The 144179-nt window shown below is 43.0% G+C and overlaps 1 protein-coding gene across 1 annotated transcript; it reads right to left on the bottom strand.

Annotated features, from left to right (window-relative positions):
• Positions 1-4512: 4512 nt before the first annotated feature.
• On the bottom strand, positions 4513-118920 carry LOC138514032 (decorin-like). The gene is made up of 4 exons (XM_069629269.1): positions 118856-118920; positions 118690-118765; positions 90643-91354; positions 4513-6953 (listed from the first exon to the last, which is right to left on the bottom strand). Exons 3-4 carry the CDS (start codon positions 91347-91349, stop codon positions 5867-5869), a joined length of 1794 nt encoding a protein of 597 aa, XP_069485370.1. The 5' UTR covers positions 91350-91354; positions 118690-118765; positions 118856-118920; the 3' UTR covers positions 4513-5866.
• Positions 118921-144179: the final 25259 nt, after the last annotated feature.

The following is a 144179-nucleotide window of genomic DNA, read 5'->3' on the forward strand; positions in this document are numbered from 1 at the left end:
TTAGGATAAAGGGACATTCTGGCTTTGTAGACAAGTGTGCTCAGGCAAGGATTTCAGCAGCAACTGTCAAAGTGTTTCAGGATGTCTTTGAATAGGTAGAGAAGTGTGACTTACAAATAACTAGAGCTCTTTATAGTGAGCCAGGGGGACACAGCCATTTCAAATACCAAAATTCATGTGTCTTTGGGGCTCAACAGCACTGAGCCAGGCTTCTGGATGCTTTGCTGCAGTGAAGCTTGTGTTGAGGCAATCGAGGCAAGCTTCACAATGACGAGTCAGAATCAAGACAATTCGAAGCAAGGACTCCCAGTAGATTGAGTCAGCACTGAAGATGGTTGAGTCAATTGCTTCCAGCAGGTTGAGTCAGCATTTGAATCAAGGCTTCCTTTTGATCGAGTTTGTGGTCAAGATGTGGTAAGTTGGTTCCTTCCACAGAGTCAAAGTAGTGGTTGGGTCGAGTCGGGATGATTAACTTAAATTGGTCAAGTCAGCATCGAGGTGGCTCGTAATGCAGGTAAGCATGTCCAAGAGCTTGGAGTGCCAAAGCCAGTACTGCAGGGCCTATAGTGGCTCAAAGTAAGTCGAACACGGTCAAGATGGTTCAAAACGTGTTTTAAGGTGGGAGGCCGGCTTTGGGGCTGCTCCTGGCTGGGATTCTGAGTTGATAAGGTACCCAGTCCAGGGTTCCAGAAACAAGGGGAGTCCATGATTGTGCACTTCCACACCTGTAAGGTTTGCCTGAAAGCACTCTTAGTTACCCATCACCTCCAGTCAGCAAAATACTGCTTCTAGTTGTCAGGCAGCGGATAGGCCTATGTCCACAGCAGTCATCCCAAATCTTACCTTTGGCTGGTGAGGCAAAGAGCTGCCTCTTCCTTGGAAATCCTGATCTTCACCTCTCTGCCATAGGACTTTGGAGAAGACTGTACTTCTAATCATGTTCCAGATGAATCCTTCATCAAGAATTGTCTGAAAAATGAATCCACTAAGAGGTGGGGCTCCCTCCTATAAAATGCCACAGTGGATTGATCCACATCAAGTCTCTTAAGGGTCCAATCCAGGCTGCTGCAACAAGTGTCCTTTGCCTTTTAATGTCATACCCAGAGTGCTCTATCTACAGGTAATGGGGAGGGGGCAAGACATTGTGCAGACCTAGCCAAATACAAAATGGTGAGACCCCTCTGTGGGCTGAAGCTCTTTCAAGCGATAAATCTAATTCTGCCCCCTCCTCTGTCAGCCTATATCCAAAGTACTCCAGGAATCGGCACCCAGATAAGAGGTTGTCGTTGCAATGACAGGACTTTCTTTCCAGCATTGGTTCCCAACTGAAACACAATATAGTGTTCCTGTACCCCATAGGATGTGACACACTCTTTAAGAGGGATCAAGAAAAGGGTTTCTTGGGCTGGACCATAATGGTTGGTTTTGGTACATTCAGCCCAGACAGCTGGATACCCACCAGGCTCAGTCCACCAAGCTGACAATAAAATTACATCAATAGCTTTTGGCTGCATACTTGTGTAATTTTAGTAGCCACCATGTCAAAATCATACATGGTTTATACTTCATTTGTTTTCAACTGCCTGCAGACATCCAAAGGCACACATGATATTCTGAACCAAGGGGCATACAGAAAAAAAATACCCCCTGTTTGTTGGAAATTCAGAATCCAGCAACTGTATTCTAAAAGGCACATGTGACCTTTCAACCTGCCATGTTGCCACTACAAGGCAGTCGATGGGGTATGTCAGTAGACAGTCATGACAGAGGTACATGGTGCATTATAGTTTTGGCCTGGAACATTATGAGAGTGAGCTTCATTAGAAAAGTTCACTTTCAGAGGCAGAATGTCTTGCAGTTCTGCTTTGCTTCTTTGGTGATTTCCCCACATAGTTTCAGCATATAACATGTTTGGGGGATATGAGGCATTCATTCTGCTGTCTTGTGTGTGATTTTCTACACTGTGTTTCTTTTGGTTATGGAGTCTAACCAACTCCATAGGCATCATCCTTTACAACTGTGTCTCAAAGCACCTTCAGTACAGTGCCACAGGGAAGTCTTCCAGATTTCACAAGGTTTAAATACCTTCTCTGGGATCAACTACTGTTTCCCAGAGCAGTAAAGTGAAATTGACTTTACTTCGTATTTTAACTTTCTAGACCCAGCACACACTATCATACAATAGAGTGCTGGAGGGGTTACTTAGTATCCCCTTTGTATAGCTTCTTGTGTAGCATATTATATGTTACCCTTTCCTCAATTGACTGGCTGGTAGCAGTGGTTTTGTTTTGAACTACCTTGGTTTGCATTTAGCACGACCATTCGCGGCTCCAGTAAAGTAACCGCGGGAGCCATCTTTTTAAAAATGACATACAGCCATCTTTGCTAAAATGGTGCCCGGTCTTCTTTTTTCGCCAGGTCTTTATGGGAAGGTTCTTCTAGAGAGCTTCTCTGCGCACCAAACCAGGTTTGGTCTCTTTGTTCATTTCACCTTTGGCAGGGTATCTGAGAGAAACCCACCTCTGGCGCCCGAATGTCTGGGGCAGGCAGGAAGTGAGGGAGGTGCCCGAAACTCCCCGTGCTTAGTCTCCTAAAACACCCAAATGCACTCTGTGGTCATTGGCTGGCTGACTGTCAGGCAAGGACAGCCACCCTGCTGGGTGAATGACAGCTAGGCTGGAATGAATGGTAGAGAACTGAATAAAAGGGGAGTATTTTGGCTTGAAGGCAGAGTCGACCACTGGATGAAGGAACCGAAAAAGAGCTTGAAGAGGACGCCCGCTGCAACTCCTGGACTAACGCCTGGTGAAGCACTGCTTCAGTGACTACTTGCCAAATTTGGATCGACAGAGAAGCCACTGCAAGGACGACTTCTCCGTTTGAGTTGGTGGGACCAATCAACTCCAAAATAAGCCACCTCAACACCCATCTCGGAGCTGGTTGAATTTCCTCAGATTTGCTGCAGGAAACCGTATAGCCAGGGAGAGGTACACCAGATTGTGTGTGTTACTTTTAAGCTGACCTAAAGCTTTTGGAGATCTTCCGGACTCCCAGGAAGCAGGACTGACCAGGCCGAAGCCCCCTCAGCAGAGTGTGGGACCCCAGAAGCAAGGACAGTCCGCCTTGACAGCCGGGAACCACGCTTATTGATATTTGCTGTACCGCAAGGAGCTGAAACGCAAAACAGCCACTGAAAGTGAAGTTTGCGGGTTGCCAGTTTTGACAGTACCAGTGCAGTGCAGAAGTCCTCCGACGTCCTTCCTCTTGTCCCCACGACTGAGGCCCAGGAACGGTGAGATCTGAAGTGCTGCCCAAGAACAGAAGTCATCAGCTGCATCTTTTTCTTCTTTACCAAGGTACTTTAAAATCGGTCTAAGAGAACATATCTCTTACTGTAGAAGTGCTTGTAACTTCCACAACTCACAAGTCTAATCAGCTTGTGGCCCTACATTTGATTCTTCTTTTCATCAAAGACTCCTGAGAACTTGTGCAAAGACTTTTCCATTTACTTACCTGAACTGCTGCATACTATACAAAGACTTTTGCCTATTGACTTTGGCTTAGCCTATTGAATTGAATGACTCTTCTAATTGCTATCTGAAAGTGTTTGCCCTACTTATGAATATGTGTAATTTCTCGTGTTCTAATAACCTTTGCATTTTACCAACTTTTTAAGAGTGTTCTGAATGCCAACAATAAGATTTTATGTCCTCAGCACCCTTGTCATTGAAGTCACCTGTGGTTGTAGGTTGTGTCTGTGGGCCATCCCAAAGGGGTCTTGTCTCATTCAGAAACTCAGAGTGTACAGTATTGAAGTGTATTTGTATGTTACTAGTATATTGCTCCTTCTAAAGAAGGCTTTATAACTGACTGATAGATAAATTAATAATTGTTTATTCAAGAAACCTTGAGTGTAAGAGTTTATTTGAATACCTGTAACTGTGAATATTTGTGTAACTCCACTTCAGCTCACATTTCCCCTCTTGAGATATGCCTGGCTGCTCAACACGCTACCAAAACTGTGTAGTAGAAGCTTATACCAAAGGTTGGGTTGCCTATACCTGTAGTCATAGTTGCTTGCAGTGTTCCCAGAGGGTACTGCATTCAAACTTTGCGTAACAGCAAGGTAGGCGCTTTCCTTTTTACCTGCACCCTTAATAGCCTCCCCCCACATATTCTAGGGCAGGTATTAATTACTATTCTAACCCCAGTCTTACAATATTTGGGGAAAGTTCTTGATTTTCGTGGGAGTGCACATTTTGGGAAATATCACCCCCAGCGACCTTTTCCCAGGTGACTTTATCACTGGATACCATTGTTGTATGCCATGTATTCTTGTGATATGTCTAATGCAGTAAAACCCCAAGATGTTGTGCCATGTGTCCCCAGCTAAGCACGGTATTACCTTATAGTTCAGCTGTGCTCTTGACTTTATTATGCATTTCTGATCTTCATGGTAGTCCAACGCCTTATACCTTTGCAAATGACGACTGAGACAGAGGTTTAAAAATACTGCACTCATTTATTAAATAACTTTGTACATTCCAGTGTAATCCTGGTGCCATTTTGCAAGGTCTTTCTCTTACATAGTGATTTTAGGCCATGTTGGGCTGACATGTGTTTCTGTGAATGTGGATTCCCGATCCTATTATCGCATGCAAAGTCGCTTAGCCACCCAATGCGATCCAATGATGGTCTATGAATGATAGTGGCACTAAACCAGGCCGATTTCAATGTGTTCAGTATCCTTAGTACAGGACTTGATCTTCTTGAAGTTTCAAAGTACATAAAGGTATGGCACACCATTGTTGCTAGTGAGAAAGATCAGATTGCATACATAGATTTGACAACCACGTTGTCTCTTCCCATGGGTTGGAAATACATTTAAACAATACGATGGCCTCACTGTCAATCTGCGCAGTAGACGGCCGTTTACAGGTGTGTGTTTGGGGGAGGGAGGGTCAGTGGGGGAGTTGTTATCCTTCATATCGCTCAATCTCTGGAAGAGTAAGGGAGTTCATGGTATCCTCAAAGAGATTTGACATTCAGCACACTTATAACTATGTAGTAAACTTCCCACACACATTTACTCAGTGTCTGAGGACCGCTCATTCTCTAGTTGTATACATTATACATTATATCATTCGCTCACGCACTCACATACTAGAGGGTTCAGGCCTGGAACGTGTAGGTATCTCTCAAAAGGAATGAATTGCTTGCAACCTCCTGTTTGTGATTGACATCTGTGTTTTCTAGAGGCACATTTTTGCTCCCTTCCCAATTGCATTCCAACTGAAGGATCACCTCTGGGCTGGTTCTTACCTGGCAGCAGTGGTGTATGCCTGCACTGCTGGGAAAGTGCACCCATCTTGGGTTTTGCATGAGGTCGGAGGCACGATGATGCTGCTTTTTGGAAAGGTATAATGTTGCTGTGCAGATGGGCGAATGTACAGAGACATGCTGCATTCCTTGGTGTGGTGTTTCTGCTCACAACATAAACACACGTGCAGCTTGTGTATGTTTGAAAATATGTGTCCAACTAGATCTGAAATCTGTCCTCCTTTAGAATAATCAGTGGTCAGGGAGTTTTAATTATTTTTAGGGCAGCCGACCAAAAGAATTATTTTCACATACCGGTCATGCGGAATGTGGCATAAAGCTTCAAATCAAGAATTATAATGATTTGTAATGTATGGGTTGAAATTGATAGATGATGAGGGCTGCGAAGGCCTGGTCTGCCATCGTAATATATGGTTTCATGTTTTGCAATCTGTTGCTATTACCCCAAGATGAACACAATTGCTTCTAAGACCGTATGCTGTGGGTACAATCATCTAGGGAGAAATAAATAAATTCAATTACATGGTCAATAGAAGTGGACCACCTGATAACCGCGCAGGCATCGGAGTGCGTGAGGATCAATACTGCTATGACGCATCTTGTTGTTCTCCAAACGGACGAGAACGAGTCTACTCTCTGCATTCTGCGCTCCACAGAAAGAGTCTTCTGGCATTCGTCGAATTTGATTATTGAACAGATGCAATGTCCGCAAAGTAAGGGGCAGGCGTCTTGGAACTTCTAGGAGCTGATTGTTACTAAGATCGAGGTGCTCAAGGGCTAAAAGGCCTGCGAACGCGCCAGCTTCAATGCTCAATATTTTGTTTCCTGTAAGAATAATTTCAGTGAGGTTTTTTAATTTCTTGAATGCATCTTTCTCGACAGATGTGATTCTGTTTTCACTGAGTATCAGTGTCTTCAAAGATTTCGGTAAATGTTTGGGAACTACCTTCAGCAAATTGGAAGCCATGTTGAGCGTTTCCAGAGTTTTCATGTTCCGAAAAGCCTTCTTCTTAATACCTTTATTTGTAATTTGATTGCTGTTGAGATGAATGCTTGTAAGCTCGGACGGTTGACTGAATACGTCGTTTGGAATTGTGGTTATTTTATTGTGCTGCAAAAATAATTCCTTTAGACTGATGGTGAGGTTAGAAGGAACGGTCTCCAGCTGGTTGAAGTCCAATCTGATAATCTTCAAATTCCTTAAGAAATGGAATGTTCCACTTGGGATGGATGCGTCCGTTATGGCGTTTCTTTCCAGGCTGAGGACCTTCAGGCTTGTGCAAGTGTTCACCGCATGCTCTGAGATGTGGCTGATATTATTGTCATCCATCCGCAGCTCTAGCAGAGATTGTGGTAGGTCTGCAGGGAAGCTGGAAAGGCGATTCGCATCCATGAACAGGCGAGTGAGCGTTGGCATCGCTTCAAAGGCTCCTTCTACGCCTCCATCAGTCAATCGATTGTTATTTAAAACCAGGAACTCCAATGACAAGTACTCACTTAGCAGGTCCAGCTGAATGAAATCTATCTTATTATTCATGAGCAATAAGTACCGTGTATTAAATGGTGTTCCATATGGCATCCGGGTTATTCCTTTATCTGAGCATTGCACTACTCTGAAAAACAAAGAAATTAGATAAATAAATGCGGAACCTCTGCAATACAATATGCCTGTATATCATAGTGGCAGCTTCTGTTCTCAAATAAAATGATGTATTTGACTCTTTGTAATGTACTTGGGGAATTAAAAAATAACACGTATAACAACCTAAATAGTACTATGCATGAATGCCTTGAACGGTGCAGCAATTTACTCTCCATTCCAAATTATACAGTCACGTAGAGACTGGCTAAATGTTACAATCATTATGCACCACAGAGCGCAGTACTTTCTGCATTTCAATGAAAAGTCACTTTCGAACAACTTTAGAAAATTGATGGTTTTCCTCTGTATTATGAGGTAAGCATCATATAACGACACCACACCTGGCAGGAAATGCAACTTTTCTGAAAGGTTTTCAAACCCGCTGGTTTTCAGGGTTAGCCAGAACCTGTCAGTACATCATCACGAAATGGATATTAAGAATGTTCACGTTTGGTGTAAAAATACTATAGGATGGAGAACATAGATTATATTTTTCATAGCACCTTCTAGAAAAAAAGGAACTAGCCATATTTCCTCTTGCTTGCCTTGGGCTAGCATTTCCAAAAGTATCTGCTCCTATTGTTTGGCATCAGTAGACTGGTGACCTGGCATTGGAGTGGCCTTGTAGCCTCAGTGGGTTCCCTGGAAGTGCATTGCTGCGTGGTTTGAGTTTACAGCAAACCATAGTCTGTGTTAGGGAGAATTCTCACCCAAGTGCTAGATTCCCTCTACCTTAGAGCCCTCCAGCTCTTTTGTCATATTTTGGGACTTGAGCTTTTAATTTCAATGTGTTTTCTGTGTTTGTGTTCTTTGGATATGGAATTTTTAGACAACTCCATAGGCATCATCTTTTTCTTGTGTGTCACACAGCACCTTCAGTGCAATGGCACAGGGATGTCTTTTAGACTCCCCAAGGTTTAAATACCTTCTCTGGGACTGACTACTGTCTCCCAGAGCATGTAAAGGTAAAATTGACTTTGCTAGTCTTTTTAAATTCATACACCCAGCACAAACTATCTTCCTATAGAGTGCTGGAGGGGTTGCCTAGCATCCCCTATGTCTAAACACTCACGTAATGGTCAAATGTTAACCTTTCCTCTTGAAATGGCTGGTGGCAGTAGTTTTAGAACAAACTGCCATGATTTTTCCCGACTGCGAACACCGATAGCTAAAAATCGGGTCAGCCATGTTTTCCAATATGGCATCCAAGACCCCCCTGTAAAAACAGACTCCGGTGATCTTTTTTTGCTGTTTTTTTATGGAAAGGTCCTTCTAGTGTTTGTCTCAGGTTTGGTCCCTTTGTTTGATTGCCTTTGGCGGGCTTCAGTGCTGAAGCCCTTCTCTGGCACCTGAGTGTCTGAGGTGGGCAGGATGTGAAGGAGGGGCCCGAAACTCCATGTGCTTAGTCTCCTAGGAGACCTGAATGCACCCTGGCGTGATTGGCTGGCTGACTGTCCGGCAAGGACATCCACCCTGCTGGGTGAGTGACAGCTTGGCTGGAGCGAATGTGAGAAAACTATTTAAAAGCAGGTCTCTGGGACTTGGAAGGCAGAGTCGACCACTGGAACGAAATAACCGAAGACGAGCTGAAAGAAGACGACTGCTGCAACTCCTGGACCATTGGTTTGCCCAGTGAAGCCCTGCTGCAGATCTGAATGGCCTGAAACTCCCTCGACAAAGAAGCCCCTTCAAGGACGACTTCTTCCCTTGAGCTGGTGGGAACAACCAACTTGCAAGCCACCTGGACACCGTCTCCATACTGGTTGAATTTTCATCAGAGTGCTGTTGAAAAATGGATAGCCAGTGAGAAGGATACCAGTTTGTGGACTTTAAGGCACTTACACCTTAAAACCGACATTTAGCCAAGCTTGTGGCTTCTTCCCTGGCTTCTTCCCTGGGTGGTGCAGGAACCTCCCGACGTCCTCCTTCTTGTCCCCACGAATGACGATCAGGAACAGCAAGATCTGCAGGAACTGCCAGGAACAACTGCCTCAGCTACAGCTTTTCTTCATCGATAAGGTACTGTGCAAACGCGTTGTGGAAATCCTTTCGGCTGTGGTGATGGTGAAGGTTTGTGAAACTTTCCCAACTCTGGAGTCTTGTTCGCTTCTTATCCGACATATAACTGTTTTCCTTGCAAACTACTTCCAAGAACATTGGCAAAGACTTAACCGTTTACTACCAGAACTGTGCTATCCTATCCAAGACACTGAACCATTGACTTTGGCCCAGGACTATTGAAATTAATTTCCTCTTGTAGTGAACTGAAACTATTTGCCCTGCCTCTGAAAGTAATTGTGTTTTAATTCTTATAACATTTGTCTTTCTACCCCTTTTGAAAGTTAGTGAAGTGCCATTTTGCTCCCACTTCAGGGGAGCCTAAATTGTTCAGAAACTTATTGGTTGTGTACTGTAGTGTATTATAGTGTGATATTGAGCTGCTTATTACTAGTGGAATGTTTTCTAACTAACTGTGTAAATAAATGTATATTATTTTACCAAGAAACCTTGAGTAAGATTTTGTTTGAACTACTGTGATTGCAAGTCCTTTGTGTAACATCTTGTACTGCTCACATCCTTCTTGAGATAAATCTGGCTGCTCAGCCACTGCTACCACATAACTGTGTAGTACAGGCTTGTACCAAAGGTGAGATTGTGCTTACACCTGTAGTCTTAATTGTGTGTAGTGTTCCCCGAGGGTACTGCATGTAATTATACCTAACAGTCTGACAGTGCACATCAACTTTATGTACATTTTGCATGTTAAAATTAGGCTTGGGTTAACATTACTGCTAGAACCATAAATCTCCCAAATTCCAGGTGATTCAATCAGGTCAAACTTTGTACAATGTTATGTTATGTTATAGGTTCTTATACTGTGCACTGTTGCACACTGCATGGTTTGTTGGTGCTCTAGTGGCTCTGTAAAGCAAGGGGAGTGGAGGGTTAGTTAGTAGGACTGAGCAGGAGAAAAGAGAAAGAGAGCTCTTTTGTGCTGTTGGCAGGTGCAGTCTGGTTGACACCGTTCACTGAGCGTAGGTGTGTTTTCCGGTTGGTAGCCACCATGTGCTGCTGTGGTGTAGTGAAATGCATGAAGTTTGTTGTACTGTAGAGGTATGATTGTGTTTAGTTCAGAGTTTGAGAGGTGTATGCAGAAGGGTGAGTTTTTAGTAGGGTTGGTTATTGGCAGTTCCCTGTCCTACCCCTGCTGTTCTGACTAACTGTGGCCCATACCCCTGTCGTACATTATGGTGTGCTGCAATCGCCCCCCACTCCCCACAGTTTCCTCCAGTGGGATGTGTTCACTGTGCCCTGCGGTATATCACAACCACCAATTACCTTAAGAATATCTAGCAAAAGTCGAACACATAGCTCACAATTTTAGATCTCCTTTTTCCTCTTAGGTAGCTTTCAGAGAGGCAGGTGGTTTCTGGAGACAGGTGTAGAAAACTCAGGGAAGGGGAATACATTGGAGTGGAGCTAGAATATTTGCTTAGGATTAAGGAGAGATGATGACTGACAGGGAAATGCGAAGAGTTAGATTCATGGTAGGTTTTTGTTTCGCAGTGCTTTGTGGGACATTCAATTATTTGAATTGGGTTAACAACACAGGTCATCTGGCATGGTTTTTCGAGAGGGGATCTCTGTGAGGGACATTAGCTTTGGTGACTGTGAGAGGCACATGAGAAACCAGACCTTCTTTAAGTGACTGTAAGCAGAGGCATTGCTAGGGGGTCTGAGGGGACTATAGCCCCATGTCTTTGGGTTGTAGCCAGAATAGAAGCTCATGGGCTACAACCAAAAGGCTAGTTAGCCCCGAGTCTCGACAGTCCTGACATCAGCGTAGCCCCAGATTGTATCCAGGCCTAGCAGCACCCCTGACTGTAAGCAAAACATATGCCATGCTTGTTTTTATCACTACAGAGGAGCAGATGGCGCAGTGGAACCCTGGGCAGATTCACTGAGAGCAGCAAATGTGAGCTTCATGCTCACGTGATTTTTCAAGGTTGAAGATATCGGGAGGGGTTGATACACCTGTCAGTGTCCATCTCTTGAAGAGAGTGTTCTAGACACCAGGGGGGAGGAGCAGGGGGAGCCAAGGATCCCTGAAAGAAACCAGTATAAAAACTCAAGCTCACATATATATATGTAGATTGGGACATGCCATGAGAACCTAAACAAACCAGGGCACGGAAAGACATTTTGCTCTGAAGGTTTGTGGCTATGTATTTTTACGTTTTCAAATGACAGAACTCTACATAGTCAATTGGTGGCATTATCCAATTCACATCCCCCAACTCTCCCATCATTGGAGGACATGCCATTACACGTATTTGCATGGGTATTGCGCCACAGTGAAGAACATCCAACAAGGCCAACAAAGGAGGTTGCACATTCTGTTCATGCACTTTGGTTGAGGGGTGAAGCTAGAATTTGAGCCCAGTCTCCAATTTCAGCGCTTGACTGGGTTATTTCTCAGGAATTTGCATACAGAAAGGTGCAATTATTTGTGAATGCTTGACGTTCATGAAATATAATGAATACTCTGTTTTTGTAGAACTGATTTTGAAAGTATGTGAATCACATGATAAACCACATGACAATATTTTACAGAAATCTGTGTAGAAACACGATGTACAAATGGACATTGATCGTAGCTGTATTTGTTGCATCAAAAAAATGGAACTCTACAGGTACCAGAGTACTAAATGATGTCAACCTACAATATCACATGATTTTTAGTGCTGCGTTTAAAAGATTTAAATACAACCAGCAAAAGAAATTGTGAGATAAGGTCACCTTCTGATTGTCATATCTGTCACAGACTTATTCATGATATGAAGAACAACGTGCCAAAAAAGCACATTGTTTTGTGTCGAATGAGCGGACCTAAAAATAAGAATGGAAGACACCTTAGACATGTGGTCTGCTCTTTCCCATCTGGGACATATTCCACTGAAATTGCCTACTTGAAAAGAAAGAGTAGGGAATTGGCTGAACAATTCTTCCATAATGCGAGTCTTAACACCTTTATTTCTTTTTTTAACCATAGACAGAACAGTACTATATAGTGAGATGACATGATATGTCCAGGATCACAGTGCCATCCAATGGCAAAGTCATGGTAGGGGTGTTTGCACTTTGGCTCCACTGTCTCAAGTTTGTCTACATAATCACCTCTCCTGACTACAATCCGAAAAAAAGCAATGGGAGATTGAATCAAACTTCTGCTATACGAAAATACATACAGCCGATAATTTCGATGGAGTCTCCAATTCGGAGCCATTACAGTGAAAAAGGGAAGCGGGAGCTGTGAGGGTGTCCCTTGCACCCTTTTTCACTATGATGGCCTCCGAGGTGTCCCCTGCTTCCCGAACAATAAAGTTTAAAAAAACAAATAAAAAAGGACCCTGCCGAGCCGGTTCTCGATCACGGGAATGAAGGGAACAGGTGCCACAGGGATAAAGCGAGTCGGTGGCACACAGCGAAGTGTGCCGCAGAGAGTTAAGTAATGGGGTGGGTGGGAGCAGGTTAACAGAAATGGCATGGGGAGGAAAAACCAAAAGTTATTTTCCCAAAAATAACTTTCATTTTTTCCCCTCGGTCATTTCAGCATCGAACAAATCTCAGTAATCCCTCCTGACGAAAACATTATGCTCTTCATTGGGGGTTGCTGCTGACATTTTACAATCCTTTCTTGGAGGGACCCTGCTCTAGATCCTCAACATACTGATGTTATGTTCGTTTTCAAAATAACTGATTTCAGAAGCAGGCTCATTGATTTGTAACTAAGTAGTTATTATCATCCCCAAAATGTATGCACTCAATGTGTCTCATCCTCAGGCAGAGGAAAGATGACATCTGATTTTCTGGGATCTGGAAATGTATTCTGACATTTAAACAGAGACCTCTGCAACAGGTACATAACACATTGAACTACCATCTGAACAATTGTGGCTCCCAAGGTTATCAATATGTGTTTGAATTTATCAGAGGTTATCAATATATTGACCAAAGAAAGGTGAGTTATAGTTATAGTGAATGCCCAAAAGTATGTACTTCAGTGAACAGAGAACACATTACAGGACTAATTCATTAGATTGCCATTTAGTTGTCAACAACAGCAAGGCAGCACATTATAAACTATCAAAAGGTATTATTTATGTTTTGTAAAAAATGTGTATCAGACAGCCAGATCGTATCCCTCCCAGGGAGGGGGCCCTGGACACGTAGATCTTTTGCCCTCCCATTACAACGTCACTAGGACTAGGAAGCGAGTGCAGGCTTTTAGAGAACCTCAAACTTCCTCTAGCAGTTTCAAGCCTCTATAAAAACCGCAATTTGACGTGAGATTCGAGATTTGACCAAGAATTTAATCTCTTCCAAAACAATTCTGATGAAATAGGTCAACTCTCCCCAAACAGATTGAAGCGCCCCATTAGTCATCTTTTAGGTAGTACTTCCCAGCTCAGTTAAAATATTGTAAGCAGTTTATTACTATTGCATCACATGATAATATTTAATAAATCATTTCTTATTTACGTAAATCTTTGTTAGCAATTCCCATGGCCTGACTGGCCTAAATATATATTGTATTGCAGTGAGTGGATTCTATGATCTGAAAACATTGCCTTGACACCATCCCATGCTGCACGCCCAACAAATCTCTTAAACTCAACCATTCCAAAATGGAGTTTGGTTTCATCTGCCCACGTGTTTCCAAAAGCCCACCTAGCCAAATCTCTCTGATTAATATTGCATAGACCCTCTCCTGACATACTTTGTTAGATGGCATAGTTTCATCCTCCGCTCTCCCTCAATCGTAATGCTCACATTGACAAAACCAGTAACTCCTGCATATTCCAAATCCTCGATCAACTTAAAGGCTGTAAGGGGAGGTAGAGTTTTTCCCTACCTTCCCCTATGGATCCTTCCTATTTTCCCTTCCATTCTGTTGCTCTTATAGAAATATGTCAATCTGCCACCCGACTCATATCTCCAGGACTAGGAAGCTTCATCATTACATGCACATTCTCATCAACATTTACTAGTTTCATCTTGTCACTCACATTCATTTAAAATTCTGCTGTACAGGATCTGGCCATCACACTCCATCAACCTTCCTACATAGCGACAATGCACAAGCCTGGAGGACTCCTTTGGTGTTCACTTTGAATTCTATATGAGTGTCCAGTTAACAATCTTCACTTCTTGTCTTCTATGTAATGTAGTTTAGGGGACCCTTGTCTCCTGCATCAATATGGGAATCGGAGCTACCGACACTTGCAAGGGTGAATATAGCCAAGCACTGAGTTGATAGATTCTTCTGTATTAAACATTTTAAAGAGGGAATGATTAACTTAGATTTAGAGTTATAGTTAGTTAAAGACGAAAAGGGGCGTTTGAAGCGAGATTAATCATCAGAAGCGGTGTCTCTTCTACCTTGCCTTCGCCTTGACTGATTTCTTGTTTGAGGTTGGACAGCCAAAGGGCGTTATTGCCAGGATACTGATTCATCCTGAATCTGTTCAATAACCTTAGGATGCAAATATTAAAACCCTCCCTCTGAGAAAAACGTTTTCACAATTCCAGGAAATTTGACAAAGTGTGCAAGAGAATGACAGGCATGCCTAGGGCTACCACTCACTGGCTGAACAGAACCATAGTATGATTAAGGAAGAAATGCAACTCAGAACATGGCTGCAACCAGAGAGAGAATTAAGCCTGCTGGCACTAGAGGCTCTGGCCTACATAGCCTGACAACTACCCAGGAACGGGGGAAAGTAATACTTGCTAGTAAGCATGTGATAATGCCTTGGTAATTGGAGATGGAATTCTTGCTGGTTACATTAGACGGGCAAGGGAATTGACATTTCTGCTGGTAAAATAAATCATGGAGAGGGTAGAAAGATACCAACAATAGAAGGGTATCGTCATTGAAGAGCAGATGAAATTGACCCTCAGCTAGAGGGTGATAATATATGTACATAGGAGGTTTCTACACCCAGAAGAGCCAGTTACATCCCCTAACTAATGCATTGACCATTAGCTCCAAAGGCAAGGGATTCTCGTGGATTCTATGATACTAAGAGACCCCCAACCTTGTTCTGCTCAAGACCGGACTTGTTCACTGTTTGTAACACTATATGGGATGTGCCCTCTTTTTTATTTACGAGGGGTTGATCTAATGTAGGGATGGTATAGCATAAACTAAAAGAGATCAGATCAACTACCCCTTTCTCGGTCGGCCCACTTTAGAAGTTCAGGTGTGGTATTAGGTCTATTTCTTGTAAATCACAAAAATTGACATAAAAGGCATGGTAATGATAATATTAAATTAATACAAATGTTATTCAAATAACAAATCTAAAATTTTTAAGAACACAAAAGAAAAGCCTACAATAGTTTTGGCATTTCAATTTCATTTCATATAAGCAACAAGTGCTAAAGTGTGAGGTTAGTATGTGACAGACAAAACTGTTCTTCATCAACAGATAATTTTCTAGTTTATATATTTGTTTGGGTATACACTTTCCAGATGTATCTATATTGATGATGTCTTTATTGGAAGTCTCTGATTCTCAAAGAATATTTTAGTCGAATCAGTCTGAAAAAATTCTGCAGTTCAATCTCTGTTTGGAAATTATTGGCTTTACAAGTGGGCACGAAACTGAGACATCGACTGAGCACCTGTTCATCTGTCTCAGTTAAATGATGTCTCGAAAGATTGAAAATTGGTATCACCAATTTTGGACTTGCCCGTTCCAGTTCCGTGTTTGCATTTCAATAAATAAGTTGACCAGCGAGAGATAAAATATCATGTCTCATCATTAATAATGTATATATGGGGAAATAAGAAAGGCCACACTGCTAATCGGAAAAGAGAAGATCTGACACAATAGGAAGATAAGCTCCTGTTGAACAAAAGATTTTGAAGTTCCGATCTGACACTTATTTTGAAGCTTCAGGTGGGTTGACACCATATTGATTTTTAACTGATAAGACATGGTAGTGATGTTGCTCTAAGTTTTTAATACAGCATTGTTTGCTTTTTTATTTTTAGTAATGTGAGACGACAGTTTGAAAACCAAATCAATTCCTGTCCTGAAGATGACCAAAAAACATCAAATAATGATGCCAGTGATGGCATCTAAATTATTTTTGAGCAAGGCCAAAACATATGACCATATCTAGACACATCTGGAAAGTTTATACCGAAACAAATATATAAACTTGAAAAATATCTGTAGATGAAGAACAGTTTTGTCTGTCACAAACTAACCTCAAACCTTAGCACTTGTTGCTTATATGAAATGAAATTGAAATGCCAAAAACGAATGAAGGCTTTTCTTTTGTGTTCTTAAAATTTTTAGATTTGTTTTTTGAATAAAATGTGTATTATTTAGTATTTTCATTACAATGCCTGTTATGTCAATTGTTTTGATATACAAGAAATAGACCTCATACCACACCTGAACTTCTAAAGTGGGCAGACCGAGAAAGGGGTAGTTGATCTGATCTCTTAGTTTATGCTTGTTCACTGTTTGGTCAGCCCAAGCCAGATATGCCATCCTGTTTTGTTTGCAGAGGCATCTTTGTATCCCAGTAGCCTTTCATCCAACCCATGCCCTACATATTTGTTTAGAGTGCTGAATCCTATTTGGTTGTCTTAGATGTTCTGTTGATGCTATGTCAAGGTTCAAAGATGACCACATATTACATTGACATGTGGCTTATCAGATTCCACATCATCATGTTGGCTGTGGACGATCTACTTACTCTGCTGTGTATAGTTGCCATATGTTTGACATCCTTGCTGCTGAGAACAAACAAACCTAGAAACTCTATTCTGTGGGATGGTAGTGACTAATGCAGGTCTACAATCATGTTTAGCTCTCTGTGCCACACCGCAGTAGAAATATCCACTTGCATATCAGGGTTGCATGGCCCAGAAGGACAGTCCATACCAATCTGGCACTTTGGATTAATTCTGGCAGCCAGTAATATAGTGCTAGTAGGGAATACCCCATCTCTATTCAGTCAGTACCTTTCTGCATAATACATGTTTCATTGAAATTACCCTCTTCCGGCATCTGGCATTCTGGGTAGGGGAGCTAATATCCTCTTTATAGTAATGCCCACAATGAGCTACAGAAGAAAGAGGAATCTATGTTCTGTGGTTCAGGGGAGAGTCGAGATATGCCTATCATGCATAACAATCCTCACCCATCCTTCTTCACTCACCCCTCCTGAGGTCACCCCCCTCCTACTAAATGTCTCACCTTTCCACAGTCCACAATAGCCACCACCTCCCCCTTCCCTTACTATCCCCCGGCTTTCCCACCAAACCCTCTGACCCCTCCTGCCTCTAATAGCCCACCTTATCAACCTCCACCACAGGCTCTAACCTCCCACAAGTATCCTACCTATCCACCTACAGCTGCCATGTACTACCCTGCTTTTAGTCATCAACCCATCACCCTCATGACTTGACACACTGGTTCTTATCCCCCAAAACCTTTCATTTCCTTGGCCTACCTACCAGAGTTTTGGTCTCCCAAAACACTAACTGCACAGCCTGTCTCGCAGAACAATATATTGATATCTTCCCAATGACCCTGACCTCTCCTACTCCATCGTCCTTGCCCCATCCCTTTGGTCATTCAACCCACAAAATTCCAGCCATCTCCATCCATGCCTTCCTCCATCTCCCACCTATAGCACCCCACTGGCCCACAAAACCGCCTGCCTCAGCCCCTACCCTCTCAAACCTTCCCTCCCACTGTTTCTCACAATCCACCAGCCAACCCCATCCAACCTCTAGCCTAAGCCCTCAGACCTCCTATCATCAACCCAGTCCTAGCTCTTGACCTCCACATCTTTTCTCTTCTACCCTCATCACTCACAAACCTATCTCTTGGTCTACTTACCCCTGCCAATCACAGTTGTTCCATTGGCAATAACCCAGCTAGTCTACCTCTGCTTGGGGCACTAGTTGCATCCTTAATCCTACTCCCTCATCCACCTTATTGCCCCCTCTTACCCATACTGCTCCACCATAGACCCACCCTCCTGGACCCCCACCTCAGAGATACTTATTGTTTAATTTCTCCAAATTCACCCTCCATGCCTTACTGCACCTAGCTGCCCCTAATCATCACTGTCTTGGAACCAAACAACAATTCCCCCTCTGGCCTCTCATATCCATGCAGTCTACTCTCCACACCACCCTGCCCTATCCCACCAACCAGACCCCCTGACCTCTGCCACCCATTACTCACCCCCTTTCCTGACCTCTTTTCACTGTGCCTGATCCACGTACCCATTACCACCCTGCACAGATTTGACTACCCCTTCCTCTAATATCTGCCTATTTAGCCCCACTGGCCAACACTATTTTTCCTGTCCTTCATCTCTCCTCCCCCACTTTCAACAACCCCAACCTAATTTATTCTATTCTGCCACACTGGTTCATCCCCTGTAAGGGTTCAGAAGTAAGGAAACTGACACACAGGTGGTATGTTCGTTGGCAGCAACCTTTATTCATATAGAAAATGAAAAGAAAAACCTATCTTGCCCTAACTCTAAGTGGGGTTTCCTTGCCTCAACAAAAACGAAGGAACATGTCAGAATGTCCAAGAACTAACGAGTCCATTGTCCTGTGTCAAAACCTATTTCCAATCCTTACGCTTGGAAATAAACTAAAAGGGGCTTGCTGTCCTCTTGGTCCATAAGAATGACTCCCTTCTTCTGGACAGACACAGTTCCATGTATTAGAGAAACTGGTTCCTGAGGGAATGGATCCCTTCCCTAGGTTGCAAAAAGTTCTCTGGTTGAGAAAAAAACAAAGTTCCAACTCAAAGTCCCGGTATCAAGGGAATTATGTCCTTCTCTTCGCTCTTTTTTCCAATGTTAAGCAATGCCTCCCTTTTCTTGACTTTTCACAATATTCACAAACACACCAGAACTAATACTCCCTTCCCCTGGTTCTCTCTCGGCTCCTTGCACTGCCAAGAGAATGCCTCTGTTCTCTTTACTTTTCACAATGTTCACAAACACACCAGAGAGAATGCTCCCTTACCCGGGTTCTCTCTCGGCTCCTTCTAGTGCCAAGAGAATCCCTCCCTTATCGTGGCTTGACTGGCTCTTTCCAGGTTTCTTGCAATGTCAAGAGAATGCCTCTCTTTTCTTGGCTTTTCACAATATTTACAAATACACCAGGGGAATTACTTTGTTCCCCGGGTTCTCTCTCAGCTCCTTGCACTGTTGCGAGAATGCCTTCCTTCTTGTGACTTTCCTGGCTCTTTCCAGGCTTCTTGTAATATCAAGGGAATGCCTCCCTTCTCTTGGCTTTTCACAATGTTCACAAATACAACAAGGGGAATGGCTCCCTTCCCCTGACTCCCTCGGCTCCATATACTGTGTGGTTTCGCAACCGACCTTGTTCACTACCCTGCCAGGTACTATGACTATGAAGATCAAGGATAAAGCTATTCTTCTTATGGGTGCAAGTTCCAGATTCCCCTTTCTTCTTTAGGTCTTCTGGTAGACTTTGTTTATTCTCCTGCCAAGTACTATGTGGCCTCTTCACTCTGGTAGTTGGGGTTCCAGATCCTGTATTCCAGGCCTTTCCTGCCCAATCTGATTTGCCACCAGCTTTCTTTGCCCCAAGCTCCTTTCTGGCAACCCACATACCTTATCTCATGGTATGTAATGGTTCTGGCTCCTTCTGTATACCTGCAGTCATCTGCATGCCTTGCGGGGCTCTCCTGGACTTACTTCGGTCTGCGGTTGGCCTGCCATCGCAATAGTCTTCCCGGCAGCACTCTATGCACTGGGTGCACTCCCCAGACTTCAGGGATTCTTGTAACCTCTCTCCACCAGCTTGTCATCTCTTCTTCTCGACGAAGGCCGGCTCCAGTCTTTTCAGCTCCCTTCACAGCATCTCAGTCTTCTTCTGCCTTCACTTCTGGAAAAGGAAGTAAGAAAGGGGCAGCTGAGGAACATTATGTGAAAGACAAGGCAAGAAGGGAGGGGCACATTTAGATGGAAGGAAAGCACATGTGATGATGGACCTTCTACAGTAATATATTACATGGCCACGGTAGTGGCCATGTAGTTATGGTTAAGTTGGTGTTTCCATAGGAAGAGCAGTTTTGGGCGGCTTATAACTTGGTGAGGATTTGTCCAGGGGGGGGCAAAGTTATAGGGGGGTCCCAAAACTTTTTTTTTCCCCATAGACTGAATGGGAAAAAAATTTGCTCGCGTCTACAGCCCAAACCGCTAGACGGATTTTCATCAAATTTGGACCAGGAGCAGAGGCTTGGTCCCAAAAGCGTGCTTTTGCAAATTTGGTGAAAATCCATCCATTAGTTTTTTTAAAATGACCAAAAAGTAGGTAAAAAAAAATTAGTGATATCTGTGTTCGGTCCGCGGACACACTTCCCTGTTCGCTCCGCGGACAGTGTCCTGATTGGCCAATCGGCTTGTGTGATGTCCGCGGACATGCAACGTGTTCGCTGATTGGATGGCGTGGAGCGTGATGCGCGTCCGATTTTCGGTAGCGCCCTCCATCTTGGATTCGCGGTCGTCCACGGACAGCGCGGTGAAACTTTGTTCAAAATGTGTAGTTAGTAGAGTGTGTTGGTGTGTAGGAGTGTTTGGGGAGGGTGGGAGTGTATGAGATAGGATGAAAGTTGTGTTTTTTTATGTGTTAGATGTTATTTTTGTGTTCGATTTGTCTGCGGACATCACAGGTGTTCTGAAATGTTCTAAATAAACTGAATGGGGGTGTTCTGAGGACTCAATATGTGTCTGTTTTGTTCGCAAGCAAACTGAAACTGTTCTAAGAACACTCGCGGTGTCCTGAAATGTTTGCAAATAAAGAAAATGGGGGTGTCCTGAGGACACTGTCCATATTGTTCGTTGTCAAGTTGAATGTGTTCTAAGAAAACTCGCCGTGTCCTGAAATGTTCGCAAATACACAAAATGGGGGTGTTCTGAAGATGTTGTCGAACACTCGCTGTGTCCTGAAATGTTCGCAAATATGAATGGGGGTTGTGGCTGGCAAGTTGAATGTGTTCTGAGAACACTCGCGGTGTCCTAAAATGTTCACAAATAAACAAAATGGGGGTGTTCTGAAGACGTTTCTAAGAACACTTGCGGTGTCCGGGGAATGTAAGTAGGGGGTGTTCTGAAGACGCTGTCCGTATTGTTCTCTGTCAAGTTGAATGTGTTCTAAGAACACTCGCGGTGTCCTGAAATGTTCACAAATAAACAAAATGGGGGTGTTCTGAAGACGTTTCTAAGAACACTCGCAGTGTCCTGGAATGTTTGTAGGGGGTGTCCTGAAGGCGTAGTCCGTATTGTTTGCTGGCAAGTTGAATGTGTTCTTAGAACACTCATGGTGTCCTGAAATATTCGCAAACAAACGAAATGGGGGTGTTCTGAGGACACTGTCCGTATTGTTCGTTGTCAAGTTGAAAGTGTTCTAAGAACTATCGCGTTGTTCTGAAATGTTCATAGGGGGTGTCCTGAAAACGCTGTCCGTATTGTTCGCTGGCAAGTTGAAAGTGTTCTAAGAACACTCATAATGTCCGCGGACATTAAAAGTTTCCATAGACCATAGTTGAAATGTTTGACTCTATGGATGTGATATGCTGCGGTGGTTGTTGCCAGGGCATAGAGTCTTGGGTGCATGGCCATTTGGCCATGCACCCAAGACTCTATGCCCTGGCAACAACCACCGCAGCATATCACATTCATATTTGCTTATAACTTTGGGTGAAAACCAAATGTATAAGGAACAAAGGTATTAGATACTATGGATGTGATATGCTGCTATGGTTCTCCTTATTATTGTATACTTACTGTTTGGTCTAGTAACCGGAGTACATGTATTTCTTGTTAATTTCTGTGATAAAAGAAAATTGCATGTTAGTATTAGTATTTTGTAATGACTTATTGTATAATAAACATACTTTTTTTTTTTGGGCCCTCATATTTAGTAGATTACAAATCAGAGTACTGTGCAATTTGCTCAGTTTCTGTATTTGTTGCTAAAATCATTGGGTCTGTAGGAGAAAAAAAAAATCCATGTTGGATTAAAAAAAAACTTTTTCTGTTATGCTACATTTTATTTGTTTGTTTGTTTTCAGTGTTCACTTGTTGTTTCTGGCTAATGCTTTATACTTTTGCTTGTTGCATTTTTTTGGAGCAGTAACATATTATTTATTTGTTTGGATATTATAAAATGTTGGAGCAGTTAGATACCAATTGGTGTATTCTAACTGTCTACTTTTTTGATATATTTTAGTGGTATTAATTTATCTATTTGGATATTGTTAAATTTTGGGACAGTTAGATACCAATTGGCGTATTCTAACTGTGTATATTTTGGTCTAATTTAGTGGTATTCATTTATCTGATTAGTTGTTGTAGAATCTTTGAGCAGTTAGATAGCTTTTGGAGTATTCTAACAGTTTATATTTTTTTAACACAAGTTTACTTAGGGTTTAAATACAGTTTAGTTATCAAATTTTGGTTTTAAGAACATCAAATAAGCGTTTGTAAGATTTCCTGGTAATCTCTGCTTTAGAGTAATGGTACTATCATTACATTCAAACCATCCACATTTCTTTTTTATATATGCAGTGTAGTGCCCTGAATTGGTTGTGGCTCCTGCGTGGTAGATTATACCTATTGTTGTGAAGGTTTTCTTACCAAGTGATATTTGACCATGTGTGAATCCAGTCAGCTTGCAGTTGTTTTTGGTATCATCTGCATTGTAACGTAGAAGCATTAGTATTATGTATTTACTATGTGTTTCTATTACTAACGTGGAGCGATTATCTGAATTGCAGGTAGAGCATAATCTACCATGGTTTGCATTTTGTACAAGTCGTTGAAATGGAATGGATTCACAATTTGGTATTGATATATATATGAAGCGTTCATTGGGTATTTCTTCTTTTGTCACATTGTTGCAGATAGTGCATGTATGTTTCCACATGTATGAAATCTAAAAGATTTCATTTATAGGTATGTTTTTGTTTTCCAGTACTTGTAGTAAGTACATTAGAAATTCTTGTTGATCTTCCTGTGAGTTTATAGTGAATTTCACCATTCCAGCACAGTAGTCCAATTGTTGTCTTATTCCATAAACACTATACATGTTGTCAGGATTGTTTGCTGCATTTCTGTGAAGTACTAACATTTGCAAACACAATGGGTCTGTACTGTGTAAGTAAATGTTGTCAACAATTGGTGGTAATTGAAATAGAATATTCATTGCTACATTTGCGTAGCAACTTACACCAACTATATTTGAGAATTTAAATGGTCCTGGTAGTTCTGTATCTAACTGCTTTTTTTGGAGTTTGTCTTCCTTCTTTAAAGAAGTACCTGGTTTACTTTCCCTAATTGATTCTTTTTTGCTTGTGGTACTTGATGAAGTATTAGTTTCTTTTACTCTCTTTGGAGGATTTGCAGTGACGTCCTGTTGCATTTCTGTTTGATTTATTTTTCTTTTATAACGTTTTACTTTTTGTGGAACAGAATATGTGTTTAGGTGGGGGGTGTATAATGAGCGAAGTCTATTGTATTCTAAAATGCAAGGAATATCAGCGTTTATTTTACTTGCATCAAAGTTGATTAGAAATAGACCGTCAAATGTACGTAAGCGTGATAGTGCTACGTAGCTCATGCCTTCGTTAAAGACTGTGTTACCAATATCTATCATTGCTTTGTCTAGGGTAAGACCTGGTGATTTATGAATCGTGACTGCGTATGCAAGAGTTAGAGAAAATTGTTCTCTGCGTACATACATATCTTTGAAGAGAAGGAATCTAGCTGTTGAGCGTCCTATCCTTTTTACTTCTGAAAGTTTGTCAAAGAGTATATTGACAAACTGAATTTTGTTGTTGCGTGGGTATGTTTGAAAGCCGACAACTGTACCCAGTGCTCCATTAACTAGTCCTTGGTCCACGTCAAGGTTACGTTTAAGCATTACTCTGCAATTTAAGGATAATTTTAATATCTTTTCTAAGCCTGCTTTGTTTGAGATTGATTTTTCTAAACTATTTAGTCTTGTTGTGGCTTGTCACACATGGGTAGTGTCATACCATGTACATCTAGTTTGTCTGTGGCGCTAATTTCCAAGATTGGTTGCATTTCTTTACTTAGCATGATTTCATTGAATGTGAAACAGCTTGCAAGAGTTGGCATTAAGGCCATACAATTGACATTTTTGTGGGCTAATTGTTCCATAACATCTGTAGCACATGCATTATCGCCATAAAGTGCATTAATGTGCAGGGTTTTCAATATTGCTTCTGCTTCTTTACAAAGTATACCAACTCTGATACTTTTTAAGATGTTGGCATAAGTGAGATCTGCAGATTGCCGCATGTTTTCTGTTAATTCTCTGTATTGGAAATGTTGCCAAAGGTTGAAATTTCCAATGCTGCCAACAGATTTACAGCAGAGTTTGTGTCCTAATGTTTTAAAAATAGGCTCACCTTTTACTGGTGTTAATTGAAGCAGATCTCCAAAAACAATAATGTGTTTTCCTGCAAAGAGCTCTTCATAGTTTGTTTTGAGTACTTCTTGTAATCTGAGGTGAATCAAAGCTAACATCAGGTTGCAGACCATGCTCACTTCATCTATTAGTAGCATTTTCATTTGTTTCAATACTCTGCGTAATTCCATTGCAGCTTCTGCAGAAAGTTTGTAATAGTCTAATTTGTTCTGGTGTTCTACTGGTAATAGTAGTAATAGGTGTAATGTAACACCACCTATGTTGTAGGCAGCTAAACCTGTGGGGGCAGTGACAACAGCTGACAGTTTGTTGTTTGTGAATTTTTGAAGGAACTTACTAATGGTTTTGATTAGGAATGTTTTGCCAGAACCAGCTTCACCACTGACATACAGTAGTATAGGTTTATAATTATGGCAGGAACATTCTTTATTTTCATGTTTTACACCATGTGCAATTTGTTTTGTTATTGAAAAATTCTACTTTGCTCATTGTTTAGTTTTGATTGTAGTATAGTTAAGTCTTCTTTATCTTCATACTGACACATGGTGTTTTCTACTTCTATCATAGCTAATTCAGCCTCATTTATTATTAGTGGTTCTCCCAGTGGTTCTTGGCTTCCTGTTACAGAAGGTTGACTATTGTCAGGAGTGTCTTATCTAGTTGGGCTTGGAGTTCCTCTTTGTGTTGCTGTTCATTGTGCAACATTGTTTTGTACTGTGTAAAGTTTGCATCAGTTATAGTGCTTTCATTTGCTTTGAAAGCATCCTCATATGAGTCATAGTTATCTAGTAATTGTTCTTCTTTTCTCCATGGTTTGAAGAGTTGTACCAGGGACATGTAATATACTTCTTTATGTTGAGGAGTCTTTAATGACAATTTGATATGATTAATTAAATTTGGTTTAGTGAGTTTAACTAAGCTGCCTTCACAGTTTGTCACTCTATATTTACCTTTTTTTTCATCGGGTTTCATATTATTTTTGTATATGTAGTTTTGGGCTATGTGGTATAGACACATGTTTTCCAAAGTATTACTTCTGCTTGGGTAGTATGTGTCCAATAAATTGTTTTTTAAAATGTCTTGGCTGTTGGGATCATGTTTGGCTATTGTTTCTATATCTTCATATGATTTTAGAACTCTTTTTCTAGATTTAGCTGGACCAAGACTTAGCCATACTATATTTTCAGATTTAACATACAATGCAGTACCAGTTAAACGATCAGCTGCTTCATATGATCCACATTCTCTATGGGTGAGCATTTTTATGCCCAAGCTGTATAACTTCTGAGACACTGTTTTATCTGATGACAGGTCATTCCAGAGGTCTTGGAGCTCTGTCTTTTCTGCTTTAGTTAAGTATGCTGTGACATATCGTGCAACTGCAGTAGAATTGTCTGCAATGTACTGCACATCTATGTTTGCCTTCCATAAGTGGGCAATGCTTGCATTATAATAATTGATATATTTTTCTTCTTCTTTTCTTTTTATGTAATATGTATTTTTAGGTGACTTACCTTTAACACTATGTCTAACTGAAGACATGAGGTTGTTCACTTGACCTGTATTTGTAACTGGTCTAGGGAAACCAAATCGGCATTTGGTGTAGTATTTCCCTTTGTTTTTGTATTTGCGACAACAATATTTTCCACATTTGTGTCTTTGAAATTGTGCATGAAGATCACTATTTGTGGCTTCTGATGGAATTTCACAAGTGACATATTTTTCAATAAACTGTAAAACAGTGGCATCACTGTCTTGACCAAATTTAGGAGCATCTTTAATCCATAAAAGCATGTGTATATGTGGTGCTCCTCTGGCTTGGTATTCTTAAGAAGTGTTGCACTTCTCCAAGGGGAGGAATAGTTTTATTAAAAATAAAATGTAGCATAGCAATGAAGCGATGGTGAAAATATCTTGAAACATTAACAGGATCCAAAGAACAAAGTTCTCCAGGTGTTAGTATATCTATGTTTGTTTTGTTTTTATTTGATATGCGTAGGAAATCATGTAAATCTTCCCATGCATATTCTGCACAACTTAATGTAACAAACAAAGTGGGTGGGCCAATGTTTCCGATCATACAACATACATCTCCATGACCTCGAAACCAGTACTCTTTAGTACCACGCATATTTGCTAATAGATTTGTAATATTTGATTGTAAAACCTCATCCTTTTGTTGCACTTTTTCTAATAATTGTGTAGCTGTCATATTTTGAAAGTGTGATCCTGATTTTAATATGTGTGCAACTCCGTAACATAAAGTTGCTAGTTCACTTTCAAAGAGTAGGTGGAATATGTATTCCACATTCCGTAATGAGCGGTATTCTGAAGCTGATATTTGAATAGGTCTATCATCATACCTTCCTCCTTTGCCAGTAGGAAAGAGTAGAAAAAAAAGCACGTGCTTCTATACTTTTTTCCCATATGCTGATTGGCGATCCTTTTGTTTGACGCATTTGGTATGTTTCCAGTACATCTTCTACAGTGTCATTACAGTGCTAAGGATGAATTGTATAATGGTCTAAAGTATTTGATATTGTAGCAGGATCTAGTACCTCAAATTGACCAGCTTCTTGTGTTTCTTGAATTATTTCAGTTGTATCTTTCAAGTTTTCTTCAATATTAATTTCTTTGTAATATTCATTATTCTCTTTAAGATATTGGAATGCTTGTCTAACTTTGTATAAATCTACCAGCTGTTGCCATATTTTTTTGTCTTTTGTAGGTACTCCTATTACTAATATAATTAAAGATTGCTGCATTGGACGTTGCACTCCTAGAGTATGCACATTTTCTTTTAGATCTAATGGTAAATAAACTACTTTTCCACGAATGCCTTTTACCAATTCAGAGGGAGGTAATTTTGCTGTTTTTGGTTGAAGGCGTATTATTGCTTGAAATGGGTGTACTGTTTGAATTATGATGCTCTCACATAAATTAAGTTGTTGTAGGGGTTTTGGTACTGGGTATAATTCCAAATTATTTGTGATGGCACGTGAAGCAGTTTGGTTGTTGTCAAGTTTTGTAGTGCAGTAACTGCAAAGTATTAAGGGCTCAGTTATTTCGTATTTGTTTTCTGCTACAAGGTAGAGAGCTAATTCAAACCATTTAGAATCTTCATTGTCTTCTATTTTGTATGATAGGTCTACAGTTTTTGTGTTACTTTTATATAAAGTTGTACGGCAACATACACATACATGGTTTGGTAATTCAGCTGATGTACTTTTAAATTTTAGTATTTCTTTTTTGTATGTGTTTAGCAAAAGGTTGCCATGTGTAGAATTGTTGCTTAATTGGTTTAAAGCTATTTCATTCTGTAAATGGGTTTCACTTCCAAAATATTTTTTCTGGATATAGTGAATTTTTTCAAGTAGGTCTTTTGCTGTACCATATAGAAGGATGTTATTTAACTTTGCTAGAGCTAAAGCAGGACTTTTAGCATAGTACAGTTTATAGACTAGATTTCTTAAAGTTGAATGATGTGTTGATATCCTTTTGATATCATGGAAAATGGTTTTACAAGTAGGTCCTGTAATGCAGGCCAATGAATGTCCTTGTAGTCATGTGTACTTGCGCATTGGACAGGTATCCATATTTTGCAGTAATTTAATTTTGATTTTGTCTTTGCTTTTTACATATTTATTGAGGAATTGGCGTAAAGATTTGAAACATTGTTTGGGAATGTTACACATTGACGTGCATGGCCATTTGTACACTAGACGTTCTGATTCAGTTGAATGGAGGGGTAATTCTAAGTTTTCAGGGCATATTTTTGTAAGGAGTACTTCTTGTTCCATTATGGTATTATTCACTTGTTCATAACCTCGACCACTGCTATGTATGGCAATTGTATTTGTTTGCTTTTGTTTGTACACTTCTTCATTAAAATATGGTTCTGTGCTCGTAGTGTGATTCCATTCACCTCCGCAGATACTTAAGAAGTTCTTTCTGTTGACATTTCGCTTATTGAGAAGTCTTTTTTGTAATTTAGTTATTAGTTTTGTTAGTGGTTTCATTTTGTTTAACAGTAAAATAAAGAACTTTCTTTTGAGAAGAATTGCACTGTCCATCAACGCTTCTAAGATTAATTTCCTACAATAGGTTTTAAGCACTGAACCTGATTTCTCTCCTGTTTTTATAAGATTTTGAAGGACTTTGTGACGGTACATTTTGGCTAAAATACTTTTCTTGGAATGCTTACTTTGCACTATATTAAAATTTGAAGAAGTAGTTTTATCTGTAGTGATAGCTGATTTTCTGTTAATTGTTTTTTGGTTTGTTTTACATTTTTATAGACGAGGCAAAGTTTTTGTACTTGAAACTTCTTGTGTTTCACTAAATGACTGTATTAGCTGTTTTGTTTCAACTTTTTTTTACAAATTCTGCTAGAGAAGGATGCTTATGTTGGACACTTTTATTTTCATTTGCTCTACTTTTGCGTTGCTTTCTACGGACTTGACTTTGGTAGGCATTCTTTAGGGTCTGTTGACAAAAATAAAGAAGGTATGGGTTGGGGTGTTCTGGAATGTATGTGTGCTGTGTGCATGAGTCCTTAAGTAAGATGATAAAGATGTATGTAATGGTGTGTGATTGTGCATTGGGAACTACAACTAGTAGGGATAGGTATTCTTGAATTTATGTGTTACTAAACTGGGGTTCAGATGACAAAAATAAAGTAAGCTTGTGGTGTGGAAAAGTACAAATAGTAAATCTAATGTATACAATTAAAACAGTTGTTTATTCTATAATATTAAAATTGTACCGGTTCAGTTGGGTAATTTGTGTGTCCAAAAATAGGAATTTGTGGGCCATTCTGGCTGTAAATCGCTGTTTAAGACATGGATATTTTTGGACAAAATGGTACACAATCTCTATTTTTAGGCACAGAAATAGCTTGTATTAACGTTATAGTATGTTTGAGTAATAATACAAATATTATGGTGATATTCTACTTACTTTTTTTTAAAATTAACAGGTAACTTCTTAGTTCTTCTTTGTTCTTCGAATTCTGCTGCTTCTTTTCAGGAGACTGGTCTTCACTGCAATTGTAAAAGCTTCAAATTAGTAACTTTGTTTGTATATAGCACTGTTTTTAATTTAGATATAGATTTTTTTTAACTGAAATCCTCAGTGCCTTCTTTAAAACCATTAAACTAATTTATTTACATAAGATACATTGCATCAGTTCAGTACATATGATATGTTCTTAATGAACAAATTGTATTGAATGACTAACTGTAGCAAAAAAAATATCTTTACTATGTCTTGTGAAATTTATAATATACCAGTGAATACCACTATTTCTGTAACTAAGCTGTTCTAGGTAATAGCGCCTCAATGTCATATCTAAATTAAGTAAATAAATAAATAAAAACAAAAAAAATGAAATTGTATAAGTATTTTTTTTAAAGATTTAAACATAGATTGTGCTTGCATGCAATTTTGTTTGAATATATGTAGTCTATATAGTTCATTTAAAAAATGTTAGTTTAACATGATTTGAGTGTGTGTGTATAAAGAAAGTAAATAGTATAAAGGTTTATAAGTGATAGTTGATTTTAGGAAATTGAAAAAAATACAGTAAATTCATTTTACAGATTACACAAGCTAAAAGTCTGTTTGAAAATGTGTTCATCTACTGTACAGAAAATATGCATACCTAAAGTTTGTGTTCATGCATATGGATATGCATGAAGCTGCAAGTAGAAATCTTGGAGACTTGTACAGTATTTCTGGTAGACGGTGCTTGCCAATGATATGACACTTGTACTCAGAGAGATTCACAGTACATTTGCAGTGCTGATCTATGATTATGCAGTTAGATGTAGAGGTCTTGAATGTGATTGGTGCATGGTCATGTGATTTCTTAGCTACATCCAATGAGGGAATGGCACAGAGAGTGAAGTGGAAATGGTAGAAGGGCTGTTCATGTTATGATATGTCCGCGGACATGGCAGTAGTTCGCGGACATCGGGAGTTACATCTGGGGATTTATGGGTTCAGAAGTCATGCAAATGAGAATGAGTACTAAAAGGAATTGGTCAGGAAAGTTTAGTGGGTGTGTTGTACCAGAAGAGAGTTTCTCATATACTGTTTTTGCTGAAAGAAAAACAGATAGCTATGTCTGTGTATTATAGGAAAAAGATTGTATGGATTTTGGGAGATTCATGGATATATTGGTTGAAGGTGCATGCAGAAATATGTGGAGTAGCTGTAGATCTTGCATTCCCACATGTGGAGGTACACTGGTATGGAGTATGTGGAATGAAGTGGTTGGACTTGCTACCTCTCTGTGCTACTTTGGAGACAGAGCAACATCCAAACATAATTGTAATTCATTGTGGAGGGAACAGTTTAGGACATGTGACTGGACATGTTTTGCAATTTGCTATGAAAGAAGGATTTGGGAAGGTTATGGACATGTTTCCTAATTCTCAAGTGATATTTTCACGGATTGCGCGGAGACAAATGTGGCTTCGTTCTTCTTCATTTGGTCCACAAATGGAAAAAGCAAGACGCAATGTTAATAAAGCTGTTTGTGCCTTTCTAAAAGATTTTGGCATGTCTTCTTTTCACAATGAAAATATTCTGTTTCGTAGTACAAACATTTTTTGCAAAGATGGAGTCCATCTTACTTATGGTGGCAATCAGATTTTTCTGAGAAATGTACAAAATGCATTGCGACCTTTTTTGGAATTACAACATCCATTTTGAAGTAGGTGTTAAGCATTTAGAATTTTTGACTTTCAAACACCTCCCAAAGGCTCTTTTCAGAGCCACCACTTCCTCCCAGAGAAAATTGCAATGTTTGTGATAGGGTAGCAACCCAATTTTTTAAATGTTTGCGAACTGTCCGCAGACTTCTAAAAAATACAAAGGGCCCAGCTTCATTTATTTTCACTTCTATTTTTTAACTGTGAAAGGCGGCTCTGAAAAGAGCCTTATTTTTTTGGGGATTTTTGATATTTTGTATTTTTTTTAGTTTTTTATACACGACACACTAGGAGAGGAGGGGAAAGGAAGGTAAAGGGGGGGACACCAACCACAGGGATAAGAAAGGGCGAGCTGAGAGAGGAAGATGTAGAGTGGGTTTTATTTGGGTAGTGAGCAGATCTTCTCGTGCTCTGAGACGATAGTCTCAAAAGCACTACGAAGTCGCTCTCCCCTGCAGAGTACTGTATCACAGTACATACATACAACTGTGACCCTCGAAAGGTAAGGGTCATCAGCATTCTGTATGGCCTGTGAGGCAGCTTGAGGAAGACGCTGTCCCACAGAGGTGGTCCTTGTGGTGACCGGATCAGAAACAGAGGATGAAGTAGAGGAAATCAACCTGCTACGTTCTTCGCAAGGTACAACCCTGCGAATAGCCCCAGAGTGAAATGACCTCAGGTGTCGCTTCATAGTAGTAGGCCCAAAGCTGTACTTACCGTGCTTCCCGCGACTATCGTTCTGCACTCATTGCAGGTAACACGGTTCGCACGAGCCCTAGGAACATTCCCATGAATGGTAAATAACCACCACACCCAAGACTCACGCCTAGTGCGGGTAGTAGGGTTTTCCTCTACCTCATTCTTATCATCCTTTTCTTCCTCCTCTGCATCCTCACTCCTGTTCCCCTCTTCAAGCCCTTGGGGAGGTGGTGGTGGTGGAGGGGGTGGGGGTGGTGCTGAAGCAGGTGCAGCACCAGGTGGCAGTTCAGCAACCAGGGATGCCATCTCGATGATGGTGTAATCTGCAGGTGGCAGCAAAAATCGCTGTTTTCTGGAGAATAGCCAGAAACACAATGAGAATAAGCTCTAGGGCATGGCCTTTTATAGGGGTGCTTGTGCGCGGACATGCGCGCTGTCCGCGGACAGATCGAACACAAAAAAAAGTTCAAAAAGTTTCAAAAGGTATGTAGAAACTCAGGATTACTATGTGGGACTTGTGCCATGGTGAGATTTTATTGAAAAATATTATGGATTAATTGAAAATGTACTTTTAATTCGTTCGGGGACACGAACAGTCTCCGCATTCAGAACACGTGATCAGCGTGGGCGCGGCCATATGATCCGTTCGCGAACAAGTCCGCGAAGGAAGCGCATGTCCGCAGGACACCAAATGCACGGAGATTGGCTAGCGCATGCGCGTTTATGTTCTACGGACACTGTTCGGGTCCTGAACTAATTAAAATTGCGTCACATGTGAAACGAACATTTCAGGACACTGTGTGTGTTCTTAGAACAGTTTAAACTTGCTAACGAACAGTAAGGACAGATGTAGTGTTCTTCAGGACACGTCCAATTTCGTTTATGTATGAACATTTCAGGACACCAATTGTGTTCTTAGAACATTTTCAACTTGCTAGCGAACAGTACGGACAGGTATAGTGTTCTTTAAGACACCTCCATTTTCGTTTAATTACAAACAATTCAGGACACCGCGTGTGTTCTTAGAACAGTTTGAACTTGCTAGCGAACACTACGAACAGGTATAGTGTTCTTCAGGACACCTCCATTTTCGTTTACGTACGAACATTTCAGGACACCAATTGTGTTCTTAGAACAGTTTAAATTTGATAGGGAACACTACGGACAGATATAGTGTTTTTTAGGACACTTTAACTTTTTTTTTACGAACATTTCAGGACACCGCGTGTGTTCTTAGAATAGTTTCATCTTGCTAGCGAACAGTACGAACAGGTATAGTGTTCTTCAGGACACTTCCATTTTCGTTTATTTACGAACATTTCAGAACACCTGCACTGTCCGCGGACACTTACATTGTTTTAAAAAAAAAAAAAAGAAACTATTTACAACACAATATAAAAATTAAACTTTATTTAACATATATTAATACTTTATGACAGAGAAGGTGAGGCAGAAACAGAAACAAAAACAGGAGAATTAGGGGTTTCAACATGATTGTTATTAGGTGAAGAAGCGATGAAAGTCTCATCAAAACGTTTTGGGTTATGGAGAGGGTTTGGGGATAATTGACTGGGATATGGTGAGGAGGGACAAGTACATGTGGGGCAATGGTACGAGGTTTTTGGTTTAAAATGATTTTCCACAAAAGTTTTCAAATTATTAAAATTAGTCAACTATAAATGCATTTGTTCTTCTATACTGTGAAAAGTGTTATCCATAACAGGTTTTTCTGAAGTATTTTCTATTTTGGTATGCTCTGTACAAAAATATATATATATATATATATGTTAAATGTATACAAAATATTAATAATTAAATGGTTTATATTATAAAGTGTTTACCATTAGTTTCACTATCTTGTGACATTTCTTCATGTGGGAAATGCTCCTCTAGCCATTCCAGAGTACTAGACATTTCTATGAGAGAAAAAAAAAAGATAATATATTTTTTTATCTAATACAGAAAGTTTATAAATATATGAATACAATTAAGTACACTTACTATTTCAGGTAAGATATGTCCTATGTACTCAGTGGGTCTGCTCTTGTTCTCAGTTCTGTCGTGTTTGTGAGGTAATTATGTTGGAAGCCAATTTATTTTCTTGTGGTATATTCCATTTTAGAACATAGTGCATTTAAATGAATTGTTAGTGTGTTGTATATATGGGTTACATTTCTTATGTATTAGTACATATAATGTGTTTGTGTGCTTCTTTTTGAATTTTTTAAATGTTCCTATGTTATGATATAACAATCAAACATACCCCCCCAGAGTTTTTAGGTAGTGGTACTGTTCTTCGAACATGTCCGCGAACATTAAATGAGTTCGCGGACATCAAGTACAGTAGAAGAGATTCAGTCAGTTCCATATGATATGTATATAAAGTCAAAGTCATTATTGTTAAGTTGCACTACTAAAAACCTATGAAATTCAGTGAAAAAACTTTGTTAAAGGGACGTTATGGTTAAGTTGCGCTGTTAAAAACCTAGGAAATTCAGAGAAAAAACGTTGTTAAAGGGACGTTATGGTTAAGTTGCGCTGCTAAAAACCAATGAAATTCAGTGAAAAAACTTTGTTAAAGGGAAGTTATGGTTAAGTTGCGCTGCTAAAAAGTGAAAAAACTTTGTTTATGGAGCATCAGGGCGCACAAGACAAGAATATGTTCAACTTCGTTGCAGGTACATCTACATGGTTATAATACAGTAAGCAATAGACAAAAAATGAGAACAGGTACATGTACATGGTTATACTACATAATACATTATACAATAAAAAATGTAAGGGGCTGGAGCTGGGTCCAAAAGCACCTGATACAGGTATAGGTATACTTAAGAGTCTAAGGTAATATACAGTGGAGTAAATACAGTAATATACAGTGGTATATATACAGACAGAAGTATTGTTGCTAGGAACACGCAGGAGGATCAACAGTGGGGCAGTAGGGTCAAGCCAGTTGGAGTGATTAGATGTCATTAGATCTCAGCCACTTGGTCAGATTTTGCCTGAATTTCACGAAGGGCTGGGGTTCTCTTATGTCATGTGGTAGTGAGTTCCACAGCTGTGCTGCCTTGACTGGGAAGCTGTGTCCTCCAATAGTGGCATGTTTAAAGCGCGGGACTTGAAGGCAGTTCAACTTTGTTAAAGGGACGTTATGGTTAAGTTGCGCTGATAAAAACCTATGAAATTCAGTGAAAAAACTTTGTCAAAGGGACGTCATGGTTCCAAGTAAAACCGAAAAACCCTTGAAATTCGCCAGTTATGGTAAGCTAAGCAACCATAACTCGCGCCACCACCGTGCACTGCTAAGACTAACACCCAGGACATCAAAGATGATATCACAAATGTCATTGATGACATCACTGATGACATCACATTTGTATGTACTTTTCATGAAATATGTGTACAAGGGATTCTTATTATAATTTTGCAAAAAAGTGTCAAGGATCATTGCAATAAATATAATATCCTAATTAGTGCATTGAACGATGCATTGATATAAATAGCATTCTATTATGGCGTTCTATCTAGTATACTAAGCTACTAATGCAGAAACATAGCATTGTGTGCAGTGTACAAGATGAAGGTATAATATTCGTAATGTTAATATGTTGAATAATGATATGATAATTGTTTTCTTAATAGATTTTTGTGTACTGTGAAATATGTAATAAGTAGCTAATAAAACACATGTATTACATAATTGCATTACTATAGACAAAACACAAAGACACAAGAACACATACCAATATGGGTATATACAGGGAAAGTGAAGTTAGCAAAAAAGCACAAGTAGTAGCAGAAGCAATTCATAATTTAACTGATTATTTTCATGCAAATAGATGATTGCTCTGTTTCAAAGCTGCTTTTTACCCTAGGTATATGTATCACTTGATGTGATTGGACCCTAAGGAAAGTAGTGTGAGTACAATGTATACAAATATGACCATTTCCACGGAAAGTACAGCCATAAAAAAAACAACAGAACTATCAGAAAGTGCTCATAAGTCTATTGATTATCTTTATGCACAAAAAGGATTGCTGTCTTTCAAGCTTGTGTCTTCCCGTATGTATACGTTTCATATGATGTGACTGGACTCTAAGGGAATTACTGTAAGAACCTACTTGAAGGATACGTCTACAAATAAAATAAAATGTTTAGTTTCTGATTGTTACTGAAGAAAACAATGTGGCCTAGATATGTCAGCAAAAGAAAAAAGAGTGAGCCAGACATGTGATGTCATCAGTGATGTAATCAATGACATTTGTGATGTCATCTTTGATGTCCTGGGTGTTAGTCTTAGCAGTGCACGGTGGTGGCGCTAGTTATGGTTGCTTAGCTTACCATAACTGGCGAATTTCAAGGGTTTTTCGGTTTTACTTGAAACCATAACGTCCCTTTGACAACGTTTTTTCACTGAATTTCATAGGTTTTTATCAGCGCAACTTAACCATAACGTCCCTTTAACAAAGTTTTTTCACTGAATATATATATATATATATTTATTTTATTGAAGTGAAATAGCACTCTTGTTGAATGCATTTTCGTGTAATTTAAGTAAACAGAGGTGTACCAATACCGGATTTATCAATGTTGGAAATGTATTTGATGTTGTACATCACAATTTACATTATACATACATGCTGACCAGTGGTGGTCAAGCAATTAAGACTAGTTTTGTTTGGGACGTGAAAAGCATAATAACAAGCAAAATGAATGACAAATCCAGCACTTTCTATAAAAGAGCAAGTGCTCCCAAGGAAAAGGTGACATGCAGAGAAGAAGGGCCAGTGACATGGTTTTGTGGGGTAGACCTGCGACTATGAGCGAGTCAAAGACACATATATACACAGGCCCTAGAGTGGCCTGTGCGTATAGTGAAATGTGATGTTGGAATATGGAGACCTCGGTTCTAACTGTGGTTGGGACACTTAGCCAAGGTTATTTAATGATTGAATTCTGAATACATCCCGCAAATTATTCACCATTTAAGGTAAACATGCCCAGTGCTGTCTCAATTACTTGTTCCCACCTCCCCTTCGCCTCCGAATCAATTCCTGCTTTGTGTAATCTGATGGAAGCTGGAGCCCAAACACCATACTGGCCTTTACTCAGCCCCTCGTTCACGACCCTCTTGCTACCGTACACATTCTTTGTGAAATGCTCCATTGAGCTCGGTCAGACCTATACGAATATGAAAAAGGAACCTTAAATGCCACTTACAGTAGCGAGCCAGATGTTCTTTGTATCCATAAATGACAGGAACCCCCTCGGGCTAGTAGAATGTAATATATCAAATGGATGGTCACAATCAACAAAAATTGTAGTTCTCTTAGTGTTGCAGGAATTGGACTGTAATTAACATTCCAGTGTTTTACGGTGTGTCACTCAAGGGCTGCAGCTAAAAAAAAGGGCCCCACATGGGAGTTCAGGAATGATGAAAATTCAACAATTCAAGTGTTCTGTCTCCCGCACGTGCAATGGCAGCTTGAGCCATAAAAAGCAGAGCAACTTGGTGTGTGCTTTAGGAACACTAGTCAATTTGAGTGTAAAAAGCATTCAGCTTCACAGCAACGTGACGGCATTGGAAGGTCGTGGCATATAAGCCACTAGGTGACAGAAATAACCAAGTCCAAGGGGCCTCTTGCTGGTGAAGATATCACCTCACTGTCCAGTGACTTGTCATCCGATGTCACATGACCGGAGATGGCACTGCAATCCAAAAGCGTCCACAGTCCATGAAGTCACGCAGACCACCGAGCATGTTAGAGGATCATGATGGAAGTCCTCTTGACGGCAGCACAGCCAACATAGGAGAGACCTTCTCAACTGGCATTCTCAGAGGATGTCACCACCTTTGTCTCCCAGCACCCCGACTGCAAAGAGAGAAAAGAACAAAAGAGGGGATGAGACCTTGTGTGGTAGCGGGAAGGGCACCATCCCTGAGGTGAGACTGGGGATCGGAATAAAAGGGAGCAGCAGAGGGACCCCAAATTATTTGTCTTACAGTGAAAAGAGGAGGGGCATTGGCCCCTAGAATGTAGAATTAGAAACATCTATGCGCCCAGTCAGGTGTAAGCCAGAAAAAGGCATTCGAATAGAACCAGCAGGGCAGGGATGAGAGACATCCGAGAAGCTGGTGGTGCTAAACATCTGGACAAAATAAAAGGTGCAGGCAAAGAAGGGTCACCTCTCCACTCATACCCCTCATACAAGATGAGAGGAATAAAGTGAGTACAAGGCTGCAGCCGTCCAGCAAGGTGAGGGCAGGTCCATAGTAGAGTTGGCTACTCAGGCTTTTGATGTACAGATGAGTAAGGCTAGCACAGTATCCAACCAACCAGTGGACAAGAGAGTAAGGCAAGGAAACCTGCTTGGAAGAGTGGAGGATGGGGGTTTAGGACCACAGCACCGCTTCCAAGCATCAAAAGGGAATCAAGTGTGCACTGTGCCGCAAGGAGTACTGTTAAGATAATGATGGATGGATTTAGGGGACACCGTTCTGAGCAATGACTGAATGTTTATTCATCCCAGGGCTACAAGCAGTACAGTATTGCGATAACCATGACCGTTTCATGACAGGATTGCAGGGTCGGACTGTCTGGGTAGTCTATGAAGAGCATGACAATATTAGGCAGTGTGAGTTAGAGTGTTGGGCATAGCATATTAGGAAAACAAGAAACCAGTGACGATGATTGAGCCTGGAGGAAGGTGGACTTAAAGAGCTGGGGTACATACGGTCCAGGTGAGTGATAGAACATTTTGGGAAGGGATGCTGAGTGGGTGAATACGAAGATATCCATGGAAGATTGTGGAAGAATGCTACCCGGGAAACATAAGGGAAAGAAGTTAAAAGATCACGTGATGGGGGTGGGTGGGGTCCTGGTGTGGTTATCAATGGATGCTTAGCATTGGTGCAAACTGTTTGCCATATATAGGGTGAGGACCAGGACCCAACTGAGGCAGAATAGAGAAGCTCTACTTCAAAGTGGAAGAGAAAAAGAACTAAGATTGTGAATGATGGCAAAACAAAAACAAATCTCCGAAAGTCATGTTTTGATTTTAATAGGTCATCTTGTAGTGAGCAAGATTTAGCAGCCAATTCCTGCCGTGGCAGCAAGCATGTCCTATAGGAGATGAGTGGTTTCATGTGACGCCAGGTAGGGGAGCAAAGAGAAAGGACATGGAAAGAAGAAAAGAACAGCAGGATTTTGGGGTGTCTTGTGTGGGTTGTTCCTGAGCAAAATGATGGAATGAGAGGAAACAAAATAACGTCAATAATATTTGGAAAACCCGTAATATTCTCCATGATTTCCAATCAGATTGCTCACCTGGGAAGGGGTGGGTCCAGTACTAATGGCATCTGTGAATCTCTCCAAACGGGCTGGAAAGATAACTCAGAGGCAACGCATTTGCCTTGGAAGCAACACAGCGCACATCACAGCCTGAATAACAGTTCTGCATTTTAGATGCTATTCTATAAAAAACGAAACAAGCTCCAAAGGACCACAGATCTCATAAATGTGCTTCAGTGGTTTGATAGGAATAGTACATTTTTCAGTTAGTTTATTGGTAATTCACACTTTTATCCAAGTGTTATGCTATGGTTTAGGTTACAATTGAGTCTAAAAGGATGCCTAGATTCCTGACTATGCTACTCTGATGAATTTGGCCCAATTAAGTGGTTTGTGAATTTTGTTATCGGCAGGCGTTGTGTGTCCTCTAATAACAAGAATCATTCCGTGCCCAGGTCACAATGGCACAAAGGTACTAATGCCATGTTTTTCCAATCAGCACTTTCATGGTGGCCCACTGATCCAACTTTCTAGCCCTCTTATATACAAGTGAGTTTGTTCAGACATTTAGTGTATCCATGCTGAGAGTGAACACTTATATGATTTCTCTCTCCCTGTTGCCAAACAATTTTGTGCCAGCTCTAGTCCACAGTAGATGCCAGAGTTTTTACGACTCCGCCTGTCTCCCAGAGTTGGCCAGCATTCCTTGATGTTTGACAAACATGTGGCCTGATCACACAATGTTTACCCTAAGGTTTCTGGTGCCATAAGAATGTGGAAGATGACTGAAGAAAGGAGGGAGAAAGTTAGCAAAGGGAGAATATCTAGCGGGCAAAAGAGTTCATATTGTTTTGTAGCAATAGAGCTAAAATGGAAAGGAAAGGTAAAGAGAGGGTATCCTTGGTCAAGTCAGGGTACCTATATTTTTGCTCAATCCGCTGCATGCTAGACACTCCTTGAAATATAGGAAAGATATTTCTAGTGAGCAGTTACTGGGCATATCAAGGAAGGGGTTGGGAGGTGCGGACCAGTATCCTAAAAGCTTTCAAACCCACTAATTTAGGATTGGACTGGCACTGGAGGGATCCAGGATGGGCCTGAGTGTGAAGGCACTCAGGAGATTCGGGAAATGTTTCTGAGGTATTCGCATGGGCTAATTGAAAGCATGTAAATAAAATGGTTATGTTTGCCTTGAAATAACTATCTTTTTTCACCCATTCACTCGTTTTAAGAAGAATGGCTAAGAGGGATCTTTCGGTCTTTGACCACCTGTTGTCAAGCACAAATAGTACGTTTTACACAAAGGAATCGCATATGTGAGTGGTGTGAACAATACGTTTTTGATTTTCTGTGACCCCATTTAACCAACTTTTCCCTGATGACACTTCATCAAAGCTCTCCTCAAGGAACAGGTATCATTTGTGCCCGCTAAGAGACCATTTGTTTCCGGGTTAAGGGATCCCTAAGCATTTTCCTCAGTAATCCTCTTGTGTAGTTGGATGTGTGGGAACCACTGGTTGGTAGCAGCCTTTATTTTGGCTCTAGTGGTATACAGCCAACTGTTGCCCAGGTGTGGCCCTACAGGGACACTGTTCCTATAAGCAATTGAGTGTGATATAGCTGTTGCCAATTATGGTCATGGCTACTGCCTGCTTTGGTGAGCGAGGGCTGCAACTGCCAACACCAAATATTGCTTGTTTGTGAATCATGTTTGCATGTCAGCTGGAATTCCTAATATTGATTTTGGAATGGAAAAAAATGTTATGTCACTTTTCAAGATTTGCAAAGTTTTTCAGGGATTGTTTCAAGAATAGAAAATTAACCATGGACTCCAATTACCTAAGTTTGTATTGACTCATCACACACCTTCCTTTCCTTGGCAAGACCCTTGAAAGAGCCGTAGCCACTTAATTTAAAGGGACCACCGGCAGCCTCCTAGCACTCCTCAATCTCTCTGCGGCCTGTAACAAAATGGATCATCATGCCCTCATTGATGAACAACGCAACCGCATGTGAATCAGTGAAGCTGTACTCCAGTGGGTAAACTCATACCTAGAAGAACATCATCGGTTTGTTCAGTTATATTCTACATGCCAACCATCCTGCCTGTCACCTGTGGAGTTCCACACGGATCCATCCTCTCGCCTTTATCTTTAACTTCTGCATGGAGCCACAGGGTTCTGCCCTTGCCAGACACATCATTCACATCCAGCAATACACAGAAAATGCTGACCTAAACTCTCCTTATTGATCATATGAATGCACTGAAGCCTCTACACTTTATCAGATTGTTTTCATGTTAGTGGATGATTGGCATTCCTACCCTGCGCAACTCTGACAATATGATGAAAAGCTGACCAAATTGTTCTGGCCAGTGCACCTCACAAGCATTACAGCTAAATCCTTGCTGTGAAGGATTCTCAGTGTTATGAAGTCACCTTCCTGTACCTAGGCCAATAGGATTTATTTATGCCTTCCTTTGTTGACTTTGGTGGCTATGGTTGAGCAGTCAAGTCAACTTTCGGGGATAGAATGTGGTAGATAAGAATACAGGGTAAGACAATGTCACTTTGATTAAATATCCACACAGAAGTATTATGTTGTATTAAAGTAAGCAAACATGTTATTGTAGTTTTCAGGTAAGTGGATTCCTTACACATGATTCTGAAGGTAACTGTTCTCTGACAGACCAGCACAGGCTAATACATGTTGACCCAAACAGGTCACAGTAAATTATGACATGCTAGTATGTTAAACCTTTGAACTTTGGTTCCACTTGTGATGGAGGTTCCTGGAGTTGATGTAGTGAAAGTCACAGGCATGTTTCTATCAGTGCAAAGGTGTGATGCTCTCCTTTGGTATGTCAGACCCTCAACTCTGGTGACAGATCCAATGCATCCAGGCCCAGCAGTGATTAACAAAATTGTGTGCTGGCACCACAGTAGTGACTCTGGGTGTCACTCAGGTTTTTTTGTTGCAGGGGTGATAAAGGAACCCGTCGTTGCTGGTTGTAACCTGGATAAATATTTGTAAATGTAGGTCAGAGACTTAATCATTTAGGAATCCCATTAGATATCCCCACAACTCTTTGTAATCAGAGAAATTAGCAAGTGAATCAAGGCTTCAAGAGGGTTAGCTGTTTAAGATTTTAGACTGATCTGTCACTCAGTTGTCCATCTTTGATAATTGCTGCAGGCCTTGAGCTCCCTCAATTGCTGGTGCTCTCTGTTTCTGATGCAGCAAATATATCTTGGGAGTAGTTATTCTTGAGATCTTGCAGGGTGTCTGAGCTCACTGGGTTAAGGGGAGACTATGCTTTGGTATCACTCTGGTTAATTAAAGTATTGTGGCTGTAGCTACTTGGGAGTACTTAAGCATAGGAACAGTTCTTACAGTTCTTAGAAGACTGCAGAAACCAGTAGAGCTTCCCCATTCTTTTGTTTTATTTATGATTTTTTCTAAAACATTCTGTTACCCAAAGGCAGAATGAAGCAGTGCAACAGCTTGCTAATATACAGTAACCTATATAACTAGAGTCCTGTCAAGTCTCCCGGTGCTCCTCTCTAGTGGTGATTTGTGGCCTAATAGGGCATTACCAGAGCCATCTCTACCCATGGAGTGGTCTATTGGTGGCAGGAGAGACCTCATTGACGGATACAGAGAGACCATCGAGTGGGGAGGAGATAGTAAAAGCAGAGAGAGATTGCCAAGAGCAAATGAGCAAAAAAGAGAGAGAAGTACGAAGGGAGTGGAGCGGGGTAGAGAGAGAGAGAGATCTGAAGACATGGGAGGGAGGGAGGGAGGGAGGGAGAGAGACAGAGAGAAAAGCACACAGACAACAAAAGGAGTGAACAAGGACTAGAGAGAGAGAGAGAGAGAGAGAGAGAGAGAGAGAGAGAGCGAGAGACATCAGAAAGAGATTTAAATGAAGTCACAATGAGGAAATTAGTGGGAGAGGTGTGACAGAGACCAGGCATAGGGAAGTGTTCCCCAACTATAGAAAACCAGGAAACAAACTTGCTGTGGAACCTATAATAGAAACATTAGGAATTCCCAGAAGGAGTAAATCAGATAAGGTTACGACCTTTAGGCCTCCCCTAGAGTCAGGATTTAGCAAAGACAGTAGGTGACACCTGGTAGTAGCTCTTGAATGGCATTACTGGGTCCAGTGAGGGAAGCCTGGTCTATGGAGAGCTGCATCGCTAGATTGAGGGACAATAATATGGCAATCTTAAGGAGAACACATCAAGAAATCACTGGGCTTCTGACCAATTTGTATAAGATAAAGTGCTGAAACGAAAAGCCTGTATCTGTGTGTTTGTTACCCTATCATATATAAAATAAATAAATAGGAAAGGACGAGCAGCCACTTTCTGACATTGGGCCTCATTATGAGTTTGGAGGTAGCCAAGGCACTATTAGCCTCCAAACTTGTGTCCGGCTCCGGGTTCTTGGGATGGGGATTTACCAGGTTATTCCAACCTTGGGGGACCCGGTAAGTCCCCATTCTGAGAACCATTCCCCATTCCCATTCGAGTCCCCATAGGGCTCAAAGGGAATGGGGAAGGAGCTAATAACGGTCCCGCTGTAAAACCAGCTGGCCTTAGTGGGACCTGCTAAGGGACCTCGGAATGCGGCGTTAAGGGGTTAACGGCACCGGCATCCTTACCGGTGCCGTTTACCCCTTACTGCCGCACTCGTAATGAGGCCCATTGACTGCAACAAGTCTTCTGTCTGTCGGCATTGTGAGCCATTTTTAAACAATACAGAATGCAAATCGTTAATTTCTTTAGATTATTGAAATCTCTATGGTTTACAGCTATTTTCATTACAACTGTTGTTTCCGGGCACTCATTGTACACCTTTTGATACTTTTGGATATGCATGAAACTACAGTCATATGTGTGGATCAAATACCACACAGAGGCAACATGACACATTGGTGATGTTACTTAGATGAATTGGCTGAATTGCCTGAATTGCCTGAATGATGACAAAACGGAACTCATCATTCTGGGGACCACACCGAACATTAAGAGACTCAGTCGGGAATACACATCCTTTGCTATGGATGGCCATATAATCAAAGTCGCTAAGGAGGTAAAAACACTAGGTTTTTCCCTCGATTCCAGTCTTACCCTAGCAAAACAAGTAAACGCCATGGCATCCTCAACAGCATATACCTGCAAGTTGATCAGGTCAGAGAAACCATACCTCTCCACAATCAGTTGCACCACCTTGGCAAGAGCACTTGTGCTCTCCAAACTGGACTACTGCAACGCCCTCTACTTGGGATCTAATAAATACATTATTAAGAAAATCCAAACACTGCAAAATAACGCCCTGAGAGCAGCCTACGAATATCTAAAAGAGAACACATAGCAACAATTAGAAGACAATCTAACTGGCTCTCTACTAGTGACAAAATCAAACTTAAAACTGTCTCCATAACATTTAAATGCCTCAACAACTCAGCACCTAGCTACTTGACAGAGAGGTTCAAAAGAAAAGTCACAGCCAGACCCACCAGAGCTGCCTATACTAACTGCTTATCAATCCCCCCTTCAAAGGGACTACTATTAGAGGGAATAGCTTCCCCGTCAAAGCGGCCCAACTGTGGAATTCCCTCCCACCTACATTAAGGACCGACCAATCACACCCAATCTTTAGATCAAACATCATCAAGTGGTTCAAAGAAAACGATCTGTAGTGCCTGCATTACCTGCTACTCCTAGTCCCTGGCTTTGCAACCAGATGGGTCCCTGCTTCTTAGCTGTGGATCTTACGTGTAACTGTATGTGTATTACATGCTGTATTGTTGTACTGACTTGTACCTATATGACTTGTAACCCTTGTAACTTTGTACGCTTAAAGTATTCTTGTTTCCGCGCCCTGATACCTCCAGGTCTTGTGCGCATTATAAATAAATAAATAAATAAACAAACAAACAAACAAACAAACATAAATCAGGATTTTGAATGGCACTGAAGTTGAAGCAAAGCAATGTATAACCTGGAAGAATACTAAAAAACAGTATTTAAATTTCACTCAAACTATGAGTAATATGAAAGTTAACTTCTTAGATTTATAAATATATTCTCATGAAGGAATATTAAAAGAAAAAAAATTCATTAATCTACAAAAATAGTGCCCTTCTGCATTATGGAAGCCCTCTAGGAACAATAACAAAGAAGGAACAAAGACAAGAAACTAGCATGTGCCAACACGTTCACAATCTTGTCAAATGAGATTGAGTCTATCAGAAGAAAAAAAAAAAGATTTTCAAAAAAAGCAAGGAAAATTTAGCATTCCATGTTTATGCCTACAAGAAAAGCACCACAATTCAAAACATTATAATGAGAATGGATATATGAAAAACAGTTCTACCCTCCCAGCCTACTATGGGGTTTAAACCACTTACTAGGCCACTATCCCTGTGTTACGGGCGGTGTGTGGATTAACACAGAAAAACGGCAGAAGTGCACAGAGGATTATCCAATAAAATGAAGTAAAAATAAATCAACTTATTACAAATGCACAAATGCATTTATATAATCACAGATCCATGTGGAAAGGGTTATGTAGGAAAACTGTAGGAAAATGTTACATCATAATAATGGGACATTGAAGTTACCTAAAAAATAAAATAGAAACAACACTGATGATGAAATATTGTGTTAATGCAGAGCACACCGTTTGTGAATGCTATTGGAAAATATTGCAAAAAGTCAGTGGCATCTGGTATCAAGTGTAAATTAATAAATAACAAAGAAAGATTCACCTTTCACCCTGAAACACTTATATAGTTGAATGAGAACATGGAATGGCACAATATCATATTAAGTGAATCAAACTTAGCTTTTACAGTACATTCATTACTGGACCTCCAGTCCTCTGCTTTCCAGGCCATTGTCTGCACCATTCCTCTGCTTTCCTGCTTGTTTTTTCCCAGTCTTTTTTCCCATCTTTCTAGCGGTGTCTGTCACACTAGTGTGACCTCTCCCCTGACCCTGCCCTCCCCCTGGCCTGTGCCCAGGATTGGCTATTCGCTTACAGGAGGCAGGCTCTTAACAACATTCCCTAGGGCAGCCACTCTGCCCAAGCAGCCCCATTAGCCAAGGGAACCAAGGCAAAGGGCATATTCTGAAGAAGCAGCTCCAGACCGTGTTTGCCCATGTTCGCCTGTGAAGCCTGCTGCCATCAACCTGCAGCAACTGATAATGTAAGCGTGGTTTGGGTGGGGAGTACAGCAATTACTGTATTGCAGTAAGCCCTACCACTCTTATTCCATTACCTAACTTAGTGCACCCATTTCAGCAATTCCCATTCACTGCTGTTGTCTCAAGTGTAGGTGTTTCACCGTCTACTGTTTTCCCTCTATTCAGGTACCTCAAATCTAAGGCCCTGATTCATGGAAATATTTGCGTATAAAACGGGTGTTTGCATTCCATTCTCCCCGCAAATCCTCATTCGTCAAACAGGAATTTGCAGGCAGAAGAGCACGCAAATCCCTGTTTTAAACACAAATAATTCCATGAATCAGTGTGTGATTGTTTTGCATTTACTGTGGTGCCTCCAATTTAGGCATTTTCCCTCTTTCCAGGTACTTCAAATCTAGGTGTTTTGTCTTTACTGCTGTGTCTCCAATTTAGGCCTTTTCCCTCTCTCCAGGTACCTCAAATCTAGGTGTTTTCTCTTTACAGCCGTGTCTCCAATTTTGGCATTTTCCCTCTATGCAGGTACCTCAATTCTGGGTGTTTTACATTTACTATTGTTTCTCCAATTTGGGTATTTTCCTTCTGTCCAGGTACCTAAAATCTAGGTGTTTTGCATTTACGGTTGTGTCGACAAATATCTCAATTCTAACTGCATTTACTTTCTGCTGCATCTAAAATGTAGGTGCTTTCCCACCTGTAAGCACTCTATGCCAGTTCTAGGGGTCTCCATACTAGACCAGTTTTTCAGTCTAGGTGTTCTTCCTCTAGTTGCTTTTTTCCATTTCTGGCCATCCGTCCCAATCCCTGTTTCTCCAATTCTAGGCTTATCGCCTCTAGCACTGTGTGCCATTTCTGTGTACTCTCCCCACCACTGATGTGTTCAGCCCTGGTCTCTCTCCAGCACTACAGCTGTGATCTTACACAAAGGCCCTCATTACGACCCTGGCGGAATAGGAAAAACGATGGCGGAAATGTAATACCGCCATCGAATAGCGCCCGTTGCGATCATGACCCGTCACCGTAAAGTACGATGCCATTAGCGACACCGCAGTGAACGCCAATGCTAACTGCACCAAGTACGCGCACGCGCGCCTTGCAAAACCGTAATTACCTCCATGTCGCAACGGTACGCGAATTCCGACCCTAGCGTACATGTACTTTACGCCATCAAGCATGGCGGAAAGTACCATTCCGCCATGGTGAGAAATACGGCATCGCGAACCAACCGTAAATGGCCCTACTGAGTGCCTGTACTCCAGTCCCTGCCCACATTGCACAACTCCTCGTAGGCGCAATGCAGTCACACCATGCAACCAGTGAAATGCACAAGTCACCCAAGCATGCCAACGAACAAATGCATGCAGGGGCCCCAAGTGCCCTGTGAGTTGCCACCCACAATTGGCAACACACCATTGCCGTACCGATGCAGCACTCAAAATCCACTGTGCTCCTGGCCGGATTCCTTGTGTAGTGAAGTCACATGTATTTGGGAACGTCCTGCCTTATCGTCCACTACGCTATAGCGCATCCCATTCAAATCATATCATTCATTGCATTCCCGTCATGGGCCCTGTCCCAAGGACATTCAACAATAGAACGTTACTTTTCCAGTCAGACCTGTGGGCGTCTCCACGCCACTAGTCGAAAACCGAAAGCGCTGCCCTTCGAATTCCTAATTTGCAACATCACGTTCAAAAGGCAGCTGTGAACGCTTGCATCCACAAATACATCTATGCAGTGCGGCTGTGTGTGAAATGGTAACTGGCCACAATCACTGATGGGACTCCCCGCCGTCGGTTAACGTCGGTGCAGTGCTGCATGAGGGTCCACCGCTGATCGGGCACTACATTCCACCGACCCTTCAGAAGTCTGCTCGCAAATGCAAATGTAGTATGTGCAACAATGTGACCATAGCAGAATTCGCGTATAAACCAATATTCCACTGACATCGGGATTAAGAACATGAATGCAAAAGCAAGATGCCATGCGTCTAATTGCAGCGTCGTGTGCGGGACGTGCTCGCACGAAAGGCATTGCAGCTGACACAGGTGGAATGAATCACCACAGGTGAAGGCAATACAGCCTGTAAACACATAAATTGCACACCCAACCCCCTCCCACAACCACACCCACTCCAGAATGCTACCGGCAGGACTAGCGATTTTGGGCCTGGGGAACCTGATTGCACTGCAAGTACTCCAACTTGAAGAAGAAGACGAACGCCAACTACTACAACAAGCGGCCGCACAGAGGAGACGCAGGAGGAGGAGGAGGAGGAGGAGGGCAAGGCATGGCCAGCAAGCCCCACCAGCACAGCCACTACCACCACGCAGGCAGCCCGCAATCCCACGCCTCCGAGCTAATCCGTTCAACCTCACAGCTGAGCAGATCCACACCCTCTACCGTTTGGACCGGGACACCATAACCGCCATTGTCGACATGACACACGCTGACCTTGTCAGCATGATAGATAGCCCAACCGCCATCCCACCCCTACTGAAGGTGGTGTCTGTACTACACTTCCTGGCCACAGGCACCTACCAGCACACAGTCGGACAGTTGCATGGCATTTCACAGCCACTATTCTCACTGACACTATTCCAAGTACTTGATGCCCTCCTGAAGCACTCAGACGACTACATCACTTTACCACGCACGGAGCAAGAGCTTACAAACACAAAAGTGGGATTCCATGCACTTGGCGGCATACCGGGTTGCATTGGTGCCATCGACTGCACCCATGTGGAATTGGTTGTCCCACATGCCATGGAGGCCCAGTACCGCAACCGGAAGCAATATCATTCTATCAATGTACAAATGGTGTGTGACTCCAACAGGATCTTCACACATTGTTCTGCCCGATTTCCAGGATCAACACATGATTCTATGGTCTTGCGGAACTCTAGAATACCACGCTACATGGAGCGACACGCAGGGCGCCGATCCTGGCTACTTGGTGAGTCTCAGTAAATGCATGTTTATGTGGGGTAGGTGATGCGTGAGTGACCTGGCAGGAAGGGGGGGGATGCGTACGTAGTAATGACATTCCACAAACATCCTTTGTTGTCCACATGCAGGTGATGGCGGGTATCCACTGAAGAGATGGCTCCTTACACCAATCCGGGACCCACGGGACCAGCATGAGGAGGACTACAACCATGCCCACTCACGTACCCGTGTGGTCATAGAACAGGCATTCGGCCTACTGAAGGGTCGTTTCCGCTGCCTCAGCAGGTCTGGCGGGGCACTCCTGTACCGCCATGAGAAGGTGGCAAAGATGGTCATGGCATGTGTCATGCTACACAACATGTGCGTACGTAGGAATGTGGCCATGCCCCCCGACGCAGAACTGCTAGCACCTGAAGATGGTCAAGATGAGGGTGGGGATGTGGCAGCACCTCAAGGGGTCCACGAGGCACAGGAGGCCCGTGAGATCCGTCAAAATCTCATAGATGTATGCTTCTAGCACTCACGCCTGGTGGCTGTTACATGGACACGGGACTTGTGGCGCTGTGTGTGTCTGGAACATGCACAATGTGGACTGTACGCCAAGATAGGCCTCGTACACAGAGATCAATGTCCACGCTACTCATTTGATGGATGTGAAGATTTGTATTGCAGATGTGAAATGACATTACACACCCAATCGTCCCGCCACCCGATGAAGCACAACACACCCCCTCCACCCTCCTACCCCCCCCCCCACACACCAGTGTCCAATGGCGCTCAATGTCAGAGGGCTGACGCTATTGCAAGCCCCCTTTCCGGGTATCAGGGGCACCCCTGCCTGTGGAGCGGCGGGTCCTCCCAGATCTACGTTGGGGGCTGCCCTGGACGGAACTTGCAACGGATGATGTCTCTGCCTGCTCACGTCCATGCATGTCCCTGAGGGTTTGTGAGAGCTCAGTGAGCACACGGCGCACAGCGGCAAGTTCACCACATACGTCTTTGGACGTCGCATGCAGTTCCCCCCTCAGGCTCTCGGTGCTTCTCTGCATTTCTGCCCTCAGGCTCTCGGTACTTCTCTCCATTTCTGCCCTAAGTGTCTCAGTAGAGGTTTCAATGGCTGCCTTGGTACCCCCACATTCAGCAGCATGCTCCTTGAGGAGCGTGGCCAGTTGCTGCTGTTGCTCTACCATCTGCTCGAGTGACTGTTGCCTCTGCTGGGCCATGCCCATTTGCGGTGGTGTCACAGAGGGGCTGGACGCCTCATGTTGCCTTGCAACAGGCCTTGTGGGGGTTGGCCAGTCGTCGTCTTGTGGGTGCCCCTGCGTGGTTTCCTCATGGTGTACGGGATGGAACAAACAGGGGGATTGTGACAGGTCATGGCTGTGTCCTGCTTCGACAGCACCGTTTTCTGTGTCGGAGCATGCTGGCATGTATGCAGTGTCACCTGGGGTGCTGCTGCCACCAGAAGCAGTGCCTTCTGTGGCATCCATTGGGGGTACCTGTGGTGCTGATGTTGTGGACATGCTGGCTGCTGGGGTGCCTGTTGGAGTCCCCTCCAGTGTGCTGCCACTCGATTTGTGCAGCTGCCGTGTCTTGATCCGTGCAGCTGAGGTGGAGGGTCTTTGGCCGTTGGTCTTGGCCCACTTTGCAGGTGTGCTGGTAGGGGTGTCCTGGAGCTCGTCGTTGGAATCGGACCCTGTGGTGGAGTAAAGGAGGGCAAGCGTTATTCATGGGTCTGTGGTATTGGAATGGCAATTGCATCACATGCATTGGGGTGGTACCTGGGGGTGATTTGGGTCAGGGCCTTGGGGGTGGTCTCATTTCTGTGTGGATTGGGGATGCAGTTATTTTGCAGTCTGCAGCTAGGGTGTGCATGGTGCACATGTAGAGTGTGTTTGTTGGATTTTTATTTATTTATTTGTTTAATCTGGCTTTTAAGGGTCGCTGTCATGGCAATGTATGTGGTCGTTCTCCTGGACATGTGTTTCTGTTGCACTATGGGGACACGTGGTACTTCACATGGTTGGTAAATGTGGATTTGGCATAGTTTATTTTGGGCCACCTACCTGATTCTTCTGATGTCTGCACTCCTTTCTCCATCCCTCCGACTCCCTCTATGCTCTCCATTCCAATGGTGGAGGCACAGATTTCTTCCCAGGGGGTCAACTTGATGGGTGATTTTGATCCTCCCCCGGTAGCTGTGGCAATGTTCCGGTTGGCAGAGAGTATGCTCCGGACGCGTATCCGTAGGTCGTCCCATCGCTTTCTGCATTGCTGTGGGTTGCGGGGTGCGGTCCCCACCGCACTTACCCGCTGTGCCACCAGGGCCCATATAGCCTTCTTGTTCGCAAGTGCCGTCCTGGTCATTTGCGTGGAGAAGACGACGGCAGCATTCTCCTGGAGGGTCTCAGTGAGCACGGTGAGTTCCTCGTGGGAGAAGTGGACCTGCCGCTTGCGGTCGCACGCTTTTTTTGCTACTTTGCCCATATTTATTATTTTACCTGGGGTGGCTAACGGGTTGGGATGTGTCTCAGGGTCGGATTTTTAATGGTTGTGTTGGGATTCTCTATTTATAGGTGTGCGGCGTGCAGTTTCCCGTTCCGGCCCCATGTTTTTACTTCCGTTTCCGTATATTTACGGTGACCGTATTTTGCGCTGACCGCTCATTACGGTGTCCGCTTGGATGGGTGGCGGAATTGCACCTAGGGCGAAGTACGACGGCGGTAAGGGGCGTTTTGGGGTCATTTCCGCCATCGCGGACTTTGCACTTCCGCCATGGCGTGATGCTCGTGCCCGATGGGTCGGAATTGGCCGCACTTTCCTCCGTCGTGCCGTGGCGGAAACGCTATTTACGCTATGGCGGTCATGTCAGTCACTTTCCGCCAGGGTCGTAATGAGGGCCAAAGTGTTCCAGAACAAGGTCTCCCACTAGTAATGGTCCTCGATTTAGGTGATCCGAGACCTTACCTCTGCTCTAACTCTAGAAGTTCTAGGGAGTATCTAGATTAACATTAGAAAGGAAACCGTAAACTGCCAGCAAATTTATAATCCGAGGAGTCTAAACCTTTCAGACAGCCCATAGGGTAAGGCCACCAATGCATGCATTCAAAATCACCTCACAGCCCTGCCCCATTTGGATCTAGGAAATACAATTCCTTTAAATGGTGTACTCCCTAAAGGAATTGATGAACATATCCTAATTGTATTGTATTGTATTAGTATACACCTGCATGACCCACAGCTATACGAATTAATCCCTTAAAAATTGAAAGAAGGAAACTTTTGAATTCTTATTTTCCCTCAATAATGTCCAGCATGAGTTAGCACTGGGGATTTAAACATGTTCATCTATGTGGTGATGGATATTTACATTGAGATGGTGCCAATTAATTAATAGGACATATGTTTATATGATGATTTGATTAATAGTTCATGTTTTGCTGATAATTTAGTTTTTAAATAATTGAGTCCATGTGTATAGTAACATATATTCTGACTACATTACGATGCATTGCCATTATTGATAAGTTGTTTATATAGGTTTACTGTTCATCAGTGGGTTTTTTTGTAAAATGTTGCTATAACGTATATGTCTATAACTTGGAATATTGAGGCACACTAATAATAGATTGTTATGGAAGAACAGTTTTACTCTACTTTACTTTATTTACTTGTTTATGTAGCGCTCCAATTGGCCCAGTGGCATACAGGCACATAACAAACAAACAAAACAACAGTCAAAATAAAAACCTACAAACCGCAGAAACAGAACAGATCAGATCAAATAAACTCATTAACATAAAACATAAAGGTCAGTAATCAGTAATCAACTTCAAGTCCAATGAAACTCTTGCCATCTCATTACATACGGACAAGAAGGATGGCAGACTACTTGTACCACACTCCACCAGAATACAGTCCCTACCCTTCTGGGTAAACCACTGGTACATTTTGATCCTTCGGGTGATTTTAAGATCTGACATTCTTACGACACCTGCCCAGGAAGGTATGACTATTAGGTGATGAAGCAGGACAAAATCCAACAAATAATATTTTATGTTATTTTGCCTTATACCGCTCACCTCTACCACCCAGTGGCAGTCTCCAGGCGCTCACGTGGCTCTGTAAGAAAGATGACAGGGTTGGTTAGTGAGGGTGGAGGGATAGGATAGTTCCAGAACCAGGAGAAACTGGCGTTTGTGTGTGTTGGGCTGTAAATGGGTTGTTTGTGTGCACTGGCTTGTTGTATCCATAAGGGTGAGGCCCAATGCCTGGGTTGTTTGCTGTATGTGAATGTCTATTATGTTGGGTGTGTGTTTGTGTGCAGTTTGGCTAGCCCATAGGCATGTATAGTACAAGGGATGTGTGTAAGAGGGAAGCAGGAGTAGGGGGGCTACTACATTGGGTACTCTCAAAGTTTTCGGCTGCTGATATTCACCATTCTGTCTAAATGTGACTCATGGCTAATCTTCACAAGTCTAATATAACGTATGGCTAATCTTCACAAATGTAATATGACACATGCCTAGTCTGCACAAATCTACCTAAATGTGACGCATGGCTAGTCTTCACAAATCTATCTAAATATGAGGCAAGGCTAATCTTCACAAATCTATTGTGACACATGGCTAATCTTCATAAATCTGTCTAGATGTTACGCATGGCAAGTCTTCACAAATCTTTCTTGAAGTGACGCATGGTTATTCTTCACAAATCTATCTAAATATGATGCATGTCTATTGTTCACAATTCTATCTAAATGTGAGGCAAGGATACTCTTCACAAATCTATCTAAATGTAGCATATGGTTATTATTCACAATGGGCCTCATTACAAGGTGGGCAGAATGGGTTTAACGGCACCGGTAATGGTGCCGGTGCCGGTAAACCCATTCTGCCCTATTACGAGGTTTCCTTGCGGGACCCGCTCTGAACGTCTGGTCAGACCAGACGTCCTTTGCCGGTACCGCAAAGGGACCAGGGAGCTAATAACGGGCCCGTAAATAGCGGGCCCGTTATTAGCTCCCTCCCCATTCCCATTGAGCCCTAGAAGGGATCAATGGGAATGGGGATGGGTTTTTTGAATGAGGAATTACCGGGTCCTCCAAGGTTGGAATGACCTGGTAATTTCTCATTCAAGGCACCGGGACCCAAGTTTGGAGGCAGCCATGGTGCTAATAGCACCATGGCTACCTCCAAACTCGTAATGAGGCCCAATATGTCTAAGGTAAAATATGATTGGGTGCATGACGTCTGCCCCTTACTATACATGTAGGTTCAACCCATTTCCTTCCACAATTCAGTACAATGGCTAACTATGAAGCGTATCACAATGGCTGACTATGGAGGGGGCACACTCAACTCAGAGGCTATGTGAGCACCGTTATGATATGATATGATATGATATGGCATTTGTAACGCGCCTATACACAGGTGTTTCAAGGCGCGAAGAGGCAGGGAGGGGAGGAAACAAGGGGAAACAGACAACGATCCTACTAGGCCAGGTGTCATTCAGATCGCGCAAGTGCAAGGGTGGGGGAGGGGGAAAAGTGCAAGGGGAAGGGGAGGGGGGGAAGTGCAGTAAAGGTAAGTGGCGTAAAGTAATAAATAAATAGGGCCAACTGGTGGCAAGTGCAAGGTAAGTGCAGAACAAGTGCTGGAAAAGGGGGGGGCTGTAGGGATACAGAGACAGTCCCGCAGTGCAGAGGGGTTCCAGGGCATCAGTGCAAGTGGAGAGTGGCTGGGCCCAGGACCGAGGCCGTTAAGAGTGGTCCAGTTGCAGAATCAGTGCAGTATCAGTGAGGAATAATTGGCTGTTCAGCAGGTGAGAGGGAGAGAGAAAGCAGAGGCAAAGAGGAAGGTTTTGAGGTGCTTCCGGAACCGGAGATGGTTCTCCTCAAGTTTCAGGGAGGCAGGTAGGCTGTTCCAGAGGGAGGCCCCTGCCGCGGAGAGAGATCTACCCCCAGCTCGTTGCTTCGAGAAGCGGCTGACCCTGAGGGAGTTGGAGGCGGATGAGCGAAGGGCTCGGGAAGGAAGATATTTGGGAAGAGAGAGTTGAAGGTATATAGGACCAAGGCCCCAGAAGGCCTTGTGGACAATGCAGAGGGTTTTGAACTTTATCCTCGCAGCCACTGGGAGCCAGTGTAGAGATTTCAGTCCTGGAGAGATACGGTCCCTGGGCTTGAGGCCAAGGACAAGTCTCGCAGTTCTGTTCTGTATGAGTTGCAGAGGGCGGAGAGTGGAGGCAGGCAGATTAAGGTAGAGGCTGTTACAGTAATCCAGCTTCGAGAGAACCAGGGCTCGGGAGACAGTGAGCTTCTGGGGGAAGGAGAGGAAGGGAAGAATACCTCTGAGGAGGTGCAGCTGGTAGTGTGACTTCTTAGCGACGTCAGAAATATGAGGAGAGAAGGAGAGTGTGGAGTCGAAGATGACCCCAAGGTTTTTTGCATTGCAGGTAGGAGCAGGGAGGGGGCCAAGGGAGGCAGGCCAGAGAGCTGCAGGGAAGGAGGGAGTGGGTGTACCGATGAGTAGGATCTCAGTCTTACTGGCATTAAGGCAGAGGTCATTTGCGGCACACCATTCCTGGATAGCAGACAGACAGTCAGAGATGAGGGAAGGAGAGGGGGAGGCTGAGGGTAGCCTGAAAATGAACTGGGTATCGTCCGCATAGCACTGGAAATTAGGGCAGAGAGCGGCGATGCGGTGGGCAAGGAGTGCCATATACTGGTTGAACAGCCAGGGAGAGAGATTTGATCCCTGGGGGACACCACAGGAGGAGAAAAAGATGTCGGAGAGGAAGGACCCCAGTTGGACCTGGGAGGGTCGATTTGAAAGGAAAGAGGTCAGCCACACCAGAGCCTGACCAGTGATACCCAGGTTTCCACGGAGACGGTTGAGCAGGATGGCATGGTTGACAGTGTCAAAGGCAGAGGAGAGATCGAGCAGAATGAGAACACACGGAGTGTTGGAATCGAGGTTCAAGAGCAGGTCTTCACGGATGTTCAGGAGAGCAGTTTCCGTGCTTCTGGCAGCTCTGAAACCAGATTGATGGTCATGAAGACTACCAACAGATTCAGCATGGAGGTTTAGCTGGGAGATGGCCAGTTTCTCCAGGAGCTTGCCCAGGAAGGGAGTGATGGAGATAGGGCGATAGATAGCCGGGCAGGAGGGGTCGGAAGAGGGTTTCTTGAGAAGAGGGTGCACAAGGGAGTGCTTGAGGGGGGAAGGGAAGACTCCAGAGGCGAAGGAGTGGTTGCAAAAGTCAGCCAGGGCAGGAGCCAGGGAGTCGATGTGGTCCTTGATAGTTTTGGAGGAACAGGGGTGAACCTGTTTAGACGAGACTTTCATAGATCGGACTTGTCTGGAAACCTCATCAACAGAGAAAAGTGGAAAGGCAGAGAAAGAGGGAGGAGGGGTGACTGCAGAAGGGCCAGAGGAAGAGCCGGGAAGGGAGGGAGGGAGGTGAAAGGAGGAGAGCGAGGACAGGATGTCCTGAGTTTTAGAGATGAAGTGAGAGACCAATGCAGTGCAGAGGGCCTGGGAGGGGACAGGAGAGGTAGAGACTGCAACAGGGTTGGCCAGCTCCTTGCAGATTTCAAAGAGTTCGGCGGAGTTGTTAGATGCCGCAGAGATGCGGGCTTGGATAAGGGCTCTCTTCTTGGTGAGAACGGAGAGCCGATACTGCCTTTGGAGCAGGCGGCAGGCCAGTTTGTCAGAGGATGAACATGAAGCACGCCATTTCCTCTCTGCAACCCGGCACTTGCGTTTTGGCTTTGGGCTTCAGGCGGATTCTCATGACGGGGGCAAGGATATCAGGAGTAGCAGATATAGCAGAGTGGAGCATGGAGAGGGCTGTGTCAGGGTGGGAGTCAGCCGAAGGGGCGGGGGGGGCGAGAAGGTAGCAGCGAAAGCCTCAACTGACACACGCTTCATGGGTCGGATGACCGAGAAGGTGGGTGGCAGTGAAGAGGGTGGCTTTGCCTGTGGGGTAGGGAGGGTGAGGTGGGAGGATAGGAGAAAGTGATCACTCCAGGAGAGAGGAGTGGAGAGAGGGACGGAGAGGGGAAGGTCAGAAGAGATCGGAGCATCAAGAGTGTGCCCAGCAGAGTGAGTAGGCCCAGACGGGAGAATAGAGAGTGAGAGAGAGTCGCAGAGGTCACGAAAGAGAGCAGTGGAGGGACTGGAGGCATCAAGGTGGATGTTGAAGTCGCCAAGAAAGAGGAGTTGAGTGGTTGAGGACAGGAGTGAGGAGGAGAGGTCAGCCCACTCAGAGAGGAAGGAGGAAATTTGACCAGGTGGCCGATAGATAGTAGCCACGGTAAGGGAATGGCTAGGAGAGAGAGAGAGTCGGCAGACAAGACATTCAAAAGAGGAGTAGGTCTGCGTAGGAGTGACAGTGGCAGGAATCCACTCAGGGAAGATAAGGGCAACACCACCCCCTGCACGGTTAGGCCTGGGCATGGAGAGGATCTTGTAACCATCAGGTAGGAGTGTGTCAAAGCTGGTGGCAGAGCTGGCTGTGAACCATGTCTCAGTGAGACAGAGGACGTCGAGGTCCAGTTCCTCAAGAAGGTGACAGATATCAGAGGAGTGTTTGATGGCAGAGCGAGAATTTAGAGTGGCAATGTGGAGAAGGTTGCCCTCCTTGAAGAGCTTCCGGGGAGGGGTACAGATCAGAGGTACGCCCTGCGGAGGTGTTGAAGAAGGAGGTGAAGAAGGAGCACGAGAGGGGGCAGGGAGGGAGGGTAGAGGCAAGGTAGCCAAGGATAGAGGAGGGGGGACAGCAGGAGAGGAGAGGAAGTTGATGAGGTGTGGGAAGCGTCTATCAAAGAGGAGAAGGTTGGCCTGAGGGCCTTGGACCAAGATGGTCCCATTAGCGTAGACATTAATGATGGCCTTAGAGGAGCGGAAGGGGGCCAAGAGGACATCCCAATGGGTGCCACCATTAATGGGAGAGGAGGAGAAAGGAGAGAGCACAGAGACCATATGAAGGGTCCATAGGTCAGGCGAAGGCACGAAAAAGAGGATGTCAGTGAGAGTTTCCTTAGAGCAGGCACTAGTGTAGGTGTCAGCGATAGGGAGGCCTGGGTTGGAAACCAGGATGTCCTTTTTAAACTTTTTCTTACCAGATTTAGTGAGGAGAGCAGGATAGTCAATGGAGAAGCAGTTAGAGAAGATAGGCGAGACAGAGAGCACCATGGAGTAGGAGGGAGGGGGGGAGACAGATGAAACGAGAGCACGCAGACAGGAAGTGAGCGGCAAGCACAAGTTACCACAATTAGAGCAAACAAACAGTAGAGCGTATTAGGTACCGGGCCACCTAAGTTTGAGAATCCTGCGAGGGGAGAAAAACACCCTAGTTTACCACAGTTCAGAAGCAAACAGTAAAGCGTATTAGGTACCGGGCCACCTAAGTTTGAGAATCCTGCGCGGGGAGAAAAACACCATAGTTAACCTCAACTGTGAATACAGTGAGGCAAGGCCCCATGCGGATGTAACCAGGAGTAGGAGGGGTGGGCCGGGGAACGGAGAACAGGTGGAACTGGCGCCTGGCGTCCCCTGCGGACACCTGCAGACACACAGGGAGCCGCACTGTAGGAGTCGCCCTTGGCCTGGGGCCCTGAGCCGCGGGGGCTGCCGGGCAGAGGGCTGCCCAGGAGGGGGGAGGTTATAGGCAGAGGGAGAGGAAGGGGGGTGGGGGCGGGCAGGGAGGCGGGGAGGGAGAGGAGGACCAGGAAGTGGGAGGGGGGAGCAGGAGCAGGCCAAACACCGCGCTCAGAGCTCGAAAAACAAATAATTCTAAAACAATTTGGAAAGCACTCACGGAGGCCCAGGCAGGGCTTCCCAGGCCTGCTGTTCCCATAGGGACACCGGCGACCGCTCTCCACGCTCAGCTGAAGAAAGAAGCGAGCGGGGGGAACGGCCGTCGAGTAGGCCAGAGGGGAAGCAGGCACACAGCCAATCAGAGGGGGGGGTGGGCGGGCAGGGAGGCGGGGAGGGAGAGGAGGACCAGGAAGTGGGAGGGGGGAGCAGGAGCAGGCCAAACACCGCGCTCAGAGCGCGAAAAACAAATAATTCTAAAACAATTTGGAAAGCACTCACGGAGGCCCAGGCAGGGCTTCCCAGGCCTGCTGTTCCCCTAGGGCCACCGGCGACCGCTCTCCACGCTCAGCTGAAGAAAGAAGCGAGCGGGGGGAACGGCCGTCGAGTAGGCCAGAGGGGAAGCAGGCACACAGCCAATCAGAGGGGGGGGTGGGGAGGCGGGGAGGGAGAGGAGGACCAGGAAGTGGGAGGGGGGAGCAGGAGCAGGCCAAACACTGCGCTCAGAGCGTGAAAAACAAACCGTTTGCATTGTACTAGTAGTGTAACAGTAGCTGGGTTCCTGGAGCACAAGTTATGCTTCCCGCCCATGTCGCCTTACGATGGCTAGTTATAGGGCATGTTAATGTCCAACACAAATTAGCCATGGTGCAGATCACAATCTCTCCTACTCTCCCCTTGGACTTCGGTGTCCCCCAAGGCTCTGTACTTGGCCCTTTTCTTTTCTCTTTCTACACTTCTCTTCTTGCTCCCATCATATCTTCTTTCGGTATCTCATCATTTCTATGCTGATGACACCCAGCTCTTTCTCTCTTTTTCTTCTTTCACCCCTGACATCCACCTTAATCTTTCTTCCTGTCTTACTGCTATCAAAAACTGGATGTCCTCCCACTTTCTCTCCCTCAACTCTGACAAGACTGAGATCTTATTCTTTCCCTCTACCTCCCACCCCACCTTCTCCCCCTCCTTTTATTCTCTTTCCCCCCTCTAATAGCCCCATCTCTAACCATGCTCGCAATCTTGGCCTTCACCTCGACTCCTCCCCCTAGTTTAACCACCATATTTCTCTAACCTCCCACGCCTGTCGCTACCACCTTTTCTATGTCCGTAAAATCCGTTCCTCCCTCACCTTTCATGCCACTAAACTCTTAATCTCTTCCTTCATCTTCTCTCGTCTTTTCTACTGCTCTTCTTTCCTCTCTGGCCTTCCTACCTCTCATCTTGGTCTTGCTATCATTCTTCTATCCACACCCTTTGTCTTCCTCTCCTTATGATTCTGTTTCCTCGCTATTTCTATTCTTGGCTGGCTTCCCTTCCACTCACAATTTAAATCTAACTTCCTTTGTCTCGTCTTTAAATCGCTTTACGATCTCGCCCCTCCATACCTTACCTATCTCCTCTCATTCTACTCTCCCTCTCGCACCCTCCGATCTGCTGATCTCTTCCTACTCACTGTTCCCCCGCCTCCCTGTGCCACTTCTCGTTTCAGATCATTCCAGCTTCTTGCCTCCTACACTGCAATTCTCTACCTCTCTCTATCTGCTCCATTTCCTCATACACCTCCTTCCGTTCTTTATTGAAATATCATCTTCTTCATTCCCTGTCCTGTTAACCTCATTACTTCCCTCTTACTCTTTCTCTGTTTTGCTTCTCTGTTATAGACCTAGGTAAATTGTTCTACTTATTGTTTTTTGAAGGTTTGTCTCATGTTTATAATTATGCTTCCAATTTTTTTATGTAATCTTGTTGCTATGTTTGGATTAAATTGCTCTATAAAGGTAATAAATACAAATACAATAGCTAAATATGGGACGCAGCACAGTTATATCTCAGAGAGCAGCAGGGGAATATCACAAGGCTATACCAACAGATGGGTTTGAAGTATGGTTACCGTATGTAATTAAGGCCATCTAGAGTATAGCTGTCTTACACACTTAGACTGAGTGCCAAAATGGTTACCTTTCACAATTAGGCTAGATGTTAATGAGAGTGGTGTGGATTTACTAGTGTAAAGTAATGGCTGTACTCCCCACCCACATTACACTTACCTTATCCATTGTTGTAGGTTGTCTGCATCAAGTGTCCTAGGTGAATAGGGGCAAACACAGAGTGGAGCTTCTTAGATGGTACCCGACCTTGGCCTTGTGACCGTTAATTGGTGGCTGCCTGTGCAAGGCTGCCCTGAAAGGGTCTCTGAAATGCCGCTGTTCCAGTCACAGGGAAGGTATGGACCAATGAGAACCAAAAGGATTGACAGGGGCGGCGTAGGGAGGGAGGGTCAGAGGATGGATGAAGTTGAATGGGAGAAGGCAAGGGGAGCAGGGAGATATGACCGCAGTACAGAGACAAAGAGACACCTGACTGCCAGAGTCAATTACTGAGGGGCTGGGTGAGGGAGGGTAAAGGGAGGGTAAAAGCCTGAAACAAACAAAGGACTACAGCACTAAGGAAGGCCACTCCAGAGTTTGAGCAGATCCGAAAACCTGTTAAGAGGCACAGGAAAACACCAAACAAATCCCTCAGAAGACCAGGTACTAGCTTAGAAAAACTATGGCAAAATACATACTAGTCCCTTCAAAGGGCACTCAAAAACAAGCCGATCAAAAGAAAGGCACTCACCAAGCATTAGACAGGCCCTGAAACTGACTACCAAGAGGTCCCTGTCCAGGATGACTACAGATTGCATTCCACAAGGGAGGCGGAAGAGGGGGAAGATGGCCGGCAGGACAGAGACAAAGAGACACCAGACTGCCAAAGTCAATTGCTGAGGGGCTGGGTGAGGGAAGGAAAATGTCAGAATTCATTGTAACAGAATTTTACAAGGTCATCATGCTGAAATATCTGAAAGGCAAAGCATTGCCACAGGAATGTGTAGTACATAACGAACCCAGTTACCTTTTAAGAACAAATGGAGCTATATTGCGAATAAGTGTGAAGGGATTAACTAATATTTATGATATACACAGTGAAAGACCAGGTTCAGAAAATTTAAGTTGCTATATGTAAAATATAAAGGAAAAAAAGGTACTACTTTTAGAGACATACACATTAAGATTAGCACAAATGAATAAGGAAATGGCAGAATTTAAAATCTATGCAGCACATGGACGGATGAAACGTTTGCAAAAAGATCTGGTCTCTTTCAAACACAAAATAAGTTACCCATATGCCAAGGAAGGACATCAAGTAGATGCAAACAGCAGCCAGTGGAAAGGGCTTTGCCCTACTCTCACCTGTGAAAAGAGTGGGATTGACGTGCCAGTGTTGCTCCCCTACCTATTGTGCTCTATGCTACAGAACACCTGGATTAAAGCACTGGAGTGTAGTGGTGCAGAGCAGACAGTGGAGTGGGCATTTTACCACTGTCACCTGAGAAGAGATGAGGGGTGTCATGCCCGCCTTACACCCTTACCTACAGTGCTCTACACTTTGACGTGTCTGGATAAATCCACTGTAGTGGAGCATAGTGGAGCAGCCTGTGGAGTGGATTGCTTCCCACTGGCAACTGAGAAGACAGGATGGCACTGTGCTCTCATTGCTTCCACTCCCACACTGCTCTGTGCTACAGTGCACCCGGATTAAAGCATTGCAACAAAACAGCCAGTGGAGCTGCCGGTTATCCTGCTGTCACCTAGAAGAGAGGTGGGGGGCTGTGCCCTCATTGCTCCCCCACATGCCGTGCTCTGTGCTACAATACACCTGGATGAAACCAGTGCAGCGGAGAAAGCAGCCAGTTGAATGGGCTGTTTCCTACTGTTCCCCGCAGAAGCCCAAAGATGCCCTGAAGCTCCAAAGAAGGAGCCTGCTAGAGTATATGAGTCAGGGGGCCAGGGAACCTGGGTGTTGGAAGGAGCAGTTCTTTTAACATTTCAACAGCAATTTCAAGGTGCTCCAAGGTACTCCCACTTTTCCTATGACGTCCTTGTTTTAATACCATGTGATATGGGTTGAAACTCTTTAGACTCTGCCCTGAGGGCTGGGGTTCTATGTTGGGGTCCAGTACCTCCCCATCCAGGGGCATATACTTACGCTGAAATCCAACCCCTTTGATTTTGAAAGACCATTTTTAGATCTCTGTGGGTGCCCTTTTGACCTGGGGGTTCTTTTAATCCTTATTTTAACTACCAGATAAATGTTGTCGCATGGTGTAAATTATTGTTGCTTATTTATGTTTTTATATCTTGTATGTGTGGCTTAAGCTGCCCAGGCACTGCCCATAGGTGCAGTGCGTGTTACCTCCTTGGATTAAGATTCTGGGTGTGAGGCTATGGTCTCCCCGTAAGCCACTTGGCATTCCCAAACACCCCCACCACAAATACTAAAATAAGGATTAAACGCTGATTTCAGGTTTTGTACGGATGGTCCATAGACTCTAGGGTTGATTTTTAATCATCTTCATTTTTGCACAAGGCACAAAGCACTTTTCCACTTTTATTTTTTATATTGTTGTGTTAACTTAATTATTTCAGGCTGTCTTCTGTCAGCATATTTGCATGAGATTACCATTATTGTAAATGTTTTCTTAACTTATGGTTTATGCTACTATTACTAGTCTTGACTGAATTACCCAGGGCCCATTTCTCTTGCTTTCCGATACCACTAGGGTTCAGCATTCAATGCATATCTTCATTGGGGAAAGAAAGTACCCCAGAGGCATTCACCATCCCCCAAATCCAAGAAGTCAGTTGGGGGGGGGCACATCAATTTCAGAAGTCAGCACTATTATTAATTAAATTGAAGTGCTGTTTGGTTACTATAGACAAAATGGACAGAAAGCAACCATCTCCAGCAGACCTGGTGTACTGGCTTAGAACATTAAAATTCCTCAGCATACCATGGTAGAAATGTTATGAACTCTTCTTCATCCTTGCTTAGGCACAGGCATACTAATAAATCACTTGAGTGCTTGGCCCAGTATGAGGTTCCATGTCCCCCACTGCAGCAAGGGGGCTGCGCCATTTCTCTGCACGTCGAAATACATGGCTGTCTTGCCTTCACAAATGATTCTATTTCACTCTCTACAGGGAAGATTAATGGTAACACCCAAAAAGAGACCAGTTAAGTGTGTAGGGTGGCAGTTGGCATTACACATTTGAACAGATTTACATCTTTAGTAGCTCCTCCTACATTGAACGGAAAGGATTTTGCGTTTCTTATTGATCTTACCTTCACTGCCATCCCATCTACCCACGACCTTCCATCTTATCCAATGTCTCAGTACAAATAATTGTCTACAATCTTGTCCTGAGTGTACGGTAAACTCTCACAAGAATGCTTGTTTAATGGAGAAGGTCAAGCTGCTACAAAACTATTACTAGATCTACCCCCTGTGTGCCTTCCAACGCCCAGAGTAATTCACTGTTTCATGCTGTTCCATCTGTTCCATCTGGTCGCTTGGGAATCTTTTGGAAAAGTTCTATGGACCCAGAAATGAACTAAACACAGTAATCCTAGGAGTTATTGACCTGGAGATGACCCTAAAGCATTTTTTTAGCAAAAGTCTCCAAATTGTATGTAATCGTCAAAGAAGATTGCAAGTCTCTGAGAAAGAAGGCTATGAATTGGGTCTGTTCCATTAAAGGAATATGTTCCATCATTAGAGAGTATATAACAAATGTATAAAGATTTTCCTATCTCTATGACAAGGACCACGATGTTATTAGCATAGGTCTTGTTACCCATTTCTAGTGAAAAGTCTCCTGGCAATTGATTGTTTTCCACTGAAGGGCTCCTTTATTGTGATACACAAGTCACTTAAATGTTTTTCGCCTGATGAGAAGGACTATGTACAAATTGACCACTCTTCCTCTGAAACACCCATCCATTTTAGTGGATTGCCTGTTGCTTCCAATGTCCCTACTTTCACTTTTGTAACTTCACTGACCCCGCATAGATAAACAATATGGTTCAACCCCTTTTATATTACCCCCCAGCAAAATCTCTCGAACTTCATAATTACCCATCCAACCTGCAACAGACACCACAGGCCTTTTGCATTTAGTCAACCTACAAGTGCCCATAGGCTACGTAACTGAAACCTTTCCCCCTTCCTGGTGACTGACCGGTTCCCCAGACCACTCAAAGTTTCCCAAAAAAACTTGCTATTAGTTTTAATATGGAGTATTGCAGTCTCAATTGCCACGTGATCACCTAGATTTGCAAAATGTCATTTTGCGATTATCTGCTTCCATGAAACCTGGTCTCTGGTGACAATTTTGGAATCTGGATACCAGTGATATGATATTCCAGCTGTTATGGGAAGTAAGGGCAGACCAAGTGGGGGGCTGACAGCATGGGTCCATTGGAATTTAGGTGTCCAAATTGCAAAAGTAGAAGTTACCTGTCCATATTGGCACCTTCTTGAAAATAAGTATTTTTAATATTTATTGAAAACATAAGGGAGAGAAAGTGGATCAAAACACTTGAGTCTCTCACCCAACAAGTTATCAACCTGAAATCTACTTATCCTTTAGTCCTACTAGCTGAGGATACCAATGTCCAATAAGAGATTTTACCCACTGTGATGGTTTTGTTTGATGAAAAAGACACAGCTTGGGCCGTCCAGATTCATTCTGTTCCCACACACAAAAAAAAGTCATCAAGATGCCCTTCACATTTCTTGGAAGATGGCTGAGCTTGGTCTGTTTTCAGTTGATGGACATTGTCCTAGTGACCAACCCGCAAAGCCAACCGTTAGGCAGACTTCTTCAAACTCTCATATTGACTACATCTTGGTCAACCTGGCCAGTTGGGAACTGGTGCCTGATTCAAGAGTGATCCAGAGAGTGGAGAGTGATCATGGCCCAGTAGTTCTAGAACTCTTGAAATCAAACACAAACACCCAAAAGCTGGCGAGATCCTCCACTGACCTCCATGTATCCAGTAATAGGAGGGCAAATAAATTAGACCTAAATCCATGTTTTACCAGAGATCGACTTGGCTCTTTCTGCTTTTTTTAATTTACTGTGTGAAGACAAGGACACAGTCGACAAATGTATCAGTTATCCAAAAACCCTGATCTGTAACTGTCACAGGTGTTTCATCCTGTAATAACTATAAGCAGGGTAAGCATTGTTTGACAACAATTGCAGAATTACAAAGCCAGCACTTACTAGAAAACTTGCAAATAATGATAATAGGCGTCACCAGGTAATGGAATAGAAATCTTCGATCAAAAAAAAAAAAAAACAGGAATCATTTGGTCAAATGAGGCATGCCCTGATTTCTGAAGTTATTAATAAAGATCAACAACATATTTGACATGTTGTATCATCTGGCCAACCAGGACTGAGTTTGGCACCTTCAATATTGTGATCCTGCCCCAGACCTGGTATGAGCACTTTAGGTCTCTGTACAACAGTGAGACTAATCCTGATGCTATCCATGTGCCTCTGTTGGAATTATTTTTAGAATTCAGTGAAACAGAAGTTTCAGCTGCTCTTAATTTGAAAAAATCAAATAAGGCACCAGGCTCGGCTAAGATACCTATTAATTCATTTTCTTTGTAATACATCACTATGGACTCTGATTCTTAATAAGGTATTTATGGCATACATTTTGAGCAGAAAATCCCTACAAATTTCGTACACAGCGGAGATTGGACCTTTTTAAAAAGGGAAATAAAATTGCACCACAACATTATCAACCTATTCCACTTGAAAATCTTGCTAATTTGTTTGCAAAAATATTGTTATTGCGATTTGAGAATGGGTTGTTTCCAAAAATGCAATCTCTCCGTTCAAGGGGGATTTAGACAACATTGTAGCACAATCAACCAATGGTTCATTCTAGCAGCTTTGTCTCATAAATCTGACATTGATGAAGGATTCCATTTATTATTTATTTTATAGACTTTAAAACAGCATTTGAAAAGGTTAATCGCTAATGACCCGGGAAAGTTTTAATTGATAAAGACATCCTGCATGAATTACTAGTGATGATGTAAGCTTTTCACACTAATGATTCAGCTAGGGTGCTGCATGGCCTTGGGAGATAATGCACAGACTCCTACCCTGTCCTTCTGCTTCTATTCTCACTATTTGTTAATGACCTAGTGTCCCATATCCAAGAATTACAATACCCCTTTACTAGGTGAAACAAAGATAGGAATTCCACTTTATGCGGAAGATGTCATACTCATCTCCAAGTCTTTGCAAGGCATCAAAACACAGATGGAAGTACGTAAATCATTCTCTACTGATAGCCATTAGGCATTAATATTAATAAAACTGCCATTATGCCATGCCACTCTTGTAAGCCAATCAGACCAAGAATCTGCTATAATGGAACTTTGGTCAAACACATTCTATTATTCGACAATTAAGGGATTAGGTTCTCATCAAATGGTTCTTGAAAAGCTCTGCTTGATCCTAGCCACCTTATGTTTATCTAACGCTCAGGGGCAACCTTAAGTTTCACTAATAGATTTAAAGGAAAATGTATCCTCCCATCTTTAGAAGTTTATAAAGCGCAATAGTGTTTGGCCTTTTTGTATGGAGGGGAATGCTGGAGCTATGCTCTATCTTTGCATTTAGAAAAAGACAAAAGATCTTTTCTGAAAGCATTTCTCTTGATTCCTGAAAGAGCCCCGATGAAGCTTTTCGGTCCCCCCTTCTTTACTGGCTGCAACTCAATTCTTTAGAAAACGTCTTTAGAACCCAAGAACTGTCGGCAAATACTACCAGGCAGATGTGGAAATGGTTGGCCCATGTTACATTTTAAAGATTTAGATTGAATTCATATGTGGAATGCTACATCTCTCAACTTGACTTCCTTTCATTGTCAAACTCTAAGAAGATATAAGGAATGGGCTGTGGGGCATTTCCACTCTGTAAATTTGAGCAGTACTCTTGCACAGAATAATGTTGCAATTAAAACACCTTGGGGTTGTGAAACATACTTTAACTGGGTTGATGAGCCTTGAAAGTGATTGCTTTATGGCAAATTTAGATTTAAAAAATGTTGGCTTCGTTATCAGCAAAATGCAGGCCAACCCAATCTATTAAGTGCCAGGCCTGTAATGCTATTATTCGGGAGGTTAAGCACTTTTTCTTGAGGGCCCCTAATATTGGAAACTAAGGAAACAGCGTATTCTGTATTACAGGATTTAATCTCCGGTGGAAGCATTGCTTTTTCTTCCAAAATTAGGCCTGATCTTGAGGTTGCCGTGGCTGCTGCATATTATCTAAACTCGACCTGGTTCCTCAAAGTAAATCATATTCCACTGTGATTGTTTATTCTATGGCATTATATCAGGGCATTCGAAAGCTAAAATTAACCTCCACTTTTTTAGTGGTTATCAATTTTTCATTTTGTCTGTTTACTGTAATATAAACTGGTTCTACTATTTTTTGTGTTAGCTTGAACGATATCTCTTTTATGCTCATTTTTTTATTCTCTGTTTAAATTATTAATATGACATATTTTATGAATTACCCTGACAAAATATGTGTGTTTGATGCAACTGTTGGATTAGAATATTTTTATAAGTGTAATATTTCTGAAACTGAGAAACAAAAAGATACACAATAAATGGATGCAAGAAAAAAAGACGGGTACATTTTAGAAACACTTTGATTACTTCAAGTGAAGATAGTGGACAAACAGAAATCGAAGAAGAGAGTACTTAAATATCATTTAATAAACCACAGAATAAGCATAGCAAATTGGATGAAAAATGAAGAGATGGAGGGTCTCGAAGTCATTGAAAAAAAAAAAACTTTTTGGGGAACAGGCTAAATGAGAAATGATTGGGAGGAAGAAAAATGCATATCTCTTAGTGAAAAAGATTAGTAGTGAATCTTTCCATGTATAATCTAACCAAAGAGGTGGGACTGGGGATTGGTCTAAAAAATCTACCCTTTCACTTTCAGAATAGAGTTCAATCAGTTTCAAGAAAGATCAGGTTGGAGGAATTTTTTAAGGATATAGAAATGAGTGGTACCCATGATTGCAGATGTTTTAGAAAACTTTAACATTTGTGTGCCCCTACTCGCACACATTCACCAGAATAAATAATATATTCCTAGAGGAAGTGAAAAGATTAGAGGAACAAAATACCAATCAATTTTACAATCTATGCAACACAGAAAAAGACCTATAACATTTTTTGGATTTAGCATTTGATCCCAAAAATAAAATGTGGATTTGCTTAGATGTTGAGTCATTATATACTTACATATGCCAGAATGCCACTTTGAAAGTAATAGAATATGGTTGTGGCAAACAAAATATGAGCATCCGGTTCCTAATTTGCTCATAAAGTGGTGCATAAAGTGGCATTGAAACATAATTATTTCCAATTTATTGGGAAGATATACCAGCAAATCAAAGGAATGGGCCTGGAGGCAGCTATATTCCACAGTTTAGTCAATGTATATTTGGATATGTCTGAAACTCGTGTCATATTTGCGGAACAACATCCACAGAAACAAAATAACAAATTGGTTATGATACATAGATGATATAATCATCAATTTGGACAGGCAGTGAAGTTGAAGCAAAACAATTTATAACCTGGATGAAAACTAAACAACTGTATTTAAATTTCACTCAACATATGAGTAATAAGAAGGCTAACACCCTAGACCTACCATTATATCATCATATAGGGATAATAAAAGTATTTGTATTTTTGTATTTTATTTGTTATTTATAAAGCGCTTTAAAACAAAGCACTGTACATAGAACCATAATCAGTACAATAAAATGAAAATGCTAGTTACAACAAAAGAATAATCAAAGTCATACATCAGATTGGAGAAGGTAAGTCTTCGAAGAAGCACATAATTGAGATTAAGGAGTGACAGAGCAGAGAGAAAGTGGAAAAGCATTCCAGTGAAAGGGCGCAAACAAAGTAAAAGAACAAAAAAGTGACTGAGCACACAAGGGATGAGAACTAAGAGTAGAAATTGAGATTGAGAGTGGAGTGGAGTGAACGAGCAAGACAGTAAAATGAAACGAGAAGAGAGATAGACAGGTGCAAGGCCATAAGGAGAGTTAACGAACAGGCAAAGAAAATCAAATTGAATTTAAGTCGCGAGGGAAATGAAAGCCAACCAAGAGCAGAAAGAGAGGAAGCGATAGCATCGCGAGGAGCAAGAAGATACAGAAGTCGAATAGAAGCATTGAAAACAGACTTAAGAGGAGCAAGATGAGAGACAGGAACACCAATAAGAGAAGTGAAAAACTAAAAAAGTCATAAAAATATTAGTGAAGCAATTAAAAGTTGTGTTGTGTCAAAAGTTAAGAAAGGCCAAGCTTTTTGAATATTGTACAAATAGTAATAACAGGCGCATGAAGAGACAGAATTATGATGACTGAAAGATAGATCCGAGTCAAGATAGAACCCTAAGGTATGAGCCGAAGGGGAAATAGAAAGCTGGGACAGACGAAATAAAATAAAAGAAGGAGGAAAAGGAGAAGGAATCGTGTTTGCAGAAAACAAAAAAACCTTGGTTTTAGCAGCATTTAGAACAAGACAAGGATCAGACATCCAAGAGTTAATAGCTGAGAGACAAGCCGAGAGTTTATCATGAACAGCAGATGTAAAAGAGGAGAAAGACAAGAAAAATTGGATGTCATCTGAATAAAAGTGATGGGATAGACCAAAAGATGAAATAACTCCATCCAACGGAGAAGTATAGAGAGAAAAATGGAAAGGGCCAAGCACAGAACCTTTAGGAACTCTGTGAAGAAGAGGAAGTGTATCAGAAAAAGACCCAGCCCAAGATACCAGAAATGTTAGTTGGGATAAGTAAGACTTAAACCAAGAGAGAACAGAACCAGAAGAGAGAGAAGTCAGCAAAAGAAGGTGATCTACAGTGGGTTAGGCTGCAGAAAAAGCCAAAACAATAAGAAGAGACAAGTGTTTAAAACAACGAGCAGAGAATAAAGAATCACAGATGACCAGACGAGCAGTTTCAGTAGAATGAAAATGCCGGAACCCTAGCTGAAAGCGAGGAAGAAGGGAATTATCAGAGACAAAAGTAGAAACTCAAGAATAAACTAAGTGTTCAAGCAATTTAGAAGGATACAGCAGAAGAGAAATAGGATGAAAGTTAGAGAGAAGGGAAGTATCTAAGGAAGGTTTCTTTAGACTAGGAAGAATAGAGGTATGCTTGAAGGAAAAGGGGAAAATCGAAGTAGAAAGACAAATGATAAAAAGAGAGGTAAAATACGAGACAAGAGAGGGATACTGTCATGCCTGTGCCACTGGCGCACACATTGGCAACCATCATGGACTATTCGGAACTCATTTATCTTCATAATACTCTTGGAACAACCCCTTTTCACACTTTGGTCCTTAATTTCCATTTGCACGACTTTGGTACTTTCTTATTTAATTCAGCTAACTACATGTACCATAATGCACCTTGCTACAGTTATCAATCCCTGGCTATTCCCATTCATCAGTAGTGGAACCACAATCCCCAGAAGCCCTAGCGATCAGTGCTGCTTCCACCTTCTCAGAACCAGAGATGGAGGAGGCAGATTACCTTCAGGTGTGCTGCTCCAGGTGCTGCCAATTAGCCTGGCTAAGTGCAGGGCAGGGCTGTATTTAAGCAGCTGCCTGTAGGAGCTCAGTCTCTTGCAGGCAGAGTTCTTCCAGCCCCTTTTTGCTTTGAGCCATGGATTGTATGCTGTTCCTGTTGCCGTATTATCCTGCTTCTGATCAGTGCCCTGTTCCTCTGGGCTCCCTGCCTTGCAGCCTGCTACACTCCTCTGCCTTCGGCCCTGGTAATCTGGGCTCTCTGCCTTGCTGCCCTGCTACTGTGGGCTCGCGCCTTGCTGCCCTGCTCCTTTGGGCTCCCTACCTTGCAGCCTGCTACACTCCTCTGCCTTCAGCCCTGGTCCTCTGGACTCCCCGCCTCGCTGCCCTGCTCCTGTGGTCTCGCTCCTTGCTGACCTGCTCCTCTGGACTCCCTGCCTTGCAGCCTACTACAGTCCTCTGCAGTCCACTACAGTTTGCCTGCACCTTGTGCCATCCGTTACTGCAGCTATGCCTCCTTGTTTGCAGCACCCCCCTGCATCCTGGCTACTGCTCCCTTGCTCTCTTCCTTGTTTGCAACGCCCTGTTCCCTGTCCTTCTCTTCTTTGAGTCTTCTATCCTCCCCTTAGCTTATCCATTTCAGTTTTACTGTTTCATTAATTTCCTTCTGCTAGCTTTCTCTTGTCTTTCCAACCCTGAGTTACTGTTCTACTATTCCGTGTACAGTTTCCGGTCACCATTCCCCACAGTTAGATACTAGGTTTCTGCCCTTCCTTTCTTCCGGATTCTGTTCTTAACCTTGTTCTCTTTGACTTCCTTTTCCCTGGATATTTCTGTTCTTGTCTTCACTTGTGTCTTATGTAAATCCTTTGTACAGAGCTTGACTGTTGGTTTCCGGCAGGCAACCTCTGCCCCTTCCCTTGACCCGTTTTCAGTGTTGTACTTCGTGTCATTGTTTGGTTCCTGCTGGACCCGTACAGGTTTCAGTCTTGTGAAGTACTGTTACCTTGTTCGTGCCTTAGGGTTCAGTTACAGACACCCACTGCTGTTGTTCCCAGCCATGAGCATACAGAGTGGGTCCCTGTAATAGCAATCTGTGCAGAAGGCTGGAGTTTCCAAAGGTCCGTGGAACACTCTTTCCCATTTCTGCATACACCCCAAGAGGGAATCCAGTTTGTTTGTACCTTTGTATTCCCTGCCCCTTTTTGTTCACAGCTACTGTTGCCTATTCTTTTCTTGTTGAGCTTCCTGCTGTGTGTGCTTATCTGTCACCTTACATCAGCACAGCCACCCAAAGCCTACCTGGGTGCCCGGTGCCACTCTTTACAGAATGCCATCCTTGACAGATACACTTTAGGAATGAGCGATGAAGGGATCAGAGCAGAAGGAGAAGCAGTAGGGTGAGCTCGAATTAGCAACAGAGAAATATCATCATTAGAAATTGAAGAAAAAGCGGAAATAGTAGTATTAGAATGCAAAGCAGAAGCGATAGTATAAGTAGAAGAAGTGGAAGACTCAATGGCCATGCATAGGAAGGCCACCTTTGAGGAAGTGTATAAAGCAAGATCAGAAGCAGACAACATAGAATTACGTGACTGGTCGGGAGTAGGAGAGAGAAGGCATGATAGTTTGAAATAAGTGAAGTGGTTTCATAAATCTACAGACAAAAATACTGTCTTCTACTACCAAAATCATCATGCTGGACACATTAAAGAAAACATATCTTTTGGCCCAATCTTATGGCTAAAAGGGAACAGTAATACAAGTGAGGTCTATAACGAAAAAGTTAATATTATAGTGAACAAATTGACAGTTTATTGCCAGAAAAACTATAAAATGGGTGGCAAAGAGAGCATTCAATACTAATAGGAAAGCCCATATGATATATTACAAAAGCCCATAAAAAACACAACTGATCTGTGTCAACACTTTCACAAGCTTGTAGAACAAGATTTAGAATATCACAAGAAAAAAATGGCAGATTTTAAACAAAAAAAATCAAATGTTAGAATTCCCTATTCTGCCTACAAAAGAAGCACCACAATTCATAACATTATTATGAGAAATGACATAGGAAAGCCATACATGATGAGTTGTACCCTCCGAAAACAAAGGGGTCTGACACTACTTATAAGCCATTATCCCTGTGATAGGTTTGGTGTGTGGTGTGTGATGTACTACAAACCTAAAATGACAGAAGTGGACCTAGGATTATCCAACAAAAGGGTGTTAAAAAATGTCACTAATTGTGAAAGCACTAGTGAGATTTATATGATCACATGTCCATTAGGAAGGCACTACATAGGAAAAAAGCCAAAAAAAATTAAGATCAGGAGAAAGGAACAGACACATGTAAAATATTATATTAATGCAGGCCGCAAATTTGAAAAATGACCTTGGGTAATGCCGCAAACACTTAGTCGAAAGTCGCAATAGATGTACATCGTAAATTAATAAAACAAGAACAAACAATACTTTTCTCTCTGAAAGCCACATTTTAGGGTTGAATGACAACGTAGAATGGAACAATATAACATGAAGTTAGGTTATTAACAGCATAACTTTACCAATATGGACATGTAAAAACACTTTAAAATACAGTTTATTATGAGATCATATCTGCTGAAAAATGTATTTTCTTTCAGAAAGTATTTATTGGCAAATATTATGAAATTGCAACATTATACATTAAAAAAGATAAACGTAGTACTGTTCATTAATGGGAAGATGTATCCATATAAGAGAGAATCTAAAATCATACAAATTCTGAAGCTGTACTAAACAGAAGAGCCGCAAATATCATGGAGTTGTAACATCCTACACTGACATAGGTCAAAGTAGCCCATTCCATTCATGTGAACATGCACACAATATAAGCGGGGACAAACATTTCCCAAGTGATAACAAAAAGAAGATTCACAGAGAGAAATTTGCATATGGACATGGTGAAGTAACTTTGCAGTGGATGCATACATGTCAGTATGAAATATGTAAAGAATGATTCCACATGGATGATGGTGACATACTCGGATTGCCTTGATGCTGGTTACCGCTGGAGAGGGTTATGAAAAGATACAGGTCTCTGTTCATCTAATGAAGTAGTGCCCACATAGTAGTACAGAAATATGTACATTGTAAATGATTGCAGCCTTTCCATATACATTTATTCATAGGATGAGAAAATGTACTACGACCAACAAATTATAATCCATTATCCTGGCGACCGCGTCCTTCTAAAGAATTTTGTCCCTTGATGGGACGCACCCAGATTCACCGGCCCATATACAGTTGAGGCGATGGCAGGTAGAGCAGTGGAATTGGAAGGAAAAACAGTCTGGAACCACCTCTCAGACGTCAAGCCCTACAAAGCTGTGGCCTCACCTGGCAACGAGATTGACAGGGCCAATGATCATAAGCAAGAGGAACAACAAAATAATTCTGAGCTTGCACTGCTGAGTGGAGGACACTCAATGGTTATTCGCTCAAGGGCAGCAGAGTTAGGGCAAGGACTTCCTACACATCCAGAGTGAGGATACAATGTCTGTTTGTTATTTTATTCTCTACATACATTCTCCGTGAAAGTGTGACTGTGATATTTTATGACTGTTCATGTTGCCCAATGATTTACAACCTGATAATTTTTCGGGCCAATTTGTCCATTTTATTAGAAAACATAACCGATTCCGGGAACGTCCGCCTACGGTATATTACCTAGTTTTCATAGCATATTTGTCCCAAGCTTACACACAACTAGTATAACATGAGCATGTACAAATTATATTATAAGTCTAAGGAAAATTACAGAAGGCCTCAATCCACAGAACAAGAGACAAGACGAGCTGACTCATGCTGCACAGAGCACAAGGCAGGCTCACAGCCAAGTTCAGAGATACACGGTCGCATTCCAAACAGTAGACAACAAGGGACCTGCTTCAGAAAAAGTGAATACATGCTCATAAATGCAGGTTCAGGAGCCTGATTTTGTGGTCTACAAGTACGTGATGCAGCCGAGCCAGACAATGGGCATTCACCCATGGTGGGAAAGCAGCCAATCCCAGCAAACCAGATGAGAAATGAAACAAGGTTTGCAAGCATGTGTACTCACTCTCATAGGCAAAGGTGGTATATTACCAGTTACAATACAGACACATAATCATTTTGCATCACCTTGAAGAGCTGCACAGAGAGCTGAGAAGCGAATTGAGTCCCAGGCTTGGGTAGATAAGCTCTAACCAATCAAGACATAGAAAATCAGGGGTGGATGCCAAGGGACAAGGACCAATGGTAAGCCCATTACTCTGCAACAATGTAATAAACAGTTTCTTGTGGATGGGTCAGGCCAGCCACCTGACATGCAAGGACCAGTAGAATAACCTCTATAGGGTACTGCAATAAGGGTTACCACCCTTGATACCCAATCATTTGTGGTGATAGGTTTTTGGGGGAGAGCCCATGTGATGATGTAACTGCACTACAAACCCAGCATGCACACCATGGAATATTGAAATGTACTGGAGAATCTTGATTGTATTGTATGATCCCTGTCGGTTTTTGCAATAAACCGCAGTTCTAACTTGCCTTTGGCTGAGTACTCCCTTTATTCTGGGGAAGGGTGTTGGGCCCTTGAGAGTTGGGAGGACCCCCAGAAGACCTCTGGCATACCAGGGAACCATCCCAACAATTATCCCTAGAAAAAATGGACATAAAAGATCTGCTTAGATCATGAATCAACTTAGTTATTTCTAATTTGTAGCAATGCTTACATTCTTTTTAAACTACTTTAACATTTGGTAATTTCATCTATTGCAGGCTAATCAAATAGAAGACCAATCTGGATACTTTAGGTGAAGATCCTAACTCAAGTTGAGATTTCGAAATAAGGTAACCATTTAGATGGTGCTTAAATAGTGTGCTTCTTAAACCAATACATGAACAATTGGTCCTTATATTAGTATAATGATAACCCTATAGTATTTATGACTCAGAGCTGTGAGAAATCAGATAGCATTTAAGGAACCCCTTAAAAATGGAAACAACGTTTTGTAATTGTTATTACTTTTATAATTAATAGGGTATTGTCTTATGTGTTTCTTTGATTCCTGGTATGGAGATCAGCTCATTGCAAAATGTATCCTTTTGATTCGGGCACTGACTTAGGACATCACTGGGCTTTGTATTATGCAGGGCACTCCAATTCTATCCTGTTTTTGCAGTTATCATTGTACCAAATATTGTCATTTACATCTTACAACATATACATGCCACACAAAAGAAATCCATCCATGCACAGTCTTTATTATTTTTAAAACTCTTTATAGGTTGTCTGCAGAGCAGAATAAAGGCACACAGAAATACACACGATGTGCCATCATTGTAATATTGAAAGCAATCTGAAGAGAAAGATACATATTCCTGCTTAGCTGCACTTGCTGGTTTCACAATCTGTTAGAAACGATGCAATGCATTTATGCCCATAGAAATTTAGAAAAACCTTTCCTTGCTTCTTTCCACCAAGCAAAATACTCTCCTCCACAAGTAGCCAGGCAGGGCTCTAATTTTTGAACTTGGCAGAACACACGGTTTTTGAATATTTCAACCTTGAACTGTTACAGCCTTGGGAGTGCGGTAACTCTCGTCTTTTTTGCAAGCAGCTAGCTTTGCATAGGAAGACGGATTTGTACTTCAACAAATGAAGAACAAAGGGGCTTTCCTAATGCCTAATTTGACTTTTTGCTAATCAGTACAAGTTTATCTAAAGTGTTTAAGCCTCTCTTCATTTGTCACTTTATGCTTACCAACTGATCGATGTAATTTTGTCAGCATGGCACAGCGTTTCTCTCCTGCCTGAAGTCAGGACCCAGCCGAGAAACATCCGACCCCTCCTTGACACTGCAATCTCTTTCGGTACACACGCAGTTAGCCCCGGATGCCTCAGATTCCAACACTTTTTCTCTTTTCTCGCTCTCTGGTATCTTTTCACCAATCTTTTTTGGCAGCCAAAAGCCCCTTCTCACTCTCTCTCTCCACCTTTTTAAACCATCTCTCTGCCAACCCATTTCTACAATATCTTTCTACAGAATGTATATGATCTTCCATCCCCTGGCACTGATGTCATGCCATCAATCATACACCTCAACTAGCAGGGGAAAGCCTTCTGGAAACTTCCAGAAGCCCTATTCTTTTTCACAGTCACACTTGTACATAGTTTGGTTCAATGGGCCCGGAATCGACATGTAACATTTTCATTACGGCTTCCTGCGCTAGCATCTCAAACAATGGCTGCTTTGGATAGAACGATTTTTCAAATTCCTCCCATGTCCCAATCGCAAAAGCAGTTGTAATTCCCGCATTATATTTCTAAACCGCATTGGAGAATCTGTCCCTGCAGTCTACATCTACACGCCACAGTTTGTACCCTACGTTTACACCCTTTCTAATCACTAATTATGTTAGTTGGTTAGAGGTTAATGATTAGTATGTTAGGAATTAGCAAAGGTTATATTTGTAAGTCCCTATGCTACACTACACTTATGCTATGGTATTGTTTTCAAATGCTAAACCCACGTCACCCTTTCTTTGGTTTGTATGAATTCTCATCAGTGTCTCACATCACTTGCAAGGTACATACCCATGCTGAAGTACAAGCCAGCGCTAACTGCACACTGACATTTACTTTCCACAAGAGTCTGAGTTGTTAATGAAATTCCTGGACTAGTTGAAATTCGCACCACTTATATCACTTACATGTATTTAATGTGCATGGACCTAGCTTTGGGAAGCAACAGAGAAGTTTGTAAGTCATGGGGGTTAGGGAAGCAAATTGCAATGGATCAATTCAAGGGAATGGGGAGCTACCAACAGTGAGGGCAAGAGCAGGCAATTTAACAGCAAAGTATTAATAGTCCCCTGAAAAAATGTCCAATATTACTTAGCATGTCAGACTGAAACATGTATGGATATGTACATTGAGGTGGTGTTGATGGTTTAGAAGGATACTTTTTTTATATGATTGATTGGTTAATGTGTTTGTGGGCCATTTAATTTTTAAATAATTGTGTCAATTTGTCTAATAACATATGTGCTCATTTCTTCCAATATGATGTATTTTTATTATAATATTTGTTTATGTATGTGTATTCCTTGGAATATTGATGAATAATGTATTATTTGTACAATATATTTGCATAGAAAATTGTTTTCTATACTGATTCAATAAATATTTGGCATGTGAGACGTTTACTTTCAGACCTCAGATACTATGCCTGGCCAAAGGGTTTTGAGATGAGAAAATAAAGTCATGCTGAACTGACCTTGTCAAGATTCACCCCATCCCAATTTGTGTCGAGGAGACATAACAAGAGCCTATTATGTGAATACAGACAAGAACAATGTTGTATTCCCAAAAGAGCTAAGCTCTGATGTTTACTCGACTTACCAGAAATCTGGAGGAAAACTTCTTCCATATTTTGTAATTATTGGTTATTTGTAAGGCAACTATATACAAGTGTTTCAAGGTGACACAAGACGGGTTGGGAACATAGGAGAAACAACAACAATAAATGGTCCTACTAGGCCTTGTGATCTTTGGATTAAGCAAGTGCAGTGGAAAATAAGTGCAGGGGTAGGGGGACACCATGGAGGAAGGGATGTGATAAGGGAAGCGGGAGGGAGAAGTGCAGGAAGTCTGGGGCCCCAGAGTCAGGACAATTGCTGAGGGTAGCCCAGGAGGACAAGTGACAGGGGAGACCATGGGTAAGGTTCAGCAAATGCTAGGACGGTGTGGACCAGAATCAGGCTAGTCGGGGAAGGGTGCCCGAGGACAAGTGCTAGTAAAGAGGTGCTGGGGTAGATTGGATGAGGATGGCCTGGTCCCCGTGAGGTGCAGGTGGCAGTTGCAGCGGAGGGGGATATAATAGGGTAGGAGAGAGGGAAGGAGGAGGAGAAAAGGAAAGTCTTGAGAAGTTTCCAGAATTTAAGGAGATCCAGGGAGATCCAGCACAAGTCTGAGAGGGGCAGTGAGGTCGTTCATAGACAAGAAGTAACTTCCCGTTGGAGGAGGGCCAGTCAGGGTGAAATAGCAACATAAGTGTGATTGGAAGCAACCCAATTTAAGATCTATAGATGACCCCATCCACACATTTCCCCATAGAAATTGTCTTCTTACAGCCACCTGTTTAATTAAAGTATCAGGAATGCTACCTTCTCTAAGAAGAATGAAACCCAAAAGCACTTGCCAAATAATAAATGCTTCAAAATCAGTTATATGGAAGAGGCCTATTTTCATCAACCTGATGGGTTAAAACTAGGGAAGCCTATGAGCCAAGGGACCGCAAGAAGGGTCCTCCCTGATCACTTTCAAAAATTGTATTTACCTATTTACAGATCGAGAGCAATCTTTGTGTTCCCAAATCCCTTTAGAAGTTGATAGGCCATCAGTATCAAAAGCCTCATTTCAACAGCAACAAGTAGACCATGACAAAATCAGCTGACCGCTGTCAACTGAGGGTATTGGGAAGTCATCAAGTAAGCAACAGAGTGTTAAATCTTTTCTCTTCCCAAAAGGATGAAGAGGCAATGCATCCTTAGCTGGAGGAACGTTTGGTCCAAAATTGGGATCAAAAGAACCTTCAAGGAATAGAAGAAGCTAACAAAACCCTGTTGCACAATGGGATCCCATTAAATAGAAGCAAATGAGAAAAGATTATCCAATCCTACATTTTCCAGAGAAAGAAAAAACTAGAAGCCAAAGGTAAAGGAGGGATATGTGGCAAAGGGATCCTGTAATCCTTGTCACATTGGCCCAAAAATGAGACTTCCAGGTGCTGGGAATGAGAAAAGATATGTGTACCTACATCTCATGGCGACACTGTCCAGAATAATTCAGAAGGTCAAACATACTGAATCTGCATCTCACAGAATTCTGCTTTCTGGAAACAGGAATACAAGGAGTGGCACTAGTAGATACAAACACAAATTCAAAGAGAACTATGGGAACGTCCTAAGTATATCACAGGGATATTGTCTACAGATGGAATAGAAATTAGTGTACTGGGATACCTAAGATATGTTGACAAGACAAGCTTTTCTTATGAGCGTACAGGGCCTAGACCTTTGGAATGTCAAACACTAGATCCATTCCACAGCCTGTGACTGGGTGGGAGGCTGAGAATTTCGTACAGGACCCTATAGCCTTTATGGCAGTGGACCTGTGGATGGATCAACTGTATTGTGACATTGAAGGGGATGGAGCCCAATGGAACAAGGAAGAGCAGATGGCATGCTGCCAATTCAATGGAATCCTGGAGTGCCCATATCTCTGGACCATCTTCTTTTTTTCCAGGCCCATGTTATTCTTTTTTCTCCTTGAGGTCAGTGAGACTGGCATTCTTGGACATTCTGGTTTTTCTTTCCTCCTAAGAGGAGGTGTTTGTCTTCCGTGTTTCTCATTTTAGGGCCAGAACAGGGGATAGTTTGGGCGAGGTTGTGAGGTGAGGTGGGATATTCTGTGTTATCTGAAAGTTGGAAGTCCTTGTACATAAAGGTGTCTCAAGCAATCAACTGTGTTAGTTTTCTGCTGATTTATCCTAAGCATGTCTTGGTAATCATCCAAGGTTGTGGAGTTTATCATCCCCATTGATGGGATTGTGTCTCAGGGTAAGGGTTTGTGGATAGAACCTTGTACCATCCCACTTCTCACACAATGGTAGAGAAACAGTGCGCTTTACACACATATTTATTGGGATTCAAGATATGTCATACTTAAGTGTAAAAGCGTCAGGTATTTCTAACAATGTCAAACAAAAACAAGGATAGCATCCTTGGCATTATACATAAAGTTGTAACTCTAAGGTAGAAAACCCCATAAATAGGGAATCCCCTGTATTTCCTGGGTGGACTGTCTAGGTATGAACCATCTTTTCCCATTGGGCTCCTTACACTATGTCCCCAAAGTTGGACTTACTTTGTGCTACAGACTTCAGGCTAGGCCCTCAGGTTTTACCAGGAAAAACGTAAGATTGAAAAGCTTGCATTAGAAGTGTCAGGGTGAAGGAGTAAATAAACCTGGGTTTAGGCTATTCTGAAAAGACCTAATGTCGTGCATCAAAATTCATTTCTCGAATCCCATCAAAGATATCTCAGTGTTATCTCACCCATGGGATGTCCTTCAATACACTCACAGCCTGAGGGTATTTAAAGCACCTAGTATGCTTCTTATTTGGCATTGGCTCTTGCTACATAATTCTTGTCACTCTACTGGGCTTGATAGTTGTAATCACCACCCACTCCTACACAAGCATAACCTCATGCTTCTAACCCCTTGCCCTCTTTCAACAGGTACGGGCTAGACTTTTCCCCTCCATGCCTGTGTGCTTTTCAGACTGTAGGTATTATTTACCCACCATCCCTGGCCCACCGACCTGTGCTTGAGCCTACCACAACTCTGATTCTCAAAATATTTAGCTCCTTACAGGCTCACACCCTAGCAGGGTAGCAATACTCCTCCCTGTCTCTCTTATCTAGCGGATTTAGGACTAGGACCATGATCTGAGTTTATGCACTAATAGGCAAATCAAATGTTGCTCTTATTCAATTATCTCTTGCTTGGGACAGAATCTGGGCTATACCCTCCAGCAGTTCCTTTGAACTAATCTCTTCCATATGTCCAACCTGTCTCAGAGGTTGGCCTGACAGGATCAACCACTCTCTCCTTAATAGCATGCTTCTGTTCTTTCTTCCCCTCACTCTGGCCATCTTCTATGGGCTCTCCCCCTTCTCCTTCATCTGAAGCCAGAAACCTTGGAGTCATCTTTGACTCCTCTCTTTCCTTCCTCCCTCACATTCAGGACCTTGTGAAGAAGGCCCACTTTCAACTCCAGCTCCTCAAAAGAATTCTTCCTTTCCTCATTTTCCCCCAGAAAACTAAATGTCTCTAGAGCTCGGGTTATCTCTAGGCTAGACTACTGCAATAGCCTTTTCCTTGATCTACCCTCTTCTTCTCTACAACCCCTCCAGCTAATCCAGAATATGGCTGCAAGACTTATCCTTGGCCTCAAGCCCAGGGGCCGCATACCTCCAGCCGTAAAATATCTGCACTGGCTCCCGGTTGCTGCAAGGATCAAATTCAAATCCCTCTGCATCATCCATAAGGCTGTCTAGGGACAGGGACCCTGCTATCTACAACTGGCTCTCACTAAATACTCTCCCTCCAGATCTTTACATTCCTCCGGCACCAACTCTTTGTGTGTCAAGCACGTCCCTAAACAGCAAGCTGGTGGCGATCTCTTTCCTCAGTAGGCCGCCTCCTATGGAACAGCCTCCCCCTTTCTCTTCATCTTGAGCCGGATCTCCTCAAATTCTGAAAGCTACTCAAAACCTTCCTTTTTACCTCCTCCTTCCCTTGCCAAAGTCCACAGTTGCTGAGATTGGTGACCAGGGCCTTTATGTGTCCTCTTGGGTGCTGGCCTCCCACACCCAATCACCTTCAGCCTCCGCCCACTCCCAGCACTTGCGTTGGCACCCTCTAGCCTATGCCACCACAGACCTGCACTTACTTATTTATTGGTAACTGACCACTCTCACCTGGTCACCTAACAGCTGCTTACTCCCTAGCACATCCCTCATTGGAACCCCTAGCACTTACCCCCACTCCTTCATTCCTTCTCTCTCTCTACACTTGCACATTCTGAATGCTCACAAGACCTAGTAAGTCTGCCTCTATCTTTCATTGTTAGATTTGCTTTTCATTCCCATGTTTCCTCCCTGTTGCCCTGTGGGCAGTTTGAAATACAATTTACTTGATGAATTAGCACCTTACAAATGCACAATAAATAAAAATAAATAAATGCTATTATATACTGGTTTAATGGTTCCAAATAACTCACATGTTCATATGCTTCCCCTATGCTCCTACTGGATTTAGGTCTTGTACATTCCATAATGGCACATGTTTACTAAGGGTTACCTTGGTCATGGCTGCATGAGTTGAGGGCTGAAATTTGATGTTTGCCATCTTAGGGTCAGGACATTTGACATGGCAGGCAAAAGCTTTCTTGCTATGGATTTCTACACCACCAGTAACATGTTTTGCTTACTAACCTCTTTATCTTGAGGAGGGCATGCATGCTCATCTCTGTCGCATTCACATGAGCATTTGCTCCTTCTCCAACACATGTTATCATTCCACTACCAGACATCTCTGCTTGTGCAATGCACAGAGGAGACTGCTCACAGTCCATGGTTGCACTCATGGATGCATATTATGAGAGCAGCATGCTTGCTGGATCTCCCATGAATACTAAACCGCCTATTTTATGTTGGGGTTTGATGTGTTTCTGCACCCCTGTATTTATCATGGAGGTCCCTTCTTCCCTATATAATACATCTCCTGGTGTGTGGCAGTAGAGGGGTTTCCTTGAAGCTTTGGCTGGTCGGCTCTGAAGAAGGGAGACTAGGTAGACTTCGGGGATTCCCATACCACCTTGAGAAGTCACTTCACATAGCAGGAGGCTACTCCTGGTTTCCAGAGTCACCCAGTAACTTTGCATCCTGCCCCCCCTGCTGCACCTGAAGGAACTTTCAGCCAGATGTGCAGGCACCCTGATAAATTGGTCATATCCTTGCACCTCATAAAAATATGCAGAATGCATGTATGAATGATGAAGGCAAAAATGCTCATTAAAAGGGGATCTCCAAATGGCATCCAGTACTCTAAGAGACAGGATATGAGGTGATGACTCATCAGGCTAACTAGTTCTGCCTGACAGATGCACCTTGTTCCTCTGAGGCTTTCTCATAAACCGTAAGATCTAGTGGAATTGATACCAATGATGTGTTATTCATTTTCTTCTGTTTGCTATGTCTACGGGATGCCTTCTGTACTTCTGACTTCAAAACGTTCTTTGTCAAGGTTGCCTTTAAATTCTTATAGTGCTGAGCTTTGCCAATTTATATGAGAAATTGTTCCAGAAGTAAACAGATCTAATGATTTTTCATGATATTAAAACTGAATCATCAATATTGTTTCTATCAATCTACAAATACCATTGCCTTAGTATATTTTATAATAAATCGGCTGGCATTTCTATGTTTATCCCTCATTAAACATTTTAAGACAAAAAAAATAAGCATTCAAGCCTTTCACTTTTTACTAAGAAAATTCTTAAATACATTAGTCACCTTCTCACCAGTATCTCAAGTGATGTACCACCTAGTTTGAGCCATACATATAATGTGTGTGAAGAGAGGGAAATGGTATTGGCCAATGAATACACTTCTGCCAGTGCTTCAGTTGTAACCCTGCTTTTTATGGCCACTTAGGTTAGAGTCATTGGTGGCCCACTTCCTCTTAGGACATGGGTAGCGCCTGGCACTGGCCCTTTAGTGCTGTCATTCAGGATCTTCGACATGAGATATTCTGAATGATATGATACGATAAGGTTTTTGTAACGTGCCTATACACAAGTGTTGCAAGGTGTGACAAGGCAAGGGAGGGGGACAGAGGGAGGACAGAGACAACGATCTTACTAGGCCAAGTGACAAGATTAAGCTGGGAGTTGGGTAGCTTTTCCAGTAGTTTGCCCAGGAAAAGAGTGATGGAGATCGGGTGATAGTTAGAAGGGCAGAAGGGGTCGACTGAAGGTTTCTTGAGAATTGGGTGTTCAAGAGAGTGCTTCGGGGGGAAGGGAAGGCTCCAGTGGTGAAGGAGTGATTGCAGAAGTCAGCCAAGGCAGGAGCAAGGATGTCAATGTGGCCCTTGATGGTTTTGGAAGAACAGAGAAGAACCTGTTTTGACGAGACTTTCATAGATCAGACTTGTCTAGAAACCTCTTCGAGGAGAATATAGGAAAGGAAGAGAAAAAGGGAGGAGAGGTGGCCACTGGGGGGCCGGAGGTAGAGAGAGAGACTAGAGGGAGGAGGAGGAGAAGAAGACGAAAGGGTGGATAGTATGTCCTGGGTTTTAGAGATGAAATGAGAAGTCAGTGCCATGCAGAGAACCTGGGAGGGGACACGAGAAGTAGAGACTGCAGCATTATTGGCCAGCTCTTTGCAGATTTTTAAGAGTTTGGCTGAGTTGTTAGATGCCGCAGAGACACAGGCTTGGATGTGGGCTCTCTTCTTAGTGCAGACAGAGAGCTGGTATTGCCTTTGGAGCAGGCGGCAGGTCAGTTTATCAGAGGATGCGCGAGAAGCTAGCCATTTCCTCTCAGCCACCCTGCATTTGCATTTAAGAGTGACAAGGTCAGAGTCATACCAAGAGTTGCACTTGGCTTCGGGCTTCAAGCAGATTCTCATAACAGGGGCAAGAACATCAGAGGTAGAAGAGTGGAGCATGGAGAGGGCTGTGTCAGGATGTGAGTCAGCCAGAGGTGGAGGAGGGGGAGAGAAAGTGGCAGCGAAAGCCTCAACTGACACACACTTCATGGGTGGGATGACTGAGAAGGTAGGTGGGAGTGCTGGAATTGTCTTGGCCTGAGGGGTAGAGAGAGAGAGATGGGAAGAAAAGGAGAAAGTGATCACTTCAGGAGAGAGGAGTGGTGAGAGGGATGGAGAGGGGGGGGGGTCTGAGGAGATTAGAAAATCCAGAATGTGCCCTGCAGAGTGAGTCAGGCCAGAGGGGAGAATAGAAAGAAAGGGAGAGTCACAGAAGTCACAAAAGAGTCCAGAGAAGGGCAGGATGCATCCAGGTGGATGTTGAAGTCTCCAAGGAGGAGGAGTTGAGTGGTTGAGGCCAGGAAGGAGGAGGAGTGGTCCACCCACTCATAGAGGAAAGAGGTGATCTGACCAGGTGGCTGATAAATAGCAGCCACGGTAAGAGAGTGGCCAGGAGAGAGAGAAAGCCTGCAGACAAGGCATTCAAAAGAGGAGTAGGCCCGCATAGGGATGACAGAGGCAGGAATCCACTCAGGGAAGATTAAGGCTACACCCCCTCTGGAACGGTTGAATCTGGGCACAGAGAAAATCTTGTAGCCATCAGAGAAGAGAGTGTCAAAGCTTGTGACAGGGCTGGCCATGAACCATGTCTCGGTGAGACCTAGAACATTGTGGTCGAGTTCTTCCAGGAGGTGGCAGATGTCAGAGAAGTGTTGACAGCTGAGCAAGAGTGGAGAGTGGCAATATGGAGAAGGTTGCCAACCTTAAAAGACTTCCAGGGAGGTGTACAAACCATAGGTATGCCCTGCGGAGGTAAAGAAGGGGCCCGAGAGAGGGCAGAAGAGGAAATAGGAGAGGGCAAGGTAGCCAAGACCGAGGCAGAGGGGGAGGCAAGGAAGCCAAAGAAGGGAGAGAAGGGACAGCAGGAGAAGAAAGGAAATTGATCAGGCGCAGATAGTGTATATCAAAGAGGAGAAGGTTGGCCTGAGAGCCTTGGAACAAGACAGTACCATTCAGGTAAACATTACTGGTGGAAGGGGGCCAGGAGGGCCTTCCAGCGGGTGCCACCATTAATGGGAGAAGAGGAGAAAGGAGAGAGCACAGAGACCATATGAAGAGTCGATAGGTCTGGAGAGGGAACGACAATGAGGATGTCGGTGAGGGTCTGTCTGGAGGAAGCACTGCTATAGGTTTCAGTGATAGGGAGGCCTGAGGTGGAGACCAGGATATCCTTTTGAACTTCTTCCTACCAGAATAAGTGAGGAGAGCATGATAGGTGATAGAGAAGCAGTTGGAAAAGATAAGAGAAATAGAGATCACCATAGAGCAGGTGGGGGAAGAGGAGAGAGGAAGAGGGATTGATGGGAAAGGTAGGGGGGAGGAGACACTAGGAGAGGACAGAAGGAGGGGTGCAAGCAGACGAGACAGAAAGTGACAAGATAGCTAGTGAATAATTTAAACTAAGTAGACAAGAGCTCAGATGGAAGGGCAAGGCAAAAACCAAGGCAGTCCGGTAACAACAGTCAGGTCACCAGGCCATCAAGAGCCAGAGCAGTTGCTGAAAATGTGAACCTAGCAGAGGATGGAGCACAGCAGAACACAGAACAATGCACAAAAGAACAGAGAAGTCGACAAATGAAAACCTAGAGGAAGGAAGAATACAGCAGACCACAAAACAGTACAATTCAGAAACAGGGCAGTCGATGAGGAAAACACCTAGAGGAAGGAGGAATGCAGCAGGTGTAGAGGAATGAGTAAGCACATGCTGCATTATGGATATGATCCTAAATTACAGTACTGTCCAAAAACATCCCAAACACCCAGCTTTCCCTCGGTTTATATCTTTCCCCCACATCTAATGTTATGTCTCTCACCACAGATTCCCTATGTTATGGCTTTCACGCCTCAGCAGGGAGGCGAGGGGCTGTGGGCCATTACTGGCTATGTGCGCCCCCACACCGGGTGTGAAAGCCATTTGCACCCCAGGGTTCATCTGGAGTGCAAATGTCTTTCTTTTATTTCCTCCGGACATTAGCGCCCATAAGCAGCACCAGTCTCTGTAGGAAAAAAAAAGAGATCACGATTGCCACCACCATAGGGAAAGGGAACTAAATCCCTTTTCCATTTCTATGGCAGAGGACGGAGCAGGAGTGCAGGTAAGTGGGGCCGGAGGGAGAAGTTGGGGAAGAGGTTTGGCTTTGGTTTAGAGGGTGGTGGAGTGGGAAGGCAACAGGGAGAGGCTCCCTGTTGACTCCCCACATACAAGAAATACAAAAATTGTACCACCCGGGGAACAGCAGGCAGGGAATGTATATAAAAAGAAATAGGTTGAGTGCCTCTTGGTTCTTCACCACGATATCTCCGGTATCCCCGGCTGTCCAGATTTCTTAAGGTGGAGTGATATTTCCCTGATCCCTCTCCACCAATTTGGATGATCTCAACCACTTTGACAAACTGTTGGATGCCTATGTGCTCCCCTGATATCTTGCCTTACTCTGCTTATCTGGACCCTGTGGCTCCTTTGCGGTCCCCTGTCCCAGTGTCTCAATTGGCTCTAGAGTGCACCTGTGTCCTCTCTCTCGTTCTGGCTGTGACCCTTCTGGAGGTTTGTACTGCTTGGGTTTCTCGGGCTCCCGTAAACCTTCTCCTTATCTTGTGCTCTCTCTCTTCTGAGGTCACTGTGACACTTGGATGGGATTTGGGTAGTCCTTTCCTCTTCCCCACGTGTCCTTTCTTCTCTGTTCCTACCTCCAATCTGGGCAAATTGCATAACTGCTCTGTTGCAGTGTTTGCTCCAAGTAGGGTCCATCTCATTGGTGGCAGCAGCGTTCTCCATGGCTTGCTGCTCTTCCGCACTGGATGCTAGAATTCCGCTTAGTTCACCTTTCTCTCTTTGGTTGATTCTCAGCTTGAGCTAAGAGGACCCAGACTTCCCTTCATCCATGGACTCAGCGTCTATTTGTGGGCTACGGACCCACCACATCCTGTACGTGGTCACACCTCCAGGTCCAGTTCACTTTGCGTGGCCTCTGCTTCTCAGGCCCTGCATGCTTCCTTGTCTGGCGGATAGCGTCTCCCTCTGGCATCCACTTAGTTCTGCACTACAGCCAGCTCCACCGGTCTGCACATCCCACCCCTCGCTGACATTCTCACATCTGAGGCTTGTCACAGCATCGGTTTCCCCTCCTCCATTCAAGGGTTGTTGGCCCTTTATTGTTGCGCCGAGATTCAAGAGGGGCGTATTTTACCTTGAGCAAAACACATAGATGTAATGTCAGTCTTTCTTACCTGCCATGTAGGTAGATAGTACCTTATGTATAGGGAATTTCCCATGGAAATTGGTGTCCGTGTCCCCTAAAAGGGAGTCACTCCCAGTGAGGTCCTGCTTCCCCCAACCCATAGGAAGTGATTTGCTGTGCAGCTCACCTCTGTAGTTTCAAAGGGGGTGGCTCCCCATAGGCAAGAAGGGACAAAATCTCCAGATTCATCACACATGTCTTACCCCCACAAATCCCTATATATTCTCCCTACCATCATGCACCATCAATAAGAAAAGTGATTCTTGTTTGCCAGCGTACGTGCCCTCTCGCTACCCCAGTCTTCGCACTTCCATACTTCCTTCCGTCCTCCAATTTGCATTTTCCCTCCAGGAGGCCTAAATATCCTTTTTGATACCTGATCAACATTTATTTTAAAATGTTTTTTACACACAAAGATAGAAAAAATACTATTTATGTGAGAATGGCAAACATTTTTTAAAATACATTTCAATCCGAATTTCTAAAACTGTTGCTCATGGAGGGAAGAAGCCTTCTGAGGAGCAATAGGCCTCTTTTCCCGGGTGTCATTAGACAACATTGTTTTTCTATTTCTTATGATACTAGGACATCTCTTAAAAATGACAAAGAAGATAAAATCCCCCTGGGAGAAGAGAAGGGTTTCCCTTATCTCCAATTGTGCTTAACATTTGCTTGTTCACGTATAATTTGTATTCTTTCTATTTCTATATGCTTCTCCAACATTTAAGAGGAAATATACAATAGCACGTTTCACATTATTTTGAAGCTGCTATGGGTGAGACAATATCTACCAGGGCTGCAGGATTTTTTCAGTCGCTATCCTTCCCCTGCGGGACCGGATATTTTCATCAGCAATTGGCATGTGATGCCAACACCTATGAGTCTATACGTTTCACATGGTAACTTACCCAGCGTATGATGTCATGCCCGAGGCATTTGAGGCTTAACTTGGTATATAATGGCCTCACCTGCAAAGCTATTACTTAGAAGGAGGACAGTATAACAATATACCACATCATAAGAAGGTAAATATAGGATGTACTGAATATCACGCATGGGCAGTGATGATGTATTTCATCATTGCAATTGAATGACATATTACTAATCCAAAAAAGGAAAGTCATCATAAGCTCCATACCCTTTTCTTAACTCCAACATAGATGTATAGAGTGGGTTTACAATGAGTCCTTTACGATCTCTTCTGTATTTATTTGTAGAGATTTTTACCTTTGAACATTTTATATTCTGTAATGCAGATCTGATATCTTACCTTCCATAGCATGCGCATTCTGGGGGACAATAATGATCCTCAAAGTATGGCTCATATTCTTTTGTCTTGAGATTATTTCTCTGCTTGACTCTTTTGGGCTTTTCAATTTGGTCTTTTATTCCTTTCACACCTTTATCCTGCACTTTTTTACTAGGATATTTTGCCGCAGTCTTCCATTTCTTTGGCTGCTTGTTCGTTTTGCTTTTTTTATTTTTGTTTTTAGTTTTCACAGTGGACAGCAATACCTTTTTCTTCTTCTGCTTGGATTCATCTTCCCAACCAGAGCTCTTTAATTGTACCTTTTTTGGAGGTGTACTAGTAACTGCAGATCTGCCTGGATTATTCTCTTTATCCAATGTAGGAAGAATACCAATTGCATTAGTCAGCGGCGGGTCAAGTCTCACCATGTTTACGTGAGTGAGGTCCTTACGGCTTTGTGATGATTCTGCTTGGACCATTACCATTTGTGTGACTGGAAGAAGACTTTCCATCCTTAGAATTTCACTGGAAGTGTTGTCTGATCCAAACGTTGGTTCTTGAGCTACATCAGAGACAGATCTAGCTTTCTGAAAAGAGGGTGTTGTGCTGTCCACTACGTCGCTATAGAAAACACTCTGTGATGTAAGGCTCACCTCTTTGTTCCATGTATGTGAAACTGGAAAAGTCTCATTCATTTTCAACATCATTTCTTCGACATTTGTAGCCATTTTAGCTGTTAAAAAGAAATGGTATAAATATGCTGAGTTCTCAGAGATCTTTTTCAACGTTATAATATCAAGTTATTTGTGTACTGAGACTACCTTTATTAAGTTCTAAACAAACAGGGGTAGTCCTCAAATGAACCATTTGTAAATCTAATTTTGCAAACCAAGCATTGAATGACAAGGGGGGGTGGGGCTGTAGTGAATTGAGTCAAATCTAATCAAATTAATCTTACATATAATCAATAAGCATGTACCAATTGTATTCCTTTATTTGTAGAGTGATCGGTCCTACATAAATTCGGGGTATTTGATTTCCACCAAAATAAAAATCAAAAGCGACAGATACATTAAACAATAAACAATGTATACTGCATTCGTTCTCAAGAAAAAACAGAAATTGAATTTAGTAATATACACAAACTGTGTTCTGTAGCACCATGAATTTAGACATATGCAACACACATCATAGAATGAAAAAAGACAATTTCCTCAAGACAAACTAGTAATAATAAATAATATCTAAGAATTTGTGCCTGCCCTCCTTTTATTTAGAAAGAAACTAAATTGAGACAAGGAAATTCAAAGACGCATATATCGTCACCTCCCCCTATCGGATCAATCATACAGTGTGGGGGTGGGGGGGTTATAGGAAGGCACAGGCTATGCTGGCCGAGAAAAGCTAATTTGTTGTCTGGCCTGTAGACACATCCCAGGTCAGCTAACATTGATCACAGGGAATAAGATAACATTGTTGCCAGGTGGCCCTTTCACTTCAATGGATTGAGTGATGCTGCAACCATTCAATCCATATATTTAGATGCTGATATCAGCATTCATGGTTTAAGGTTAAAACATGTTCATGTTAGTGTGAGAGTGTGGAAAAATTAACTGAGAGCCAGACCCAGTCTGCATTATGTACCTAGTGTTCAAAGATACAACTCTTTTATCATGGACATGTTTGCCAAATATAAAGATCTGAGGTCAATCTCATATTTCCAAAGTCCTCTTTGATTTTATGCAAAGCGGCCTGGAATGGTCATTTGTGTTATGTATCCCCCTGCCTCGTATGGGCATATGGGCATTGCTAAAGAGTAAAACAGCAGTGTACCATACTGTCTATCTTGGAAGGATAACCTTCCATCGGGAAATAATGTTTATGATTATTACAGGTTTTAATAATGTACTTTGCTCAGTAGGTCATGTTAGCATTCTTATTAAAACTAAAATGTATAGTTGGAGTTAACATTGTGGCATAATGTTATTCGGAAAGATGCCCTGCATTATAGAGGAGTTCAGAACATAAATAATAAGTGTCACTATTTTTGCAGGAAATATATAACTCCTTTGCTACATCTGGAATTAGAGAATGTGGGAGAGACCACTCACTGCAGGAGTAGAAGAGTGAAATTATGAATATTCAGACACTATGGGTTGCTTCATGTTAAATGCACCCCTTTGGGTAATTTGACAGGTCTACAGGAGCATTCGAAACAAAGTAATGCTGATTTAAATTAACTTTTAGAAACTTCAAGCAGATTGGCTGCTCCATTGCAATACATTAGTAATGCATCAGTAATCTGCCTCATCCGCAGGGACACAGTCTTGCTTAATGTTACTTCAGTACTCTTCTAATCTAGGTGACAAATGCAGGACTTTTGGAGGGGAAAGGAAAAGTTTTTTCTAGGTTTTTTGTGCCTCCAACTCTTTATAGGCAGCACCTGTGAGATGGCACTTCAGCGATCACTCATTCCCTAAGACACTGCCATGTCATATCACTGCTAAAGCTACTTTACGAAAGCCTCATAACCCTCCATATAGTGCTCTCTTGAGCTTACTTGCTAAATTACTGTGAGGAACTGCTTTCTGGAAAGGGTGCAAAGCCCTGGATTTTTTACTTTTTATTAATTGATAAAATGATGCGTGTGATTTCTTCTCCCAAAGGGTAATCAGCTAACCAGATCACCCTTTGTCGCCAACTCCATGCCAAAAGCATAGTGCACTTGTGCCCTGTTGCATCAGTAGCCTGATGCACAGCACCTGCCCTGCTCATGGCGCAGAGCAGATTCAAAGGTCACAAGAGGCCCACTCGACCACCGCAGCACCAGAAAAGGCACTGCAGCACATGGGTGGCATTTAAAATATGCTTCCTGTACCAAACCTATGATGATCATGAGTACCCCATGATGGTGGCAGGGGAATCTCTCAAAATAAGCTATGCCTGAGTTTAGGCACAGTGCATGGCACTACTTATGATCATAATAAGGGGACGAAGGATAGCTCAGGGGCAGCATGTTTGTCTTGGAAGCAAGAAAATGCAGCGCAACAGAGGTTCAAATCCTGATCCCGTGGTTAGAAACCACTCCTTGGTATTAAGCGTGCTATGAAAGAACAATTATCATTATAATTATAATCATGACCGCCACATCCACATTGATATTGCACATGTGTCAGCTCCTGTGAGTCAGCTCTGCTGTGGAAGGGAATGTGTATTCTGGTCAGGCGGACTGATGCTGCCAAATGGCAGGACAGAAACCCAGACAACTCAGCCTCTCTTTCATCACCTTTGTGAGGGCTCGTAACACCCTCCCCAGAGACAGCCGCACAGTAAGCTGCTGTCCTGGGCCCAGGTATGAAAAGAGCACACCTATTCAGAAGGAATATCGTCACATCAGGGTGCTGCATGTCCAAAGGCATTTGAGGCCGCTAGAAGGGCAGGGGGCGGGAGTAGCATAGGTAGGAAGGCTGTAGTCACTGGAACAAGCCTTCCACCATCGTGTTTCTCACTGTCTCACTTTCCCTTTCCTGTCTCCTCCATTTCCTCTCGAGCAAAGCACTTTGGGTGTGACATCAACATGCCAAGGTCCACTCTGGCTAGGAGAAGGGATTGGACCACTAAAGAAGGCTGGCTTTAGACCTATCACTGGGGATTTATCCCTTTAAAAGAAGGGGTCTCCCACCCCTTTTGCTTATACACTCAGTTCCTCAAGGATCCATTAAGGCTGAAGAGACGTTCCGAAGATTCTCATTTGGACTTAATTTGGGACAGTTGAACTAGCCAAAGACCTCAGCCTGAGGTGAGCAAGGAGCCATCCAAGACAGGATGAAGTTCCGTCCCCTAACCACTGCCAGGGCACATCAGGAGTGGCAAGTGGTGTGGACGAGGACCAACCACACTGCAACAGATCTTCTAAGCCAGAAAAGCAGACCTTGAACTGGAGTATCATGTCCTGGAGTCCTTTGTCAAGGCCTCACAGCAACTGGAGGGCCAGACCAGCCAAAGCTCCCTGTTCTACCACACCAAACCGGTTGACCGTGTTCCCTGCATTGCAAACAAGGATTTTATTTTTTTATTTTTATTGTATTTGGTTTGTACATAAACCTTTACAAAACATTTAAAATATTGTGACATAAAATGAATGATATTCATCCACATGTGAGAAACATCGTACATATTTGTATTCCAATTGTTACAAATATTAATCTGCATGTTTTTTGAGTCATGAATCAGAATGTACACAGTTCTAAAACAGGGCATCGTGACTTCTGCAAAATTGCACACATTTTTCCTGCACCATGCGAAGATACAAATATTGTTCAACATGTTGACATTTCAGAATGGCAGATTTACCGATCATAAACATCACTTTGAAACAGTTTTGCATTCATGAATGTTAAGAAGTGAGTAAGAGCGATTAATAGTGACTTGTTTTCAACCCACATGAACCTCAACCACAGGAAATTTCTCGAGAATTCGGTTTTGCCAATATATTCTAGACCAAATATTTTGAGGCTTTCAGATTCAAAGTGAGGACAAGTGGTGATATGGTGTTTTAGTGTTTCCATATGGCAAGCATTTAAGCAAAATCGACCAGTCGTATTCTGTGCCACCTTCAGTGATGAGGTCCAATATTTTGTCTGTTCTTTTGTTTTAATCTGATTAAAATTGAATCTCATATAGAGATCTTAAGCTTTATTACACGGAAATCGTAGCAAATAGGAAAAACGCTGTTCTCTTTTACGAGGAAAGCAAGTATATTCCCTATGCAGGCCATAACTGCCCAAATAGTTAATGGTGAGAGACCAATCATAAGTATATACTTTTTTTAATATATCTACCAGCATGGATTGCATTCTTAACTGGTATTTTGCCACAGAGTGGCATACAAATAAGATCGTCATATAAAGAGTTACCAGGTGGATCCAAACATTTGGAGTAGTTTAGCAATGACCTGCAAAGGAATCTTGAGGATAACAAACATAGCCCCAACTCATGCCTAATGATCACATTCAGTAAAGAACTAGAAAAGTCTAGGACCTCCTTCCAAATGCGTCCTTGAATGCAATTCAGAAAATCACACATATCCAAAAGGCACATATTCAGACCATAAAACAATATTGGTTCAACCTTCGAGAGATAGTAGTCAATCACTGGCATCACAGAAAATGTACAGAGCCTGTTAAAGAGATGTTTCCTCTGGAACATCAGTGGCCTTAGTTTGTGTGTTAAAGAATCCTTCCACATAGCAAGAGAAGAGATGTTACACAGATTTTAGCCCAGATATCGTAATTGTGATACTCGTTCAAGGCATTCTACACCAAGTGACCAAGTCATTATTTTTTTGCGATCCGAAAACGCAAATATGTTTGATTTATCGGGATACACTACTTTGAGGCGATTTAAGAGTCTACCTTCTGGTATCGTTGCATTAACACACAAAATGCAAGTGTTCCTATGGCTTTATTCAGAGTGTGGTCTATTGCTGAAAAGCAGTGAAGCACTAACTAAGTGACCCTTGAGGACCTAGATCTGAATAACACTTGTTCCAACTTGCCCTGACTTTTGTTTGTTTGTTTGTTTGTTTTATTACTTGTATTGCGCGCCAGACCCAAGGGTATCAGGGTGCGTTGCATAAGACAGCTTACAGCTTGGTTACATATCAATTTGAACACATACATAATGCAATAAATATACACAGCAGAGCAAATCAAATACATACATGTTATTACAGGATAAACACAGAAAATACCCAACTAATGTAGAAAGCACTAAGGGTCAAGTGGGTATTTACAAATGTACAGAGTTGGCCTGGTGAAGGTGGACGGTAATAGTCAGTCATGAGCAGGTAGATATCTGGATCTTATTTGTCCGAGTCTTTGATCCACCTTATGAGATTCTGTCGGAATTTAAGGTAAGGTTGATCTGTTCGCAGAGGGAGAGGTAGGGAGTTCCAAAGTTGAGCTGCTTGACCTGGAAGCTGCATCCTCCAACTCTGTAGAGTTTAAATCTAGGTAATGTAATGCAGTTGGTGTTATAGGATCCGGTGAATCTTGTAGGACTTATTCTACTAAGTGTCTCAGAGAGATAGCAAGGTGCAGCGTTGTTTAAGCATTTATATGCAAGTGAAGCAACTTTTAATTGGATTTTCTCGTAGGTCGAGAGCCAATTATTTGCTCTTCTGGTTTCAGAGATATGGTCGCTCCTGGAGATTCCTAGTGCTGCTCTGAGAGCATTATTCTGAAGGAGTTGGATTCTCTTGATGGTTTCCTTGTTGCCCCAATGTAGAGAGAGTTGCAATAATCCAACTTCGATAGAATGAGTGCTCTAGCAAGGGTGATGCAGCTGTTGTTAGACAGAAAGGGTTTACCTGCTCTTATCAGTTTGCAAGTGTATGCAGTGGCAGAAGCCATTACATTAATCTGTTTATTAAAGGAAAGGGTAGAATCAAGATAAAAGCCCAGTGTTTTCACCACATGAGTGGTGGTGATAAGGTTATTATCGATATTGGAGGTGGAATAGTTGGGTCCCAGTTTTTTAAGGGTGAAGGAGGTGCCCAGGATGGTAATCTCTGTCTATTTTGACCCTGACAGCAATTTCTAACTTGTTGACATGCTAATTGCTGATGTGTAAGAGAAGTTAACTAAATAGACTAATCAAATGATTAATTGGGTCATGAATCAGAGTCAGTAAATGAATTTGGAAAGATGGATCCAGTGATTGTTTGTTTGCTTTGCCTCAAGACAGTATGACCACTTTGAACATTTGGTGCTGACCTTTGGGACTGTGGGTCATATCTGTGGTGGAATATATGTTTATTAATCGATTTTAAGAATGAATGTTCTCTATTCTTTAGACCCCATTCTAATTTACATTTTACATTTTACATCTTTGTCTTATTTTTATACTATTTTAATCTACCTGATTTGTTTAAGTACTTCTGATTCTGATTATGGAAACTCAGTTTATGAAATTCTGTATTTAGTCTATTTTATTTAGTCTTTTTGTTTTATCATGATTTATTATGTGTAAAGTGTTCTTTGTAAAACTGTATCACATTAAATAAATAAATAAAGTTATGTTTTAAGGCATAAAGTATGAAGAGCAGTAATTTCATGTGTAGCCCACTCTGTGTTCTGTCAAAATAAAAACAAGTCATCAGCGAATGCTAACCAATTGATTTGCAATTTGCCCAATCTTACAGAGGTAATCCCCTGGCCTTGCCATATCTCATCGATATCACACAAATAAAGGGTAAACAAGGTTGACACCATGTTGTATCCCTTTTTGATGCCTATGTGTGTACGTACAGCACCCGTGAGCGAACCCTCCTGGTTGATGCGCACTCTGTATGTTGTTTCCTATTGCAGCAGAGACACTAGTGAAATACATTTTGCAGGAATACCAAATCTTGCCATCTTTTGCCAGAGAATTGATCGAATAACACAATTGAATGCAGATGTCATATCCAGAGAGGCCATAAAAAGTGGCCCATTTTGGCTGTGTTTGCCTGTCTCTAACAAATTAGCCAGTAGGGTGGCATTGAGTGCTGTGCCAATCTTCTTGCAAAAACCTACTTGGAATCATGAGAGACTGGCAGATTTTCAGTTGAAGATCTGAAGATCATGTAGAATTAGTATAAAGAACACCTTTGAAGTGGCATCAGTCAGGGCAATAGGTCAATAGAGACATTTGATGGATCACCTTTTTTGAAGATCGGCACAATGAGAGATTGAGTCCATTATTTGAGAACACAGTTGGTTTGGAATATAGTGTCGAAATGTAATTTTTAGAATGGAGGCCAATAAACTAGGATCAGAATGTAATACATTTGCAGGGATGCTATCAGGGCCAGTAGCTATAGAGTTGTTTAATTTCAAAATAACCCATTTGATGTCTTTTGGTTCCCATGTACATAAGCCCAAGCTAGTCACTCACATAAAGGGATTGTTTATATACTGAAAAGATGTAGGTAGTTGATATTTGTATGTGAAATATTTTACGCACGCCTCCTCTGTAATTGAGGAGTCCATAGACACTCTACTCTTACCAACTATGTTCCTCATGGAAGCCCAAAAAGATTTTGTGTCATGACTACAAAGATGTTTAATTATTTAAAGATTATCCCTTATATGCATACCAATCTTTAATGATTTGACTAGGCTCTTATTAGTTTGAACAAAACGTTTTTTGGCTTGTCGATATTGGACCACTGAAAGATTGTGAATCAGTAGACCTTTATTTTTTTTGTTCTTTAGTAGGTTTGATTCCGCCACCTGTGTATCGTAGGTATGTCTTTGATGTTTGATGTTTTTACAATTTTGACCAACACACATTTTCAGACAATGCATTATTCTTTGGTTGATAATTTCTGCTCTTTCAGGAAGGATTATCTCAGAGGTACAGAGGGCATCAGATGTTTGCAGATTGCTCGTCAATAAAGTCATGCATTTGTTACTAATCCTCTTGTTCCACCTAAGCGAGAGCCCTGATCGTTCGAGCTCCAGGAAAGCAAGTATGGGTTTGATCTCATGAACCGAAGTTTTGATGTTAAGAATAAATTGGATGATCATGTGATCTCCGAGGACTGGGTTAGTTGTGTAAACCTTTTCAACTTCGTTACAATTGTAACAGAAGCGTAAAAGTGATCAATCTGAGTTTTAGCATTGCCTCTGCGCCAAGTAAACGACAGACTCTTGTTACTAGTATCAAGCAGAGTTATGGCCCATTCTGAAAAAAATGTATCCCAGATTTGGCCTGCAGTTGTCAGTAGCTTTTTTGTGTTTGAATACTTATTGATCTTGGCACCCTCAGCGCAATTACAATTAAAGTCTGCTCCTATAATAAATATATAGTTAGGGTTGGTATTGATCGAGTATTCAAGTGATGCTGTTATTTTGACAAGCAAATCCGACAAACTTAACTTTTACTGGATTCCAGTATATGTTAATAATCAGAAAAGTAGAGTCCTCTGCATCCTTTATTTCCAATTCAATGGCTAACAGATCATCCGATGATGATATGAACTTTGTCCTAGCTTTGATACTGTTATCAATAGCAATTGATAAACCCCCTACTCGGACGTCCAGCCAAGCCTCTGATAGCTAATGAAGTATATGTATCATAACCTCTTAGATTAAACTTTTTACTCATCATGGTTTCCTGTGATAGCAAAACCGTCAGTTTGATAGCAAAAGCATGAGTGTCAAACCAAGATTTCATGTTGCTGTAGCCACAGGTATTTCACACGAGGAAACCTAGTACTTTATCCTATTGTTGGGAATGATCTTGCTGTAAAGTCAGAAAAGTTCTCATCAGCGGTTCAACCCAAGACCAAACCTGTACATTTTTTGCCAGGGTTGATAATTGAGTCATCAGCAATACATTGGGACCCACTACAGTGTTATCGTGTGTCTGAATTGCATTTTCACTGATGGCTTCACCTTTGTGGGTTTCAATGAATAGTTGTGCTTCATCCTTTGATTTCAAGTGATTGAGTTGGTATCCCAACGTCATTAGATCTACTCATTGCTCCCAAATTAGCTTTGTTATGATTACTGAGTGAAGCTGACAAATCATATGTTTATTGTTGATCAAGGGTAAAGTCACCAAGTCAATGTCATCGGAAGTTAACAATCTGAAATACGGAATCTGCTTGAATATGTCAAGCATATAAGATCTGTTGATTCTATTAGTGTCATTAATTTTAATATCACTCTCCCACCCTATTATATTTGTGGAGAGGGATTGAGATTATGGCAGAGTCATTGGTGGAGGGTTTGGCGTAAGGTCTGTTTTACACTCAAATGGCTCCTTATGAGATTTGAAAGATTCTGGGTTGCCAAACGGTTACTTGGGATTGATGAAGTTTCAAGGTTATGAGATGTAGGTAATATGTTAGATGCAGAGACTATGTAACCCCGTAAAAAAATTGTGCTCATGGTGGGAAAGAAACTTGACATTTTGCTCAGTTTCGTGCCTACACCTCCCATAAGGAACTGTGTAGGCAGAGACATAGTGAACCGATGAGATGTTAGAGTGTTCTTCAGCACTGACTGTAGCTAAATCAGGTTGATATTGTGTCAAAGAGTTGTTTAGTGTCTGAGTAGATTTAGACAAACCAGACTTGGCATCAGAAGACTCATCTATCAGCTTCTGCTGTTTGTTGTGAATCTCATTGTGTTTCTCATTGAGGTCTATTATCTCATCCTCTTTTGGTACATTGCATAGGTTTTTGATTGCAGAATGTTTTCCTAGTATTTTGGTTGATTGCGTATTCTTTTTTAAAAATTATTATTTTTTCTTTTTTTAAATTGTTTTTATTTACTTGTTTTAATTGAAACAATTTTTAAAAGAATTAGAACATATCCTTCAAGAACTTTAAGGTACAAAATGTCAAACGAAACACCAGGTACATCAAAACGGGCATCAATGAGTAAAGTTCACGTAATAAGGTAAGGTAAGATTCTCCCTCGCTGTTATGTCATTATCACCAATTTCTAGTGGGTGTTAAGTCAGGTTCTCTGACAGTTTAACCTTTGTTTGTGGAAGTCTATGCATTGTAAAAACTGTGAGACTGCTATCACATCACTTGTGCGTTCTCCTTCAATCAGACATCTCCACCAAGATTCCTCTTCAAGTGTTACCGAATCTTTGAACAGATGTCCCATATGAACAGATCTTTCAGTTGTCAGTCCCTTACATGACAAGAGTAAGTGTCTTAGTGTTTCCACTTGTTTTGACTTGTCCAAAAGCGACATATATTGGATGATGAAATCCCCCTTGTAGCTCTGATCTCGTTAGTCGGCAAAATGTTTAGCCTTGCCCTCATAAATGTTTTCGTTAATTGTTTATTGGGGAATTTTCCCCAATATTGTCTGATTTCATGCAAACGGTTAGCTGAGGGGGAGAGGTGTGCCACCAGCTTGAATTCCGATACTTTGTTCGATGTTTGTATCCAGTCCAGATCTTCCATTTACTTTTTCACCTTTGTGATTCTTAGTTCTTTTTATCAGACATTCATTGCTGTTTTTATTAGCCCTTTTTTTGGCTCTGATCTCTTTCGTTTTGTTCTGTGCGAAATAAACATCTCAGAGGGCACGGAACTTGAAATTGGCTGACCAGGCTCACACTCCCTTCTATTCTCAGGTGCACTGATACTTGCAAGGCCGAGTTCAAAGACTACTTTGAATGGCAGATAGCAGGAGTAGTGATGGATGATGGCTTATTGGGTGGGGAGGCATGGTCAAGTCCAACCCTCCATCACCTGAGGTACCAGCTTACGTGCTGCTAGCGAGTGGAATATTCCAGAAGGGTACACGCGTGCCAACCAATCATAGAGGGCCACGTAGTAAAGAGCCCTATAGTTTGAAAGCCAATGAAACGTGTATTTCATGACAGCGAAGATGACTTGCACTAGGGGTGGGCATAGCTGTCCACCTGACCTTAGATACCCAATTACAATCCTGTCCCCCACAGAAAGTATACCTAGGTGTTCCCCTTAAGCCTATCATAATCTCACATAGGTTTTCTTATTTTGCCATGTAGTATGATGTCACTTATGATGAATTTATGCTATAAAAGTAATGTTTTTTTATGAAATGCGTTGAGAATTATGCTCTGGAACGTCCGCTGATGCCCGTTGTACTCCCTGTTTTAGACAATTGCAATTAAAAACAGTTATGTTTTGCCAACTTTCTGAGTCAATCTTATTATTGGTGTAAGAGTAAAATCTGCATCCCCATCCATCCCATAGAGCACTACCTCGCTTAAAGGGCCTACGGGTTCATGTGGTAGCAGAGGGAGGATGGTTTTATAAAAGACCCATCGATTAGTAGGTCTCAAAATTTTCAGATAATTGGACTCCCTCCGCCATCTAGCCAGAGGATCGCAAAGTTTCCTCTGAAGAGCGGCCGATTTAGAACTCTTGCAAGGAAATCGATACAGGTGGGACGGGTCCCTCTTTGACGAAATCACTCCTGGTTTCCACAGGCGCTGAGTGGACTGAGGGCGACGGTGGTCAGTTGGAGGAGGCGAGATTTTACCGAGGGCCTTGAGCTGTAGAACGAATGTTGAGTAGATTGAGGGGACTGCCAAATAAGGGAATGGCATTGTGGGAATGTAGAAAAGTACCGGGGGTTTGTTTAGTATATAACGAGGAGCGTTTGAACGAGGAGCGTTTCATATAGCCCGGTTTCCTACCTCAAGCCAGGTCTAGAAGGAGTCATTTCAAAACCTCAAGGGGGAAAATAGGCGGCACATAAACAGGTGTCTGATAGGGAATTACTCAAACTCCAATCGGGATATTTTAGGGGCTAGGAGAAAAGGAGTATGGTGAATATGTGAATATGTGAAAAGTTGACTAGTCTGTCTGTTCGTGTATTTTGTAATTGAAAAGAGGTGTCGAAGAGCAACGAGAGTGAACTGTGAGGTTAAAGAAGAGACAAAAAGTTGTTATTTAAGCAATATGACCCGTGCGGTGGGGGCATTACAGACATAATATTTTTAATATGGGGCAGCAATCACCAATCACCAATGGGGTGATAATTACAATGAGAATGTGAGCAATGCACTGGGTTTAACTTTCTAGTGGAACATATACACAGCACAGCGGAATAGGAGCACTTTTTGATTTAGGAAAGATAGCACCCAAGTTAGGATTTCCCCCTGCAATGTTCCCTCAACCCACAAATAATCAATTCTGAGTGGATAAACAGAAGCAGTGGGTAATCAGGAATAAGAAACAGGAAACGGAATCCAAATCTGACCTTCCCTTCCCAAATAAGAGAGAAAAACAGATTTTTAAACCCCTTGCAATGTTTTGAAATGACACTCGGAAATGGACAAATAAACAATGAATGTGTGTTAAAAACCTTAAAGCAAATATAATTCCTCACTAAAGCAACAATGCAAAGACACTAGTAATCACAAAGAATGGATTACCAAGAGCATACAGTTCGAAAATGAGTGGAAAGTTTAAAACAGATTGCAGCAAAATGACATGTGTAAAGTTGCATTTTTTCAATTCCCGCTTTAAATTACCCAAACGGTTTTTAATAAAAATGGGTGAAATATGCTGATTTGGAGATCCAGCGTTGATTCACGACTTCAACCCTGTCACCCCAGCGCCCAACCCTGGCAGAAACCATTCTGATCACTCGAATTATGACTAATGGCATAGGATTACACAAGACAAAATTGAAACTAGAGATGGTGCTAGCACTAGAAATCAAGGGCAGGGTTGCAGGGATAATTCTGACAGTTTTCACAAGTTATCAGGATAAGGATTTTCAGGATAAGGATAGGATGACTTAGAGAGAGATATGGACCAAGGCAAGACAAGGTATACTATGGATTTCTATGGGGTGGTGATTGATACTTACAGTCCACTTTTAGTTTAGGATTATGGACAGTCAATGGTTCTGGTCACTACACGGCAGCGCGCCTGGCAAAGGAAAACAGCTGGGCCATTCTGGTCACCGGATGACACTTCTGGAATGGCAATTCTGTTCACTGGATACTAAAGGTCAGCTGGATGGCAGGATTGCAGCGGACATGCACTTAGGGGGCAGCAACCCAGGCTGGTTCAGGATGCTTCCCAAAAGAATACCACAGCTTTCCCCTTTTTAATGGGAGATTAGTGGGTTTTCAGAATTGAGTCCTTGCCGGGAATAGGATCAGCACTGCTTGGGTTTTACAGTGGGCCCTGGAGTAGGGTTAGCAATGCTTTGGCCTTGAAGTGGGATCTGGAATCTGGATGATGAATTTAACAGGAACAAAGCACAGGAACCTCGGGAAGAGTGTGTGTCTAGAGTCTTGTCAGGGACTCTTATTTATAGTGCATAATGACATCATCAAAGTATATGGCTGGGACAGGCTTAACTAAACACGCCTCTAACAACTGGATTGGACAAGGGTGATAGTCGCCGCCTCGCTCTCAGCTGGTTGGATTTCCAGAAAATGATGTCAGATTTATGATGTGAGTTTTACAATGTCCAAAACCTCCCACTATTACTTTACTTAAAATCAATTTTTGCCCTAAATGGCACCTTCATACAGTGGAAACATCTAAACACTTAAATAAGTAGGTTACATATTTTATGCAGCATATGGCAGTCCAATCATCCAGTTTGTGAGACCTTGTTTGGCCCTTCTACCACTTTTTTGCGCTTTTCAATGGGATTAATATTACTCAAAATTCAATAACTTTATACATGGTTGTGGATGATCATGGGGATGTATGTACAAATCTTCGCAGTTGCAACATGGATGTTTTACTTGTAATCCGCAATACTTTGCCATTTCTGTCCCCAAATTGTCAGTGAATTCTACCATGTCTTAAAAGAAAGCCCATAAAATCACCTTTAAACTACGAAATTGTTACATTTTTGCAAAGCCTTGCTGCTGAGATAAAAGTCCTTAAAGTTTATTCATGAATTGGTCTCTGGAAGAAAATGGCAATCCTTTGTCACTGGACCATTTTTGTTTTCCTCTCTTCAGCAGATACCAACTGTCACTTCCTCCAGAGCAAGGTGGGGGTTACAGCTCGATTGAAGGTTTATTGCTCCCTCCCCACGTACCACTTCCTTTTACTGGAAGTTTCATTGTCAGTGGGTTCAGCCCAGACTAAATCTTAGTCTCTGCTGAGAGTTGATGCTGTGGCTCCCTTCCTAGGGTGAAGCTTTAACTCTGCCAACTGGAATAACCTGTTTTCGACAGCTTGCAAATCCAGCCAAGGCGGTTTAAAACCTTTATTTTCTGATATTTGGTCCTGAATTAAAACAACCCTGTGGAATAGAATAGCCCATGTGTGTATTACCACCAGCAACAAAACCCTTTCACATTGCTAGGTAATGGCAGGCTTTCATTCAACAGTTACGTTTTAAATGGGCTTTTTTCTCCTTTAGTTTTGTACACGTGGTGCACAGCTGGCATTTCTTTTTACATTCTTTTGCATCTCCATCAGATTCCCACTCTGTCCTACAGCCATGGTTATTTTCCTGAGTGCAGGGGTTTTGTCTGATGCACAGATGCATTGAAACTGACATGGCTCCGATAGCTGGAGTCTCTTTTGAACTACTGAGCTTTGATACATTTGTAAAGAAATGAACACGTTTTCCATTGCGGGAAAAGTGAAGCTCCTTGTTCATTTTCTCAAAGTTGGTTTGTCAGGGCTTGTCATTCAGAAATCATGCCTGGTCTGGCTGAAGCACAATGAGATATCATGGGCATGGCAGTGGATTAAGAAAGAAAAGATGAATTAGCATCAAAGCAGCATTTTTTTTAAAGGTGAAAACGTTTCTTTTTCAATGGGGATTTTGGGGTTTTCAGCTAAGCAGTGCTGCCTTTTCACTTTCTTCCTGTTGTATATGTCAGAACACAATAGCACGCTCCTTCAGTGTGTCCCCTTGTTTCATCCTGCCCAATGTATGCTTGGCAAGAAGGTGCAGCCATCTTTTTGTTGCTGCAAAATGCAGTTTTTAGGCCATGGCGCTCACAGGAGCCAGCGCAGCCATTTTGCTGTTTCTGCGCAAATGCAAATTGCTGATGTGGGGAAATACTGTTGAGTGGGTCAATATATCCTGCACCTGAGTCAGTAATGCCCCCGCCGCGAAGGTCATATTGTTTTTAGTAGCCCAGCCCACAATATTTGCGTGACCGGGGAACTAAAAGCATTTTTTTCTGTCGCAAAACGTTTCGGGACAGAAAGAAAAAAAAAAAAAGCATCCAAGAAAATGGCCACCGGCAAAGGGAAAATGGAGTCCGTTTTCCCTTTCCATGAGGGCCATCGGGAGCAGATGCGCTGGAAACAAAGTGTTCCCAGCACATCCACTCCCAAAAAGAAAGGTGAAAAAGGTAAGTGGTGTTGGGATCGGGGAGAGGAGAAGAAGCAAAAAAAAACCTACCTCCGTCCCGGGGGGACGATGGAAGCCTCCAGCCGTGTGGAGGTGCGGAGCGGGGATGGCCCCGCTCAGAGCCTCCACATGGCTGGGGGCTGCCATTGTCCCCCATCGGGGACAAAGGAGGCAGAAGGTAAGTGGGTGGGGAGGGAAGGGAGGAGGGAGGAAAGGGAAAACAAAACAAAAAAAAAGACTAACCTGAGTCCCCGGTGGGGGGCGAAGGCAGCCTCTCAGCTGTGGGGAGGCTCGGAGCGGGCCTCCTCATTGGCTGAGTGGTAGCCACGTCCCCCGCCATGTACAATGGCCATTGGATCCCTGCTGAGGGATTCCCGGCCGGGTAATGCCTTAGCGAGGGCCAATCAGAATGGTTGTTTAATTCGGATTGTGTCCTCACCGGGTACTAACTATTTTTAAGTCATTGCCGGCACCAACTGAACAGATAGAGATATTGAGAAGTCGAGGCTTTGAGTGGCGAGTGTTGAAGCGCGCTCATATTTGTTGTTTTTCTGAAATGTATCTGTGTAAATATCAGTAAATATTGACAGTCAATTGAGACTTGTCACAATGGGGGAGGTTTCTCCACTGATGCATGTGTGCAAGACACTGCCAACACATGCACCTAAGCTCAGACAGTATAGTGCAGAGTGGGTAAAGGGCACAACAGGCAAAATGTTCATGCCATGGCCACAAGGGGGATCGTTGTCAAAGGAGGTTTTGCAACACGTAAACACATATTTCCTCGCTGCGTACACAGGGAAGAAATTGGAAAAGAGGTTAGATATTTTAGAGCTCTGGAAAATGTACCAGGAAGAGCTGGAGCATCCGCCTCCTGAGGATTGGATGCTTAATCAGTGTAGGGAGAAAGGTGTTGAGTCTTAATCTCCCCTTACCTCGCCTGAAGTAAACAGCGACAGTACAGAAGATGTAGGATTGTATCTGTTAAAGGAACTAAAAGTGGCAACAGGATTTACTAATCCGACATATGAACCGCCTGCCTACAGCAGTGACGATAAACCAGAAGAGACTAAAAGAAAGAGGGAGATCTTTAAGGTCTTACAGGACAAGGATGAGAAAAGTGAACGACTGAATATATCAGCAGACATAGAATGAGAGATTAAGAGATTGAAAGGGGAAAAGGATAAAGCTGACGAGCTAACACTCACAGAGAAGGAATAGATGGGTAGACAGATATTGCTCAAGCTCGATGGGAAAAGTATTGAGGAAGTTAGGCAAAGGGAAGATCAAGACGAACAGTATAGAAAAGAAAGGGAACAGGAAAAAAAGTTGACTGAAAATGAGCACAAGAGAAAGAATAGGCAGAAATGAGAACAGATATATCAGGAAGAACAGCAAAGAAAGGAAGAAAGGGCAGAAGAGCAAAGGAAGTATGATAACAGGCAGAGAGCAATCGAAGAATGAGATAGGCAAGAAAAGAAGAGAGAAGAGGAGGAAGCACAGAAATTAAGGGATGGAAGAATACAAAGACGAAGGGAAGAAGAAGTAGATTGTAGACCAAATGAAAGAAGGGAAGAGAAAAGACAAGAAGAGGAAAGGGTTAGACGGGAAGCAAGAAAGCGAAGGGAATTAGACAAAGAAATTGAGTGAAAAAAGGAGACAAAGGGAACGCGATATTGATCGCATTCAGAAAGAGTTAATGGAACAGAGTCCAGTAATATCATGAGGCAATATAGAGGAGCTGCTCCCGTCACAGGGAGCAACGTCAGGACCATCTAGGATAACCCTAGAGCAGAATTTTGACATAGGGAGCATGGATGAGAATATCTATAAAGCCTATCAAGACTTAAGGAAAAGTAGAAAATTGGGAAGCCGAGGGAAGGGAGAACAATCCCTGATCCTTCAATCACAAAGCAAGAAAGAGACCTGTTCAGTCTCGATCATAGAGCCTTATTCTTAGACAGGCTGACTTTAAATAAGGGTGATGGGGACGAAAGCCATACTAGTTGGGGACTAGATCTGTCAGACGAAGAGAGAGAAACCTTCCTTGGGGAGGAGGCAGGGGGTGCATGCCAGCACGAGGGATGTCTGCAGTCAGACAAGGAAGTGAGATGGTCTGATCTAGAGCAGTTGAGTGTAGTACTAATATATGTGTTTTTCTGCAAGATCCTAAAAATGTCCCTGCAATTTGGAGGTTACTTGTGGCGATAGTTGAACAGATCCTGCAATTACATGATCATTTACCAAGGTTGCCTGATTAAAAAGGTTTTTTCCTTAAAGCAGTTCACAGGCACTGTGAGGAATGTTGGGAGTGGTACAGTTTCAGAAAGTGAACAAACTCAACGACGTGTTGAGAATCGTGAATGGTGGGGACTGACATATTGGTGCATAATATATGCATGCTCAACATGTATTATTGTTTTTCTGATTTTTCTAATCCATACTGTCTATTTCCTTGGCCCAAGTAAGGTAGAAGTCCCTTTGATTTTTCCCACTCTAATCACTTATGCAGCCTTATCTGTTGCAGAAAGACCAAGACCATTTGTGATTATCCCTACACCAATGACACGGGTAAGATCACCCATTTCCCTGACAAGTGTTCCTAAGATTCCATCTGTAGGAAGGACCTTTATTGATGTACTTAATGAGCATTATGCATGCACCCTCCTTGCCAGAGGGAGACACAGAAGCACAAGAGAGGATGATTATGAGTTAAATAATGATCTAGACAGTACAGCACATTTGGGGAATAACATGTGGTATCAGCACATGAAAGAGGTGGGAAAAGACATCCAAGGAGAGTTTCTATGTTTGTGCTCTCCTACCTTATGCTATGGGGAATTCAAAGATATTCATAGCTATAGAAATAGAAGCCAGAAAGCTCACTGCCTGACACACCTTCACTGTCATACGAGAGGTCAGTTCCAGGGTGGAACAGCATCCTTGGAATCGGTGACTGAATGGACACCTCCAGAAGAAGATGATTATGTGCAAGATTTGAAGACAAGAGCGAGAGCACAAACCAGAGACCATGTGATAAGATATGTGATAAGATATGAACAGCCTGGAATGAAGGGACCAGGAATCAGATGGGAAATAAACAAATACCTCAATTGTCAAGGAAAGAACTTTGAAGAAATACAAAGATGCAAGCAGAGAGGTCAGCTGCAAATCAAGGGAACGGTACTTTCTCCAGATGGATGGGAGGAAGGACTCATTGTGTATAAGGCGCAAGCACTTACAGGATACTATGAGCCAGTTATAAAAACTGCAGAGAAAGAATGCAACAGCATTGGCCGAAGATTGTAAAGTTGCTGGCATGGGTTGATGATAAAGCAGGCCTGCTGCAGATAGTGCCTCTGGCCAGTGCAGAACTATGTTTCAGAAACAATGGCACAAGAAAGGTTGGAATGAACCAGCAGTGCAATCAGATTTTTTTGATTTACAAGGAAATAAGGATGGAACAGTAGTGATAATGGACCACTACTGGGCCTGTGGATACAGAGCATACATGAAGTTGCCCAAGGACTGGGAAGGGCTGTGTTCTAAAGTGATCGTTCATGTTCCAGCATTGGAGATTCTGAAAAGTGATCTGAATATTGGAGAGTTTCCAAAAGCAGATGATCACCTGAGAAAAGGGAGATAAGTTGAACAAAGAAGGAGAACTACTTTTCAGCTAAATCAATAGAAGCCTTTGATTCCATTCCGTATGAACACAGGTTCTTCAGTCAGACTTCAGCAGTTTTTGCGACAATCTTCATGCCAGGGATCCAGACGATGGCAAATGCCAAATGGTATTTTATATAGTGGGATGAAGACCCTCTGTTTTATTTCGGGGGGCGTAGGTCATGAGGGAATATACTAGTTTAGTTTAGTAGTATCCACTACCAGCCAGTGACAGACAGGTGGGGTAGCCTATGTCCCCTTCTCGCTAGAATGCCAAATGGTTACAGATTACCAGATGGGAGCTCTTGCAAATGATCAACACTACCATAAAGGGATTCAATGAAGAATTGAGAGCCATAAGACTGATCACCCTGCCAAATAGATATGTCTTGGATATGATTACAGCTATAGATGGAGGTGTTTGTGCCAAAATCTAAGAATCATGTTGCACATTCAAACCTTCTCATGATGAGGAGAATGAGGCCTTGACAGAGGCCATAACGATGCTGACAAACTTGTACATCAAGTTGGAAGACAAAGTAGAAGTTATTGCAGATGAAAACTGGTTTGCATCGATCTTCTAGTCGGTGCCACAATCAATGGCGAATAATTTCATGTTCCTCAGAGCATTGTTGGTGATGATCATGTTTGGATTCTGTGTGATCAGAATAATAATCACACAGTGTACGAAAACAGCAAAGAAAGCAGTAGGAATGAAGATCTTGATCAATGTCTAGTCACGGTTTGGACCCAAAGAGCTGACAGATAAGGAAATCAGAAAGTATATAGAAGCAAGTATTCTAGCACCTGGGGGAATGAAGTTCCTGTATCCAAGAAACCACAAGAAGTATGTGGGAAGATGGACCTAATGCAGCCAAATGGACAATGTAGTCACATGGTCTGGAGTGTTGATGACCATGTGAAATCTTCAGGATCTCTGAAAGGAGTAATGAAGATATGTACTCTAAAGAAGCACTTTTTCAGACGAGGATGTCTAGATGTGAAGACTCATAAGAGAGTGGTTGCTGAATCAACCAGAGAGGTGAGTGTAGAGGAGGAGCCAAGAGCATCTATCGGACGTCCCTCCCCCATTTTCCTATATGTTGCAAACTAGAAATTGCGACATGTACAGCACCAATAATGGTCCCTATACCACAGAGAGTCCTTGAAACAAGGTATCCATTAAGAAAACCCTATATGATGAACCCGCAGAGAAATTAGAGTCTTTTAAAGGAGGTTCTGGAAGTAGTGTGAAGATGAATGAAAGAGAAGACTGGTAACGTCTAATGAAACAGAAATGAAGCACCCAGAAGAGATGCCAATGAAGAGAGTATATAGACCTTATAGAATCTGATGGCGAAGTAAATAATTGAACATTTCATGTGCAGAATAAAGATTGTATGTGCGGAAAGCACTGAAGAAAATGCAAAGTCGTTTTATAACTGTGCAGATGCTGAAACACAAGTAGACTAAGTAATCATAAGGCTGGCTAGTGAATAGACTGCAGGCGGTGCCGCCAATATATATATATATATATATGTGTATAGAATCTGGATGTTCCACAACGGATTTTAGCAAACTAAGACCCCATGAACAGAAGGGCTGAAAGTGTGGCACAGTAGACGAAAACAGCTGATGACGCTGATGACGAGGGAAGATTTGAGAAAGGTTGTCTGGCCTAGTGTCAAGAGTTGGGGCAGCCAAGAAACTGGTTATCTGTTCGAGAAGATACAATGAACGTGAGAAGCGAGGTGAGCTCCTGTTGAGGTGCAATGGAAAAACAGTATAGGTGCCAGCTTTTATTCATTTAATAGTGTTAAATGCAAAGAAGGAGATCAAGACATGGTTTCCTGTCACATGGTCAAGATGAAAATAGACTTTGGGCAAGCTACACCGAGACTCGAAGATAAGACCATGCTCACACTGCCTTCTATTCTCAGGCACAGTGATACTTGCAAGGCCGAGTTCAAAGTCTAATTTGCTTGGCAGACAGCAGGAGTGAAGATGGATGATGGGCTAATTGGATGAGGAGGCATGGTCAAGTCCAACCGTCCAGCACCTGTGGTACCAGCTTGCGTGTGCTAGCTGCAGAGCGTGCATGGCGGAAGGAACCATCTCCAGCACACCTGGCCAAGTATAAATGTGCTTTTAAAAAATGTAAGGCTGCAGTCATTCTTGCCAAATCATCTTAGTACAACAAACAAATTGTTGAAGCCAAATCCAGCTCTAAAGAGCTTTTCTCTATCCTTTGGGATTTTAACTCCAATACAAGGACTAACGTCAAGGCACCACAAGATGCTACATGGTGTCAAACGATACATGACACTTTTTCTGCAGAAATCGCCTCTCATCTGGAGGCCAATGCCTCATCACAGACCAATATCATGCAGGCTGCCTCTGTTGCTGTATCATCACAAGTATCCAGCTCTTCCAACACCACTTCTTCCCCTCAACATCTTAGCTCTAAGACTACCTTACCAACATTGGTACAGTCGATACCAGACTCATCCGACGCTACTCCAGAAGTCCCAGTCCACAATTAGTCTTTTTCTTTCACTCCCTGCACAGTGGCTGCAGTAACTAAAATGATTCTCGACATGAAGCTAACATCATGCAAGGGGGATTTTTATTTGTATTTGTTTGTATTTGTTTGTTATTTGTATCGTGCACCTAACCCTGAGGTAACTGGGCTCTGGAGAGGTTAACATGTTTACAGGCATAAAATAGGTTACATACACAAGCACACATAAACAGGTACATCAATATGTTGGTCGACCAACGTTACAGATAGGTCTAGGAGACAAATGGTACAGAGAGGGCATGGCAAGTCGAACAGTGACAGCAGGATACAGGTCCAGAGGAAGCTATCGGCCTATATATTGGACTTGTCAGTGACCCAGGATTTTACTCTAGTTTTGAATACACTCAAGGATGCTTCCATTCTAATGGAAGAGGGAAGGGCAATCCAAGATTTAGCCGCTTGGACAGGGAAGTTAGCTCCACCTGCCATTTTTTGGTTGAATCTGGGAACTAGGAGGAGGTGTGCTTGGGAGGATCTGGTGGGTCGGGTTGGTTGGTATTTGGAGAAATTGTCTGATAATTATTTGGGGGCAGTGTTAGATTTGTGGGTAATTGCCAGAGCGCAGAGTGAGATTCTATCACGCACTGGGAGCCAGTTGGATTGCTGCCTAAGATTGGACATGTGGCTGGATCTGGGAATGTTTAATGCTGATATTAAGGAGTTGTTCTGTAAGACTTGAAGTCTATTGTGGTTCTGTGCAGAGGAGCCTAGGAATAGTGTGTTGCAATAATCTATTTTAGAGAGTGCTAACGCTCTCGCTAGTGTCATGCAGCCTATGGGGATAGGTAGAGTTTGCAAGCATCGATAAGCTTGTTGGTGTCGGCTGCCGAAGATGTGATAAAGCTCACATGTTTCTTTAGGGACAAGGTGGAGTCGAGATATGCTTCAAGAGTTTTTATCTCCTTTGCAACTTTGATCTGGTTCCCGTCGATGTTAAAGGACATATACTGCTGGTCAAACTTGTTGCGTGCCGACAATCAGAAGCTTGTTTTTTTTTCATCATTAAGGCAGAGGCTGTGGTCAGCCATCCATGCCTGAATTTCCAAGTAGATGTCATTAATTAGTTTAGAGTCTGCTTCATAGCAGCCATATAGCGTGATGAGAACCTGGGTGTCATTCGCGTAGTTCGTGTAGATGACACCCATGTTGTTGAGGCGGTCGAATAGGAGATTTGTAAAAATATTGTATAGCGTTGGCAAGACGCAAGAGCCTTGGGGGACTCCACAGTAGATTGGAATCGGGCCTGCTGAGGCGGTGGGTGAGAAGACTCTAGTAGTGCGGTTGGATAAGAAGGACTTAATGCAATTGGATGCATTGGAAGAGAGGACCGCTGCTGTGGTTAGGTGTTAAGTAAGGATCTGGTGGTCTACCAGATCAAAAGCGGCTGAAAGATTTAGCAATAGGAGCATGGCCAATTTGCCTTTGTCTTTCGCCTCTTCCAACTGTGTTTTCAGATCCAGAAGAGCTGTCTCTGTGCCATGTCTAGGCCGGAATCCGGATTGCCAGAGACAGAGTAAATTGTTTTCCTCCAGATGTTTCTGGATTTGCAGATATGTCCAGAATTTTCAGAAGGAAGGGGACGGTTGTGATTGTCCTGTAGTTTGTTGGGATATTGGGGTCTAGGGTGTTTTTTTTTTTTTTTAAAGGGGGCATGACCCAGGCCTCTTTGAGGTTGTTGGGGACGAGGCTGGCCTTGAAGGATGAATTGAAAACTGAAGCGATGAAAGGGGCAACTCTTTCGCACCTTCCTTGATGGTAAGGAGCCGGGCATGTGTCTCCTTGACATCTAGAGGGCTTTAGACCTCTAATGATATCCTCCACATCTTTAGGAGTGACCGGAGAGAATGTGAATTGCGGGCAGTGTGGGAGTTGATGCACAGTGGAGTGCGTGGGTGTGTTTGAAAGGCTAACCTTTTTGGCTTCTCTTTTAGTTTGGAGGGAGGTTATTTTGTCTGCTAAGTCTTGTTCTATATTGGTACACCAAGCTGCGTCCTTAGTACAGGCCTCTGTAGGCGGAGCTGGAGATTCCAGTTCCCTTAGGATGCTGAAAAATTCTTTAGTTCTCAATCTAGCGTTAAGGATTTTGTTGTTATAGGTTTCTTTTTTGGTAGTGAGAATGGCTGTTTTGTAGGAAGCGGCTGCTGTGGTGAACAGTGCTTTGTTATGGATATTGGGGGTTTACACCAGGTAGATTCTGTCACTCTTTTTTTATTCCTCAGGATTTTTAGCTCTGGAGTGAACCAGTTGTTGAGGTGGGTGGTCGGTTTAGCCTTTTTTAGTTTGAGTAGTGTGACAGTGTTTAGGGCTGACTCCAAGGTGTTGTTATAGATGTCCACTAGGTTTGAGGGGTCTAGGTTGTTGTGATTGGAGACGTCCAGAATGTCATTAATTAGCGGGCATAGATTGTGTAGTGTTATGTTGCGAGAGTTCCTTGAGAGAGACGGGGGGTGATAATAGGGCTTGGGGAGAGGTCCCTTGGATGGCAAATGATATGTAGTGGTGATCTAACCAAGCATTGGGTTTGTTCTGAAGAATAGTAATTAAGCATTTGAGATCAGACAGCCAATCTAACGTATATCCCTTGACGTGTGTGGGTTCTGTGATCCGGAGTTTAAAGCCGAGCTGGGAGATAGAATTTTCGAGGGCTTGTGCATTAGTGTCATTAGGGTCATGGAACCCCAGGTTGAGGTATTCAAGAAGTACAATTTTGGAGCCAGGTTTTACATTGGATGTTAAGAGGCCTGTGATGTCTTCCTTGAAGGAGGAGATGGGACCTGGGGGGCAGTAGATAAGATGAACGAGGATGGTTTTGGTGACTGTTGGAGTTTAACTGAGAGGTGTTCAGCAGATGGTAGGCTCGATAGAGTGGTATCTCTAAGGCCCAGGTAAGTTTTTGCTGTAAAGGCGAGACCTCCGCCTCTGCCTGAGTTTCTGTCAACTCTAGTGATGGTATAACCCTCTGGGAGGGCTAAGGAGAGTGCGAGCCTGCAGCTTGGTGCAGCCAAGTTTCTGTAACAACGAGAAAGTCCAGGCCGTTTTCAGAGAGGAGGTCTGCAATATCAAGTGTGTGGGCAACTAAGGACCATGCATTGATCAGTGCACCTTAAATGGAGGGTGTCTTTGCTGTGGGAGGAGATTCAAGTGGGTTTTGTGAGGTAGTGCATGGTGATTCCATAGTGGGGGTGGTAGTGTGAGTGGGTGGTTTGAGTATCTCTGCAGGTACTGCCGAATGAGTGGTAGACGAGGGCTTATTTACTTTGGAGGTAAGTGAGCGGGTATCCCAACTAGTGTAGGAAGTAAGGGTGCTGAATCTAGATGCTAGTCTCTTGTTCCTCATAACTGTGGGGCACAGTATCAATGGTGTAGGGGGAGTGGTGAAGCATTGGATCCAGTCTAAGGGGCTTAGTTTGGTCAAGGAGGTGTCCCTGGGGTAGTAGACACTGACAGGTGTGACGTTCTTAACAGACTGGAGTGGTGGGAGGAAGTTGGTGGGCGAAATGGTATGGACTAAGGGAAGGATAGAGGCCATAGTGAAGGTGAGTCTATGGAAGGCTGCCATGAGGGCGGCAGTCAGAGTGACTAGTTAGAGCACCGGTAAGTGAAAGGCAGGATAGATATAACACGGCCTGATGCACGGGTGGGACAACAGGTAAAAATGCAAGTTAGCTAGGAAAGGCTAAGTTGAATTACAACCGAGGGTAGAAGAAGCACAGTTACTAGGATAGGCTAGTTCAATTTTACTGTAAAAGGCATCACAAACCGGGAATAGTCTAGCTTGAAACTTGTAGCTACTGTAACTACTACAACGGGGATGTAACATCATCATTTGCTAGGCAATTGAGTAGGAATCTATTTTAGCCATTCGACTATGCATGCACCAAGACGGTGCATTCAGTCTGTGTTTAGCAATGCACATGAGCGTGCGCCAAGACAGTGCATATAAGCTAGATTAGGCAATATAGTTGAACGCCAGGACAGTGCAAACAAACAATATTTAGCAGTGCAATTGAGCACCAAGACAGCGTATGCAAGTGGACAGGGAGTGTGCAAACAATACACTGGTGATAGTCATTAGGAAAGAGGGATCTTGTTATACACTTGGCGAGATGTTGCAGCGGAAATGTAGAGCGTCTACAATGCTATATAGTATGAGGTCACATTTCCGAGTTAACGGCTTGGGACTTAGCTGAAAGAGCAGACAACACGAGTTAGGGGGCTTCTTACCCAGGTGGAGAAGGTTATTCCCTTTGACCCTCCTAGCACCGACATGCACAGACAGGGGTTGGCCTTGTTCACTAGGCCTTAGTCAGGTAGGGTGGCTTTTGCCTCCGGTCGCCTGGTATTGGATAAATACTTTTCTGTGATGGTTGCTAGGCAACCAGAATAAACAAAATGTTGGTGAGTCATGTGGCGGCCATCTTAGGGAGCGGGTCGCTTCGTGTGGGCTCGGCATGGCAGTAGGGCTGAAAAGATACTCACAGCTACATCAGAGTGGGTTGTGCAGGCCAATTCGTACAAATCAGGCACCACAATACACGATGCAGCGCACCTCTGTGTGGATGTTAACACGGAGGGAGCGCGCGTCATGCTGAGCCTGCAACGCAGATGCTGCTCTGTAGACATGCTGTTCCTGGGGCCCTCCCTGCTCCTGCAGCAGGGTGAGGTTAAGAGGGGCTCATGCCCAGGCGGGGGGACAAACAGAAATGCTTGTGATGCTTGTCCAGCCAAACTCTTGGTTAAGTGCCTTGATAATATTGGTCCCTGGGTGACTAAGTTGATTAATCAGTCTTTTCTTGAGGGTCGGTACCTACTGATCTTAAAGAAGCTTGGATTACACTGCTTCTTAAGAAGGACAACCTTGATCCGCTTCTAGCTAAACATTATCGCCCTACCACAATCATTCCATTCCTGCTTAAGGTGATGGATCGGGTAGTCTACCTTCAACTACAAGGATTTATTGAGGATAATTCCATCTTGGGGCCACGCCAATCAGGCTATCGTGCCCGGCATGGCACAGAGACAGCCATGCTGGATCTAAAGTCCAACTTGGCAGCCATAATCGATCGCGGTCATCCAGCACGCCACATGCTGCTGGATCTTTCACCCACGTTCGATTTGGTCGACCACAAACTACTGGCAGCCAGACTTCAATCCTTGGTAGGCTGCACTGACCTAACTACACAATGGTTGGTCTTTTTTCTTGGCCTTCGTAATGCTCGTGTTGCAATACACAGTGCTACATCTGTCCCTACTCTTATCACACAGGGTGTTCCTCAGGGTGCCTCACTATTTCCAAGTGAAGTAGGGAGGTGGGCACCACCTTGTATTGGTATCTCCAAATTCTTCTCATTCCTTAATTGAATCAATTAAAAAAATTCTATTTTAGCCTGGTGCTGCCAGATAATAAGTTCCTATGACACATGGATCTAAAAAAAATCACACTAAACAAGAAAAAATGGGATGAAAACATCCCATTATATCTGGAGCTCTCAGTTGGCTCAACACGAGCATAACAAGTTTTTTGGTTTTGTGTACATTTTTTCTCATATATCATTCCATTTCCATCATCTCGTTTACTTTAGAGAACTGTCAAGAAACATATGAGGTCGTCCCAAAATCATAGGCAAGAATTTCTGTGTAAAATCCAGGAGATGTTTATTCACATTCCTGTTGTTTAAATTCAGGCAGTCATTTAAGCAAAAAAGGTCTGTGATTTTCAAAACAAAGCCAATGCATTTTGGTGTGTATCACACCATCTTCAGGGCTACAACGACCTTTTTAGACAAATACATTTAACATCACATGTCAGGAAATTATAATATAATATTGCAATACATACCCATTCCAGAAGTCCACCCAATCATCACAAAAGGAGAAAAAAGAGTCATAATCACCATTTAGCAATTATTCAATTTTTGTGTCGTACAAAATATCTCCAAACTTAACCGTGCATTAAAAGAAACATACCTTTCTAGGTTTGTGAGTCACTTAGACTGCCAAATATAACTTTAGATCGCATTACGTGGGTGCCAAAGGTTCGTGCCTAAAAAAATGTGAGTTTGGAACAGTAATCAGATCATGAATGCATGCAGTGAATACAATTCAGAGCTGCATAACTTCCCGTTGATCTTACCTTCATTTGCGATCAGTGCCGGCAAAGAAAGTAACACGGCGAGCACGCGCGGCTGAGGATTGTTTGTATACGTTGCCATAGGAACAAAAATGGCGTCGCGCTATGGCTCAGAGGAGCTGCAGCACGTACGCCTTACGTCCCACCCCTCTTGTCTGGGGGGCGGGGCAGACCCCATGGCAACCCTACATGTATTGAATACAATACAATAGTAGCATGAAGACCAAACAGGTGATGCAACTTATGTAATTTCGTAAACATACAGAAATAGGGGCTGAACCCATAAGTTGTCTCACAAATGGAGGAAAGGGATGCACTTGATGTATTGCTTACATGCGTCATAATTCATATTTATCTCTATGAACAAATTGTATATATTCCAGTACATCTAGGAACATCACATTTCCACCACCTTATTAGAGTTGGTTCACATAGTTTTCCACAACGCATAATGAGTCATATGCACTACGATGAGCTGTAAATAGATGCCTGTAACTATGTCTCGTGAATCCTATGATATTGCTACCCGAGCTAACACAGTGCAATGCGCACAGTAGATGTGCTCAAGACACCACATTACTTCTGTCACGTTGAGTGGTAACCAGATGTTCATATTTATGAATAGGTAGCAGATACAGTACAAGGCAACGGGCAAACTATATTATCTCTAGTTTAACGTGTATAAGATACAACATTACCTCTGTCACGCAGAGTGGTAACTAGATGCTCATAACTAGGATTCGGTAACGCATTTTATGCATAACCAATTCGTTATTTACATGAGTGTAAGGCGCGTGGTGGCAACCTGGTATAATTCCAATAATCACATGCTATAATTTAACGGCAGAATTAGCTAATCATGCTACTATTGTACTGTATTGAATATCCGTAAGGTTGCCATGGGGACCGCCCCGGCCCCCAGACAAGAGGGGTGGGACGTAAGGCATACGTGCTGCAGCTCCTCTGAGCAGTAGCGCAATGCCATTTTTGTTCCCATGGCACCGCATAAACACAATCCTGGGCCACGCGTGCTTGCGGCTTTACTTTCTTTGCCGGCACTCATCACAAACGAAAGTAAGATCAACGAGAAGTTATACAGCTCTGAATTGTATTCACTGCACGCATTCATGATCTGATTACTGTTCCAAACTCACATTTTTTAGGCAGGAACCTTTGGCACACACGTAACGCGATCTAAAGATATATTTGGCAGTCTAAGTGACTCACAAACCTAGAAAGGTATGTTTCTTTTAATGCACGGTTAAGTTTGGAGATATTTTGTACGACACAAAAATTGAATAATTGCTAAATGGTGATTGTGACTCTTTTTTTCTCCTTTTGTGATGATTGGGTGGACTTCTGGAATGGGTATGTATTGCAATATTATATTATAATTTCCTGACATGTGGTGATAACATGTTTGGTTAAATATATTTGTCTAAAAAGGTTGTTATAGCCCTGAAGATGGTGTGATACACACCGAAATGCATAGGCTTTGTTTTGAAAATTACAGACCTTTTTTGCTTAAATGACTGCCTGAAGTTAAACAACAGGAATGTGAATAAACATCTCCTGGATTTTACACAGAAATTCTTGCCTATGATTTTGGGACGACCTCATATGTTTCTTGACAGTACTCTAAAGTAAAAGAGATGATGGAAATGGAATGATATATGAACATTTTTTTACACAAAAGCTAAAACCTTGTAATGCTCGTGTTGAGCCAACTGAGAGCGCCAGATATAATGGGATGTTTTCATCCCATTTTTTCTTGTTCCTCACTATCTCCAACACTTTTCAACATCTACATCCTTCCTTTGCTTCTGCTGATTGATGACCTTGGTGTCTTGTATACCAATTATGCTGATGACACCCAGGTCATCCTTGAATTGTCAGGTATATACTCAGCTGATTCTAATGCTATCAATGCTATCTACACCCTCATTCACACTTGGATGATTCAGAATTCCATGGCTTTGAATACCGACAAGACGGGGATCCTTATCGCCGTTTCAGGCCATATGTTAAAAAAAACTGTCTCCCGAATATGCAGCTTTTCTGATCTCCAATATTTCCATTCCCGTGGCTCACACAGTCAAAACACTCAGCGTCACTATGTATGCTGAACTCACCATGAGTTCTCACGTCGCCAAAACTCACGCCTCCTACGGTTGAATTACTAAACAGCTTGGCACCTTGTACCCATTTTTGTCTGTTAACAACATGTCTATTCTAGCCTCGGCTCTTCAAGGTTAGACTACCGTAACAGTCTGTTGGCAGGCACTGCCCAGCCTAACTTTGCCGCCCTACAGATTCCCCAAACGGTGCCATCAGTGCAGTGTTGGGCCTCCCTAAACGGATGTCCATTACCGAAGCAAGACAGAAGTTGCACTGGCTTCCCATTCATCAGCAGATATCTTTTAAAATCCTAACACTTACCTTTAAGTGCCTGAATGCCAAAACCCCTAGCTGCCTTACTGAGCGTATTCAGCGTTATGTACCAATACAACCGCTCAAGTCATCACAACATTCTAGGCTCAGTCAACCTAGATTTCATCTGGACAAATTTGGCAAAACCATCTACGATGTTGTGGCTCCCACGCTGTGGAACATAATTCCCCTGCATCTCAAGCAGACCATCTCACTGGCTGGTTTAAAAAAGAAACTAAAAACCTTTCTCTTCACGTCCTCATAGATATTGCTTGTTTTCCTCTGATTCTGGATTCTCCTGCTTTGATTGTTTGTTGAGTCTGTGTTTCGTTTTTTCTATGTGCCTTGAGGCCTTCGGTGATTAGGCGTGTTTACAAGAATTAAAATAAATAAATAAATATGCCAGAAGGGTACAAGCATGGCAACCAATCAATGAGGGCCACGTAGTAAACAGCCCTATAGTTTGAAAGCCAATGAAACGTTGTGTATTTAATGACAGCAAAGATGACTTGCACTAGGGGAGGACATAGCTGTCCGCCTGACCTTAGAAACCCAATCACAATCCTGTCCCCCATAGAAAGTATACCTAGATGTTCCCCTTAAGCCTATCATAATCTCACATAGCTTTTATTTTTCCACGTAGTATGACGTCACGTATGACGAGTTTATGCTATAAAAGTAATGTTTTTTATGAAATGCATTGAGATTTATGCTGTGGCACGTCGTTTGACACCCGCTGTACTCCATGAGTCGGTCTTATTATTGGTGTAAGAGTAAAATCTAAATTCCCATCCATCCCATAGAGTGCTACCTCACTTAAAGGGTATACAGGTTAACTTTCTACTTGCTGACCTGTGACATTTCACACTCTCACTGTCTCAGGATCCTGTCTCTACTACCCAAAATCACTCTCCTCAATGTTCCATTAAATGCTTGAACTGAGGGAAACTTCCCTTTTATCTCTTCCTCCTCCTCTCTGTCTTCATGCTCCACATGCACCGTTTTCCTTCTTCAAAACATATATGTCCTCTTCTCTTCACCCTCTGATTTCTCTCTCCTCCACTTCCTACCTGATATTCCCCCACCCCTCCTCATTTCTGGTTTTACTGAACTCCACTCCTCCTCCTTTTAGCTGCTCAAACTCTTCTTCAGACCCCTCCTGATGTCTCCCCTCTCTTCCAATCCTCTGATTTCATTCCTTTTCTCCTCTGATTCTCCTATCTCCTCTCAGAAACTCCTAGCCTTTCCAAAGCACGTTCACTAGTCTAGACTACTTTGTGATGTCTCATTCTCTACTTGAATAGACAATTGCCTCAGAACTACTGCTTATGGATATAACTGAACATCCACCACTATTTTTGGATCCGACCAGAGTCACTAATACTGATGGCCTATCGATGAAGCATGAATGTGGGTCCCTATAGAGACTCAATCAACAAGGCCCCTTTGAAACATGCATTTAAATATTATTTAGAACCAAGTTAACACAGTGGAATTGTCCTGACGCCTGTAGGCCTCCTTTAAAGCCTTCATGAGAAACAAATGATATACACTGTCTCAACAAAATAAAAAACCTCTTTGGGAAGACATCAAACACATATGTCAAATTGTGTGAAATGTTATATCACCCCGAAACAGTGGGAGCTAGTGATGCAGAAAATATGTTCATACACCACAACCTCATGCCTAGACTAGAATCAGGACTGATTCAGTCTGGCAGACCCTCATCTCTAAGGAAGAGATCAAGGAGGCTTTTAAAGGCACAGTTTAAGGGAAATTAGCAAGATGTGAAGGTTTTCCACCTTAATGTAGTACAATTTGTGAGACACAATGCTTGTTGAAGTGTTTTGGTAAGCAGAAACGTTGGTATCATTCCTGGGAGAGTTGTATAGAACCCTTATCATAGTCATTCCTAAACCTAAGAAAGATCCATCGTCCAATGCCAAATACCAACCTATCACACTTATCTATATGGATATGAGGAAATCTGCCAAAATACTGCCTAATAGACCTCAGCAGTGCTTTGTGTGGCAATTCCAATAACTTGGCCCTGTCAAAGGGAATCAGGGGCACCTCTTAGCCAGGTTCTACTCCCATCCTGAGTATCTACACCTTAGGATCACCTGGCATCATATGCCAGATCTGTTTAAATAATTGAATATGGTCCTTGCAATGCTTCTGTGGTTCAATGTCTTAAAACGGCTAACTGCCATGTTGGGATCTGGTGGCCATGTTTTGGTGTCAGAGCGCCCCAGTTCCCTCACTGAAACTGGTGTGGGTACATGTACTTGTTTGTGAAAAACCGTCAAACACATAGCTCATGTGTTCATACTGATTACTTTTCTTTAGTGCATGTATATTTCATTGGACTCTGCTCCAGGATCCATGACGGGGACTCACTGGCAGACTTCAAGGTACACACTGCACACTACCCCTTTTTCAGACAATGGCATAGCACAAAATTTGAGGGCTGCCTTGTGGGCAATGCTGTGGGCCCCGGCCAAGCTCCTTAGCAAACAACACGCCATGCCACACCCCGAGCCGCCCCAGACCACCACGTGTGTGCAATGTCCATGATGATTATGCCACAGCAGGGACATTCACTACTGCAAGTGAAAGAAGTAAATATATTTTTTAATCAAAGCTTTAATGTTTCACATAGCATAGAAAGAAGGGGGTGGTGCCTGGTCCACAAATATACCAGCCACCACTGGTGGCTGGATTTTTTGGAGGCTGTAAATATGTGCAACAAGTACGCAATTACGACCAAGCAAAGCAAGGCAGCTCGAACTAACAAAAATGGGTTTGGAGGTTAGGGAGGATTCTTCCCCCTCCCTTGAGAATATGTTTGAAAACTGGGTTAAAATGTAGCTAAAAGGCCAACAATTTGGGTAAAAGGCTAACAATCGGTTTTGTAGAGTGCAGGGTAAATCATGAAAAATGTACAATAGATGCAAGTCACCAAACGTGCACAGGGCATTTCCCAATGCATTATCATGCTGGTCCCTGCTGGCTCCATCAACATATGCTAGTATTCCCATATAAGACCATACTCATGTTCGCTTTAAGATGTTCTTTTATAGTATCACTGTCACTGGGAACAAAACTGGCTCTGCCAATACATGCCAGTACACCTATGTAAGAACATACTCCTGTTGGTTTGGTCATTAAAAGTGACATATCACAATATGAAAATCTGTCCAAACTGGTTCCAATGTAAGCCAGTCTAGACCCATAAGAACACTTATCATGCTTGATTTGTCATAGATGCTCAGTTAATAAAAGTCATGCTACAGTAAAAAATATACAGGCGGCTACACCAAAACATCAGTAAAACTACTTAACATGCTTGCTTTTTTAAAGATTCAGAGTAATACATGTCATGCCACAGTAAGCAATGGCTAGACTGACTGCACCAAAATGCCAGTCACACACGCACCCCATTTCCCCCTCCGGTCACGCACCTGTACATTCCCTCTCACGTTCATTCACACTGCATTCACCACTCAGGCACACAACCACCCACCGACCGACAACATTCAAACATGCACTACTGCATTCATACCCATTAACCCACCAGTCAGTCACTCAAACCTTCCCTTACATCCACTCATTGCATTCTCTACACAGGCACACACCCCTCCATCAATAACATTCAAAATACACCATCACATTCATACTCATTCACACCTTCTCTTAAATCCACTCATTGCATTCTCTACACAGGCACACACCCACACACCCAGAACATTCAAAAACACACCATCACATTCATACTCAATCACTCACCAGTCGCTCACTCATACACCTTTTCCTACCTCCACCCATTGCATTCTCCACACAGGCACACAAAGGAACCAACCCACCCAGAGAAATACACCATCACATTCATACTCATTCACACACCAGTCACTCACTCACAACTTCTTTTACATCCAGTTATTGCATTCTCTACACAGGCACAAACCCAGGCACCAAGGCCATTCAAGAACATGCCATCACATGTATACTCATTCACCCACCAGTCACTCACTCATACACCTTTTCTTGCCTCCACCCATTGCATTCTCTACACAGGCACACATCCACCCAGAACATTCAAAAATACACCATCACATTGATACTCATTCACCAACCAGTCACTCATTCACACCTTCTATTACACATTGCATTCTCTACACAGGCACACACCCACCCACCCAGAACATTCAAAAACACACCATCACATTCATACTCATTCACCCACCAGCCACTCACTTATACACCTTTTAACACCTCCACCCATTGCATTCTCTACATAGGCACACACCCACCCACCCAGAGCATTCAAAAACGCACCATCACATTAATACTCAGTCTCCCACCAGTCACTCACTCATACATGTTTTCTTACCTCCACCCATTGCATTCTCTTCTACACAGGCACACAAACACCCAGAACATACAAAAACACATGATCACATTCATATTCATTCACCCACCAGTCACTCACTCATACACCTTTTCTTGCCTCCACCCATTGCATTCTCTACACAGGCACACATCCACCCAGAACATTCAAAAATACACCATCACATTGATACTCATTCACCAACCAGTCACTCATTCACACCTTCTATTACACATTGCATTCTCTACACAGGCAGCCGCCCACCCACCCAGAACATTCAAAAACAAACCATCACATTCATTCTCATTCACCCACCAGTCACTCGCACCTTCTCTTACATAAACTCATAGCATTCTCTACACAGGCACACACCCACCCACAACATCCAAAACAACCATCACATCATAATCATTCACCCACCAGTCGCTCACAACTCTTACATCCACTCATTGCATTCTCTACACAGACACAAACCCACCCACAACATTTCAAAAACACAGCATCACATTTATACTCATTCACTCACAGTCATTCATTCATACACCTTTTCCTACCTCCACCCAGTGCATTATATGCACGGGCACACACCCACAAACCCATAATGTTGAATGATACAGCATCACATTCATACTCATTCACCCACCAGTCACTCACTCATACACCTTTTCCCACCTCAACCCATTGCATTCTCTACATAGGCACACACACAGAACATTCAAAAATACACCATCACATTCGTACTCATTCATCCACCAGTCACTCACTCACACCTTCTCTTACATCCACTCATTGCATTCTCTACACAGGCACACACCTACCCACCCAGAACATTCAAAACACACCATCATATTCATACTCAGTCTCCCAACAAACACTCACTCATACATCTTTTCTTACCTCCACCCATTGCATTCTCTACACAGGCACACACCCACCCAACCAGACCATTAGAAACACACCATTGCATTCGTATTCATCCAACCCCCCAGTCACTCACTCATAGACCTTCTCTTACATCCATGCATTGCATTCTCTACACATGCACACACACACTCAGCCAGAACATTAAAAAAACACACCCTCACCTTCATACTCATTCACCCACCAGTCACTCACTCACACCTTCTCTTACATCCACTCATTGCATTCTGTACACAGACACACACGCAGGAAAACCCAGAACATTCAAAAACAAACATCACTTCTCATTCACCTACCATTCACATACGCAACTGACACGCACTTCACACATGCAGCAAAATACACATTTTTTAAAAACATTCGGATCATTCTCTTGCAGCTTCGGTCCATCCTCGACTCCTCCATGCTGCTCACAAACAGGAACCAGGAAGCTGCAAGAGCTTCGTGGTTCCTGTATGTGAGCTGCGAGGAAGCAGAGGGAGAAGGGGTTGGAGCTGAACGTGGCATGTGACATGTGCCACATGTCACTGTCAGCTCCAATGCCAAGCCCTACTGAGCGTGTGCCCGGCCCAGCCTCCACCCTGGTGGGGAGGACTGGGCTGGGAACCCCCCCTATACCTGGTGTGGCGGGGGCCCCCCACACCACAAAGCTGCAGGGGCCCCGCTACACCAGGAGCTTCTGTTTTTTTTTTCTCCAAAATCTTTTTTTTTATTCTTTAAAATCATTGGGGTTGCAAGGAAGTCCCCATGGGTTGCAAACTGCGACCCAGGGGGTCGCAGTTGCGACCTCTGGTGACCCCAAAGGACGTACCTGCTTTTATTGGATTACCTGAAAAAAATATGCTGAGGTGCCACATGGCATTAGCTTTCGAAGTACCATAGACTTCTTCATCAGATGATGGTCATAGAATGAATAAGCATAAAAAAACATACACACTGAACATTTATTTCTCTTAGGGAAAAACAGTTAAGAACAAAATGTTCACTTTAAACTTTGTTGGGTGAAACAAGAGTTTGCATGGAATGCATGCCTGGAAAAACCTAAACTGTCATACATCTGGCAGCAGGGGATGGTACATTCTGCAGCCAATTTACTGTAAATTACAATATAAAATCTATTATCTTCTGCTGCATGTTATGCAATCTGTGAGGATCGAACCTATGATAAAAAGAAGAATAAATACCAGCGGTCAGGAGTACGTTAAATATCGCCCTTTTTCACGAGACACAACATAATAAATGCATGCCTAGTTTGAGTTTTATTTCATTTTATTTTTTTTTTAGTTTTACAGGTTTATTTAATTGCACAGGTCAGGGTATATGAGTGTGACTATTCTCAGTCTTAACTCTAGACTACATTTTATTGTCACATGTCACAGACTCAGAGGGTACATTTGTGGCTGTAATGGGAAAGCTATGGTGTTGAACCTACATTTTTTAAAAATGTTTATGGCACAAGATTGACCTGGCATATTAAGGAGGTTACTTCACTATTGAATTGACTCATTACTCTATGCAACACATTTGTAAGGGCAAAGCTACCTTCAGAGGTATTCAGCTCTTTAGGGTCACAGTGGTGGCTATTGAGATGAGGTGTGTTCTATCTGCTATGTGGAAGCCCATGTGGGGATTTTTATTTTTTTATACCTGACTGTAGCAGGCGACCCAGCCAGAAGTACTATGGATAGAAGAAAAGTCCCATCAAATAAAGAGGAACCTGCCATCAGCACCGTCAGCATAAATGCCAGACAGGGCGGTCCAAAGGACGTTTTTATGTGGAAGTGAGTAGAAGGAGGGTTGAAATCCCAGGAAGAGAGATGTTTAGCAGGTGGGAGTCTTTGAATGTCGGATCCAGTGCTGCTCTGCAGGTGGGAAGGCAAGATAGGAATTCCTGCTTGACCACATTCCGGGGCTATGTCAGAAGTTGTGCCAAGTGGAGGAAATGAGATGCCCGTCTCTCCGGGGTCAATCCAAGCTGCTGGAACTAGTCTTGATGGGTGCACACAAGAAAGAGATTTGATATCTAAAGGGCGGTAACAAAAAGCAGTCTTTGCCGATACCAGGCTAAGAAAACTGCATCCACAAGGACGACCTTTTGTCCCCAAGCCTCTCCCTGTGCCTTTGGGGGGGTTCTCCACCCCACTCCCCCCTCAGCTGTGGGGACATCCCCCATTGCCCAGCTACCACCTACCAACCCCCACAATCCCCACTTACCTGTTGCACTCAGGTGCACCGTTCCTTGTGTCTCTGCAGACCGCGCCCCCACAGATCTACATACGGGATCCGGTCTCATAAAGGCAGACTTTCATATGTAGGCCTTTAGGGGGCATGGCTTGCAGAATGCAAATGGAGAAAGCAGATCAGGAGACAAGAAGGAGACAAAGCCTGATGGCCACGAATAGAACAAGAGTTTGTGGACAGCCAAGATAACCGAGAGAGGCACGCTGGAGTGAACACCCTGTAACAGAGGAGAAGCTTTCCAGCCTAAACATCAAGGGGGTATAGAAGGAGACATTAAAGTTAATTGCTGCATGGCGGTGCTTGAAGTCAAGCATTGACAGAAGCCTCAAAATGCAAAGAAAATGCTCTTGCGCCAAGCTAATTTGAATACTTGGTAGCTGAGTTTCTGGTTCAGAGGTGGACATGTCAGTTTTCAACTTAATTTAAAAGCCCAATGGAGGATTTTATCTGCTGTGGTGCCCATTCACACTGCCTGCTTTGAGCACAAGTAAGTTGAGCCTCTCTGCCTCCCTGATAGTTGTATGGGACTGGAGCCGAGAAGAGCATCAGATTCATCACAGGAAGGTTTTGCATATAGGTAGTGAATTGAATTCCGCTCCACGTGAGTACAAGGAGGAGTAGTGGTCAACTGGCCCACTCTGCCCTCACACCTAGGTGAAACAGCTACGGTTAGGAGATATACCTCCTTTGCCTGCCTTTTGTGGTAACATGTTCCGAGGGAAGGCTATGCTCTTAAGAGGGGTGTGAACCAGTAGTGACACAAACAACACAGTATCCCAGTCCAAAATAAAGAGAATGTCCAATCAAGGTTCTATAAAAATATAAACACTTTAATTAAACAGACCATCTACAGGTAGAATGATCAGGAAATAATGTACAAAATCCCATCCCAAAAGAAGAACAAAGAAGATGTGACAGACTGGAGAAAGTAGCGCTCTGAGGGTAGTTTCAGGGGTGGCAGGTAAAGTACCAACCACAAAAAGGATAACTTGTTGAAAGCAGGAGCAATCATAACCTAACCAGTCTCTATGGCCCAAGTGGACCAAGGGGGCAGTTCAGAGTCAACAGTACCTGAATTCAGTTATTGGTGGGATGACACAATCCGACCTAGGGTCAAATGTAGATGCAAGCTTATCCAGCTCAGTACGGGCACATAGGATTGTGGAGGCCCCAGCAGCAAGTGGGTGTTGAGTAGGGGTGAATGCAGGTTCTCTGTGCTGTAGAAGGATGGCTCTCAAAGATGCAGGTCGGGGAGGTCCCAGCAACACTTCGCATTTGGCCAGGCCGAGTCAGGCTTTAGTCAGGAGGGGTCGATGAGTGACGCTCCAGCGGTTCGAGTCAGTAGGCGACAGTCATTAAAGTGGTGACCCTGTGTGCATCGATGTGCGATCATTAAGGCAGCAGTTCATGGGCTAGCTGTGCCTATAACACCTAGTTCGAGTCGGCATGTGACTCTCCAGTAATTCGCTTTGGGTCCCGATGTTGAGCAATCGCTTCCAGATGACGAGTTTTGGCTGGTACACGATGCAGTGTTGAGCCGGTTGAAGGTGCAAGCAGTGTTCAATGTGGTGGAGGAGTGCAGCAACCAGCACTTGCGACTTCCCTCTTGTTCCATGTGCAGTGAACACAGAGTGACCGATTTGGCACGGTAGAACAGGGAGCTTCAACTGGTCTGGTCCTCCCATTGCTCTGAGGTCTACTCAGGGCGACTTGAGGATAGGATAGTTCTGTTCAGGGTCTGCTCTCCCATCTCAGGTGATTCCGGCGCAGAGTGGTAGGTCCTGATCCACAGCACTCTCAATGTGCCCTGGAAGTAATAGGGGACAGTTGCTTCTGTCTTGGATTATTCCTTCTTCACCTCAGGCTGAGGACTTTGGAGAGTGCAATTCTCCCAAAGAAAGTCCAGTGACATCTTCAGAATGAATCTGCAGCCTTAAAGGATCCCAGAGGAACTCAGTCAATCTGACGAAGGGGTGAAAGACTCAGTGATTGGACTAAAGCTATCCTGCCTTAGTGGTCCAATCCCTGCTCTGGAACGGAGTGAACATTGCCCTGCTGATGTCACACCCAAGGTGCTTTGCTCCAGATGAAGTTGAGGGGACAGGAAAATGAGAGAGGGACAGAGGAAATCAAGATGGAACTGTCCTTTCCTTGACCAGAGCCCTCCTGCCTATCCTAATCCCGCCCCTTCCCTTGGCACTGAGAACAAAGGCCTTTAGAGATGCAGCACCCTGATGTGAGGCTACTCGTTTTTAATGGGTGTGCTCTTTTGATGCCTGTGGCCCAGGACAGCTGCCTGCTGTGTGGGTGTCTCAGGCAGAGGGTGTTATCTGCACTCACAAAGGCATCAAAGAGGAAGCCCCATCCTCAAAGTTCTCGTCCTGCTATTTGGCAGGCTAAACCCGCACAAACAGAATGCAGTTCACCTTCCAGAATGGAACTGACACATGTGCTATATGACTTGGAATGTGGTGGTCACGATCATAAGTAGCACCATGCATTATGCCTAAACATAGGCATTGCTTTTATTTAGAGTTTACCAAGCCACCAGCATGGGTGACTTCATGATCATCATTGTTTTGGGTATGGCAGGGCTATTTTAAATGACACTTCTGCGCTGCAGTGACTTGGCTGTCAAGTGGCCATTTCGTGACCTTCAAACCTGCTCTGTGCCACGACTAAAGCAGGTGCTGCGTATTAGGCTAGTGATGCAGCAGGGCACGAGTGAACTATGCTTTTGGCATGGAGTCAACAGAAAAGGGGACTTGATTCACAGATTACCTCTTTTTGAGATGGAACGACCCTCATCATTCTATTTGTTAAGAACAATTTTTAAAAAGCCTGGGCTTTGCACCCTTGCCAGATGACAATTCCTCACAGGTAGAAAATGAGGAGATAGAGCAGATTGGTGGTGGAGGATCAAAGGAGGGGAGGTTGTCAGAAGAAGGGATAAGGGACAGTGGAGAGGAAGACCTTGCAGAAGAATGCAACAGAAAGGAAGGATTCAAGGAATAATAATGAGACTAGCTTCCTAGTGGTCCAATATCATTTGTACCAGCACCCCCCAGGCCTGGATTTTTAGCCAACAGCTGACATTTTGACTTCTGACACATGTAGGCCTATAGTTTTATTTAAAGCCTATATTTCAGAATGGAAAATTAAAATACAACTCCCAGAATGAAAACTGCTATTTGCTGAAAAGCGTTCTCTGACTGAAGGTATCACATACCAAATAGGGGTAGTTAGCAGCTGTATGGGCGGGAAGAAAGGGAAGAAGGGAGAAAAATGAGGGCGAGGAATGGTTTGCAGAGGAGGATAAGGGGGAAAGTAAAGGCTAACAGGAGGACAACAAAAAGGGTGCTTTGCATGACATGTTTATTACCAGCACTACCTACCAAAATGTCTCCTGTGCATCAGAACGGAGCTGCTGTAGCCCTTCAAAGGAGTTACAGACACGTTTGCAACTGTAAGCAACCACATCAACGACTTGGAGTGAGGCATGACTAGGACAAATACCATTGTGATGTTGTCAGGTAAGTACAAAGGCAGTGAATATGGCAAAGGAAATGTGCACAAGATCACACTGTGAATAGCTTTGAGTCAAACAACATGCACACAGGAACCAAGACACATATATAGAAAAGGGATGTGGGTAAGCACTTAGAAGCTCCTTATGGTTACAAGGAAAGTCGGCAAGCTCCTTACCCACAAGTGCTGTTACAGGTACTGCCAGCGTTAAGCCCACGTACAGAGCAAGCAACGACAGGATCTGTGAGCTAACACTCTTGATGGTATTGAATAAGGTAACTTAAAAACAGTACTCACAAGGATGAGAAATACCACTTGAATGTCAGCAAGCCCAAAAACCCTGTTGATCAAACAGGGACCCAGAAAGGCTATAACAGCAATGGGAGGACAATTGAATACATAAGACTCAAGACAAGGGGCAAGTAGGAATAGTGATTACAGAATAGTGAGGAACACATAGGCATTCACACAGGAGCTAGCTACAACAGCATACCACACCTAATAATCAATGGGAAAATACATGTAGAAGTGCAAGGGAAAACCTGGACTGGATTCCAAGACAAAGTAAAGGAACAGGAGCAGAGAAAACGTAATTACAAAGGCAAACCTCACCCACCCATCCAAGAAAAAAGGCAGGAAGCTAAATCTATAAAGAGGAAAGACTAAAGCATCAAGGTTTTCAGCAGCAAAGGGCAAGTCAAAGAAATATAGAACACAGGCAAACTGGGCTGCACCAAAAAGGAAAGCACTGACAAATGCTGCCTGCAAACAGAGGAAGACAGAAAGGGAATCTAGGAAGCAGAAATCAATTAAGCATGTTAAATTCGAAATCCAGGGATAAGGAACAAGAAATAGAAAGTAGAAACTAGACACAAAGCTAAGAACCAAGAACAAGGGACCAGTCACAAACAGGAACACTGCATCAATGACTGAAGCAAACTGAGGCTTTTTTAAAGCTGCTTAACAAGCACACGCCTCAGGTGTGCTGCTTGCTGCACCTGCAGCCACAGGTATTGCCTATCCTCCACCCAACCTTGTCCTGCAAGGGTGGAGATGAAGCAGTGGGCCAGGCATTCTGGGAAGCATAGCCATTTGATTAAAGCAGCATGCTGGCTGCCAAAAACCAGGAATGGATCGGGAACGGAAGTAGCTTGGAAAATAAGGATTTAGCGCTCCCACTTCATCACAGCACGGTAGCATAAGGTTTGGAAGGAAAGTCCAGTAGAGAATAAACCCTAAATCATGCCCCCAAGCGGTGGGAACGGGAGCTAAGGGAGCGAATCGTGACAGATGTGCATAGCTACCATACCAGGGGGCATCAGAAGACCACCCTATTTGTGTGGGTAAAAGCTGATAACTTCCAGTATTGGATAACTCAAAATACTCTGCAGCTTCTTGCCCCACTTTTCCATTTGCCCGCTGTGCACCGACTGACCCCACCAGACTCAAAATTAGAACTTAGGGAGCTACGTGTGGCCTTGCTGTGATCACGTGTCTGGTGTTAATTGCTTATCCTGCCTGCTGTGCTGATTGTTTCTATTTCTGATGAGTTATTTCAGAACCGTCCCTGACTGAGAATTTGCATATAAGAATGTCTGTTATATCAAGATAATTAAAAACACGCAGTATGTGGATGTGTTTCACATGGTACTTATGGCCTGGCCAAGTACATGAAGGGATGGCCACTTTTTATACATATAGGCGTGTGGCAAATAGACTCTTTGCCTAGGGCAGCAAAAATACTTGCACCGGCCCGGCATCTGTTGTGCATTTTTTATTTCAAGAATAGGACATTTTTCTTGTTGGTGTTATTTCAATACATCAATTTTTAGGAAGAATGTGGTGTTAATGAAAAAGGTAGGACATATGATGCTTTTCGATGCACCATATCGCCACACACGTTCACAGAGGACATTTCCTAACGGTTAAGATGGCAGGGGACTTTTCAGGCACATGGATAGGCCTGTGCGGGGGTCGTAAAAGGAGTTTTATTTACTCCTTTCCACTGTGTGAATCATATCTGCTAAGGCATATTCAGAAGCAAACCCATTTCTAAACTGGCCTCTTTGCTGAGCGTGCTAAATAAATGCCAGTACGGCACTGTGAAACATAAAGCAGCCCTGCGACAAAGTGCAGGACGTATCCCATTGAAAATATCACTTTTGCTGAGGCGTGCTTTTACCTTTTCACAAATGTGCATTCTACCTGCTTATCAGAGGGAATGGGCAACTGAGAAATTCTGCATGGTCATTCAACCATTGTCATTTCTGCTGGCACTGCGAACAGGTGCCGCACCGTGTCTACACTTAATCACAGATCCACACACATGCATGTGCATCTTAAAAGGTACACTGTGAACACAAAATATTTTCCCTGTACAAAAAAAGTTCCTATTGGTTTTTATCAAGCTTTTATTTTAAAACGACAAAAATTGTCAAACTCTGGAAGGCTAGAATGCAGTCGATATCAGTAGTTATTGACTGCATTCTAAACCATCTGATTGGCCTAGAGTGGGTCAGTAATGACGCCCGTGTGCTAAATAGCATTGTTGACTCTTCCGTCTTTGCCCATACACGACAGCCGTTAATTTCTCACTTATTTTGGTACTCAACTCCGAAAAATGAGCGACTATTCGACTGACTGCGATTTACACGATTACTTGTCAGTTGCAAACAAATGTATATTTTTGGCACTAAATAGAAAATAACCCCTGGTGTATACCTCTGTAAAGCGCTCTGTTGCTTCTCGAAGCTAGGTCGCTCTCAATAAATATAATAATAATACAAATCGCAGAGTACTGAACCTCTTTCACACGGACCAGACTTCATTCTGCTGCTGGTTAAATGTGGTTGTCATTACCGAAATGCGATTAAAAATAAAGAACCCGCGTTGCAAACTGGCGAACGTAAAAGTGAAAGAAGTAGAAATCAAAATGGCGGACTTTAATTCAGGAAGAAAGTATTCTTGCCCTCTGCCTTAATACTCCACAATGAAGTAGCTCTTCTACGGGATGTGCGGTTCATTTAGACAAGTTATTTTGTCGTTAAGTGAAAAAGTGCCGCAGGGTTCTGAACTGTGACCTCTATGAAGCCATTAAAATCAGTAACCGAGTTAATCTTTGCCAAGGGCTATAGTGTTTTTGATGACTTTAACATGCTTCAAAGGGCACTCGTCAATATCAATTTTTACACAGAATAGGTATATAGTCCAGGTTTTTGTGGAAATGTAAATCAGAGATTAAATAGTACTGTTGAACACAGGAGTTTTCACTATAGCTATTTGCACACAAGTAGAGAATTCACCTGTAACTCTTCAGTTTACAAACAGGTTAGTTAGGATGTGGTCCTGTAATGGGCACATTTGTTGCAGGAATCAAAATATTGAACTTACTTGGGTTCTGGGCACTGGGTAAAGCTGCCAGATATAATGCATATATTAAAACACTTCCAACGCAGGTCGTCATTCTGGAAAACAAAGAAACCTCTTTGTAAGAGCGTTGTTTTTCATCGTTTTTCTCGGCCCATGTCCCAGTAAACTATTGTGCAAATCTTACCTTTAGGATGCCACTTGTATCTTCCGGGTGGCAATGTGTTATGCAGTTTCCTCCCGGCGTGAATCTCTGTCGTGCCCTTCGCCTCCTTGCTTTAAACCCAATTTATGGGCCACTCTTTTCCAAAGATGGACAGGCCTGTGCCTTAAATTCTTTGGCCTTTGTCACTTTTTCCTACCCTCGTGTGTTTACCTGGTATTTTCACACACAAACACTGCTCGCGAAAAATGTTAATAGGGCCATGAAGACAGCAAAGGACGAAGATGGGTAACAAAGCGGCCTCACTGGTGGCATTAGTGAGCACACTGTTAATTGCGAATTCCTGTAGGTGCGGTCTTGTGGCAGAAAGGATCGTCGCTCCGAGCCACTCAGTCATCCTGGGTATTTAACAGATACGCTTGCAATGCCTTTGATTTATAGTATTTATTATTTTAACAATAGTTTGCAACACTTCCTCACCTGAAGGCAGCTGGGTGCTACACAAAAGATAAAGACAATGTTAACATGCAAATAAAATTCCCCAACAGTTACAGAAAGATAATATAAAATAACGTATGAAGGATCCCAAATAGCTAACAATAATCTATAAAGGAAATAAATTAGTTTTCAGGGCCTTCTGAGAATGTAGCAAAGCAAGTGGCTTCCGAAACTCGACTGGATGAGAGTCCTGGTGCAGCTGTCGAAAAAACCTAATTGGGATACATTTCTCATTTAACATGAGCACTATCTATCCGTCCTATATCTGAACTATTGCTTTGCCTACTCCCCCCTGAAATGTGGAGTTTCTCATACATGCCAACATTCTGTGACCAAAAATCTGTAGGAATCTTAAAGTTTCAAAAATAGTCAGGCGAGGAGGTAATGATAGGAATAGGGCGCGTCAGCAGCCCATTGTCATTGAATGAGCCCGCCGCCGCGCGTGCATTCAATGACAATGAGGCGCCTGCCACGCCTTCTGCCATCACGCCAGCTCGGGGGAGTCCTTGAAAGACTCACCGGAGTTGACGTGGTGGGGGGCTGATGGCGCCTTTTGTGAAAGGCACTCGCGGCGGAGGGGCACCCTTAGCCCACCGCCGTGGGCGCCTTTTACATCAAAGGCCTGCATGCTGCGCCTTCTCCCGCTACGCCAGCTCGGGGAAGTCCTTGAAAGACTCCCCCGAGCTGGCATGGTGGGGGGCTAATGGCGCGTTTTGGCCAAAAGGCACCCGCGGTGGAGGGGCGCTTTTAGCCCACCGCCGTGGGTGCCTTTGACATTAAAAGCCTGCATACTGCGCCTTCTCCCGCTACGCCAGCTCGGGGAAGTCCTTGAAAGACTCCCCCAAGCTGGCGTGGTGGGGGACTAATGGCGCCTTTTGCCAAAGGCACCCGCGGTGTAGGGGCGCTTTTAGCCCACCGCCGTGGGTGCCTTTGACATTAACAGCCTGCATGCCGTGCCTTCTCCCGCTACGTCAGCTCGGGGAAGTCCTTGAAAGACTCCCCCGAGTTGGCGTGGTGGGGGGCTAATGGCGCCTTTTGCCAAAGGCACCTGCGGCGGAGGGGCGCTTTTAGCCCACAGCCGTGGGTGCCTTTGACATTAACAGCCTGCATGCCACGCCTTCTCCCGCTACGCCAGCTCGGGGAAGTCCTTGAAAGACTCCCCCAAGCTGGCGTGGTGGGGGACTAATGGCGCCTTTTGCCAAAGGCACCCGCGGCGGAGGGGCACTTTAGCCCACCGCCGTGGGTGCCTTTGACATTAAAAGCCTGCATGCCGGGCATTCTCCCGGTACGCCAGCTTGGAGGAGCCCTTGAAAGACTCCCCCGAGCTGGTGTGGGCAAAAAAAAAAATGTAAAAAAAAAAAAAAAAAAATGTTTTTTTACCAAAAAAATCGGTATTTGGTGTAAAAAAATCGGTAGGCGGTAGGACTGCTTAAAAAGCGGTATCCTACCGCCTAAATCGGTAGGGTTGGCAAGTATGGTTTCTTGGCCACATAAGAGGGAGTGCACAAAACTAGTGGCTTGAAGGCCATTCAGTACAACTTAAAAGTAATGCGAGAATGGCTGTGAGGAATTGACTGATTGATTGATTGATTGATTTGTTATTTATTATGCACCTATACACAAGGGTGTCAAGGCGCAACAAGGCAATCTTACTAGGCCCTGTGTAATTGAGATCGTGCAAGTGCGCAAACAAGAAGTGCGGGGGAGAGGGTACCCGGAGAAGTGCACCCAGAGCAGCAGAGCCCTGAGTTAAGCTGCAGCTGGGAGGCTGGGACTACAAGGGTAATCCAAGCCCGGTAGTGCAAGGTTAGCCAGTAGGCAGTGCAAGTAGGGTCAGGCGGCAAGTGCAGGGGGACTGGTCAGGAGGGGGCCTGGTGTCCTGTAAGACTCAGAGGACAACGAGCCAACCAGCCAGCAGACGGAGCAGGAGCAAAGGAAAATTAGCACGGCAGAGCGAGAGAGAAAGAAGATGAGAAAAATTAGGTCTTGAGGATTTTCCAGAATTTAAGAAGGTCTGTGTCAAGGCAGAGAGAGGCAGGGAGGAAATTCCAGAGGGAGGCACCTGCAGAGGAGAGAGTTCTACCCCCAATCTCAACTTGGAGAAGCGACTCACCCGCACAGAGTTAGAAGTAAATGAGCAAAGGGCTCTAGGATGAAGGTACTTTAGAAGAGAGAGTTGAAAATAGTAAGGACCACTGCCCCAAAAAGCCTTGTGGACGATGCAGAGAGTCTTAAACTTGATTTTGCAGCCACCAGTAGCCACTGGTGGGATTTCAGGGCCAGAGATATGCACTCCCTGGGTCTAAGACCAGGATAAGTCTTGCGGTCCTGTTCTGAATGAGTTGAAGAGGGCGAAGAGTAGAGGTAGGCAGATTGAGAAAGAGACTATTGCAGTAGTCCAGCCTAGAGATAACCAGAGCTCTGGAGACAGTGAGCGTCTGGGGGAAGGTGAGAATAGGGAGAATACCTTTGAGGAGGTACAGCTGGATGAGGGCCTTCTTGGCAAGGTCCATGATGTGTGGAGAGAAGGTGAGTGTGGATTCGAAGATCACTCCAAGGTTTTTTGCCTCACCAGAGGGTGAGGGCAGAGGGCCCAAGGAGGGCGGCCAGTGTGAGAGAGGGAAAGCAGGAGCAGGGGTCCCAATGAGAAGGATCTCAGTCTTGCTGGCATTGAGGAAGAGATTGTTAGAGGAGCACCATGACTGAATAGCACATAGACAGTCATGGATGAGCGAGGAGGAGGAGGAGGCCGAGGGAAGCCTGAAAGAGAGCGGCGTGTCATCTGCATAACACTGAAAGTTAGAGGTGAAGGTAGAGATCAGGAGGACCAAAGGTGCCAGATAGACGTTGACGCGCCAGGGGGAGAGGATAGTGCCCTGGGGAACACCATGTGTAGAGAGAGAGGTGGTGGAGAGAAAGGAACCAAGCTGGACCTGGGAGGGTCAGTCCAGGAGGAAGGAGGTCAGCCAAGCCAGAGCCTGATCTGAGATGCCATGGGTCTCACAGAGACAAGTAATCAGAAGGTTGTGGTTGACCTTGTCAAAAGCAGACGAAAGACTGAGGAGAATGAGGACAGAGGGAGAGCTAGAGTCGAGATTTGAGAGCAGATCTTAACGGGTGCTCAGGACTGCAGTTTCCATGCCTCTGGCTACTCTGAAGCCAGACTGATGGTCATGGAGATAACCAAAAAATTAGACAAAGGTATATTTATATTTTATATGTTTTACATTGTCTTCACCATGGAACCTACCCACATGCCGAATGTGAGGTTTGTAGCATGTTGGAAAGTATGCTGAACACTTCGAACAGACACACACACATATCCAAGCATTGCAAGCTGCTTAAAAAAAAAGCTTAAAAGAACAATTAGAAACATTTCTATTTTATATGTTTTACATTGTCTTCACCATGGAACCTACCCACATGCCAAATTTCATGTTCGTAGCATGTTGGGAAGCATGCTGAACATTTCGAACAGACACATGTACATATCCACAAATGCCCCTTTTATATATAGAGAGATATGCAATCCAGTGATGAAAGTCACTGGGGATCTTTCGTGGAAGGAAATGTGGCTCTTAAAGTCGATCTTAAAATCAGCATTGTTGTAAACTTTTTAATTTCAAGGGGTTGGGATGTTTCAGTGATGGGAAGCCAGAAAGGTGAAGAGGCCAAAGCAGGAGACAGCACTTGGTAGATGGGGGCAGTTAGTTAAGGAAAGCTTGGGAGTGCAGAGTGTCAGGGGGTACAAATAAGGCAAAGGTTCAGACATGTAGGGCCAGGATAGCCCATAGATGGATCTCAACACCAGAAGAAGGAATTTAGGTAGTGATCAAACCCAGTGAGCACAGGCGGGCAAGGGTTATTGGAGGCTGTACAGTGTATGGTAGCAAAGTTAAATGACATGTTTACAGGAGCAAAGGAGATGAGGTGGAGTTTCATGCGGTGGTGGGAGCAGTGTTCAACCCTGCTGAGGAACAGAGTCGTAGTTGGATCAGTGTTCAACCCTGCTGAGGAACAGAGTTGCAATCATTGTTTTGGAACAGTTCATGGTGACTTGGGCACAGATTTTAAGAATCCTCAGATTTTTCAGTCTGGCAGTCATAGTAGTGGACGTGATAAAATGTTGAAGTTTGAGGTCACTGTCAAAGAGAACACCTGGATTGGGAGCCTTGCGTGATGGGTCATACTAATATTACAAACAGGTAGTGCCCCTGGGGAATGTTTTGACATCAAACAAAAAATAGATATGTTTAATGATCAGTCCTTGCCAGTGTTGATAATGCTTAAAGTATAGAAAATGCAGCCAATACAGCTTTTTCAACAGTGTTTACAAAATCTGTTAAAAATGTGTATATGTCAGCCGCAAATCCTCCACATAAACATATCTTTCACAGTTTCCAATAAATATGTTAAAAATACAAATAGTACAACACAATATTTCGTATGGAATGTAAAGGAAAAGCATTTGCATGCTTATTATTTAGTACATCCATCAGATGAAACATCTGGTCAACTAGTTTCAACGTTTGAGTTATGTACTGTTGATCCAATATTCTTCTGTATCTTCTACTTTTCATTTTGAGTGTTTTAATTTAGGGTAGATACCAGGTAGGACATGCAAATCATCATTGCAGAACTAGTTTCATTGTAATTTGTAACTGTGGCTCACTAAGTTGTTCCTTGAAGTTAATTATTTTGACTGTAATTCTCCTAGTCAATCAATTCTTTGGATTTCACAGGACATTGTTGAATTCATTTTGACTATGGCTCTTGATTGTCTTCCGATCTCAAACAATATTAAGGATGCTGAGTTGTAGTGGTATGCCCTCATTCTCCATTTTTCACATATTTTGATGTGTCCTATGCAGAAAACTGTTCCTTGATTTATTGAGAAAATGTAGCAGTCTTTCGCCAAAAAAGGAAGGACTTTTTGATAAGATTGTTTCCTGGATGTGCTTTCCTTGAACACTGTAGATGAAAATTGTAGATAAAGAATATCAGTTTAATACCAAGGAACTGTTAGAACCTCAAGGTACAAGCCCGCGTTCCAAGCAACCTTGGAGCTGACAGTGACTGCCACGTCATTTTCCTTTCACCCCACCGCTGGCTGTTACCACCTGGTACAGCCCAGGTAACTCAACATTGTGGTCAAATGTGACAAATTGGATTCTGTTCCACAGGAGTACAAGTATGATTAGGGGTAACATGACCGACTGAGCCCTCACACTTCTACAAACTAAAACACAATGCAATCATCAAGGTAAAACAAGGACAGTTGAGAAATATACTGTAACATTAAAGTGTGAGTCAGGATTGGAATATGGAATGCAGGATTATGGAATGAAAAGGATAAGGAAGCAGAAGAGCAGAGAGAACAGTTGAAGAGAGATGCCAGAGGGGCACTGAAGAATAACTAATAAAAGAACATCGAATACAATCAACATGTGGGCCATCTTTCACTGGCAAAGAGTGACAAATGACACGGGCCAGCGGCCGCACTGGGTAGCTGGTCATGAGAATTGATCATGATTGGCATAGCTGGGCGTGGTGATTAACGGTTCCTTTCTTCGAGAACTGAACACATTCCGGAAACTGATGAAGACGCAGTATTGTGAGTTATCTGTGATCATAATAGCAAGGCGGTAAGATCGGTTACTTGTAAATTCACATGTATCAGTTACCAGCGAGGGAGTTGTTTACCTTCAAATGCGGGCATTCCAATGTACTCAGGGAACTCATTGAGACACCTGCATGACATCAGGAAGAGGACCTTACGTGTTGCCACGCACAGCAGGGCAAACTGAATGTATTCAAGTTGCCCAGCAACACAGTGAAAGTCTCCCCATTTTTCTGTTACAAGTGCAGGAGCCCATATTACACAGCCGTGAAAAGTGATCCAAAGGAGTTTACTTGAATAACTTAGTTGAAGCAGAGTCCTTAGCAGAAACATAAATAAAATAAACAAATTGAATTGATATTGATATTAATATTTTATTTTGTTTGCGCTCATACACAAGTGTTTCAGAGCGTGACAAGGCAAGGGAGGGGAACAAGGGAGAACAAAATAACGATCTTACTAGGCCCAGTGACATTAACAACGTCCAAGTGCATCGGAGAGGGGGAATGGAAAAATGCAAGGAAGGGGGGAGAAGTAGAAAGTGCAGAGCAAAAGGAGAACAGAATAAATATTAATAAATACATTAAATAATAAAAGCAACAAAAGTGGTAGTGCAACCAGCAAGTGACAAGTGCTGAGTTTAAGGCAGCACTTGCCTTAAAGCACAAAGCAGAAAATTAAACACACATAACAAAGATTGGAACATAAAAAAATCTCATAGCCTTACTGGATACAATTGTGAGGAACAGAAGTATATAATGGTAATCCTTGTTCAAGAAAAAATGCAAGGTGTGCCACCACCCAGAGACATTGGGAGAACCTTTGATACCTTGGAATATGTGGAAGAAATGTTTTGACCACTATGTGCAGGCAGTGCATGGTCCAAACTGCTCAAGTGAAAGGAAGAAGTGTCTTTTGATACACTGTCTTGGTAATTATGGTCAAGATCAATTTGAGAATATCCCTGCCTTTTCTAAAGAATAAATAAACAATAGGACGGAATATGACAAATGCATTAAGATGTTAGACAGACATTAAGACAAAGTGAGCATTATCTTGGAGAGATATCACTTTGGACAGAGAAAACAAGTGCTCAATAAGTAAGTAGAAAAGTATATTAAAGCAATCAGGGGTTTAGCGTCATCCTGTGAGTTTTGAAGCAACCTTAAAGAACGCTTGCAAGACCAATTAATGCTAGAATGCAATGATTGCAAAGTAAGAGAAGCATTATGGTCAACGAGTAATCCCAGTTACATTTTAACTAAGGTCACTGTGTTTACTGTGTAAGTACAACCTGGGTATTTCACCAGCGCACAACACTGGGTACCTCAGATCTTATCCCACCGCTGTACACACATTTGTTAAGATGGATTTCTAAACTCTGACCTGGTGGGCAGAAGTTTAGGAGGCCACCCTAGTTTGAGGAACAGGGGAAACTTCTGGACAAACCAGACCAATCTACGGAAGCTTGGCAGGCGGTCAACGCTAAGTTTCAGGAGGGGTGAGAGTGATCGTATGCCCACAATGAGAACACACAGTAAAACTCTGCAGATTACCCTTTGACAGATGTATGTAAAAAAACGCATTTATTATAGGCCTTTATAACAAAACATGATTAAACCACAGTTATCAAGAAAACAATTACCACACACGCTTATTCACTATGTAACATATATCCAAACCTAGTGTAGCCTAATGCTGATGAGAGGGGAGAAAACAAGCACAACCTGCATCAGAAAGGGGTACGTTCAACACAGCTATGGCATTAGGCAGTGCCTCGTAGTCAAACCCTTACTTATGTAGTCCAGCCCTAAGAAGTGAGGAGCCTTGTGCTCAAAGTACAGTTGTGGTTTAATAACGTGCGGTCATGCATAAAGTGAAAAGCAGGTTCTTTTCATGGTTCTGGAGCTGCTCAGGAAGGGGCTTGAGGCGATGAGGACTAAAGTCCTATTCATAGAGGAGGGTCTACCCTTGTGGACAGAGTGACTTTCGGAGTTCGGGAATAGCTGGGGAGTGCAGGGTAACCCAGAGAAGGTGAGTATCTTTTAAGGAATTCTCGTGCATTAAAATAGAAGGATGTGCCAGGGGGCCACCTGTAAGTGATGAAAGTACTCACCGACCCTCGACACAGTCCAGACCAAACTTTGGCAGTCTAGTCTACTTCACTCTT

This window comes from Ambystoma mexicanum, chromosome 12 (assembly GCF_040938575.1).
Source record: "Ambystoma mexicanum isolate Mex_15411 chromosome 12, UKY_AmexF1_1, whole genome shotgun sequence".
Taxonomy (NCBI): domain Eukaryota; kingdom Metazoa; phylum Chordata; class Amphibia; order Caudata; family Ambystomatidae; genus Ambystoma; species Ambystoma mexicanum.

Bases quoted from the DNA above. Each gene is read 5' to 3' on its own strand.
- LOC138514032 (XM_069629269.1), bottom strand. From the start codon at position 91,349: ATGGCTACAAATGTCGAAGAAATGATGTTGAAAATGAATGAGACTTTT. The intron at 6,954-90,642 runs GTAAGATATCAG...TTTGTTTTTCAG, and splicing joins GAATGCGCATGCTATGGAAG to AGTAGTGCAATGCTCAGATA.